The sequence below is a fragment of the Ochotona curzoniae genome, unplaced genomic scaffold (assembly GCF_017591425.1).
Source record: "Ochotona curzoniae isolate NIBS_2020 unplaced genomic scaffold, NIBS_Ocur_1.0 scaffold_4683, whole genome shotgun sequence".
NCBI classification, from domain to species: Eukaryota; Metazoa; Chordata; class Mammalia; order Lagomorpha; family Ochotonidae; genus Ochotona; species Ochotona curzoniae.
Window position 1 is genome coordinate 24,831,540 of NW_024467121.1, and position 121,452 is coordinate 24,952,991.

Below are 121,452 nucleotides of genomic sequence, written 5' to 3' on the forward strand. Positions count from 1 at the left end.
GTCCTATTCCTAGCAAACCCAATGCATTGCACTATGTCTCCATTAAAACATCAACTGAGGTTTTCCACATCAAAATTCCTAGTAGGCCATGTCAGTTCAGCAAGTATTTTTCTTCAGAAAGCTTTCTGGATTTGTAAAACACAGGCATAAATATCTTAATCTCTATGCCATTTTATCTCTGTATGATTACCTTTGATAACTCTTGAAATGATAGAATGACTTTTGAAAAAAAATTTTGGGTGTTCAGGTATGTTTCTAATGGATATTGTGGAAGAGCTGCTATCTGGCTTTCTAGAAATTACTAAAGCTAGAAATCCATTCTGTGTGGAAATTACAGTTATATAAAGAACCTTCGAGCTTGCAAAGGGCATTGGCTCTATTCATCAAAAATCCTTCAGATTGGAGTGACCTTTTGAGACAGACTGGGAGGGGAATGTGGACTCTTTGTGGCTTGTGTTTTGCTTGCACATTGCAGCTCTGTATAAACGGCTGGGGCAGGAATCCTGACGGACCACAAGTCCTGCCTACCTTTCCTTTTTGTAAAGCCTGCCTCCTAAAGAACAATGACTACAAAACACACCCAGTGTGTTCAGACCAAGTATACTGTTCCTTTCTCTCAGATTGCCATTCACTGCAAGTCAGGATGCCTCGGTGCCTCCTATATCAAAATATTTTGTTCTGTTTCTAATACGAATGCATCTTTTTTTTTATAGCCACTTTAGGAAAAAATATGAATGCATAGAGAAGAAAAATACATTCTGCAATAGTTTTATTCAGAGAGTTCTGTTAAAAGAATATGTATATATATATTTTCTGGCAATTTGTGTGTGTGTATCTGTATGAATTTTTAAAGCAATAAACTTGGCTTTTTCTGTCTATAAAAATTTGGGGTTAGCATGAGAAAGCTTCCCATATAGGCACCAGTTTAAGTCCAAACTACTCCATTTTCAATCCATCTTTCTAAACTTAATCATTTATTTAAGCCCATTTATTTAATAATTCGTGTTCTTTCTTGGCACTTGACATTTTCCCCCTCTAAAGCTATGACATATTCTGGTTAGGTTAATTCTTAGAGACTTTATTGTTTTACTTCTGTAAATTATATCCCCTTTTTAATTTTAATTGCTATGATTTTTGTGAGTCATTATTTTTGAAAATTTATTTAACTCTGTTTTCATTTTTCAGAACTTTTATTTTTTAAGAGATGTATATATTTTTATTTGAAAGTCAGAATTATAGAGAGGAGAATCAACCATCTGCTGGTTCACTCTTCAAGTGGCTACAATGGCTAGAGCTGAGCTGACCTGAAGCTGGAAGCTGCTTCTAGGTCCCCCATGTGGGTCAGGAACCCAAGGCTTAGGACCATCCTCTGCTGCTTTCCCAGGCCATAAAGCAGAGAGCTGGATCTGAAGTGGAGCAGCCAGAACATAAATGGCACCTATAGGGGATGCTGGCACTGCAGAGTGGAAGATTAGCCTGTTGAGCCACAGTGCTGGCCTTGTCAGAACTCTAAATGCTAAACATGTTCGTTTTTTTGTGTGTGTCATTTATTGGAAGTGTTTTTTTTTAACCTTCATTCATCATTTTTTTTTTTGCATTTCTAACTTCTACATTTATCACAGAATGAATTTTATTCATTGCAATGTATGATCTTATCCCTTGCATATATGTTGTCAAAATGAATTGTGTTTTGCTTCCTTCTGCACTAGCAGTGGGCTTTAAGGCTCTCTTGGACCCAGTTGTCAAAGAGTGTGATGCTTTATCTGTACCACTAGGGGACAACACTTGCTTGACAGAAACAGGTAGCTTTTGCTCTCCGGAAGGAGGAAAACAGCGCAAACAAGTAGTTTTGATCTGAATTAGGTAATTGGAAATTCTATAGAAAGAAGAATTTGGACAAAAAGAAAAGGCCTCTTTAAAGGGAACATGTTAAGTAAGAAGGGTTCAAAGTTCTTTTAGTGAAAAATGAAACACAAAATACAAATAAAGCAGTTTAAAAATAAAAAAAAAAAAAAAGAAGTAAGAAAATTAAAATAAAAAAGGTCATCCACTTTGTGTTCCAAAAATCCCAGTAAGGATCAGTAATGAGGAAATAGCAACCTGAAACAGAAACGGTGCTTTTTCTTCCCTTTCTCTTTTGGTTTTGAAGGCCCAAGTGGAAAACAGTTTCAAACTGAAAAGAATCTATTGTTTTAATTAAAATAAGGAAATTTGTAGGAAAGGACTGGGTTGGTCCGAAAACAGTCCTCCCCCCCCCCTTCTTCTTCCTCTCCTCCTCCTTCTTCTTTTTTGGCAAGCTTTATTTATCTTTATTTGAAAAGCAGTTTTTACAAAGAGAGGAGAGGCAGAGAGATGTTCCATCCACCAATTCTCTCCCGCTCCTGGCTGCAGCAGCTAGAGCTGAGCCAATCTGAAGGCAAGAACCAGGAGCCTCTTCTTGATCTCCCATGCAAGTGCAGGGGCCCAAGGTCTTGCTCCATCCTCTCCTGTTTTACCAGGCCATAACAGAGAGCTAGATCTGAAGTAGAAAAGCCAGGACATGAAGTAGCACCCCTATAAGATGCCAGAGTGACATCCTCCATGGGGCAGAAGATTAGCATACTGTGCCACCATGCAGGCCCCCAAAAAACAGTTTTTGAAAAGCAATTCCTCTGATTTCCCCTCAACATTCTTAGATTCATATTTAATGCACAAATGCAGACAAATCCACAAAGGGAGGGAAAGAGGAAGGAAGGAAGCAAAGCAGGGAGGAGACATGGGAGGGATGCAAGGAGGGATGCAGAAGGGAGCAAGGCCACACCAACCAGCAAGACTGCAGTTCTCTAAGAGAACACAGGACAGCTAAAAGCAATGCTTTAAACACAGATAGCTACTTATATTTAGAAATGAAAAAAAAAACCATGATCAGGTTCAAAGGATAGCCCACATACATAAAAAACAAGGCACTATTATAATTACAAAGGTACATATGCCAGCTTGAGACTTGACTTCCAGATGCCCTTTCTTATGTAGGACAGCTACGTCATAACCACTATCACAGCCATACTATAAAAAGAATTTATTTTTACATCAGTTGAAATAAATGTAAGAATGATTTGTGTTTGCATACAGATTAAAATATTCAAAATGGCTATCCAAATATGCCAAATTACATTTGAAAGAACCTTAAAATGAATACATTTTCTGCTTGTTTTTGACTTACTATAAACATGGAATATGTAGTAATAATACAAAGTATTTCATTAAATTTAGCTTATACTTCATTAAATTTAGTTTTAGTTAAGTGACAAGTACAAACACAACAAAATGTTTTGTTGAGCTGCACACTGTTCTCATCCTCACCCAGGCCTCGGAGTTTGACTATCTGGAGGTAATTGTTAAATGAAAGTTTCTTGTCATTGATATGACTGAACTTCTTTTTATTATTATTATTTTTACTGAAATTACAACATGCCATGCAAACATTCCACACCTAGTTCTAAGTCAACCACAGCCAACAACAACACTTAGAATCCATGCTGTGTGCTTTGTTGCAGAACGGTTAGATCTCGGTGAGGTGGGCCTTATTCTTTTTAACGAAGTACTCCATGGGATGATTTGTCTTGTTTCCCTTGGAAGATAATGTAGGGTATTTTCATTCACTTTCCTTAAGGAACAATAAGGCAATGTTTTCAGTGTATTTGTATTTCTTTTGTGGGAATAGGATGTAGGAACAGAAATCTAGAAGAGGAATCAGCAGGCCAAACTGTATGCCCATCGTAATATGCGCAGACGCCAAGCTTGCCTTCAGAGGGATGGCCCCTGTTTGCGTGCCCACTGACACGCTGCCTTGCCTTCAGAGGGATGGTCCCTGTTTGTATGCCCACTGACACGCTGCCTTGCCTTCAGAGGGATGGCCCCTGTTTGCGTGCCCACTGACACGCTGCCTTGCCTTCAGAGGGATGGCCCCTGTTTGCGTGCCCACTGACACGCTGCCTTGCCTTCAGAGGGATGGCCCCTGTTTGCGTGCCCACTGACACGCTGCCTTGCCTTCAGAGGGATGGTCCCTGTTTGCGTGCCCACTGACACGTTGCCTTCAGAGGGATGGTCCCTGTTTGTGTGCCCACTGACACGCTGCCTTGCCTTCAGAGGGATGGTCCCTGTTTGCGTGCCCACTGACACGTTGCCTTGCCTTCAGAGGGATGGTTCCTGTTTACGTGCCCACTGATATGTTGCCTTTGCTGCACACTCTCCTGAAGCTTGCTTTTCATCAGGGCTTTGCTGTCTTCCAACCTCTCAGGTGAAATAAGAAGAATCTTATTGTGGTTTTCTTGTAGTTTTGATTTGCATTTCTTCTATATTGGGCAAAAGTTCAAACATTTTTCTATGTTTAGACTGTATTTTCTATGAATACAGTACGATACTTTCACCTGTTTTCTTATTTTCCTACAAAATATTTAAAATCCTCTAAGAAATTATTCCTAGATTATGTGATATGGAAATTAGCCCTGTGTTTATTCATGTGTTTCAGAAGTTTTTTCCCTGAGTTGATTAGAAATCTAAGATTTTAAGTAATGATATTACCAATCTTTTGAGGTTTTGGGTTTCATGTCAGGCTCCAAACAGTTCTTCCTAAGTTAATTTTTATAGTTTTCCATTATTATAGTATCTTTATTCTTTCTTTCTTTTTTTTCTTGTTTGCTTTCCAAGCTTTGGTTCAGCTGAAATACATTCTGATGTAATGACATTGAGGTCTAGTAATATTTTCCCTGAGATGGTTCCCAATACTCTCTAGCTTGCTGCCTGACAATTCATTTTTCCACACAGCTTTGAAGGGACCAGTTCTCGTAACCTGACTTCCCATGTACAAGGAGTCTTCCAAAAGTTCATATAGAATGTGTATTATTGAAAAAATTGCATAGATTTAAAAAGTTCATGTAATAAGCTTTCCATGAACTTTCTGAAGTTCCCCTATAATGTTTATGTCTAGTTCTAGACCTTCAGTTAATTATTCTTTGTATCTGTTTGGATGATGTATCAGACTCTTTTTTATTATTATTTTATTATAATATGCATTACTATCTGGAATCCTTTCCTTTTTAGAACCTTTTTCTAAACTTAGGAATATGCTTATTTTTTACCATAACAACTTCAAAGTAGCTTACTTAAATTTTTTTGTTTTTATTTATCATTTAAAATGTATCAATATAGGTTTATATATATATATATCCAACATTTTCAACATTTAAAAAATATTTAACAAAGATTGAAATTTTAAGTACTATGTTAAAATTGTTTTTTTTAAGATTTATTTATTTTTATTGCAAAGTCACATATATAGAGAGGAGGAGAAACAAAGAGGAAGATCTTTTGTCCCATGATTCACGCCCCAAGTGACCACAACAGGCGGTGCTGTGCTGATCCGAAGCCAGCAGCCAGGAGATTCCTCCACATCTCCCACATTGGTGTAGGGTGCCAAGGCTTTGGGCTGTCCTCCACTGCTTTCCCAGGCCACAAGCAGGGAGCTGGATGGGAAGCAGGGCTGCCACAATTAGAACCAGTGCCCATATGGGACCCCGGCACATTCAAGGTGAGCACTTTAGCTGCTACGCTAGCACGCCAGGCCCAAAGTTGTTTGATATAGGTCTTGAATTTTATGGTTAAAAATATTTTCAAGACTAATATTACTGCTACATTTATGGTATGTCCATTATTTAATTTTTCTTATATTGAAAAGTCATGTTTTATTTTTGTGGGTTTTTTTTAAAGATTTATTTATTTTTATTGGAAAGGCAGATATACAGAGAGGAGAAACAGAGAGGAAGATCTTTTGTCTGATGATTCACTCCCCAAGCAGCCTCAATAGGTGGAGCCGAGCCAATCCAAAGCCAGGAGCCCAGAGCTTCTTCTGAGTCTCCCAGCCGGGTACAGGCTTTGGGCCATCCTGGACAGTTTTCCCAGGCCACAAGCAGGGAGCTGGATGGGAAACAGGGCTGTTGGGATTAGAACCAGGGCCCATATGTGATTCTGGCACTTCAAGGCGAGGACTTGAGCCACTAGACCATCGTGCCCAGCCCAAAAAATCATGTTTTTAAAGATTTATTCACTTACTTGAAAGGAGAGTAACAGAGAGAAAGAGACAGAGATCTGATCTTCCATGCTCTAGTTCACTCCTCGCAGGCCCACAACCACCATAGTTAAACCAAAGCCAGGAGCCAGAATCTCAGTCTGGATCTTATACATGGGTAGAAATCCAAGTACTTGGGCAGTCATCTCCTCTGTCAGGTGCAGTAGCAGGCTCCTGGATTGGAAACATGGGGTAGCTGAGATTCAAACTACGCCTTCTGTTGTAAGATAAGAACATCCCAAATGGGGCTTAACATGCGGTCACATTGTGGTCTCTCTGCTTTTTTCTTTTTTTAAGATTTATTTTATTTTTATTGGAAAGGCAGATTTACAGAGAGAAGCAGATACAAAGAGAAAGATATTCCATCTGCCAGTTCACTCCTCAAGTGGCCGCAATGGCCAGAGCTGAGCTGACCCAAAGCTGGGAGCCAGGAGCTTTTTCTAAGTCTCCCACACAGGTGCAGCTGTCCTCGACTGCTTTTCCAGGTCACAAGAAAGGAGCTGGATGGATGGCGAAATGGAACAGCCAGGACATGAACCAGCAATGTATGGAATCCCAGAGTTTTCTAGATGAGGATTTAGTCACTGAGCCCTCAGGCCAGGCCCCAACTATGCTTGCGTAATACTAATTTTCTAACTTTTCAAATATTATTCTTGTTTAGGATGTTTGAGGTAATATTCTGGAAAATAAAAAAAAGGAAAATAACATCATTTGAAACTTTTTTAAGAAGTAAAATAATTATGTGCTAAAAAAAAGTTGTTACACAGTTTATCATGGTTGTACATAGAATCATTATTGATGGAATAAGCATCAGGGACACAAACCAATTGTTATATTTTACGGTAATATGAGAGTTGGGTGGGAGAGAGATATTAATTTATCACAATCTCTAGCCCCCATTAAAGAGAACTAGAGATCTGAGCTCTAGCAAGTCCTTAAAAAAATTACAAAATCTGTTTAGTAGTCAAGTACATGTAAATAGCATGAACATCGTGGACATTAATATCTGTCAAACTGTTTAAATTATGACACTTAGACTTTCATTTTGAATCCTCCTTAAAATTGAGACTGACTGAAAAATTGAGACTGAATGTGCCTGTGGGCACATTCTTGAAGCTTGCTGCAGCAACTGCTAGCAAGAGGAGGGTACTCTGTCCACGCTCCTGCCAGCCAAAGCTGCTGCTGCTAATGAACAGTGGTCATCCTGACCAGCTTCATATTGGTCAGCAAGAGATGTAAGAACTGTCACTGATTCTTAGCAAATGGAATGGCAAAACAAGGTGTGAGAGAACTCCTGCGTTCAGTTGAGTAGGACTCAGTAGTGGACTGACTGCTCGCAGAGCAAGACCATTCTTTTGCTATTCTTAGGATGGGTGAGGTAGGCTCCTTAGCACTGTTAAGAATCACCTGCCTAGGAACCGGGAAGTTTGCTCCTTTCCAGCTCCTTGTTAGCAGGCTTAGGGTTGGCATTGGCTGCATGTACAGACAGCCTTCTTCCTGCCAAAAAAGGATTTTGCATTTAATCCATGTTTTTCTTTCAAATTTGTTTTTATGCTCTTAAAAAACTGGATGCTAAATATGTCCATGTTTATGCTAAATACATCTTGTGTGCATTTAAGCATTTCTGCTAGGCAGGCCAATAAATCATTCAGTGCATTTTTTATTGGTTTTCATATAGACATCAAGATAACCAACTAGAAAAGGAGCAGAAAGAGACACCAGCCAAGGTGTTTTAGCTTCAAAGTTGGGCTCCTAAAATAAATACTGTTCAGACTTGCTGTTGTCATTTTAACATCACATTTAACTTCTGATTTGGATGCTATTAGTCACTATATGAGTGACATAATTAGAGCATATGGATATATCATAATTTAATGAACTAGTCCTTTATTAACAGAAATTTACATTCTAGTAAAAATTTACTGCAATAGAGTTAGCTGCCTTTAACCTATGGGGCGTAGCTGGGAGGTATGTGGAGGACGCTACCATCAGAAGCCAAGTTTTACCCCGAGCAAGAGCATTTTGAGGGGAATAGAAGCCGCTCTATGCCTTAGGATCAGCACAAAAGCGCCAAGGGTCGAGAGCTGTGATGAGGACCATCAGTGTGTGGCTCTTGTGGCTTTAGTGAATGAGCTGATCCAAGTGGGTTCTGGAAGGCAGCAGCAGCACTCAGTGGTCTCTAACCTCAGGTAGGCAGGCCTAGTACCTGCAACATTGGGGGAAAAAAATGAACTATTGCATAATCCTGAAACCCTAGCACTAATACCATTAGTGGAAATATTTTCTAAAATACTGTCATCACCATGGTGCTGTAATCTTCTTTATTGTCATGAAAATATAATGAACCTAAGAGAAGGCCAGGCCTAGGACTATAGTTTTCCACCCTTCTAATCCTGAATCTCTCTAGGCAAGATCAAGTGCGTAAGAATTTATTTAAAATAAATAATTCTGTGGGAGAGTAGTCTATTGTAAAGAATTCTAAGATTTGAGTCTCTCAAGACAAAGAGGAAAAGAAGGTATTACTCTAGGAACATTTCTGATTTTTCTTCCTCTTTAATATTTCCAAGCTACTCTGTTTCTCTGAGAAAATTCAAATTCTGTTAGAGACTTCAGGCAACCGACGAGGCAGGAGCTGACTGGGGAAATGAAAACAGTGCAGGAAAAATCATTCTCTGCCTTACTAATCATATGGGAGATTGGAATTAATACAACCACGTAACATCCTGAACAGACTTTAAAAGAACTATAGTCTGTGTGCTTTCCCGAAGAACAGCTTTATTTGATATGAAATTGAATTTCAGAATATAGTTCTATGAGTTTATCTCATAATGCACTTAATTCGATGTTTGAAATATTAAGATAATGATATTATACCAAAAAAATATCTTCCAGTTGTCTCTGTGGCTTCTTGGTATAAGTCTGCTGTGCTAAGGAGAGAGGACTCCCATTTCTCTACTTCCCTGAAGGGGTTGTTTTAGCTTTGAAATCAGCAACTTTAGCTTTAAGATATCCAGACCTTGTCTCATTATTCTATCAAAACAGGCAAGCAAACAAAATGGCAGGCAGTCTTGCCTCTACATAAAACATTACATAGCAGGATCTTTCAGCCCTGTTCTGAGCTTTGATAATGCAGAGAGTGCTTCAGGGGACATTATGCGAACCAAATGTGAAATTCAGAAGCCTGAGCCTCAGTCCCTTGTCTGTCTTTCCCATTCCACTTAGATTCTTTTCATTTCTCTAGTTCTGTTACAGATATAATGATTCTTCTCCAGTAAGTTACTAGGAAACATACATGGATAAACTTTGTGTATGCCTATCTCTCCTTCTCCCAATCCCATGCTTCGAGTCTCTTCTGCAACTTTCTCTTCTATTCTGTTTTGGATCAGAGTGAGGTTTGCTTTTGAATTGAATTAGTATTCATGGGAGAAAGGCTTTTCTCTCCAAGCAGAAATGTATGTGGATTTGTTTCTGCTGTTTTGAAAAACACATCTGAAGCTTCTCCTATCATGTGACCTCTTCTAGGTCCTCAGAATTCTAACTGGTGATGGAGAAAGTACATTATCAATTCCTAAAATGTTTTTATTTTTCTTCTTGTTACTACAAGCACTGACAGAAATATCAAAACTGAAATGGATAAAAACTTGAGAGGGCTAGGATATTAGGGTCTTTTTTTCTTCTCTTTCTCTGGTTAGGATAGTTATATTTATTTATTTGGCAAAGGGCAGAATTTTTTATATAACATGCAAGATGAGAACAAAATGTTAATACATTGATGAATACAATTGTAAAAACAAAAATGCCCTTCTATATCTGTTTAAACAGAAACTAATATTAAATGAAGTAGGTGAATAATATATATTTGCTAAGCCATTTTGAACAGTGTTTAATTTAATCTTCACTAAACATCTTGTAATGAGGACCAGTACTGTGGCACAGTGGATTAAAATTCGGTCTCCGCCGCCTAAATAGCATCCTATATCTGAGTGCCAATTTGAGTCCTAGGTGCTGGCTTCCAGTCCAGCTTCTTTTTAATGCACCTAGGTAGATGGTGCGCCTCTTTAGAATACTTCTTTCCCTTCCCCAGCATTCTGTCTTTACAATAAAGAAATAAAAAAAATATATTTCTTTATAATGTAAGTTACATTGCAATCTTCGTTTTTTATATGTTAACTTTTACACAAATAACTTCATTAACTTTTCAAATCATGAATGTGTTGTGCCAAGATTAGACTCAAGAAAGACTTATTACAGAATTATGTCCTTATTATTTTAAAGATTTAATTATTTTTTGTTGGAAAGTCAGTCATAGACAGAGGAGGAGAGACAAAAATCTTCTGATTCATTCCCCAAGTGGCCACAATGGCCAGAACTGAGCCGATCTGAGCCAGGAGCCAAGAGCCAGGAACCTTCCCCTGGGTCCCAGGCACAAGGTCCCAAGGCCTCAAACCATCCTCAACTGCTCTCCCAGGCCACAAGCAGGGAGCTGCATGGGAAGCGGGACCACAGGATTAGAACCAGTGCCCATATGGCATCCCGGCATGTGCAAGGCACGGACATTAGCCTCTACGCCACTGTGCTGGGCCCCAGAATTTATGTTCTTTATCCCAATCCTAAATTGATTTATCGCTATGCTTTATGAAGTACAAGAATTTAGGGAAATTCCTGGGGAAATCAGTGCCACTCAGGGTAAAAGTATTGTCTAATATGATGAACAGATGTGAACAGATATTCCTGCTTAAGCTCCTCTCAAAAAAATCAAATAACAAGATAGTTCTGGGTTTAGTTCTGAACTGAATTAGCCTGGCTATTTGAAAAGAAGGTGAACTCTATTAACTGAACTATTTCTTGGACACCCTACAAGGCACAGGTGAATTTGAAACACACACACACACACACACACACACACACACACACACACACACACGTTTCACGTTTGGCTTCTGATTTAGTTTTGCAAATAACTGCACTTATTATCCAGCTTTTTTCTTAGTATAAGATTTATTTATTTGAGATGCACAGTTATAGAATAAGAAAGAGGGGGATGGAAAGAAGAGGGAGGGAGAGACAGGAGAGAAAAGGAGAAGGAAGAGAACTTTTTCATCTGCTGGTCACTCCCCAAGTGGCAACAATGGCCAGGACTGACACTGGATGAAGGAGGAGCCAGGGGCTTCATCCAGGTCTCCCAAGAGGTGACAGAATCCTAAGCCTTCCGTTATTTTTCTGCAGCCATTTCTTGGGCGTTGGATTGAACTGGAAGCATCTGGGACATCAACTTGTTCCCATATAGGATGCTGACATTGCAAGTAATGGAAGTGACAGCGTTACCCACTGTGCCACATGCCAGCCCCACAAACTGCTTTTGCCTTTGAAAGGGTATAAATAATAAAATTAATGAAGTATTTCACTGCTTCATAGTTTCTCCCATATGTGGCCAGGTACCTATTTAACTTTATTAAAAAGGTTTTAGTGCTTCATAGTGGAAATGTTTTCTCTTTTTCCAAATATATTAATCTCTTTTTACCCATGAAAGATTAAGTCAGTATTACAGAAAGTGATATTTCTAGGCAGTGTGAAGTGCAGAAGTTAAATTTACCAGCCAAACACGACATCAGTCATTGTGTCACAAATAAACTGTATGTATGCTTAAGCAATGCATAGACTGATTCAATCTGTTCTAACATCATAGGACATTTTAAAGGAAATACTAGGAATTTTAGCTCATTTCTATTCATTGAAAAATTCTGCTGAGCCACCTGTGCTTCTGTGATTTCTTTGTCATAGAAAAAAAACTGAAAGAAGTTATGACGTTCTTTTAAAAATTGAATGTGTTCTCTAAAGAAGTTACCATGGTAAAAATAGGAAGTAGGACATATGGCATATAGCTGTAAATTAAAGCTGACATTGACGTAGATGCTGCCATGCTGTCAATCATTTAGTAATATAGAAATGAGCACTAATTATGTAAGCATGCATCCAGTCAGTTGGTCCCTTTCATCTCTCTCCATCTGAATTTCTAGATTTTGTTGATCCTTGCCATGCATTATTTTTGCCTTCCTGCTTTTAATATAATGTGCTGTCCCCATAAAAATTGAAGAGCTTAGCTTTCATTCTATTTAAACGAATATATTTCTGAGCCCTACACAGACTGTGTGGGTAACCGACAAGAAGGGATGTGAATGTGACAGAATTGGCTTGTTTTGTATGTCCATGTGATGTCTGTGCTGGCTTCCCTCAGAGCAGCTCTGATACTTTGGTGGCTCTATTTGAGTCTGTCTCTATTTATGCTCTCTAATTATAATATCACTACCTCAGGTGCAGAAGTCATCTCGTTTTGGGGGATAAACCCGATTTTTTATGCAATGTATTTTTTTTTAAAAGATTAATGTCTTTTTCCAAATCTTGCCTAACTATTCATAATCTAGTAAAAACATGGTGTTCCTTAAAAGGGGTATAAATATAGGACCCAACACAGTAACCTAGTGGTGAAAGTGCTCACCTTGTATATGCCAGGATCTCATATGAGTGCTGGTTCTAACCCCATTGGCCCCGTTTCCCATCCAGCTCCCTGCTTGTGGCCTGGGAAAGCAGTTGAGGATGGCCCAATGCCTTGGGACCCTGCATCTGCGTGGGAGACCCAGAAGAAGCTCCTGGCTCTTGGCTTCGGATCAGCTCAGCTCTGGCCCTGGCAGCCTCTTGGAGAGTAAACAGCAAACTGAATGTCTTCTTCTCTGTCCTTCCTCTTCTCTGTATATATGACTTTGCAATAAAAATAAATAAATATTTGTAAAAAAGAATATAAATATAGGCAGCCCATAGTCAGAGCTCATGCAACATTTTGAGGGACACATGGTGTACTTATATCTGAATTAAACAGTGAAGGAAAGTACAAAGGAAATGTCATGGTCGTTTTCTTTCACGTGCTGCTAGATTAATAGAAGAGAATAAGGACACACACATATATACACACCTAACATGTTCCACCAAATGAGTGCAGTCATCCAGGACTCATACAAAGACAAGCTACGCACGTAGAGTCAGTTGAATTAAGCAGGCAATATTATATTATACCTTGTCTCTGAAATGTTTTGAATTCTAGCCAAATTTTTAGTGTTCACCTATAACGTAACTCAGGCTCATTAACTACAAAAAGTGCTAACGTATGTATGTCAAAGCTAAATGAGAACCGCGTGGAGAACATCAGATTCTTATTCTCCTGCCAAGTTATCATCTGACCTGAGTGCTATGCTTGGTCTTCATCACTTTTCCTCCTGAGATTTTTTTTTTTCTGTTGTACTCTGTGTTTAGCTCTTCTCTTAGTTCACACACATATATATCTCCCACTCTCCTCTCCTACCTAACTGTAATGGGTTTTATTCTGCGTGGGGGCACATGTCAGTTTAAACATTTAGGCATTCAGAAACAATGTTTTCATTGTATGATCCAGGAGTGTGCTCTTCTGGTATTGTATTAGTAAGCTTTTCATTACTATAATAAAATACCTGAGGCAGGCTACTTTATAAGGAAAAACAGATTTATTTGGGTTTAAGATTCCAGAGGTATACATGGCTATCCTGCACCCCTGGGCTTTATCACATGTTCTCCATCTCTGTGCTATCTCTCCCTTGCCCCTCTCCATATAAAATGACTCGTATTAAACCATGGGGCCAGTACTTTAATGATCCTATCTAATAGCTTTCCAAGGCCTTTGTCTAACCACCATAATTGGATTGAATTTCCACCTTTTAATTCTATTAACTTTGAAAGACTTTGAGGATTAAACTCCTGCCTGAGTTCAAGGGTCCAAATAGCATCAGGGTTAATTTTCAGATGGCAGTTGAGTGGAGAAACACTTCAAATGCTGCTCAGTCGGAAATTGTTTTCTCATCCTGAACAGAGGGCTGCCTATCTGCATTCAAGAATGGCATGATTGATTAGACACTAGGAGACCAGTAGTTGGGGATGATACAGCACAACTTTATAAATAGGAACATCAGCTTATTTGATGGATGAGAACTGTGCTCATGGCAGGCACCGTTCATATTCTGGCTGCGGCTCTTCTGGCTTGATCACATCCTGACAGGGAGTTGGAGTAATCATTTTAACAGGTGATTTTGCTGACAAGGAACACATTCTCAATTATCCATAAGATGTCTGTCATCATCTGGCCTTTTGGCAGCTGAGACAATTCCCATCCCAAAGCCTGCTGTGTCATGGAGTCAGGATTGGAATGCACAAACTCATTATACAATGGGCTCCCTAGTCCATGTAGGTTGATTTTCACAAACTCTCCTGAGGCAATAGTGATTGGCAAGCAGAGACCAGGACGCATGAGCAAGAGCTAGAGTTAAAGTAGAGCCTAATGAAGAACCTTTTCTCTGTGGAATGTGATTTGTGGTGGTGAGATGACAGCTTGCTTTCTTGATCTGTATGAACATTAATAAATTATCACTCACAGCCTTTGCACCTGGACTTATGTGTCATGTGGAATTTACAGTTGCATTATTTCATTTGTCTATCACATTCAAAGAATCCTACTTTATTTTTCCATTTTTAATGTAGGTTTCTGGATATATTCTGTTTTTTCATGATTATGTGTGGATTATAAAATGGTTGGTTAGAATAAATCTGTTGGTGCCCAGCACTGCAGCCTAGTGGGTGAAGTCCTTGCTTTGCATGTACCAGGATTCCAAATAGGTTCTGGTTTGTATCCAGGCCACTCCACTTCTCATCCAGCTTTCTGCTTGTGGCCTGGGAAAGCAGTGGAAAGCAGCCTAGAGCCTTGGAACCCTGCACTCACGTGGGACACCATGAGGAAGCTCCAGTTCCTGCTTTGAATCAGCTCAGCTCCAGCTGTTGCAGCTACTTGGGGAGAGAACTACTGGATGGAAGATTTTCCTCTCTGTCTCTCCTTCTCTCTGTAAATCTGACTTTCTAATAAAAAAACCAAATTATTGGTTTAGTACTTATATAAAATAAGTACTTACATATTGCTCCAATAACTCATGTCTATAAAGCTGCAATTCAGCAAGTACTTACAGATGCCTACTTACTCTGTGCCAGTTTCTGTTCTGGACCTTGGGAATATGGCAAGTAGTCTAGCCACAACTCTTTCTTCTAGGAAGAAGTAATGTAGTAAAAAAAAAATAAGTAAATGAATATTGCTAACTGATGCTAAATACTATAGCAAGAAGTAAGGAGAATGGGAAGCTACAAGGTAGAGAGGGGAAGGCAGGAGGGGAAGGTGCTGTTTTAAATGAGGCTGGTCTCAGAGAATTCTCACATAGGATGATGCTTGGGCAGAGATCTATAGCTAGTAGGAGAACAACCCAGGGAGGGGTGTTTACCAGATATAGTGGCCAAGTTTCAGAAAGCTTCATTTGCACCACTTTTCTTATGCTAAAAGGATGTGCTTTGGCATATATATTGCAGATATTTTTGTCTCATATAAAAATTGCCACTGGTAATTATTATCACATTGGCAATTAAGAAGTGTTTTCAGTTTGATGGTAGTAAAATCTGTTCAACTAAAAATAAATCTAATTATGTCATCCTAAAATGTGATAAGATACAGCACAAAATATCCCAGTTACACATAGAAAGGTGAATGAATGCGGCCTTAAAATCTGGTAAAATTAAATAACATATTGAGGTTCACAGTATTACAATATAAAAATAGCCAATTTTATGGCCAAGATTGAATCGTCCACCAAAATTCATTGAATAATTCAGCTACATTATGAAAAGTATGTAATAGCCTTCAAAAAGTTTTTAATTATAGCAAAAAACAAAGCAAACATATAACATAACATACAAGTCAATTAAGCAATAACATACAAGTCAATTAAATACTAACAAGTGACATATGGTTAAGATTGGCTTTGTGGGAGATTGGTAGAATCTCGGACATTCTCTTAAAGCTCATAAAGTATGCGTATACTCTGATTAGTATTTACCTGCCGTGATTACATTGGGTTCATCTGAGTAATCTGGGATAATCCCCATTATGAAAATCTTTAATTAAATCACACCTACAGAATCCCTTTTGGCTTGGAAGGTAGCATATTTAGATTCTGGGGATTAGAATAAATACATATTTGGGGGAAATATTCTTTATGTCAATCCTCTGTGCAGTGATTTTGAAATGGTTGTTTTTCTGCTGCTTTTTTCTTTTAAAATATTTTTGAAAAAAAGATTTATTTCTATTGGAAAGGCAGGTATACAAAGAGAAGAGGAGACAGAAAGATCTTCCATCCGTTGATTCACTCTCTAAGTGGCTGCAATGGCAGGATCTGATCCAATCTGAAGCCAGGAGCTATTCTGGGTCTCCCATGTGGGTGCAGGGTCCCAACGCTTTGGACCATCCTCTACTGCTTTCCCAGGCAACAAGCAGGGAGTTGGATGGGAAGTGGAGCAGCAGGACAAGAACCGACGCCCATATGGGATCCTGGCACAAGCAAGGCAAGGACCTTTGCTACTGGGCTATCATACCAAGCCCTGTAATAGACTGTCTAAGGACTTCAGTGTATAAACTGTCTACGAACCATTGCCTCAGTTGACTTGTATGATTTGTGTAATTTAAAATAACTATCTTTATTTTTATTTTTATTTATTTTATTTTTTATATAAGCCTCCTCCCGCCCCGCTGTTCCGCTCTGGGGTTCTCCCCTATTCTGTGCATATGACCACCTGTTAATAGATTGTTTGGGTCATTCCTGATTCCCCCTGTATGTCATTGTAGTTTTTGCTATTGTCTAATGCTGATCTGGATCTATCGACTTTAAGATACCTATCCAGTTCCTGTAGGTTACACTACGCGGCTTCCTAGCTTTTTCAAAGGAGAGGAGAGGTTTCTCTGTGTTCCCACCCAGTTACTGTGTATCACAAGGAATTGGCAGTATATTGGGAATTACAATCATTCAAAACATGTGGGGTGAGACCGTATTAGCTGCAGGTTCATCTGAGGAAGATTTACAGTCATTGGAAATCTTTAGGGTTGCTTGGTGTCCCCAAAACACTGCAGTTTTGGCATGGAGCTGTCTGAGCAGCATACAGAGAACCAAGTTCCCAGGGCTCCCTGGCCGGGCAGCCAGCAGGCAAAGCCTGGCACCACGTGGTGCACTGGCCAACCTGTAGCAGTCCCCCGAGTGAGCATGGGGACTGCTTAGTTGCTTACCGGGTTAGAAGCGGCCGGGCCTGGGGACCCCAGGTGCATGGCGGCCGTGGGAGGAACCCCTGGGCCTAAAATAACTATCTTTTTATGCAAGAGATCACAATAATGATACCAATCGCAACTTGAGAACAATCATGGAGAGAGCAATATTTGTGCTTATGAATGGAGCACTGAATAATTTCTTTTACTTTTTCTTTTACCAGTCCAGGATAGGGTACCACCAAGTAACTCTGAACAACCATTACTACACTGTCCTTTCCCAGGATTTCAGCCAGTATACTGAGGCCAGTCAGTACCACTTTGTGATACTCCCTTCCTTTATCCCAATCCAAAGCCAGATATTCAGACTATCCTCTGATTCCAGGTCTGATCTGCAGTCTCTTAGTCCTGGATTGTTCTTACTGTCCTGTCTTGTCTTCTAGGCCTTTCTGTCATGGCTGTCAGAATTACCATTCAGTTACTAATTACTCCATCCTCTTAATACAATCCAAGACCATTAGTGACAGGGACAAGTTCTATCTTTGTTTTCCGTTGTGCTTTCAAAATTATTTCCCCCCCTTTTTTTTCACATTTTATTATTATTGCTATCATTTTACGGTACAGTTCCATATTCCCCTATCCTCTCCCCAATTCCCTCCCCCCCCCATCCCCTTTGTTTTTATAAAAAAATGTTCTCTGCACTTTCTTCTTCCTAATTGTGTTGTTTACAGAACTTCTGGCACTTCTTCACATTTATTGTGAATTTTGAGTTCAGGGTCTTTTTCTTCAAACTTAGTCCCACCATCTTCCTGAATACTTTCCACATCTGGTTAGTAATTCATTTGCACCTTCCTTCTCTTTTTCCAAGAAGTGGGTTTGTGCGCGTGTGTGTTACTATCAACTATACGATAATTTGGAATTACTGCATTTTCATAATCTTAAATTTTGTTAGCCCACTCAGACCACAGTCTAATAAGTAGCTCACCCTACTTTTTGTTCTACCTGTGTCAGTATTAAGTAGCTCATGTCCTCTCACTTTCCCTCAGGTCATCGGTATTCTTAGTTTCATGGTCTTCTATCAAATCACTGCCTTGGTCTTTCACTAAATCACTTGCTCCCTTGTAACTCAATCGGGTTGATTCTGGAAATCTCTAAGCAGACCATGAGACCTCTGCAAGAGCCATAGAGATGATCTCCAAACTCTCCAGGCTGAAGTAATATAAATTCATATTTTTAAAAGTTCAGCAGGACTTAATTGCTTTGTGTTGCTTTTTATTTTATGAAGTGAAGATGGTTAGTAAGTACTCAGGTTTTGAAGTTCAGAGTCAACAATTAGGCAGCTCTTTTGGTTTGGCTTTTGGCAGGGTGGATGGATAGCAGCACATCATGTCAGGAATGCAGAGAGGAGCAGGGATGGTCACATTTCAGGGAGGAAAGAGATTAGTGGACTTTAATCCTACCTAGCAGCCTTTTCTATTTTTAAGATATATCCAAGTTTTCTCTTTTTAATGGCCAACCAAATCTAAATTTCCAGTTTCATTTAAGTTCAACATTATATTTCTTAGTAATGTGGGCTTTGAAATAGACAGACATGGAAAATATGAGCCCTGTTGGTTATCTAAAGCAAATCTGACTTCATCAAATATCTCTGGTATCTGCTATATCATCATGTTCTCTTATTTTACTATCTTGACTTACTTCTCACTCTTTAAGCACATTTAAGTCTCTCCCAGTTGCCATTCTATATCTACTCACCCTACTTTCACAGCCAAAATATTTTTTGAAACAGAAATACTGATTATATCAACATATTTAGAGCTATGGGAGAGCTGAATGAAAACATCATGAGTTCCTTGTCATTTACTTGATCTCATTGCCAAATCTCAAGCTATTGGTTGATTCTTCTTTGAAAATATCTCTTGAACCAGGCTCTGGGCCTGCATACATACACGTGGATTGCCGGGGCATGGGGAACTGGGGATGTATGGGAGGGGTACTGCTGAGGGAGTATTTCACAAATGAGGACTGACTTCTGCTGGAGACATGCATGGGTCAGTCTGCCTGATATGAGCTGGGTTTGAGGGAGGGCTGGGCTAGGTCAGGCCACCACATCTGCTGGTGCATGCAAAAGCCAAGATAAATGCAGGCTAGCTGACTTACCCTCAGCATCTGCTGGCAAGTGCCAGGACTGGGTGCAAGTTGTATCAGTCTGAACTGCAGTATTCCCCTGGAAAGTTCAAGATCTGGGACTGGGGTGGGCCTAGTAGGGAAACTGAGGGTATTCCTCTGCTGGGCTGCCGCTCTTGCTGGTGAGCATGAGAGCCAGGCCTGAGGGCAGACCAGGCTGGACAAAGTGGCAGTACTTGTCAGAGCATGGGCTGGGTCTGGGGGTAGGGTGGGCAGAGCTAAGTTGCAGCACCCATAAATACGTGTGAGGACCAATGGTATGTGGGACAGACTTGACTAGACTGCTGTACACACTGGCATATGCAGGAGCCAAAGCTGCCAGCAGGCATGGTGGAGGTTTTGGGGTTGCTTCAACTAGGCTGCAGTTTTCATTGCTGTGTGCAAGGGCTGGGTTTGTGATAGGCTGGGTTGGGCTAGGCTGCTGCACCCACTGGTTTGCTAAGGGTGTATGATTGGGAACAGAACTGACCAGGCAACTGCATCATCAGTATGTACATAGGCTGACGCAGGTGACAGACTGAACCAGACCCTGCACTAACTGGTGTACATCAGAATCAAGTCTGAGTCAACCCAGGCAAGGTTTCTTGGGGGACCCACCAACTAGACCATGGGACTCAAAACTCTGGCCACAGAGAAAATCACAGGATTTGCAGTCTGACTTTGGAATGCATGTATTGGGTCTGGGCTTCCAGTTGCTGATGCCTTTGTAGTGGATGGCATACCCAGATATGCATGGAGGACATGACAGCCAGCTAATTTAGGACTGTAGCTGACATCAAGTGCCATACCAGAGGATGGAAAGCAGAAAAAGTTGGACAGTTCTTCTGGCCAAGCTTTGGCAGCAAATGTATGGATAAGTGGATGTGCTAAAGTGGACTTTGTCAGCCAATAGATCTTGAAAAGGTTTTCTCAACCTTGGAACAATGAAACCAACAACATCTCAGAACTATCAAAAACGTTCAAGCAATAATCTTGGAACAGTCTTCTCCACATCATTTTTTTAAAAAGATTTATTTATTTTTATTGAAATGGCAGATCAGATTTACAGAGAGGAGAGAGAAAAATCTTCCAGCCACTGGTTCACTTTCCAAATGGATAAAATGACTAATGCTAAGCCGATCTGAAGCCAGGAGCCAGGAGTTTTTTTGGGGGGGGGTCTTCCCTATGGGTTCAGGGTCCCAAGGACTTTTGCCATCCACCACTGCTTTTCCATGCTATAAGTAGGGAGTTGAATGGGAAATGGAGTAGCTGGGATATGAACCAGCACCCTTATGGAACCCCGGCACTTTCCAGGTGAGGATTTAGCCTTTGAGCCATCAATTGTGCTTGACATCAGGATTTCCAGATGACATCAGGTGGCCATCTGCCATCACTGGTGCTGATGTCGTTTGCCAGCTGGGAGTGATTCCTTTTCCTCCCCGCCCCTACGTATAGAGGAAAAGAAAAACAAAACAAATGGAAGCATTTGTGTCACCCACCTTTCCCCAGGCCTCCACTCTCTGTATCCTAATCAGTGATCCTTCTCAACTATGTAAAAAAACATCAAAAATAAAAGTTGAAGAAATTTCTTGAAATTCTGCTTCTGTAATAACTTGACAATCTGGAAGGACATATAAATCCCTGAAAGAACTGTAATAGCATAATGCCATGAAATCCAAAGAGTTGGAAGCTTTATAAATAATTATGAAACTTTTAATATACTAAGTATTTAAACTGAAAGTCTGATTATCAGCTCATATAATCTGATTATTTTAGATTAATAATTATCAAAGTTGAATGATTATTGTTACTTTCTCACTCTTCCAGAAAATTCAAGAGCCCCAGAAAACTTTAATAGCATTCAGTCTCCTTCTGTCATATCTTCTTAAAACAGTCCCCAGGGAAGATCTGTCTACTTTTGTGTCATCCATGTTTTTAGGACATGGTCTTTTGATGTCCCATCCCAAAGTGAGAGAGATTCACCTCTTGAAGAGCCCGACCTACTACTTCAGCTTCTTAGCTTCTTAATTCTCCCTCCTGGAACCAGCACATGGGTTGCAAGAGAAAATTTGCCTTAATTGTCGGGTTGGCCTGTCTAGTTCTTTTGAGTCCTCCACAGAACCCACCAAATCCACACTCATCTTATTTTGTCAGATGCTTTCAAAGACATGTTTTCTGATGCTAGTTGTGGTTAGTAGGATGAGTCCAAGTTACCTAGCCTAAAGCAAAAGTCATTATCCAAACTGTTTTGTGGAGTCTTTATGTCCACACCAAATACGATGTAATAACACATTTTATATTTGCTTCAAATCATGACTTTTAAGATGTGTTTAGTGAGTCTACTATCTAATACATGAAGGAAAAGATGCACATTTTATAATTACTAGTGGGTTTTTAAAATTCATGGAGAAAACATATTAGGAAAACATTATGTATGGATTTCAAATTTTTTGCCCCCAAATAAATTTATTAGCTCAGATACCTGACCTAGAAATTAAGATGCTTATGTGCGCTATTGGAAGGCCTAGGTTTGAGCCTCAGCTTCTTAACGATTTAACTTCTGTTACTGTATACACTGGGAGACAGCTGGTGGTGGATCAAGTTTTTGCCATCCATTTAGATTCAGTTCCTGTCTCAGCTTCAACGCAGTCCAGCAATGGCTGGCTTGTTATGAGTAAACCAGAATATGGGAGTTCTCTCTTTGTCTTTCCTTCTCAGAAACAAACAAGCTTATCTTTTCATTAACTTCCATGAACTTTTTGAAGTCTTTTGTATGTGTATGATTAAAAATTATACTTGGAGCTAAGAATCATTTGCTGATAGGCCCAGTTCAGTCAATCTTATTAGTACTAATATTTTCTTCACACCTTTGATTTATTTAAGATCTAATTATTGATCATATTTAGATATTTCAGTTTTTTATACAAATAGCCATTTGAGAAATTGCTTGGTCAAAATAAAAAATACCAAAATAAAGTAATAAAAAGAATTAATAAAATATAAGACTGATAAAGTCCATATAACTATTCAAGTTCAATTTTCTCTGGTGCCATTTCTATATCAAATCTATAGTTCTTGACTTAAAGAAATTCAGAATATTTTCTTTTAGATGGCATTCCTATAAATAAAACAGCTAGAGGCAAGATTAGCACATTTTCCTTTTTTAATATTTTTAATATACCAGATAGCATGACTCACAAGTAACTTATCTCTTATCATAATATGCGCTGACAATTATTCTGGTTATGGATCAGGATAAACAATGTGGGAAGGTGAAAGCTAATCATTGGAACCATTATTTGGGGTTTGCTTATACTATTGATTTGGTTCATGATAAATGAGAAACACTGACTATTCACTTTTGGGATTTCAATGTATAGAGATATTGGTAAACTTGCTGCTTGCTTTGTATTAAGAGTTGAGGTTGCCAGAGCTCCCTAATCAATGTTTTCCTTCAAGATGTGTTCATGGATCATCCTTCAAGATGGTCTGTAGGTATAGAGACAGCTAACAGTGTCTGGGCAACAGTCATTTTCCTCCTAAAATAAAGGCCAGGGTATCATCCAGAACTTGCTGTTTAATTTGCAGCAACCATTTCCAATTTCCTTCTTACTTGGGCATTGCTGGGAAGAAGGATGAAGCAAGGTTTATCTGTGGAACTAAATTTCTTTTCAGGTTTCTCTTCCGTGATGCCTGTGAAATAAAGGGATGTCAGCTAGTAACTGGCATTTTGTGACACACACAATTTCCTACAGTCAATTTTCACTACTAATATATACTTATTTCAATACCGCTGGTACAAACACGCAAAATCATGGTTATTTCCTTAACAGTCCTTTTTCGCTTTAGGCTAAGCATGTGTTAAAGGAGTTGAGACTATCAAAGGATGTAGTGGGAGAACAAGATATTTAGAGCCAATTAATAAAACAAAATGGAAAATGTTAGCTATCATAATGAACAGTATTACTGAGTTATAGTAGGGATTTTCTTTCCACCTAAGGTAAAATTGTGAAAATTTCCCATCACTTAAATATAATTTGAAAAAAAAACTATAAGAATCATGCAAATATGAAACATAAAATATGTGAGTTGCAAGATTCAATAATTATACTTCTCGGTTACCTTTTTGCTTTTGGGTTATAATGGAGTAAATACCACAGGTTAAGTTAGGCCTGCACAAGCTTCTAGAGCTAGTAGAAAACTGACAGTGTTTGAATTGAATATCTGCTTTTCCAATAACAATAAATTTAAAAAAAGAAAACCAAACAAAAAATGGGATACACTGTAGAACTAGAATTAACCATGGAATTAGTGCTAACTTACTTTTTCATGTTGAACATGACCTCCTTTCTTCCTTCCTGTAAAGCCATCTATCGAGTCCCTTCGCGCATCTGAGCCAATGAGTGGAAGGAACCTTAGACTAGGGGGACTTGGAACCTGGAAGCCATAAATAGACATACACAAAGTTATTCCTTCTTCAGTGTGTAGTCAGAGCTGAGGGATAGGAGGTGGAAGCTGTGCTGCTTCAAAATATACTGCTGCTCCCAGATGCCCACGATTCATTCTTGACCATTTTTATCATCCACTTGAGTGTTTGATACTACAATGAACATGTCTTTGAGAAAGATAAGTAGCATTTAAGTTCAATTATTTGGTCTTGGATTTATTGTGTCTTAGGCGAATTACTCAGTTCTTTTACAGAAGCTCCTGTGGGGTGAGGGGGGGGGACTTGAAGGATGAGTTGGGATTTAGATGGAGACAATGGGTAGATGAACCCTGGGTAAAGAAGCAGACTAGGCACAATCACAGAGGTAAGAGAGAAATAAGGAAAGTTTAGGAAATGTTATTAATGTGGTTGGAATATAGGGAGAGTAGGGACTAATGTAGTGGTTAATGAGGTCACATAGTTTGGACAGAGGCCAGATCATGGAAGGTTTTGTATGGCAATTAAACATTTGGATTTTATCCTGTAGGTGAGAAAGAATTAGCAGGGCAACGTTCAAAAGAACTACTGTGAGGAGTGTCCAAGACAGGTTACCTAGACCATTGGCATACAAAATCTAAGATTCCTCTGGGATAAGCTGTAACACATTTATGGAAGCCATGGTCAGGTGGATTTTGTGATTTTCTTCAACCTTGCCCAGCGTAAGGAATGAGATGTCATATTTCTTTTACCACTCCAGTCCTAAAACCCGCCAACTTACCCTGTATATAGGAAGAGAACCAAATACAATCCCTGCCTCTCTGTTTTCAGCCAAGAAACCTTCCAAGGCATATCTTCGAGTCTGCCAAACAAAGGAATGAATGCTTAATGAAATGGTACATTCTGTCAATAGAAAAATACTTGGGATCAAATTCTGCAGAATCTTAAGCAAGTCTTTCCTGTTGAACAGTTGTGAGATTCAAATGAGAGCGTACATATAGGAAGATATTATTCAAACATAAGACTTAGTGCCATGATATCTAGTATTAAGAGGAATAAAATGTCGCAGGTGCATACGGGAAATAGGGGAGGTGTTGGTCTGGACCAGATTGCAACACCTGCTGAGGGCGGTTAAGTGACGTGATCAGGAATGGCTCCTGAAATGCCTGAGTACCTTAGACTAATAAAACCATTATTTTTTTTTAAAAAAAGATTTGTTTATTTAAAATGGCAGATATACAGAGAGAAGGAGAAGCAGAGATCCTGCCTTCCTCTATTGCCATCCAGATTGCACAAAAACAGGTAGATTCAGAGCAGAAATGGACTTGAATCCAGGTACTCCAGCACGGAGTGGGGACATTTCAAGGAGCATTTTAATCACTGCACCACGTGCATGCTCTAGGGAACTAACCAATGTACCACATGCCTACTCTACGTAACATTAGACAAGTACACTTGATTTATTTATGAAAGAGCTTGAAAAAAATCAGTTTTCATTAGTACCAGACTTTAAAGAATCATATTATGTCCATTCTCAAAAAAAAAGGTCAAACACAGAATAGAAAGAAACACATTCTCTCTACAAATTGTGCGTTGGAAGAAAAAAGTATGTCTGTGAGTGGTATACAGGTCCATTGCCTGTTCTCCACTACCCCACATTCTATCTATGAATATGCCTTGGTTAATGATTTTTCAGAGGTGGGATCAACATTAAGAACAGTGAGTTGGGGAGAATATCCTGGATTTCATGTTAGACCAATCTAATCACACAAATGCGGAAAAACAAAGAATCGTACCTGCTGAGTTGGAAGGACATGTGGCCATTAGGTCAGAGAGATGTGCAGGAAAGGGACCATTAAGAAATAGGGGATCTTGTCCCATGGCCTCCAGAAAGGAACACAGTCTAGCAACACCTGAGCTTTAGTCCATTTCAGACTCATGTCAGATAAAACGTGTGGAAGTTTGTACAGCAGAAATAGGAAAGAATATATTTCATTTATTGGATACATTTGAATACAGGAATGGAAGAACAAAAGCAAAAAGCGAAGTGCTTTTTTTTTTTTTTTTTAAATCTACCTTGGGAGAAGAAAGAGACTTGAAAAACTTAAAATCTTGTTCCACTTCAAAGGGCTTAGGAGGCGTACGTTTGAAAAGTAAAGACATTGAGCTCATTTTCCTCCATCTGCATATAAAGATATCAGAAAAAATGTTAAATGCATACTCATCATTTATTCTTTACCATCTAAGTAAATGCCAGTTATGTCATTGATCACTGGTATTCCAAAGTCCTAGCTCCCATGACAATCATCCCTATGGTATTATATCTACACCTAATTCTTATTCCATTTTTCTTCCCAGATTTTTTTTTTAGGGAAACCACAGTGATTTGTAATTCACCCAAACATACCATTTTGTTCAGTTGATTGGTAGTCATTGGAAAAGAAAATTGGTATAGTAGAAATGGGGAAGACTTTTTTATGATTGTTTCATTTTTATGTGACTCAGAAGAGCTTCTCCTATAGTTATATTTGTGTATATATATAATAGCATACTGTATAAAACTATATATTCATATCTATAAACTATATTATAAAAATTTGTATGTTAAATATAAACACATTAAATATACATTAAAACATACTGTTATCTATTAAATATATAACATATAAATATATAAGCACATATATGTTATATGTGAACATAACATAAAATCAATATATATGGTATATTAAATATGGATATATTAAATATATAGATATATTTATCATATATAAATAAGAATTTATATATGCTATACTGAACATATAAACTATAAATATATATTATATATAAAACTATATACTATACATATAAAACTGTGTATTCCTATATATATTTTAAGTGACTCAGAAGAGCTTCCCCTATAGTTAGTATATGTACATATATCCAATATATATAATATATAAAAATATATGAAGTATATTTTATATGCATGTTTATATTATATTTACATGAATGTAAATATATAGTATGTAAAATATAGTATATATCAAATATATAATGTGTTTAAAATATAAATATATACTTTATCATAAAAATCATAATCATTGCACACATTTTAAAAGGCAGTAAATAAGGTCTTGAGAGGGAGTCATCTTAGAGAAGATCATTCATTTTGCTACAGTAAAGTTCTGATTATTTAGCAATAACAACATGATATACACACATATGCCATACTGAAATGATCCCGAATATATCTTTGCATATTTCTGCATCTACCATTTATGTCTATTCCTCTGCTTGTAATAGTCTGTTAGTCATTTGTTTATTTCACAGGCATCTTTTGAGTGACTTCTATGTCCTAGATGCTAAACTAAATACTGAGAATGTACCAAGATATATAAAACAAAGTGTGCTAGTCTTCAAGGACTTCTCAATTTAGCAACCAGGACACAGCCTTGCCTGAAGTACTAATGTATACTGTTGTTCAAATCTAAGCAATTACTCCAAAGGCATAGTTGATATCTTTCCTGGTGAACTTTACTACATCTTGAAGAAGTTTGGTTCTGTTCTACCATCCCTTGAATTTCATCCAGTCCTCTTTTCCAGTTTTGCTACTAGCCAGCAAAAGCAGAGCTTGAGGAATCCAGTGGAATTTGGAACTCTTTTTGCTTGTTCTCAAATGATTCTTATTTTGCTACCATTTCTTCATTGTTTCTGATTCTTACCTTCAATCCCTATTTTTAGATCTTCTACTTGCTTTTGCAATAGACAATGGCATTGTGTCTCCACAACTTTCATTTTATGATATTCCTAAAGGACTTCATGTTTGACGGCTTTCTCTGATGTTTCTCGTGTGGGATTCAGGCTATTTGACTTCCCCAGTTCTCTTACCAGTCTTTGAAAGTCTGATCTCCTAAACACTAGACCTTTAGATAACAGCCATGCAGGTTTGAGCTTTGTTGGTGTTGAAAGCTCAGATGAGTACCAATCTTTTCCATTATGACAAAGGCTCCACCACAGTCAAAGCCTGACTTAAACAGTTCATGTGCAGAAACCCACAGAGATGCTTCTTATCAATGTTCTAGTCCCTGTTAGAGAACCATTGCCTCTCCCCTTGCCTTCAGCATGTTAGGTCTTCCCTACCAATCAATCAAACTCAACTGAAGGGCTATTTGCCTTCTTTAAAAGGTAATCTCTACCATCTTTACCACAAATCTCCTCCTTTATTTCTTGGTCTTCATGATATGTTGTGTATCTGTTATAGCACCAGAATCATCAGTGATATATCAGCTGACAAAAAATGCCACGTCCAGTGCTCACTTGTTCTGTGTGACCTCACTGCCACATTCTACAAATAATACATTCCATATTCTTAACAACCTTACAACCCTTCATCCCTTGATTCTCAGAATACCGCTTGATGTGTGGTTTTCCTTTCACTACTTTAGCTTTTCCATTCTAGTGTTTGCTCTGCTCTCTCTTCCCTTAGCTTTCTTCAGAGGCCATTTATTTCTTCCTTAATGTTCTCTTTATCTCACTCCATTCATGGTACCTGAGTGACACATTATTCACAATGAAAACACTGATATGCTGGTGACTGCCCCAGACCTCCAGATAGGTCTGTCTTGATGCTTATTAAGTCCTTTTGTTACCTGACCTAATGTATTTTTATTTTCCTTTACATTTTCTGATGACTACTGAGCCTGTAACTAACTGGAATATCTATTCTGGCAAATAGTACTTGTTTATGAGTTCCAGAAACTGATCTTTAGAAAGTCAGCTGAAATTGCAAAGTAATCTAGCCCTCCTTGGTCAACCTGACAAGAGGTTTAAATTTATTGTAAAGAAATATAAAGAGGCACATATACGTATGGGCTCTAGGCTGAGTGAGTTTCATCCTAATTAAAAACACACAGCAATCTTTTGACAGTATTTCATCTCTTTTGGGTCTCAGCCAAATAACATTTTATAGCTCTGCTTGTGTAAAACATCCTGATAGTTCCATGTCATGATGAAATCAAACCATCAAGCAAGCTACTCTGGTATTCAGACCCACTTCTGACTTATGCACCTGATTCAGCAGTGCAGCCTCCTTGGTACTATCTTCATTTACTGCTGATTAAACTTTTTCTTTCCTTTGTCCTTAAACTGTGTCCTTGTTATTCTAATCTGGCGCCATTGACAAGATTTGGATTTTCTATAACAGCTTCACTGACTTGTGCCATAAAGTATCTCAGATTTAACCCTGTCTCAAGTCAAACTCATTATTTCCTTTACACCTACTTTTTCTTTTGTATACTTTCTTACAGAGACTTCTGTAAAGTTTCAAAAGTCTTACATTGGCGCATAAAAGGGCCCATTGTGATTTTACTTCTGTGGATCTTTCTAGCTTTGTGTCCTTTTATACCTTCCCCACATGCCCATAGGCTCCAAGTATGAAAAGCTACATCATATTCTTATTAACTGGCATCTTAGATCAGGCAAAATCTTATTTAGTCTTTTGTTATACCTTAAGAATTTGATGTTTCCAAAAGTAATACTATACTGACTCAGAGCTTTTTGTTAACATAGTTATTCTTTCCACAGCATTGAAAAGTTATTGAAAAATTCTGAGACTTTCAACTTTCAGTTTTCTTTGTCAATAATAGTGTCACCATGTAATTCTTATCTTAGCCATACAAATAATAATCATCTTACCTTGCTCGGTCAAATACCAGAGGATATTCATATCTTTGCTTCTTTTCTGTGAACTTGCTTTCTTCTTTTATTTCTACGGGATATTCATTAACATCACAAGGTAAAATGAAGTCACTTGTCTGTGATAATTCAAAGCTTCTTCGCTGTCCAAAATATCCACAATAATGACCACTGGGGGCGTGCCAAAGCCTGAGGGGTGGTTAAGGGAGAAAGTAGAAAATAACTGGGGGATTTAGTGGCAGTAAATATGTTCATTAGATCATATATAGTGATTTGCATTTGGTGCATCAAGGATTTTAGACCCGAGTCTATGACTCTTCCTGTTAAATACTGTGGAGCTAATCATAATAGAGACATTTTTACCAGAGCTCAAATTCATAATATTTTCATGAAATGTCAAATTAAATTTGTATTCATGACATGTATCAGAACCAGAAAAGAACAGATCTTTTTTTCCCTCAAAGATAACACTATTTAAGATCATCTGAACCATGCTCTTTGTCTGTTAGTTGAATTAGGCCTTAGAATGGGATGTATATCATTTGTCTACATTTCAAATCAACACCAATATAAGTAGCAGGAGGAAAGAATTAGTAAAACTCTTATTAATATAAAGTTCCTCTTGACTTCCATTCATGGTGCCTACTCCTCTGCAAACACTTAGACTAAGATTTACTAGAGAGTCCTGAAGCAGAATGGCAAGATCTCCCTATACATTATTTATTCATCTGTTCTCTCCAAGAGGTTTTTGTAAACACCATATGTGTGTATGTCTATGGACCAGAAAGTGTCTTAGGGAAAACACAGTGACCTATGTCTTAGAGAAAGAACATAATATGTGGGTGATGTTCCTTTCATTCTTGATTTCTTAGAGTAGTAAATGATGGAAGCAATCATCAGGTGCCCTGCACCAATGATTCGAGCAAGGAGCGTCGTTCCATGTGGAACGGCTCCCAACAAATGAATGCTGCCCTTGTTCCACATTTCTAGGCTCTTGGAAATGGATCCTTGCCTCCATGCAATTTCATCTTCAAACTATTAGTGTTGTGTCTCAGTTCTGTAACTCTCCTATTAAAACTTAACAATCTTTTAGACAAACAAGGTTTAGCATGTTAAAATTGCTTATCTCCTTGGAAAGGAGTGGCAGTATTAGCAAGAGACATGGCTTAGTCATACAGAGATGAGATAGTGATAGAGTCAGGATCTTTGAACTGAGTATTTAAGATTTCTACTTGAAGCAATCATAATTTCACCAAGTCAAGAATAACTGGTTTGAGCAGTGCTATGAGCTGCATGCTGTCATCCCCTCAGATTTCTTCTGTTGAACCATCGTGTCTCACGCGGTGGGGTTGGGGTGTAGTTCTGGTAGGTATTTAGGTTATGAGGGCCTCAGCATCATGAAAGTAGTAATGCCGTCATACGAGAGGCTAGAGGTGACCTGTTTGCCCCTTCTGCCACGTGAAGACAAGGCTAGATTGGAGCCACCAAAGAAACAGGGAGATTCATTACCAGACACTGACTCTGCTGGGGACACCCGTGGACATCCCAACCTCCAGCACTGTGAGCAATATATTTCTGCTGTTTTTATAAATTACCCAGTCTAAAGCATTTTAATAGCATCCTGAACAGAGTAAAACAAGCATGGAGTGCCTAATAGTGTGCATGTTCGTGTGTATCTGTTGTTGCAAACTGTATGTGTGTGTTGTTGAAATCTTCGGTCAACAGTTCTGCTGAGAGCCAGCTGAAAATAAGCTGGAATGAAGGACAAGGGAGAGAATTGTTCAAATCAGCCATGATGAAAGTGTATGCTGTTATTCTCTTCCACAAATAAAGCAACAGGTTTTCTTAATACAAAGCAGCTCTAGCCATTTACCCTCAGATAGTACTATTCCTCTAAAGACTAATTTTAGGGCCCGGCGCGGTGGCGCAAGTGGTTAAGGTCCTCGCCTTGCACGCCCGGGATCCCATATGGGCGCCGGTTCTAATCCCGGCAGCCCCACTTCCCTTCCAGCTCCCTGCCTGTGGCCTGGGAAAGCAGTTGAGGACGGCCCAAACCTTTGGGAACCTGCACCCGCGTGGGAGACCCTGAAGAGGCTCCTGGCTTCGGATCGGCATAGTATCGGCCCTTTGCGCTCACTTGGGGAGTGAATCATCGGACGGAAGATCTTCCTCTCTGTCTCTCCTCTCTGTATATCCGCCTTTCCAATAAAAAATAATAAAAATAAATCTTTAAAAAAAAAAAAAAAGACTAATTTTAAATTGAATATTTCTAAACCTTCTCTTTCACCCTTCCATAATCTAAGTAGTTTCTCTTTGAGTGTTTTTTTATCTTGGTTAGTAACAGTAACATTCACTTGTTTGTAGAGGCAAGTTCCATTTTTTCTTTTATTTGTATAATTGGAACAGACTTCATATATATACTTTAAGAGCATAATACTTCCCAGCCCCTAGTTCACTCACTCTCATTTGCTCTCCTAGTTTTCTTATTTTCTTTGAATTTTTACAATTACATACTTTCAATATTCTTTCACATACCATTATTTTCAGTTAAAATTCATGAATTTTTTTCATTTTACTTCTGAAGAAACAGGGAGTTTCAGTTTTAGACAAACAAGGTTTACATTATTTCCAACAGTTTACATTATTTCCAACAGTTGCCAATTTCCCTAATTCAGACAATAGTATTCACTATAGAATCTGGTTTTATTGTACCCAATTTTGTTGTCTTGCAATCTATCCACATACATTATCTTTTAAAAATATAATCATGTTCATGTTACTGGTTCTGTTTAGAATGATTCAGTAGCTATATCCTTCATAGAAAAGATTCTAGTGCCTGTCAATGGTTTCCAGACACTGCCCAGCCTTATGCCTGCTTTTTCAGCCAGAAGCCTACATGATTATTTAAGGTCTATCTAATTTCAGTCCAGGGGCTTTTATGAAACATGAAATATTCCTTCCTTTTCATTTGCATTACATTTAAATTCCTTAATACACTCTGACATGTCTGCATCTGCTAATATCTCTAACGTTCATTCTTTTAAAAGGATAATTCATTACCATGATTTTTAAGACATTTTAATAGGCAGCAATTTGTCTCTAGAAATGTCCTCTCTCTTTTTATATGTTTATATGTTTTGACATTTAAAGTATATTACTTCTGATTTTAAGCCTCATCTAAAGCCTTCTCTGAACTTGAATCTTTCTGCTAACCATTGCTTGATTTTTTGAAATTGTTCTAAAAAAATCTGTATTCTTATTTAAAATGATTTTTAGTAATAGAACAGATATTATGTGTTTCATAGGTATAATTCTAAGAAGATAATCATTCTTCCTTCCCTCTCCTTTTCCCTTCCTTCCATTCCTTTTATTCCCTTTGAGATTTACAAAAGAACAAGTTCAGCTTATAAATCAGACTTAATGCACCACTAACCATAGTGCTCAACAAGTAAAAACTATAAAGGCCACTGTTCCAGAGGAGTGTAGACTAGGACTAAAAACAATAATGAGGATTTCATCTCAATTACTTGAATACAGAAAATAATTCAAAATCGGTGAACATTGTGTCCAAGTCCTTTGTGCCAGCTTTTCATTGATCTTTTTATTTACTTTCATCACAAACCAAGATTGCATTTGAACAGTATACTTAAATTTCAGTTTAAAATCCTTTGCATGTTATGTTTAAAACCTTAATTCACAGTATGAAGCCATCCTGGCTTACCTTACGGAGCCGTCGATGGAGGCTGTAAGCACTACTTGTTTGTCTTCCACGTAGATGACTTGAATAATTTCTAATGCATGAGCACGCCAGGAGAGCAGCTGCTTCAATTTCTGGATAGTAACAATAAATCATATCCCTTGGAGCAAGTCTGTACTAGTCACAGTATATTCTTGGGCAAAATAATTTCTCTTGAGAGATCCATGCTTATGAGTGACATCTGGGTAGACATCTGTGCTCGATGACTAAATGCTTACCCCTAATTAGCTCTTCTTTTCTTGTTGAGGTACCAAACTACCGTTTTAAGAGATTTATTAATTTACACATAGCCATTGGACCAAATGTGTCTTAAATCTTTAGTAATTTAGCAGATAATTGGAGATTGGCAATTAATTTAGTGGGTGATTAGTCGATGACTAGATGAAAGAAATGTCTTAGCAGGTGGTTGTGGGAAGACTAAGCATGTGTATATCAGGAGTGGGAGGAAGCAGAACCGGAAGGTGAAACTCCAACGAAAGTGACAAACAGACTTGCTGTTTTCAGGTTTTGTCTAGTGGTAGCCCTAGATATTTTGTTGTTTTTGAAAGGTCTAGTTTTGGAGGTATATACTGTAAGGAAATCACAGGAACGAGGGGCTCAAATCAGCCTGAAGAAAGATCATGAGGGTTAATTGGTGTGTTTGCTCTGATTTATTCTCAAGGAAGGGGCCTTCTGTGCACCTCAAACATTCATAAACCATAGAAAACAGAGTAGTCAATTGGAGAGGTTCTACAGCAGTCATTTGGGAGTTTCCTACATGTAAACTTTAACAAAGGTTAGGTACAGTTCCTCCTGAATTTCTTTGCCTTCTGACTCAGTTTCTTCTGGTCTTTCTTCCTTTCTTTTAAGGATTATTTTATTTTTTATTTGAAAGACAGTTACAGAGGGAGCAAGACACAGAAGGAGAGACACATTTTCCATTTGTTGGCTCACACTACAAATAGCTGCAACTGCCACAGATGATCTGATCTGAAGCCAGGTGCCAGGTGCCAGAAGCTTTCTCCAGGTCTTTGACATGCATGCATGCAGGGGGGACAAAGACTTGGGCCATCCTCTGCTACTTTCCCAGATTATAAGCATGGAGCTAGATCAGAAGTAGAGCAGCTGGGACATGAACTGGCACCCATATGAGATGCCAGTGTCAAAGGCAGAAGCTTAGCCTACTATGCCACGGCATGGATCCTCTTCTGGTGTTTCTTAGAGAGCCACTATAAAGTCTTTTATTTTTTCTTACTTATTGTCCCAACTATTTAAGAATATCTGGTCTTTCAGGGTTGCTTTCTCTGTATAAAGATGAGATTCCCTAAGCAAAATATTTCTCTTGTATATTCTATACCTATAGTGAGATTCTCATTTTACATTGGTGGCTTAATAAAAACCAACATACACCTACACATTATCTGAAACAAGTTTCACAAATAGCTGTTTGACTTTCCTATGTGAAATACATGCCAATATTATCTTCTGTTCTGTTGTACCACAATTCTTCCACTTCAGCTCATTAAATTGGACTATACATCTCAATGAATTATAATCTTAAATGAGAAAGTAGGGCTGCCTTTTCTGAATATGTGTATATGTAAACCTATGTATAATTTGCCTTGCTGTGGAGAGGTTCTTTTTTTTAAAAAAATTTTAACTGTGTATCTGTAAAACTTTTTTTCAGCAAGAATTTTAAGGAGAGAACAAGATTAACCTCTGAATTTAAGATTCATACATTAGATTTTCACTGCAGTTATAATTGCTAGCTGGGCCTTGTTTAATGCATTGGCTTATGTTAATCTATATAGTAATGACATGTTTTATAACCAGATTATGTGGTACATTAATAAATTAGCAGCCATTAACAAACTGGATAATCACATTTTCCAAGTCCAGAAAAAGTTGACATGATATTGATAGGAAGAATTTTAAGTGGGCTGTTAAAACAGGCTATTTTCTTTTAAATTGATAAAAAGCCTTTAAAATTATAATAACAGTATTCTATATAGCTGTATATTTTGAAGAAATTCTCTGAATTTTAAATATTTTACAGTTAATTTGCAAAACCTCATTTTACTTGATAAAAGTAGTGCAATAACATTGATAACTATCACCAGTAGGAAAAAAGCAGATTAATATTCACCTGTATATACTTCAAATGGATTATTTTACTTTGTTCAGTTTACATTATGTTTTGATTATAATAAATGTATAGTTATTAGTAAATGAAACTTTGTGTTTCACAGGTTGTTTGAGTGTTGTTTTCTGTTGGATATAAGGAAATGGAATGCACATTCAATTAAAGGACATAAACACTGGCCTTTGGCCCTTATTTTTTATTAATAAAAATCTGTGTGATCTTGGGTAAAATATTTCTTTGAATTATACTCTTGGAGACTTGGTACTTCTAAAATTGAGTACCTAAACCTTCTGAACTTTGTGGAATGGAAGGAAAACTATACTGATTAAATAAAATAATGTTTGAAACAATAATTGTTCCACACACTATGTAAAGGATCAAATCTAAATCTTTGTACCCATATAATAATCTTTAAGATTCAAAAGTAAAACATTTTTGCTTATACTAATATTTAACTTTTGGATTTGAAGTATTACCATAAAGGGACAAGAAGGCCATGCTAAAATAGTGTATTTTTTATGTGTAGATAAAATCCATATACATATTCTTGTACATATGAATATGTATAAGAAGTACATATTTAAATGTTTATAAAATGAAGGCAGTGACATGTACATTGCATTGGCACTAAAAATAGAATAAAGAGCACCTGAATTATAAAGAAGATTAAAAATAAGTAGGAATCTTTAAAATAATTAGAATTCTGTACTAGATGAACAAGAAAAGGTTGTGAAATTGTATGACAGTATCTAAGAAAGAGAACTTACTGTGGAGAAAGATCACCCATGAATTATAGGCTACAATAGTTTATTTAGCAGGCTACAGGCTGTTAAATGGATACTCAGAACTAAGTCCAAATATGAAGATGCAAAAAGACTTGTGATAAGCCTACTCAATTTCAACCCCTTCTTCCCTCCTCTTTCATTCTCTTTTTTACCATTACATAACTTTATTATTCATAGAGCTCAAATTCCAGTGCAATATGTGCCTTGAGAGTAGGGAATCTTGAAATCTATCTTCTGAAATGTCTAATGTAGATGAAATGCTCAATAAATATGTGCTGATTCATGAATTAAAATGGAAGATTAAATATCTTACCTTTTCATCATGAGGAGGTTCCAGGAAAGAACTAATGCTGAATATGATAACATGTCCTTCTGTACAAAATTTAAACATTAGAATCTTTAATAGTATGTTCACTAAAAAGATACTATTTGTAATTTTAATTTTGAGCCAGGCATTTATATTGATAAATAAAATCGAATCTGAGAAACCAGAAACTAAAGAAAAAATTTCATATAAATTCTTATAGGTATTTTTGGTAACAATTAGGACTTTTTTTTTTCTGGCTTAATTTGATACAATGATGCGGCTTTATCCAGTCAGAGTCAGAATTCTTCTGGAGATCCTGGTAGATAACAATAGAAATTAGCACTACCAAGCAGAATCCAAATTGTTACAGATAATCATCCTGCAAACCAAATGATAGTCAGATCTTAAAAACATAGCAGACAAACCATGACCATGTCTAGACACATTGTACCTAAACTATGATAAAGAAAAAAGGCTTGAAAGAAATTGGGCAGGAAAACAAAGTTGAGAGTCTAATCACACTTCTTCTCAGAAGCTTTGCTAGCAAGAGTGGAATGAAATATTTAACATGTTGAGAGCATAAAAGCAACAGCCTAGAAATCTGTACCCTTCGGCAGTGAAGAAGAAATACTTTCTCAGATAAACAAAAAAATGAGAGAATGTGTCACCAGTAGACCTGTCTTGCAAAAAAAAATATTAAAGGAATTTCTTTAAAGGAAAAGGAAAATGAGTTTGGTTCAAAACCCATCTCTACATAAAGAACCCTAGACAAAGCAAAAAATGGTTAAAATGAAAACTATCTTTAAATTGTTAACAGATAATAGTTGACATAAAATAATCAGAACAATATATTTGATGATTATAGTTTATTGTAATTGAAGTGAATGACAATACTTACACAAAGGGCAGAAGAGAAGAGTCAGGAATACTTTTGTATTACAAGGTACTTTTACTATTCCTGAAATGGTGTTGTGTCACTTCAAAATGGGCATGGACAAGTGTCATGGTCCCCTGGTGCTTGGTTTCATTTTCCTTTGGAATTCCTGCTTTGGACATAGTGGTGATAGTCTGAGGACTGTAATTGGCAATGGAAGAGAGCCAACACTGCCCTGGAAGTTTACACGGTCCCATCATGTCAAACAATTTAAGGATGCATCAGGAAATGTAGGCACTGCTACTCTGAAAAGATTCCAAAATGTGCCTTGTTCAGTCTGCCAAGATGAGAATGTTGAATTGGTAATTGTTGGACCTGAGGCACATTTAACTGCTGGAGTTGTTGAGACCCAGGCATCTGCAGGAGTGCAATGTTTTAGCCCCACACCACAAACAGCTCAGTTGAAGTCCAGCCTAATGTTTGCCAAAAAGTTTATGGATTAGCATGAAATCTCCACTGCATGATGGAGAACTTTCACTAAGCCTGAAAAGGCCTGCAGCTTCGTTGTAAGTGCCCACTTTCCTGCTTTGGTTATGAGGGCCAGTGGTTTTGCAGCTAGGAAGCAGGTCATCGGTGCAACAAGCAAAGCAGAGACCTGCAAGGCTGTACAGGAGAAATCTTTTGGAGCAGCTGGAGAAACAACTGTTGTTGAAGCACTTCTGGAAGGACAGGAGGTATCTTGTCTGTATTCCACTGATGGGAGAACAGTAGCCCCCATACCTGCCACTCAGGACCACCAGTGATTACTTGGGGAACTGGTGGCCCCAGCATGGGGATAGGGAGCATTTCAGGTTTCTAAGGATTGCTACTAAAAGCTAAAAATGGTGTTCTTCAGAGAACAGTAGATGGCATGAAACAGGAGGGTAGTCCTTACACAGGAATGCTGTATGTTAGTATAGTTCTTGAGTTTAATTTCTATTTTGGTGATTTATAGAGCCAAGTGATCCTCCTACTTATTAGAAGTGTTCTCTTTGAAGTGGTTCAGTCCAACTAGATAGCCAGCTATTAATATTGTTGCCCACTTGGCTAGAAAACCATACTGCCTTAACTGTCATCATGACAAATAAGGATTATCCTGGAGCCTCTACCAAGGATGTTTAGGGAACAGGGTTTCCTGAGTCTGTAGGACTGAAGGTGTAACATGCAGGCACTGCTCCCTAAGGGTGCAAAGTAGTGACCAAGGGGGTAGAGTCCTTGCTGTGACAGCCATCCAGGAAAATCGGACCTCAGCCCTTGAAAAAGCCAAGCAATGACTAAAGTTTAAGAATGCCTTTTATAGGACAAACATTTTCTTTTGTGCTCTAATTTTCCTCTGGCAGCCCAGGTTAAGTTTATATCAGTTCTATTTATAATTACCAAAACTTGGAAGCAACCAAGATCTTTTTAGTAGGTGGATGAATGAATAAACTGTGCTACATACAAGGAACAGAATTTTATTCAGTACAAAAAAATGAAGTATCAATCCATAAAAAGATACGAATGGAGTGTAAATGCATATTACCAGGCAAAACAAGTCAACTGAGAAGACTATGTATTGTACTGCACTTTTTTGAAAAATTGTAATTTGAAAAATCAAAATTTTTAGGAAGAGGATGGGCTATGTGATAGTAAGTTGGGAAGAAGAAAGCAGTAACATTAATCGAGGTACATTCTGAGAATTCTGGAAATAGCTCAGAACTTTACTTTGGGTATTATTGTTGGGAAAGGCTTACCACATAGTAGGCAAGATTAATTCAAGAACATAAAGGCTACATTTAAAGAACAACAAAATTTGCAGGATCTTAACATTCTCTACTATTCTACTATAAACAGAAATACCATTTGTAGGCAATGTAGAGATTGAAGGATAATTGGCAACAAAAAACAAAGAGGAAACATATCAGAATATAAAGACTGGTGGTAAGCAATAAAACAAAACAAAATGATAAAATAGAGACTGTAAATAAAATTGTGAATCTTAAAATACTTAATGATGTGAGAATCAAGGTGGCAGAATAGGGTAACGACATGTTTAAATGGATGGAGAAACATTTAATCAGGATGAAGCTGAGAGGACACATTCCAGGAAATAGGAGAGGACAGAACAGCAGAGGGAACCTGGAGACTGACAGACACAGAAAAGCAGTGAAAACAATGGTGTGGTGCTGCAGTGACTGATAATCCAGTGGCATTCAGCTAATGGTGATCTGAACTTCACCAGCAGCTGGAACTCCACCAGCAACCAGGTGGGAAGGGACTTTTATTGGGAGCCTGGGAGGTAAATCCAGACAAAGAACTGTCAGTCCTACTGGTCTGTTTGATTTGACCAAGAGCAGAAACAGCAGCAGATCCCAGATGGGAAGTGTGAGAACAGGGTGAATTTCACAGCCCAGTCAACCCCCAGGAGTCAAATTGGCTGCCATTTTGCGAAAGGAGGCAAGGGCAAGGGAAAGGACTGAGCATACGCTGAACTGGGAGTGAACTCATTTTTGGCTCAGTGAACTGCAGCAATGCAGCATTCTAAAGGTTTCACCCAAGACAGGTATGGGTAGCCCTCAGACCTGATGGCCAACAGATCAAGAACTCTAGTAGAGGCACGTCAGAAGCCATATTGTACATTGTGGCAAAAGTTTAGGACTACAGGGGACAACAGTGAACTGTGCATGTGCTGAGCTCGCAAGAACTCATGGAGTTCTGTGGATTGCACTGGTCCTGCAGGAAAATAAAACTGACTATGGCTTCGTACAGGCCAAAATAGGTCCATGTGGAACCAGACCTAATGTCCAATAGGTTCAGGCAAGATCAGCACCACCAATAACCAAGCCATATAGGACACCTGGTTTCTCCCTAATCCTGGGACATGCTCCAACCAGAAGTGGGAGAAAGGTTGAAGAGACAACAGTGCAACCTCAGCGCTATATCACAGGAGGTGGAGAGTGGTGAGCCAGGAGTTGGGGCTATGGAGTTCTTTGTGGAAATCTAACATAAGAACCTAGACCTGGAACCTGCTGCTGGGAGTGGCACAATTGACTGCAAGCAAAGAGTTGGGTACCAACGGCAATAAGTAAAATCACGTTGTAGACCTGTGGGTGACACAGCTTAGAAACCTGCCCCAAGGAGAAGACTCTGCTAACCAGAAATACAATGACCAAAAGCAAAAGAGGACACAAAGACAAAATGAATATTACTGAAGACGCCCTTGCAAAGGAGCAAAACCCTATGCCAACCCCAGTGTTCACCAAGGAAGACATCGAGAAAATGGGGGACACAGAATCCAGAAAACTCATTTTAAAACTTCTGATCAACAATGAGAAACACATACAAGAATTCAAAGAATTAAGGAATATGTTACCCAAGAAATAGCAGCAATAAAGCAAATCAAGGATGATATATCAGAAATTAAGAACACAAGTAGAACAAATTAAAAGTACAGTGGAGAGTCTCCAAAATAGAATGAAGCAAGCAGTAGAAAGAATCTCAGAATTGGAAGATATTTCTTGTCACCAGGGGGAAGCAAACAAAAAGTGGAAGCACAGCTAGATCAGGCCAAAAAAAAAAAAAAGTATTCAAGAATTCCAAGACACTATTAAGAGGCCAAATATAAGAGCTATGGGAGTCCCAGATGGTGCAGAAAGAGAAACTGGGTTTACAAATCTATTTAATGAAATAATGAGGGAAAATTTCCCCAATCTAAAGAAAGAATTGGGAAATAACATCCAGGAGGGGCATAGAACTCCCAACAGGCTTGATCAAAAGCGATCTTCACCAAGACACATGATCATCAAGCTCTCTTCAATCGAACATAAGAAAAAGGTCCTTAAATGTGCACGTGAAAAAAATCAATTGACATATAAAGGAATGTCAGTGAAACTCACAGGAGACCTCTAACAAGAAACTCTACAGCCAAGAAGAGAATGGAGTGACATATTCTATATTGTAAATGCGAAAATTTGTCAGCTTAGGATTACATATCCAGCAAAGCTTTCTTTTGTCTTTGAAAATGAAATAAAATTCTTCCACAGTAAAGAAAAGTTAAAAGAATTTGTCTCTTCCAAAGCTGCCCTGCAAATGATGCTTCAAGATGTTCTCTGGACAAAGAGGAATAGCACCCAACAAAACCAAAGGCAAACGTGAAGAATATCCCAGTAAAATGACAACAGAAGATTAAACTAATGAACAACCCATTTCTAAAATGAAAGGACCAGATTACCACCCGTAGATATTAACTCTGAAAGTAATTGGCTTAAGCTCAATCAAATATCATAGCTTAGTAGACTGGATTAAAAAACAAAACCCATCTATTTGTTGTCTAGAAGAGATGCATTTTACCAACAAAAATCAGCAGAAGCTATATCACACGGGTTGATGTTTTCTGTTTGTTTTATCTCTTCAAAACACTTTCTTGTGATTAAATTCTTCAGTGACTCATAGATCATACAGTAGCATCATTTTCTTCAAGAAGGTTCTTCATTTTTTCATTTCTTCAGCTAGCATGTTATTTAACTTCATGGTGTTGTTGATTTCTTTTTTCTCCTTGTTGATTTTGTTTTGTGGCTTTTCATATAAAGGGATGTATAGTAGCTGTATAATGGAGACTGTCATATCTAGTAACATGTTATTTAACTTTATGGCATTGTATATTTCTATTTTTCTTTCTATTGTTGATTTTGTATTTTGTCTTTTCTTTTGAGGGGATTTACAGTAGCTGTGAAATGGAGACTAACATCCAGATGTGAGGATACAATGTAGTATGCATTTCTACTTCCAGACAAAGATGGACTTACAATGAAACTGTTTACTATATCTTAACAATAGGATGCTGGACTCTCTGGTGTTGTCCACGCACGCAATGATGGACATATGACTGTGTATGAAGAACTATACTTTAGTAATGATATAGAGGAACTAGGTGGGTGGGGGAGAAATTGGGGATGGGATAAGGGAAATACCAGGAGCCTTTGGAACTGTATCATAAAATGATAATAATAATAATAAAAATGCAAAAAATTAAAAATAATGATATATTCAGATAATTTGAAAACTTTTTCATTTAGAGCTTTTTCTTTTTAGAACTATTAATTATTATCTTGGGAATTTACAAATACATTTTGAAATTAGAAAAAATATTCTTAAAAGTAATGAAGAATTTTTAATTGAATGTACTAGTAGATCTACTCTGGATATACAACTCACAAATATGCTACCAAATAGGTGGAGGAATACATGTATAGAAAAGAGAAAGTTACAGGGGACTATGGTTTCTGCTTTGACTGAAATGATACTTTCCATTCTGATGGATTCGAAAAACATAAACATTGGTGAAATTAAAATATTTTACACTTGCAAGTTCATTCACAAACACAAAATCTTTTAAAGTGAAAAAATGAGGGATTAGTTCAAAAGGTAAAGGAAGAGAAACAGGAAGAACTAAAGCAGTACTAGACGAAAGAGTTAATGTATCAAATATAAGCGAAAAATTTCTCTAATATTTGTTACTACTCCCTTCAGTACTAATGCAGCATAGCTCTTTCAATGTTAAAACTCTGCATTCTTCCCCATAAAATAAGTCAAGAGAATTGGTAGCAAGATATCCATTCAAAAAATTGAAGAAATAGAATACCCTGCTCTTACTAAGAGCTGGCAATGAAATAGTTTTCCTTATATCCGTTTATTCTCTTTCAGCAACTGTCTGTAACATTCTCCTTTGGTTAAACATACATCTTAGAGTTTCTTTTGTCTCAATAAATATGTATTTATAGCATTTACGTTACATGGGTTGTTATGATGACCATGACTAGATATTTGAGTAACAGCTTACCTATATTTCCAGTCAGTAGTATCCTGGCACATGAATCAGTATATAGTGATGCCAGAGGAATGGCAGAATGTTTTGTGAAAGGTAATATATCTTTTAGTAGTCTTCCCTGAATAGAAGACAATGCAATTAGGGCTTTTTATGATAATAATAAAGTCTATAAGATGTTGATACTGAGATTGAATTGCTCTATCAATATTACATTTCTAGAATTATCTCTTCTTCTGAAACATGATTCTCTTCTTATAAAAAGTTGCAACTATCAATAGGGATTTATTTTTTAAGCTTAAATATTCCAAATGTATAGGTGGCTATTGATTATAAACATCTAAACAGTATTAAGGATTATACATAGGATCACTTTTTACATATAACTTCATATAATTATTCAGTACACATATTTTCTCTTAAACATTCTTTTCAGCTTTGAGACACCTTCATTGTCTTAAATAGGAGTATTTGACTTTGCATGAACTTCTATCTTGCATATTGGGGCAAGATAACTGACTATAAAAGATGCAAATGCAGATTTTTTTTTCCCCCAGCACTTAGTATAAATATGACTAGGAAGGACTTTTCACATAAGTAAAAAAGTAAACATCCAAGCCTCAAGCTTTGTTTGAATGTTTGGCCCTTCTTAATCGTGTCTCAGGAAATGAGAATTTCATTGCCACCATCCCTCACCTATTTAAGATGCAGTTCTTCACTGTTTTCTCACTCTTTTATGTAAGCTGTATGCAGCCTGCAGCTCAAATCAGTTTTTCGTTTAAACTTCTGGAGGACACTCAACAAAATCTAATGCCATCTTCCAATAATTTAGAGAACTAAAAATATTATATATCTGCAAAGTTTCAGTACTATTATGTCTTTTTTGCTACAAATGCATCATTAATTTCTTTTAGTGTTATTTAAATACCCAATAATGTATTTAATAAACTGTATCAACAGCTTAACTTAAAAGAAATATTTGAAATAGCTCAGTTAGTGCTTTTATTGGTTTGGTTTCTTAAGTTATGAAATCGGCCAAGTGAAAAGTTTGAGTAGCATTATTCGTGATGCAGTTTGCAAGGCTAACAATTTGATAAGAACTTTGAAAAATATTAGAATTTTTGCCATTGGAAGAAGGCTTAGAGTCATCCAGTTCTCTTTTTGAACCTTGTCATTCTTCTATTGCAGGACATGTTAGGCTCTATCACCTCTGTAGTCCACAGGCGGAGGTGCCCATCCTCATGAGCAGTGGCGAGGAGCGGTGGCTGAGTTTCTATTAAATTGGCAGCTCCAAGAGGTTTTTTGTCTACTGGATGAGACTCTTTCACTGTAACATCTGTATGTTCACCTGTTGGAGAGATTAATGAGATGCCAGAGTATTACAATCTTTAGAATTCCGAATTTTATGGAAGAAAGAAGTAAAACAGCAAAAAGAACACATTGTTCCTTGGTATTTTTTTAAAACACCAGAGAACTTCAAGCAGCGAAGAGAACAATTTTTCTCTAATAAAATTCTGGGTCATTGGAAATATATAAAAGACATATTTTTGGTTTTATTGCAAAAGCTGCTTTTTATACATTACAGCTAAACCCTAAATAGTCATCTAGTATATCTTTTACATCCAGAATGACTTTTAAGTCCAGTTTAAGTCTTACAAGACTCGAGACTGAGAATCTCAGCAATGTTTGTGTTTTAAAACCCAAAACTGATGTTTTAAAAGGCATCCTCATACTGGAAATGGCTCCTTCTCAGTGGACTATCCAATTCTGTAACATCTTAGCACAGGGTTACAAAATGAATATATGAGTGTGCTTATTAGGAGTATACTATTATTCAAACACCCTGTTGTGAATGAATTGTTTTATTGCTAAGAAGAAAGATGACTTCACACTTACCTTTACCATCACTATCATGTATGCTTTGCCTGCTTCCCTGAATTAGGAGAGAAAAAGAGGAAATATTTCTCATATTATAATGACATAGACTGGAAGAGTAGATTCTCCGGTAGCTGAATTTGCATTTCTAAGTATTAATTTGTAGTTTTTTTAAATTGACATTTTGAAAATGATACATTACAGGAATTTTGAGTTTCATAAATAGGGAGTCCATAATAGTTTCCTAGTGACTGAGAACTATCACCATAATAAAAGAAATTAAAGGTCCAACTCATATCCAGTTATTGGTGTATGCTATCTCTAATGCTGTTAACACACAGGCAACTTAGCCTTCATTATCTCCCTTTTGCAATTAGGAAAGAGAAACTCAAATTAAGTGACATCTTGGAAGCTAATCAGATAATAAGTGAATAAATTGGAATCTAGACAAATCTGCCCACCTTTGATACCCATAAAAATTTATTCTTTAACTAAGGTAGTGGTTTAAAATTGTTTTTGCAATAAAAACTTTCCTTAAAAGAAAGTCTCAACTAGAAATGTAGCCTGCAAAAATATATAAAATTGGAACTGAGAGCACAGTTTGAGAATCACTCCATTATATTATGGATATAATGTAATTACTTGACCCAGTGTCTCTACTCCCTGGGAAATGGAATAATACTCAGTTTTTAGCAAAAGCTACAGTCTAATTTTTATTATTCTTAGAAAAATAATATGCAAACTTTATTCTATTTTCAGTAATATATTGATGATTCATAAGTGTGAAAGCCTTTAAAAATAGAAAATATTGAAGAAAATAGTTTAGACACTAATTTTTAAAGAAAAGAATGAAAAAGTTCTTAGATACATGCAAAAGTTTTCCGTCTTTACCTTCCACCAAAGAAAGGGCTCAGAAGTTCAATATCACTAAATTTGAACGTTATTTATTTATTTGTTTTTTATTTATTTGTTTGAAATGGGGGAAGACAGAGAGATTGTCTATCCACTGATTTACTTCCCATGTACCTGTACCAGCCAGGATGGAGCCACACCAAAGACAGGAGCTGGGAACTCCATCTGGGTCTCCCTAACAGGTGACAGATACCTAAGTACTTGAGCATTCACATGCTGGAAGGTATGCATTAGCAGAAAGCTGGATTGCAAGCAGAGGCAGGACTGGGACCCGAGCGCTTCAATTCAGGATGTATGTCACTGTTTCTGAGCAATCATTGTGACAGGAAGACATGTTCTCTTTTTCTTACCTTGCTACTCTGTGGACCTCTGCTAGAGTCACACTGGCTTGAGGAGCAAATTGAATCTTGACTTGATCTGCAAGGATAAGGAGGGCCACAGAGAATTAAGATGTGGTCACACTCAGAGGGCGCTCTTCTCTGCTTCAACTTCAGGTAACTACTGCTTTCTTCTTGGGTGGATTCTGAGCCTCCCATGAAACAAATCACAGCTTACATTTTGTGTAATGAAGGATCTTCAGTGTGGTGTTGAGGAGAATCAGCAATTAATGTTTACTGCTGCCAGTTTGGAAAATATGCACAGGTGTTATCTGCCTCAGTGCTAAGGAAAGTTTAGTCCAAAGACTAACACTGAAAAGGCAAGGCATAGATGGGTCTGCCAAGCCTGACTGGTTCAGCACCTAGTTCTGGCCTGATCCTGCATCTGCTGCACTCTACTGGAATGGCAGTAGAGAGGTTTGGGGTGCTGGTGCAAGTATACCCATCACAAGTCCTCAAAGGTTTGAAGAACACTTGTGATTGAAATCTCCAGCCAGGTGGGCAGGCAGTGTTACAATTTAGCTCACCCAATGGGTAATTGCAGACTGGTATAGACACTGTACACATCTTTCTAAGGATGGGTTTAACGTTATGTATTACCTGCAAAATCAGAATTCTTAAGCAAAAACAAACAGAAGAAAAATGCTTTTAAGAATCTGAAAGGCAGTCAGTCCCGTTCTCCAAGAAGTGGACTGTGCTTGATCACCTCGTAGTGGCTGGTGTGTGAGACTTCCCATATGACTTCTGCATTGCCCCCACATGTCCATCAGTGCTCACAGCATGAGATTTTGACCTAAAGTGTCACAACATGAGCATATTCCATTTCTGCCACTGTGGTAAAGGGACAGGTTTTTTGTGGAGAGCGGAGCCACGCCTCAAAGATGGCACTTGTTGACCATTGCTTCGTGGCACAAAGGTGGTAAACAGGTTTTGGGAAGTTACTAAGGATTGGGCCGAGCACGCAGGGAAGCTACGTGACCTAAGTCATGATTGGTGTGTTTACCACATGATGTGAGGAACTGTGTATGGATTGGTTTGTATAATGTAAAAAGGTCTGGGTGAAAAATAGTTAAGGAGGAGATTCCACCAGGCGCGCTTCAAGGCTAGAGCTAGAGCTATCGCTATCACTTCAAGGCTATTGCTAGCTAGCACTAGGCTGCTTTTGCTTTACTGTAATAAATCTTACAAGTGCTGTAACTGCTTTCACTTTGCCACAACGCTTGAAGTCTTACCCAATAAACTTTTTTAAGACTCTTTACAGTATCGGGGTCTTGCTTGCGGGACGAGGGACCCCAATAGTTTTTAGGGAAAGAGGAACACAGATTCAGATCCCTGAGGCTACCTTATCTACATACAGATAGTAATGAGGGAGGATCTTGAATCCTAAAAGTCACCCAAACTTATGCCTTCCTTCAAATGTTTCTTCCGTAAAGCTGGGATGAAAAAAAACCCTTTATTACTCACATAGTCCTCACTGGTATTACCTCGTTAGTTCTGAATTACCTTGCACATTCAGGTGCACGAAAGAGGAATAATATATCATTAATTCTTAAATGTTTGGAATCCATGCTAGAGTCCACATTGTAACAGTCATCAGGGCGATACCTTGAAACAAGCATAAATTTACACAATAAACATTCGTAAATGAGGAAACATTTTACTTATAGCACATATCCCATGCAGAGTTAATCAGTTCATAAATTATTGCAGAACATGCAAAGAGAACCCAGGGGTGTGACATTTGAACATTTCCTCTTTAGTAAGCCTCTGCATAAAAACATGGTCACTTCGTTATTTTAAAGTCTTAATTCAGTAAACTGGTCCAGTCTGCCTTAAAAGAATGGGTTTATTTCATCTTGTGGAGAAATTCCTGGGGTGTTTCATACATTTTTTTAAACAATTTAATTCTACTCTTTGAATAAGCAGAGTAAGAAATTTGAGCAAGATATGGCTGTTACCCTCAAGTAGCTTATGACAGAGTGGAGTACAGGACACTCAGGGACTACTGTACTGTCTGCCCGATCAGAGCCTCCTGTTAATCCTGATGCAAGGGACTTGTACACCTCTCTAGGCAGTTTCCTGGGAAGAGAGCAATAGTCCCTAACTGCTCCCACTGGCACTTCATGCTTGGCTCCCAAAGACACATTTAACATATTTTATAGAAAAACACCACATACCACCACTACCCCCCATTTTTTCATCAAAATTGCCTCTGTTAAGTTTTGCTGATGAGTGAAGATGCAGCAACCTCAAAGGATGAGCCAACCTCAAAGGAACAGCCTATGTGTTTGATAACATGTTGTACTCAAACTTAAGTTTCCTGCTCTACAGATGCTATGAAGAGGGAATTCAGCTATTATTTCTTCTACATGTTATTTCTATTGAATCTTATATCCAAAAAGGCATAAGGTTCAGACCAGTAAGAGAAGTGCTATTTTATTCTTACTGGTGAAGGAGTGTTAGAGTTTCAGATGCTTAAAGGAATGACATCCCCCATGAATAGTCATTTTCCTATTAAGAATTTTTAAAGCTTGGCCCAAATTACCTCAGACAGTTTTGCAAAAATACTCTAGTGAGTCTAAATCGATTTTTTTTATTTAATTAACTGCCTTTGGGAAAGGGACACTGTGTGACACATTATATAATTAGATGCATTTCTCTGGTTTGATGCTGAATTTACATGCATCCCTTGACAAAGTGCCTGCCATCCATAAACAGGATCACTGTCCTGGTCAGGCTGTGGCATTGCTAGTAGTCTTTTTAGTCTATCTGCTCTCCTTTTCAGTAGAGAGATGTAAACAGCTGACACAGTGTAAGGACTGCCTTAATAAGCAGGTGAGGAATTGTGCAGTGCTGGTAAATACCAGTATCGAGTGAAATGTGTGAAATATGTGAGAAAAGGCTAAGGGCAAGAACTGAGACAAAGAACAGTGACACAGGAATTCTAGAAGTGGGGTCAGGATAATATGGCAAAGAAAAGGGTCTGCACAAACAGCTGTTTCAGCCAACAGTTCAAAAATGTAAGTTCAGAGTCCAAGTGAGAATTATTTCCTCTCAAAACTTGGCTGAAAGTAATGACCCAATTTTGGATGCGAAAGGCACATGGACTCCAGGTGGATGGATAATATGTAGGGGATTGTAAATAGGTGGAGAGTTCTTGTGTAGCTTCTTCTTCTTTCCCCTTGTCCTTTATCTGTCTTTTCTCCCCTCCCTTATATGTCTGTCCATTCCCTAAATGTTTCAACTTAATTGCATTTTTATTTATGGGTAAGGTTCTTGGCCATCTCTTACCTTGAAGTAAAGTTACCTTCTTGATACACTGTGTTTGCCCACCCATAGGCCTTGGCTCATCACCGTTACACAATGGGAGAGGTTAATTTACAATCCAACCATACAAGTAATACAATATTACATTGATTCCAATATAATCAATATAAAGAACATTTGGAAATGATTGGTAAATTAGAGGGGGAGAGGTAAAGGCCTTTTTTATGGCATGGAGAAAATCTAATTGGTTGAGATGTAGAATTGCAATTGCCACAATGGCCCTGCTTTGCATCATCATGTAATGAACTAGATGCACTGGGCATGCTGAGTGAGAAGAGCAGCACTCTGAGGATGCCTCTCACCATTTGATTTTGATGACTGTGTAGGTAGTAATGGTGCTGGAAATACAGAAAAAGGAAAGTATATGGAGGGTATAGGTTGGGAAGTGTTTAAGTATCTTGGTGGACAAACAGATGGAAATTGTCATTATGCAATTACATATGAATATTTAAGATCTGCAGTGTTTGAAATCCTAATGTGTTTAAAACATTTATTGAGATCATAAATTTGGACATATGAAAGGCATATACTAATGTGAAAAGAATAAAGGTCTGTGGAGTAGGCAAACTTATTGTTCACCTTGTTCATATAATTCTGGAATTTAGACAATTCTTTATATTGTTTAAGGAAGAACCAACTTACAGTTCTTTGACAGTAGCTGTTACAAAATTCCATAAGATGATCACACCCTGTAAAGTTCCAATAGCTATCAAATTGTATCCTTCTACTTGTAACAAATTAACACAGTTGACTTCAGAACTGATGGTAGGTATCTGAAGAAAGAAGGGAGCAGGCAGTGAGTGTCATAAATACAATGTTAAACCAGAGTACTATTGCTTTGTCCACACTTTGTAACTTTCATTAAATTTAAGAACATATTATAATGTTTTAACCCCAGAGCATGGAACTTTAGTAAAATATTTTTTTTTCATTTCATTAAAATGAAAATGATCTCCCCTTTGACTCTAATTTCATTCTTCCTTACCATCATTAAATTATCTTTCTGGGAGCAGTGCTATGGTGTGCCAGTTTGGCACCCAACTGCTTCACTTACAATCCAGCTTTCTGCTTGTTTCCTAGGAAAATAGCAGAGGATGACTAGTCCTTGGGCCCCTACATCCACTCAGGAGACCTGAAAGATGCTCCTGGCTCCTTGTTTTGGCCTGGCCAAGTCCTGGTCATTGTGGCCATTTGTAGAGTGAACCAGCAGATCAAAACCCTTTCGCTGTTTCTCCCTCTCTCCATATAACCTTTTAAAGAAATAAAATAGATGTTTATCATTTCCTTTTCCTTTAACTTCTTGAAAGAAAATTTCTTAAAATATTTATTATTGATTTTGAGAGACAGAGAGAAGGAGATATATCTTCCCAATAAGGGATGGGCCAGGTCAAAACTATAATCTTGGAATTTAGTCCAGATTCCCCACAGTTGTGAGAAGAACCTGATACTTGAGCCTGGTGTAGTGGCCTAGCCACTAAAGTCCTCACCTTGCACATGGTGGGATCCCATATGGGCACGGATCTAATCCTGGCAGCCCCACTTCCCATCCAGCTCCCCGCTTGTGGCCTGGGAAAGCAGTGGAGTATGGCCCAAAGCCTTGGGACCCTGCACCCTAGTTCAGGAAGAGGCCCTAGGCTCCTGGCTTTGGATTGGTTCAGCTCTGCCCATTGGGGCCTCTTGGGGTGTGAACCATTGGACAGAAGATCCCTGTCTCTTCCTCTCTATTTATCTGACTTTGCAATAAAAAAATTAAATTAAAAAAAGAACCAGATAGTTGGAGCCAGCACCTGTTGACTCTTAAGGAGCATATCAGCAGGATCCTGGAAATGGGACTTGAACTCCGATATCATGATGTGGGATGTCAACATCTCACCTGGAATCTTGTCTGATGTGTCAGATGCCTAACCTGACACGGGCAGAATATCCTATGGTAATTATTTGCACTCACTGCATTCTCTTTCATTTAACCACTCAAATTTCTGCTCCCTTCTACTTTTTTTTTTAATTTAATTTAATTTGAGATTTCCCCCTAAACTCCCACCCCAGACAGATTTTCCTCATGTGCTACAATAGTATAGTCCTTCTTAAGGAGTCATAATTCCATCCGTCTCTTCCTACTACTCTTTTTTTTTTATAAAGATTTATTTATTTATTGGAAAGTCAGATATACAGAGAGGAGGAGAGACAGAGAGGAAGATCTTCTGTCCGATGATTCACTCCCTAAGTGAGCGCAATGGCCGGTACTGCATGATCCGAAGCCAGGAACCTCCTCCAGGTTCCCCATGTGGGTGCAGGGTCCCAAGGCCTTGGGCCATCCTTGACTGCTTTCCTAGGCCACAAGCAAGAAGCTGGATGGGAAGTGGAGCTGCCAGGATTAGAATCGGGGCCCATATGGGATCCCGGGCGCACATTCAAGGTGAGGACTTTAGCCACTAGGCCATGCTGCCGGGCCCTCTTCCTACTACTCTTAAGAAGCTGTTTCACTAAGGACTCCTACTGTCAGTTATATTTGTTGCTTTTCATAATCTTCCTTAGGGTATTGTTTGCATGTGTATTATGTTAAATTCCTGGCACACAAAAGCAAATGGACTATATATGAGCCAAGAAACATTCAGATGAAGGTTGATTGTTGGTTGTATAAGCTGAAAGTACTGTTTCATAGCCACGTGAAGTACATGTTGAAACAATATAGGAGAGGAATATCTGTGCAAGAAATCTCAGAGGTCAGTCCCGTTGCCACTCTGGGTTCTTCTCCTCTTCTTGAAAGCCCTACTCTTTACAGTCTTGACTCCGGGCTCTCATGGTTTTGCTTATTTCTCTATGACCCTTCCCTTTCAGTTTCTTACTTGGTAACCTTTCAGATATCAGTAAACTTATTGTTGATGTTTAACTCAGTTTTTTTTTTTTTCAACTTTTTCTGGGCAATCTCATTATGTTAGGTTTTAATAATAACTCCAAAGTCAATGACCCCAAAACATTCTCCCCTTCACAAGCTTCAAGTGAGAAAATTTAATTGCTACCTGAAAAATGTGGAAGTATTTTAAAGTTAATATGTCTGACTTATCGTCTCCTTTAAGCATATTCCTGATGCTGTCCTTGACTCCTCTTCAAACTTCAGGACGTGAAGAATAAAAGTACCACCACTTTTACTGCCTATGTATTTTCTGAGAACTTTCCTTTCTCAGTGCTCCCACTATCATGACCTTATATTTTTCGACTAAAACAAGAATCTTATCCTCTTTATTTGTCCTGGCTGTCTGTCATTTGAAGGTGAATTACTAACAATGGAAATCTGAGCATGTCATTTCTTATTTGAAGTCCTTCAGTGAGGAATGTGAGCTTGGCACAGTTGTTAAAACACCACGTGGGCCACCTATATTCCTTATTGGCTCAAGTTGTAGCTTCTCTTCCTTGTGCCTCCTCAGAGGGGAGGGGCAGCACATGATCTGAGGAGAGTCAGAGCAAATCCCTGACTTCTGCTGTTTCCTTGTCCAGGTTCGACCCAGCTGTTTTTTTTTGGCAGTTGAGCTAGCTGATTGGAGGTCCTGCTCTGTCTCAACCTCATAAGAAGGTCCTTCAGTGGTTTCCCATTTTAAAAAAATAGAAGTCCCCAACTTGTTTCCATTGTGGGATTGACTCAGTCTGTTCCTATTTGTTTCACATTCTACTACTCCTGATGTTGCTCCAGCTGCGTGGAAATATTTGTAGTTATCTTTCACAAAGCATGTGATACTTTATCCCCATGACCTTTTCAATGTTCTGTTTTCCACTTGGAATTCACTTTACCTCTCCTTTCCTAGCAACTCCCTATCTGAGCCTTTCTGGTAATTTTCTAGATATCATTTCTCCAGTTATCTTTTTCAAGGATTTCCACTCTAAGATCTCTACTACGCTTCTGCAGTGCAGGCTGCATGTGTATTCATCTCAGCATTCTCAGTGCTAAGGGAACGCCAAATACATGGTTGGTATTCAATAAGAAAAGTTTCATAAATGAAAGTGTTTTGGAGAAAGTACTTTCACTCCTGATCCAACTTTTTTTTTTTTCTCAATGACATTTGCAAACTATCTCTAAAGAGTAATCTTCAAGAATATTTCAAGGGATGTACTACAATGTTGACAATGATGAATACATAAAATAAGAGTTCAAATTCAGAGAAAATTCACACTAGGTATTTTCATTGTACTTCAGTAATTTGTGGCAGTTTTTTCCCAAAGCAATCCTTTTTCATTACCTGTGCAATTACTTGCTAACTTTCCAACAATCAGTGTAAGCTTGCTTTTTTTTTTTTTGGCTACAAACAAGTTTTTGTATATCAAAAATATATACTGAGGGACTAGTATTTCCTATGATGGGTGGAACTAAAAGGAGATCTAGACCAGGATTACTTCATATGGAAATTCTTTTTGTTCTGTCTTCTGTGCACGTTACATGATGCTATTATGACAGACTGACTATACATATTGCTTTTGAAATTCTTTGAGCTAAGAATAATACCTGGTTATAATTTAAATTTGCAATGAGTGGAATTCAAATGTAGGGTTTAGTTTGTCTTAACGTGAAAATAATGCATTGTTTTTATATTTTATGATGAGGTGGTAGTTTTCATTTGTCATCTAAAAAGCTATATTGCTTTTAAGTTGTATTATAATTATTTCATGATTAGCCACGGGAAAAAAAAACTTTTTTCCAACTTAGCCATTTTGCTTGTACATCTGTTGATAATGATCCTTAGATTATATCAGTAGATAGAGCAAGTTAAATAGAAGAACATACATGAGGATCATTTTAAAGCTCATGAAGACCTGAAGCTAAAGATAAGCTTATTGTGTCAGAAAAATATTTAAAAACCATTCCTAGTTTTCATAATATACCTTTTTCCATGGCCATTTTGAAGACCTTTCATATAGTGTTCTATCATCTGCTTAACAAAGAGTAAGAAGGAACCAAATATGAAGAAATATTTCAATATATGTTTAAAAAAACAGTGGAGAGAAATAAAAAAAAACTTAAAAATGAAAAGTTAGCTATAGGATAGGAAGAGAGATGACTAGAAGGTTACCTATGCTTTATTTTGTGACCTAAGAATGGAACTGGTTGTGCAAATTTGATTTTTTAAACTACTTAACATTTCACACATGGTTTAAATATAAGCAATAAATAAAAAATTGAACAATAAACTTTTTAAAAGTTGGTGGCACAAAGACTAGTTCAAGTAATTGTGGAACAATAATTTGATAGTATATTCCTATGTGCTAAGGACAAGAGAATTCCAAAGCAAACAAGATATTCAGCTGTTTCAGCTCTCATATTTCTAATAATTTGCTGTTTTTCTGAGATTGGAATATAAAGTAATATGCAATGATATAACATGGAAGAAGGTGTCTTGGACCACAGGTAGACTCGTGGCCTGTACTCCATACCAGAATGCCTAGATTGGAGTTCCAGCTCTACTTCCAGCTTCCTGCTGTCATGTCCCTTGGGAGGCAGCAGCTGATGACTCAGCTACTTGTGTTTCTAACACCCGTATGAGATCCAGATTAAGGTTTCTGTTCCTAGCATCAGCCTAGCCCTTAGCTGCTAGGCATTTCAGCAGTGAATGTTGCAGGCATGTGGAGATCTCTATTTCTGTCTCTGTCACTGTGCCTTTCAAATCAGCCGATAAAAATTTGTTAAAAGAAAATGACATAAACAGCCAGTTAACCAGGAATTTTCAAAAAGAAAAACTCATGCAAAGTAGAATTAAAAAGGTAAACTTATTTTGCTGCAAAATGTTTTGAAATGATGATATTAACGACTTGTAAATAATTTGTAAACATTTCAGAAAATAATGGAATTATAATTTTGGTATCATGATTGTTTAGAGAGATATACTAAAATATTTATTGATAAAATGACATAATGTCCAGAATTTACTTCAAAATTCATTGATGGTGGCCTTAGGGAAGCAATAGGCATAAAAAGTGAATTTGGCCAGGTACAGATTATTTTTGGGGTTTTTTTGTTTGTTTGTTTAACTTTTTTCCATTTTTATTATTTTTTTTACAATCTTTACATAGCTAATTAGGGTAAAAAGGTTCAAGGGCTACAGGAAAATGGGTAAGACTATTATTTACGTATTGTTTCCTTCATATATCTGACGTAAAGGTGGATTTTAAGGGAGAAGCCCTACTCAGTCTCCCACTCACCCCAGGTCCCTGGGTGGTTTTGATGGTTCAACAGTTCTGAATTGCTGCCAGTCTTTCCACTCCAAGCACGATGAGGTCGTTGAAGAATCCACTGATTGACATAGTCCATCTTAGAGTCTCCATTTGCCCAGTTTTTCACTGCCAACATATGGCTGAGGTGGTTGATTGACTTGTTCTGTCCTCTGTCTTTTCATGGTTAGGGTTCGGAGTCTGGCAGTTCAATTGGGGGGATCCCCAAAGATAGTTTGTTTGAGGTATTCCCAGAACAGATTCTTGTGTGTACTAGCAAGTACAGGGCCCAGTACAGTCCATCGCCCGATCAGCCGGTGGTTGCAATTGCTGGGTTGGTTCTGTTTCTAGCCCTCTCTTCCACTGGAACCAATGGGTGTTGTAGTTCAGCCTGATTGTGCCTTGCACACATTCCACCCTCACCCAAACCAGTGGGAGCTGCAGCCTCATCGGTTGGAGTGACCCACAATAACTCCCACCAGACCCACCCCCTACCCTGGTTTGCCAGTATGTGTAGCAGACTAATCCAGTCTGTCCCACATCCCATTCGGCTCTCATACATGTCAATGGGCATTGAAGCCTAGTTCCATATAACCAGCTCAATGATCCAGCCCTCATGGATGTTGTTGGGTAGGCATGGATTATTTTTGAAGCTGAGAAACAATACATAGAAGTTCATTATATTATTTTGTGTAGCTTTTAGTTTTTAAATTTTCATGTGAACCATTAAACATTGAAAAAATACAAGAAATGAAACTTACACCATTGAGATGAGGAAGTGTTTTTTCAGCTACTAATTGGACATCTGGGAAAGGAATAGCCATGTTCCTGTCTCTAGTAGACATCTTCAGATGCACCACACGAATCCCGTTCTGTAAGTAAGGAATGGCATCAGGCAGCTCCCATATCACCATGAGGAAAATATCATCTTCCTTGCCCTTTAATAGAAATTCAGTGGGTTCATGAGAACTTAAACTATTTTATTTTGAGCTGCCATTAAAAGACAGAGAAACACAGAGCACAACTCAGCATATCTACCATCTGACTTTCTTCTATCTTAAGCCCTATCCCCTCTTCCCTCTTCAGAGTAACTAGTTACCAAAATACAGTGTTAGTCATAAAAGTGTAAGTACATATATATGCAATAGGCAAATCTAGTTCCATAAGGTATCTGGTACAATTCAAATAAATAAATAAATAAATAAATATAATATATTATATATGAATATGTATTTTTATATAAGTATATAAATAGAATATATAAAATGTATATAAATTAAAAATATAAATATATTTATAAATATATATATCTATGAATAAGAGATGGCTTTTCTTTATTAAACTGAATGCTGACCCATAGGTATCCAAGTGAAATACTGACTGACACAGTAAAACTAAAACAATTTTGATGCGGCAAATTTATGTACTGTTTTTGCAATCTTTGAAAAAAGTGTGATGCTTTTAAGAAAGTTAAAAGGAATGTGTGACAACAGACATTGTTACGGAGGGCTTCTCATTGTGTTAACTTAAAATCAACATATTTTTTGTGTTTCAGATTTATTAAGCAACTTCTTTCTGCAGTGTTCTTTTAGAATACTCAGACAGTGAAGGCAGAATGAACTGAACCAGGGAAACTTCTCATTTCTTTATTCCATCTGTAAAGTCATCAGTCATTTTATTCAATGCTAGTATGCCATGACTGCTGTCCTGGAAATCAGTATGGAGAGTGCTAAGACAATTGAAAATTGATCTGTATGACCTAGCTATCCCACTCCTAACATTATATATAAAGGAAGTAAAATCTTCATTTGATAAAGTGACCTAAAGCCTTATATTTATAGCAATACAATCTACAATAGCAAAGATATGGAAATAACGCAGATGCCTGTCAAAAGAGGAATGGATAAAGAAACTGTGGTGTGTCTATTCCATGGAAAACTATTCAGTTATGAAAAAGAATGAAATTAAAATAAGCCAGTCCCCAAGGCAGCCTTCATGAAAAATATAAGATCAATAGGTATATAGGTAAGCATGTATTTACATATATTCTCATAGATAAACTGTATAATGGAGACTAGCACAGCAGGAAGTGAAGATATATTACAGTACACATCTCTACTCCTGAATAAAAGGAGGACTGTTGATGAAACTGTTAAACATACCTTGACAAGAGGATACTAGACTTTCCACCATTGCCTATACCCTCAATGCCATGATACACTTAAATTGTAGAATATTAGACTTGTGACTACTGCTGAAGGACTATATTGCTGTGATAACATAGGGGAAGCCAGTTGGATTGCAGAGAATGGGGAGGCAGGAATGGGAAGTGGAGGGAAGAATCCCTATACCTATAAAACTGTATCACAGAAAACAATACAAATTTTTGAAAAAGATTTGCTTTCAGAAGGGGAATAATGAAGGCAGTGAGTCATTGAGTTCTGGTGACAGGGTGAGATCCACTTGGCCAGGATAAATGATCTAGAGTTCCTTTTAAATCTGTAGGCAGCATTAACATTTGTAAGTACTCAAACACCCACTGGAAAAATGAATTAGTCTATCTCTGTCCTCCAAAACAGCCTTAAACAGACTGCATCATTTGCCTTAGATTAAATAAAACAATTTCTACAACAGACTGTATAAGAGACTTCCCCATTTCAAACATGTTATGGCTTATAGGGCACAGAACCAACATGAACAGCCATTCAGGGAAGCCATGGATTAACTGGCCAATGCCTGGATGAATAATGTCAGAAGCTGCTGGTGTTTGTAAATGAGTCTTTCTGATACCCACTTTGAAGTCCTGACTAGATCCTTAAAGCGTGATGGAAAAGCTGCTGTAACTGGGTGGCTGTTCTCTTTGTTTATTGCATGGATCTGGACAAAGTTTATGAGAAGCCGCAATGGAATGACAGTGGATAAATACTATATTCAGCTGGCTGGAAAGAAAGGAGTTAAATGGGGATTATCCACTGACTCATTTGATTTTTCCCAAGAAGAGCACCTACAGTTCAAATATCAAAATAGGATTGTAAACCTGGATCATTTTGATAGCTCCACTGCGCTCCAAGGTAAGGATCAAGTGCTGTTGCTTTTCCTGAGCTTTGAGAAAAATCAGGCGTTTCACCCAGTGCTCTTCCTCCTTCCATTCTTTCCCTTTAGGCAACACTTTCATCTCTTGCCCACTGCCAAAGTCCCAGATTTTCACTGTTCCTGGCACACAGAGAAAAAACTATGTGGGTCAAATGGTTTACAGAATGCTTGGCTTTTTTTGCTCAGAAAAAAATTGGTCCTATTGGAAGCTTTGTACCAACAATTTAGCTTAAATTTCTTTCTTACTAAGACTGGCTCATGAGTTTCCTCAGGCTTACTGTGCAGGAAGTGTATTTCTGTAAGTCTTGATTTGTCACAGGCTGATAAAAAATAAACAGGATCAGCAGTGTCTTGAAATCAGTGACAGTTTTCTTTGAAGCCCTCAGACTCTCCTGTCTGAGCTTTCCCTTTTTGTGACTCTGCTCTGTCCATTCCCCTAGGGTCTTCCAGTTGACTGAATTTGAGCTAATACATTGTAATTAGTATTATAGTAAAAGATCATACCAGTATACTGTTACAGTTTCTAAGGTGCTTGCATATGTTTATAGGGCTTTAGCTCTTATTGGAGGATAGAAAGCTTGAGGGAACTGCAACAGGTAAGAAACTGTCAAGCTGGTTTACTCTTTGTGAGACTCCACCAATTGGACTGGGCTGGTTCTGAAGCCAGAATCTGAGACTAATCCGAGACTACTATTGGGGTAACAGGAAGACAGCTGCTTGAGTTATCACTTCTGCCGTGTAGGATTTCCATTGGCAGAAAGCTGGAATTGGGATCCAGAACTGGGAATCAAAGTGAAATCCTCCAAAGTGGGACACAGGTGCCTTAAAGGCAGGGAAGAAACTGTTCCAGTTTACATTTTTAACACCTTTGATATCAGTATGCTGATTTGTTTCATCAACTGGCTTAAGGGCAATCACCTACTTAGTAATATATACCTAGACTAATCTGTTCTGGGTAGTGTGTTCAGTCGGTCATATTGTATAGGTAGAGCATTTCTTTCATGGGCTTCATAACAAGGTGATGGGAAAGGTGGGGCAGTCTGGGGTTCTCTAGTTCTGGATGGTCCTATATATAGTACTCCACAGCATGAGGAACTTGAGATGAAATAAGACATTCTGAATTTGACATTCTCCCACCTCTGTCATGTTCCCAAGGAGCTAGACACATAAACAAGCCCAATAAAGAATTTTAGGTATTATATTACAAGTGGGCTAGATTATGTCCTGCCCCAAAATCTACTGTCAGTGAAAATATGATTAGTAAGTACCAAGTCTAATGTGTATCTCTTAATTATTTGTATACTAAGATAGAATGATAGAATAAACCAGTATAAAATAAAAGAAATAAGGAAGGGGAAGGGGGAATGGGCAATGTGGGTAGGAGGGAGGGTAGTGTGGGAAGTATCACTAAATTTGTATTGTTCACTTTATACAAATAAAATAATTTAAACTATAAAAAGAATAAGAAAAAAAATTTGCAACACAGATTAAGTCCCACCATTAACCAGGAGTACCTCAAGTAGAATTAACCAGTGCAAAACAGTAAGTCCAACCAAATATTAAATGAGATGATGTGACTTTTGCAAACTGTTTAAGAGCATATGTAAATGAATTGTGCTGATTATTTTTAGCATCAATATCAAGACATTAATGCCCATTGGATAAGGCCATGTGTTACTGTCCACTGGCAGAGTCCATTCTGATTGTTAGTCTTCCCTACTACCCAAAGAAACTAATGAGTTACTAGCACAATTTTGCTAATAACTTTGCTACAGCAGAGTGGTCATATTTTGGATCTAATTCTAACCATTATATGCTCCTGTGGCAAAACAAAATCCAGTTTCATCAACAGCTGCTGAAGTCAGTTCAACGCTGTAGCCATGAGCGTCTAAAATCTGGTATATTTGGAAGCCAGTCTCGAGTTCCCATACCTGAAACAAAGAACATACACTAAAAATCAAATAACCCATATACTCTAAGATTATTAACAAACACTTCCCAGTTCAAAATTGTACTCCGCACATGCAGTACCTCTCCCACAACTTGACCTTCAATGCTGATTTGATCAAGGAAAGTTCTGAAAGATGCAGTTCTAACAGTTACTATGGCCTTTTATTCTCTTGCCAACGGAGGTGGCTGAAATACGCAGTGACTCATTCTATTTTGGGCATTGCCTGTCTGTAGAGAGTTGTCAGTTGTAAAGATGAAGCGAGGGATAGCAGCAAGATGGAAGTGTAACAAGAAAAAGTGCAGCAGACAGGAAATGAACCTGGTGACACTCATTCAAGTTTACTGGGGGTCACATTACAAATTCCAGGGTTAACGTCTTGGAATATGAGAGAAGCCTGAGGAAAGAGTTCATTGAGTTTTCCAAAGAGGATTTTGACTATGAACACAGACCAAGAGAGAAAAGGGAGGGAGGGAACACAAAGGAAGGGAGCAAAGGAAAGAAGGAGGAAGGGAGAGAGGGAGAAGGGAGGGAGAGAGAGGTGAGGATTGTGATTTTAGAGAAGGGCATCTATGTGAATAAGCTGGATTTAATCAGAAAATCCAGAAACATGTTAGCACTGATCATTCTCTCTCTTTGGAAACCAAGTAGAGACTTGAGACTTGAAAGAATTGTCCTGTGAATCTGTATTCACAGATCTGCCAAATTTAGATATAAATTGGACTGCCAGAGAGCAATAGAACTGCACTTGCAACACAATGTCTACACTTGAAGTATTTGGAGAAGTGAAGGCAGTGCAGGCAAGCTGGATTTGGGCAGATGTAATATTCCTTTAGGGAACTGGAAGGACACTGTTACTACGGCCCAGGAGGGAGAGGGAAGGGAATGTAGGGGAAGCAACTGAAGAAGAAACTGGAAGACGGACAACAAAGGACCTCTGCATGAGTAGTGATAGTCAAGGTTTGAATGACATCAGTTTGGTGTTAAGAACCCATGTTCAGGAGGGTTTGGGGAGGGGTTGGGGGAATCCCAGAGCCTATAAAACTATGTCACATAATACAATGTAATTAATAATAATAAAAAAGAGTCCATGTTCATCACTGCCTGTCCCTGGGTTTATTGATAATCCTAAAAAGAAAAAAGGAGTATAGGTCCTTTTTGAATAGATCTCAGGGTCACCCATCTCCAGTCTCAGTACAAACCCTATCCAACCAGTCATGTATGAAAAGTCACAGGGTGGATTCCTTTTTTTTTTTTTTTAAATCTCTCTTACTCCAAAAAGTCATTCGTGTCTTACAAGTCAATACTGGGAAGAAGCAGGCCAGGTGTTTTAGTTTCCATATATTTACTCTCCCTTTATGCATTACCAAAAATACATGGCATTATGCTGAACCCAGGAGATTTTTTAGCCTAAGATGAGTAGAGAGGGTTAAAAAAAATGAGAGGTAGCTGGAAGATCTCCAGAAGAAAGCTTACTTTCTGTTCATGTGTCACCTTTTGGAGAGCAAATGTGAAATAAACTTGTACCATCTGAAGCAAATACCTCCAGCTATCCCTGCCAGGTGATGTCATGATCCTTGGAGGACAGAGTGGTGAAAAGGCTGGAGCACAAGAGCAGAAGAGCACGAGTGTTCCTGACACACACACACAGCTGGGTTCATCTGGGTTCATGTGTCATCTCCACTTATGTCAAATTGATTTCAAACCAAAATCACTTGATAAGCTGTCACCTCAGAACAGGCCTGTTGGATGCTTATTGCCTACATGCAGCAAGCCATAGAGTTTCCTTTGGAAGTGACACCATTCACACTCCAGGGTAGAAACCAGCCTTGATCACCATAGCTTATTTATTTGGAATTGGAATGAATCTGAATCAGCAAACTCTGAAGTGAACCTTTTCTTCCACTAAATTCTGCTCACTCCCCCAAATAGCTCTTAGTAACATCTCTAGAATTTACTTCTGTGGTCTAGATAACCATGTGTTCTGTCATAAGGACAAAACGTTGTGTAAAAGTATAAACACATTGTGCTTTGGCCATTTATTCAGACTGGACTGTTGTACATATACATTTATTAAAACTTAAATGCCTCTCTCTTGTTAAGTAACTGTAGGTCTAGCCAAAAACCAATCAAAATGCAAAAAAAAATTATCTTTGACATATTTTCTTTTTATTGTATATTATTTTTCATGATATATTTTTGTAGGTATGGGTATCTCCCCTCTCTATTCCCTTCTTTTCTCTTCATTTTCACCCATATTATCACAGTAATATGTTTTCATATGTTCTCTCTGATATAAAATAATCTTCATGGAAAATACAAAACAAATTGATATATAATTAAACAAGTATATACATATATTCTCATAGATGAACTGTCTAATAGAGACTAGCATACCAGGTAGTGAAGATTTATTGCCGTAGGCATCTCTGCTCCTGAGTAAAAGGAGGCTTCGCAGTGAAGCAGTTGAATATACCTGGACAGGATGATACTAGACTATCTACTGTTGCTATCTACTATACTTACGAAGCCACAATACACGTAAATAGCAGAATGTTAACCTTGTAACTGTTACTAAATGACATGTTTGCTTTAAATTTTCTATTTTGATAGTTACCAGCTTTATTTATTCAGTTGGCATGCAGCTTGATAGCAAGCCAACTGGACTTCAAATGCTTGTTGTTCATGTGTTCACAAAGTGTAAGGAAAGGTGTAATGTATAATCTTATATGTGCCACTATAATGATCACTCAATGATTTACCTGGAAAAAGAGAAATACTGTTTGCTTTGCCTGTTTTTCTTGAAGAGTCAAGAAATACCCACCTTAATAATAGATTCAGAGCAGATAGTGAGCACTTGGTGAAAATATTTGTTGTAAAGCATGACATTGATTTCTCGTTCATGAGTGTGAGGGACATGTTCTGTATCTTGGATCATCCTTGTCAGAGGGTACATGTCCATAACACTAGAGCCTGGAACGGAAGAAATAATATCATAAACACTCAGCACTAGACATCTGGAGTTCCAAAGGATTTTACTCAAGCATCTGGGGTTGGAAACAGCCCATCAGTGAGTTTAATATCAATACCTAGGAAATGTAATGAGGTGAAAACATAATCACCCACTCTGAAATATTTTGGACAAATAGAGCAACCGTGATTCAGCCTAAGAAATATATTCACTTAGGACCTCATTATTTTTAAAGCACGGACTCTCGGGACTTCGTTGAACTCCCCTTTTAGTGACCCTCAATTTCTCCTTTTTCATAATCCATCTTTCCCCTTAATTGTGCCTACTGTATGCCTCTCCCTTTGGAACATGGCAATAATGGTGATGATCAGGTTTCTGCTAAATGGAAACTCCCATTTTGTGGTTGAAATTTATTGTTAGAGAGCCCTTTTCAATTAACAAAAGATAAAGTACTCTGCAAACATGTTCTTATTAAATACAATGCATGAAATATTTGCAAGCAAGTGCTTGCAACATCAATATTAAATAGCATTAATTTCCAAATCACCATAGTGATAAATACACTTAGAAACAGCCATTAGATAGAGAGCAGGTATTTCTTGGCTTGCATTCTTCTAAGGGTCTTTGGCTTTGGTTTACAATAATATTATCAAGTGAGTGCTTGATTTGACTTGCAAAATCAGCCAATTGTGTGTTCTGATTTTGTGTAATGTCTAGAACTATAAGTACGGATCTCAAAACATTCTTTAGGTCAAACAAATATGATGTTTTTCACCCTGGTCATTAAAACTTAAAGTTACTAAAGGCAGATTTTGTAGTGAGTTTCTCAAGTCTCTTTACAGAGGTTTCCACTCTAGAAATTTCAGCCAGAGACTGATGTGTTTAAATTCTGGAATAAGATCTGTTCATGTGTAAAGAAGGATTGAGCTGGCTCCTCTGGTAATGTATCTCAGTGCAAACAACCTGAGATTAAAATGTGAGAGCTATGTGGTCACCAAATAATCAAACCACACTTGGAACCTCCTGGTAGAAGCACCTTTACATTGAGAGTGACTTGATCTTACTCTGTGGATGTCAGCAGTGCTGGGTCTGCTAAGAACAGTCTCAACATGTTTCTACTGGTTTTGGACTTGTTATACTGATACCGTGGGAACACTGCATGTCACAGAAGGAACAGAAGGAATCCAAGCATCAAAAGCACTGAGACCAAACCTCAGCTCTGTGATTCTACTAGGTGTCCTTGTCAGCTAAGTTCTTTGGGATTCAGTTCTAACATTTGTAAGAAATGAATCATAGCAGTTCCTAGTTCACATGGTGACTGTGTGGACCATATGAAAGAGGATATGAATGATTTTGTGAAAAGAGCTATACAGATAGTAGTTGTCTGTGTGAGAGAAATATTAATAACAATAGTGCCCCTCACAACAACAAACAGAATGCATTGCTGTTGTCATTGGGGATTAGAGGATCACCCTGTCCGCTGCATTGGAATCCAAGCCTCAATTAAAGTCTAAAATATGCTTAGGGCACATATTCTGGGTTGGTTTTCCTAAGGGAGGAAATATTAGTGATATCATTAGTTTTTCTTCCAAAGCTTAAGGGTATACATAAGAACAGTATTCAGGCTTAGTGCCTAGCAAAGTCCCTTTGTCGCTGTGGTGTGTCTGTGTCTATTTTGGTTTCTGCACTGGGGATCTGTCATCCTGGACTCTACCCTCTGGTTTTTGTCTAGAGGCAAAGGCAGGTGGAGGAGTCAACATCCTCCTTAGCCATAGCTACTGACTCACTTCCACAATGCATGGGGCAAAGTGCTTTGCTGTAGAAGAGTCTCATGCCAGTGCATATTGGTGCAGCTGCCTGAAGGTAGGATTCCATTCCTGTTCCCGAGAGTCCCATCAGCTAACATGGAGCTTGACTTGCCCTATACTTAGCAACAGATTAATCATGTTGTTCTGCTTAATTCCAGCCCGTGTATTTCTACATTCAAAACCTTAGAGCACCAACCTGATGTTTTTAGATATATACAGTTATGCATTTCATCCAGCTAGCCATAGAAATTTAGTTAAGACCAGAATTAAAATAAATATCTACTTTGGTTAACTACATTACGCACACAAATGTGCATGCACACAGATTATGCTCAAATGCTAGTTAAAACCATTATTTCAGTTTCATTTATCTGTATTTGAGTATGCCTACCTGTAATGAGCATGCCATGATTAGCATCATATATCATTGAATAAATCTGCATGTCTCCTGGTCCTCCCTGGCTGTCATGGAAGACTTGTAATAGTGAGAGAGTCTGTATATCCCACACTCTGAAAACCTGTAGGAAGGAGAACAGAGTTCACTGCTGCTGATGTCTTATCCTTCCCCTCAAGACGTTTAGGTAAAACATTTCCACAGTCTGTAACACACTTGTATAACCTTGCCAAAAAGTATGATTGATATAATGAACACACGTCCACTAAACTCTGATAATCACTAACCTGATTATTGGTTTGAGTAGAGGGAAAACAATAGTAATGCAAGCTTGCTTAAGTGTGTATCTTTAGGCACTGGGGTTTTGGGGGGAGTAGGTGAGGGACATTGCATTTATTAATCTTTCAAAATGTAAATGAATTCTTAAAGACTGCTGTTGACTTGCTGTTAAGTCAATTTATCATTCCACTATGGATGAACAAATAGAAAATTTACAATGTTCTCAATTTTCTCTTGCCTCATTTATGAATATGGGAATATCTTACTGAGAAAGGTTTCTCAGAACTTCCCCTTCTAATTGCCTGGAGATGCATGCTTTATTAAAAAAAGTTTTAGGGGAATCATGTAGGTATAGTAAGACTATGAGAAAATGGGTGATTTCAGCTCTCATTTGAGAGAGGAAAGAGAACTGTGTAATGATTCAAATAGAAGTTGGCTTTTTGTTTTTACAGTAGAAAGAATAATGAATTCAGTATGAATTCAGCCAAACTAGGTCAAGTTTACCCTTTATTATCCAAAATAGATTATCTTAGTTTTTTAGATTATTTTTTTAAAACAAGTTATAATATTGTCAGATAAATGTGACCAAGGATTACATTTACTAGTAGTGCATCAGCCTTAAGTAATATTTTCATATTATAATAGTATTAACCTATTAAGTCAAAATTTTGATTGAATAAATGAGTGATTATAGAACTACATTAATCCTCTGATAAGCAGTTTTGTTAGCAGAGACACTTTTGAGACCCTTACAATTCAGTTAATTATGTCAGTTCAGTTCAGATCTTTATACTGGTAATCCACATTGGCTTATGTAAGAACATAAAGATGTCTAAGTGATTTTAGGAGCATTGGCAAGCAGCTTTTGCTCTAATGTATACAGTCTGTAAGCCAGTGGTACTCAGAACTTATGCAATTAGAATTTGTTTCTTTTTCTTCTAGTAAACATGCAAATATGGGGAGACAAAGCAAAAAGAACACTGAATCCTTTCAGTCTTTTATTGCAGAGTAAACAAGTAGAATGCACTATTAATAAGTTCTGGGAAAGAAATACAAAAATGGAATCAAGGAGCAAAGGAGGGACATCTCTATTAAAATTAGGTCTGATTTTATTGCTAGAGCTGAGAAATGCTCTTGGTTCACAGTCCTTCTTTAGAACTGTTTATACATTGTGATTGATGGAAGGACTGGTGTTCCAGTTCTTTCTGGTCCATCACTTAAATGGCTTGAGTTTCAGTTTTCTTGTTTCTAGAATGGGACTATTTCTTCCTCATCTAACTAATGTGAGTACACTTTGAAGTCTGTGAGGATAGTTCGTCTTCTGTTTTCTTATTCTTCAGCATTCAGTTCTTGAGCCCTTTGTGTGTGTTTGAGGGAAATGCCAATTGCTGACAATTGAGAGAACCTAACACCTTCCTCATGGAGCTGGCATTTCAGTGTGGCAGGTTAAGCTGCTACTTGCAAGGCCAGCATCCCATTTGGGATTGTCAGTTTGAGTCCCAACTGCTCCATTGCTGATCCAGCTCCCTGCTAATGTACCTGAGAAAGCAGGGTTAATATCCCAAGTACTCTGTCCTCTGTCACTCACGTGGAAGACCTGGATGGCACAGCTCTGCCTCTTATGGCCATTCAGGAAGCAAACCAGCAGATGGAAGATCTCCTTTTCTCAGTGTGTCCAACTCTCTGTCTTTTCCCTTCTCTGTCACTCTGCCCTTCATGCAAATAAACAGCAAAAATAGAGAAAAAAATCCTTCCTTGTGATGCTATATATATCCCCTAAGTTTTTCTGATGCTCTTTTCCACATTTGCCTTGTTACTGTCTTAACAAAGTACTTAAAATCCCCCTAAATCCTCATTTTATTATCATTGTGTGACCGCACACATATTCTTCTGCCCAAATTTAATTTCTGTCAGCTTCTACTCTATCTAGCTAACTCCTACCCTCTCCTTCGAACTGCCATAAAAAGAATTATGGTTCAGGTCAGAATTGTTTGAGCAGTTCAACCCTTGAAATGCAATTTCTACATACAGCAGAATATTTTTTAAAAAGAGATGGATGGAGAAACAGCGTGGTCTGAAGCAAGATATCTTTCTCTCCAAGTCTGGAAGTAGAGCAACACAAAAGCATGATTGCGCAGATGTCGGAGCGCTAGGCACTAGGTCTGAAGCATTCAAAAGTGGAAGAAGAGCTCCTGCACGCCAGGACCAGGAGTCCTGTGCAGCCGCACTCCATGGCAGACACGGCAACAGGTCTCCAGCTCACAAAAAGGGGGCTGGGTTCTTATATTTTGGATGAAGTGGGATCCAGAAAAGGAGGAAGTCACTGCCTCCTAAGAAATAAAGCAAGGTGGTCTCTGGCTCAAAGACTAGGGAGAAGTTGCTAAGCAACAAAGCTCTTTAAATGCTAGTCCTCTGCCTGCACTTACTTCCCGAGAAGTCAACAGTATTCTTGTAGGTTGCAGTGCTGCAAAGCTGGGTGAGAAGATACATAGCCAGGTCATCCTTGAGAAGGACATTAGGAAGAAGGCAAGCAGTAGGACATTTCAGAAAGAGACAGAATTGGTATAGAGAGAAAATCAAAAAAGGCAGATGGCCTCCACTGAAGAAGCTCTGGGGTGGCAGACTGCAATATTTATAAGCTATAAATTAAATATTACACATGTGCATATAAAATTGTAAAATATTCAGTTTCAAGTAGCAATAAAATAACCATAATGATTTTCAAATGAATTGGGAATATAAGAGTTAGATAAAAGGCTTTTATATCTTAACATTGGGGAAAACAATCATTTTTAAATTTGATTAAGCTTTGAGGGTAAAATGAAAACTAAAGCCATTAGTCACAAAATATCAAAGGGAAGGACAAAAGAGAGACTTTTCCTTCAGCCTTTTATAAGGAATAATTAATGAATAATGGTAAAGTAGAAATTTGAAAAATAGATAGGTGCCTGTATGCCAAAAACAAGAACTATTTGGTTCAACTATGTATCCTACTAGCTTTACTTTCTGTGAAATTCATGTCAATCACTATTATCCAAACAGCACTACTAAAACATCAACTTTTTCTTGGTCAGTTTAATTTACAGTGACTACTGATTTGGCGGGGGAGATGCATCGAGATATACACAGGCTCAATGCTAAGAAGGCATACACAATCCACAATTCATTGTGCATCACACAGTTATGGAATTCTGGGCTGGATCCCACAGATGCAAAAATATTAGAGACATCATTACTGTTGGTGAGCAAATCAAGATCTAGGCCAAAGAATCAATAGAGGACAAATAGTTATACTTATTGCTAGAAATATTATAATGGACCTTGAATATCATTCCATGATGAATTCTGCATCTTTATATTTTATCTGTAGATGAAATCCTTAGAATTGCAGTATCATCTTGATAGAATGAGAGACATGGGGGAAATCACTGTCTTTTGACTTGTCAAGGGAAACTGGGATTTGGCCTGCCTTCCTAATTTTATGCTATGGCTACAAGAGGTTAATAAGATTTTATTCCCCAAATGAATCAAATCAGGGTCACTCAATGGATTAAATGCATTAACAGAGGAAAGGCCTGAAGATATTTGAGATTATATAACTCTTTCAGGAGTTATAATAACAGACAAATGATGTATTTGAGAAATTGGGGTATGTATGACAGTGCAGTTAAAATGGAAGGCACTCAACATTATGGATATAGAGAATTTGGTGAAAAATATTTATTAAGTTTTTACACATAACTTCAGGAAAAATATGCTTTTAGCAATGTGTGTGAAACTAAACTTGCTAATTTTTTCTCACATCTTTCCTGTGATAATTGGTGAATATAAAATCGGGTGGATAAAGCCAGAATGTATTTAAATTAACCTTTTCATTACCGAATTATTATACATATCGAGTGAACAAATTTAAACCATTCTAGTCCCCCCCCGCCCATTACTTTTTCTGGGTTTGGTAATTGCTCCTGTTAAGTTAGTAAATGTTTGAAGATACTGCCTCTGGAGGCTGACTACCTTCGATGGATCCTGCTGCATCACTAGTAGATATAAGTTATTGAGTGAATCACTTAACTTCTCTGACAAATTCTGTACTTATGGGAATAATTCCAGTACTTATCTTGAAAGTTATTACAAACATTAAATGAAGCCACATAAAGTGGGTTTTCAAAAGTTTGTGGGAGCCCGGTGGTGTGGCCTAGTGGCTAAAGTCCTTGCCTTGAATGTGCCCCGGGATCCCATATGGCTGCCGGTTCTAATCCCAGCAGCTCCACTTCCCATCCAGCTCCCTGCCTGTGGCCTGGGAAAGCAGTTCAGGACAGCCCAAAGCCTTGGGACCCTGCACCCACATGGGAGACATGGAGAAAGTTCCTGGATCCTGGCTTCGGATCGGCATAGCACCGGCCGTTGCGGTCACTTGGAGAGTGAATCATTGGACGGAAGATCTTCCTCTCTGTCTCTCCTCCTCTCTGTATATCTCTGGCTTTCCAATAAATAAATAAATCCCTAAAAAAAAGTTTGTGGAAAACTTGTATTACAAAGTCACAATGAGAGATTTCAAGGTTTTTTGTTTTTTGGCCAAGATTTTTTTGTTGTTGTTTTCATTCTTTTCCCTGGGCTGTTTGAAATATCCTTTTACATTAAGAGTTTACATATTAGAGCACATTTATCTACTTAGATCTACCTCATCCTTGCTAATAGGTTGATCCACATTAACACAGTAGGAAGTAAGGGTTCCCAAGATTGCCACGAGACACAACTTGTGTACCAAGCAAGAAACAGAGGTAAAGGGTAACATCGACAGAATAAGTTGATGAAAGTTATCTTAAAAACTATAATGAATGTGTGTGGGATCATAATGAATGTAAAAGGGGTCACAGGGACGTGAAGTGCAAGTACATGCACTTTCTAACATGCCACTTCAACCAGGAACGCTGCGGGCTCTGTCCTGAAGTCAAGAGCCTGAGAAGAATGAGGTGATGAATCTGAGATACATTTCAGAGACTTAATGACTGAGCAATGGAAAGAATCTGGGAGGAAGGAAGGTCTGAAGTTGGGTCAATGTTCACTGAAAAATATGACGCTGAGATTAGAGGAAAATTAGAAATTCAGAAAAGGAGAGTTGAAGTGCAAATAAGTTCAGTTTTAGAGATGCCAAAAATCAAAATATAGTAACAACTGAATGATTTGTAATTGGGAAAAGGAAAATCTAAGATCAAGAAAGCCAATACATGGTTCTTATTAGGGCAATGCTTAGATTAGAATAGAGAAGAGGAATTTGACTTACTCGGGAATAAAGAACTTTACTGGAGACAGGAGGAATAGAAGAGAGAGTAGCTAAAATAACAACCGTTTTGAGGTAGAAAGGAGGAAAGCAGTAAAGTGAGCTCAGAATGATTAGTTAAGTAAGATAAAAAGCATTTTTGGAGTGGTATCAAGGGTTCAGGGAAAGATGATTCATCTATGCATCACATAGACTTGATGGGTGGGCAGCAAGATGTGACTAATTACTGTGAAGCATCTGAGACTTAAAAAGAAAGACTCACCCTCTCCTATAACATTGAAACACATTGTGTTCTTTGTTTGTGTGGTTAAAGGTGGATGGGTTTAAAATGAGTACTGGAAAGATCACATGTCTTTCTGATGATTCCTGGCGTTTATTGAAGACTAGTTACATACAAGGTTTGGTGTTGCATGCTTGACTTACATAATCTCGTTTAAGCCTCCATCAGCTCTGTAAGGAAGATGCTTTATTATTCTCCTTATTGGTTTCAAAGCATTCATGCAAGCTCACAACTAAGAATTGTCACAGTCAGGCTTAAATTTAGATTTGCCTGATCCTATAAGTTATTCTCATAGTCAGGCTTCCTGGAGATGAAACTTCGAGAATATTTTAGCTGTGGTCATAGACAGCTGAATCTCAGTCTACTTACAGACTAGGTTAGCAACCTGTTCGGCTTACTCAGACATTATCTGCTTGGCATATGATTTCGCATCATAGCTTCCTGCTCTAAAACAAATCTAGCAAAATCAAGCTTTGCCTTTTCTCAGGTTCCTACATATCACTTCCAAAGTGAAATTTTAAGAAAAATAGCAACTTTCACACCCATTTGCAATCTGTTATAAATTGCCGAAGCCAGTATATTTCTCTTATTCATAGAAAAAAAAGAAACTGTTAAAGCTGTGCTGGAGGAGATTGCCCACAGTTGTTCTACTGCTCTTGCTAATGAAATGAACGTAAGTATATATTGGTTTCAGCATCTTTCAACATTTGTCAGCTTTTCTTTCAAAGCAGTAAATATGGCTTAACCATTCAGTATATGAGTTCTGTGACTAGGCAAACAATCCTGCAGTTGGAAGAGAAATACAGTTTCAGAAGCCTGTAGAAAAACATATATATAATCTCCTGGTGGCAGTACTGCAAAACTAGGAGGAAGGATGAGAATCTCTTGAGATTAAGGCGAAGGCATGTAGTTTCCACCCAATTCATCACAGTGGTTTACTGCAATTCAGTGTAATGAAAGTTAATTTATGTGATGCTGTTTAGGGGAAGGCTACATGTGAAGATACTTCCTCTTTTTTAAAAAAATACACAATAATAAATTTTCATTTCAGCAAAAACATGGGTACCAATTCATCTGTTCTCTGCCCAAATTGCTCATTTTATACATCTTCATGAGATTGGTTCCTCTGGTGGTTCAAGCTTCAGGTTTTAATTCCAAAACACAATGGAAGGCTGTGTTTCACATTTTGTACAATTCTTAACTTTTTGCTTTCTCTTTTTAAAAGATTTGTTATTACTATTTTTTTTTTATTTGAAAAGCAGATTTTACAGAGAGAGAGGAGAAATACAGAGAGAAGCTCTTCCATCTGCTGGCTTACTCCCCAAATGGCTGCAATGGCCAGAACTGAGCTGGGAGCAAGGAGCCTCTTCTGGGTCTACCACATGTGTGCAAGGGCCCAAATACTTGGAGCATCCTCTGCTGCTTTCCTGGGCTTTAAGCAGCAAGCTAAATCACAAGTGAAGAAGCCAGGACATGAATCATCACCCATATGGAATGCTGGTATTACAGAGTGGAGGACTAGCAGGCTGCACCACAGTGCCATCCCCTGCCTTCTTTTATATTTGTTACTTGCCTTCTCTAGGAAGTAAGCTCCCTCGGGGTTCTTATCCTTGACACTGTAGGTATAGACAATGGTAGAAAGTCTAGAACTTTTGAAATTCTCTAGAGGTGACCCCAGATCATACTTCAGAATGTTTTAATATTTCAAAACTTTCACTGTCTTTTCACTACTATTTTTAAAATTAAAAGTTGCTTTAAAACAAAAGTGGTTGCTTTGCCTCTGTCTCTCAGCCCCTTAAATTAAAAAAATAAGTTATACATTTGCCCCTGCCTCCTATCATTTCGCGTGTCAGTGTTATTTGTTTAAAGCTATTACTATTTCTGTCATCTTTATTGCATTTTTGCCCCTTCTTCCTCTAACTTTAGCTTTGTTAATGAGTTCTAGGTAGGCAGTTTGGGTAAAGTCAGAAATGGGATAGGCTAACTTAGCCATTAGGTAGCTGTGTGACCTTAGTTACTTAGATGTGATTTTCCTTCGTAAGTATAAATTTCATATAACTATTTTGCAGGACTTCTATTAGAATCAAATAAGCTGTGTGTATAAAATGCTTAGTAGTATAATACCTGGCATATAGTACACACTTGATACATGATATCTGCTATCATAATTTATGGAAAGTTTGCATGTCATACAGTCTTATTTATTTTCTTTTAACTACAGGTGCTATATTTAGGAATTATGAAGATTGTATAAAAATTCACCTTCTTTTTTCCTAGAAAATTAGAACCTTTATGATTGTACATTTAAAATGTTTCACCCACCTGGAATGTAGTTTACTACATAGAAGTAATGGTCTGATTACATATTTTTCCTATGTGTTTAATCACTTCTTCCAGTATTTGTTAGATGCACCATCCTTTTCTTACAGACATGAAAGGCTACTTTTATATTATACAAGATTACCACATGAATGTCTAAAAAATCCTTGGATTCTCCTTTTCTGTTTCATAGATGTGACTATCTCTGCAATAACTAATATTCAACTCCTTATTTTTGCTTTATGCTGTGTGTTAATGTTTGATAGAGAATCCATTATCCTATATATTTGAAAGTTTCTAGGATACTCTTTCAAATCAGTATTTCTACATTACCTTTAAACTTGGCAAATTGACTGAATAGCCTTCAATGTCTAGTATTTCCATGTAGGAATGTAGAATATTTCTATACCTGTATTCTGAAATAAAATGATCTCATTATATAAATGGTACCTATCTCTTAAGATTATTCATAGATATCTTATTTTTTCTTCTTGTTGATGCCATCTCTATAATCATTTTTCCTAACAGAAAAACCAGAAATCCATTTTTTGCAAATTGTTTTATAATCAGCTATCTTATTGATTGAATTTAGTAGCCCTAAATATGTAAGCTGATTTCTCTCAATTTTTCAAGAAGTTACATTATTTGCAAATATCCTAATTCCATTTGTATAATTCTCACAGCTTATTTTTTCTGTGTTATTATCTTGCCTTGAACTTTGAAAATGCCATTTAATAACTGCTCAACAGCAGAAACTCTTATTTTTTTCTTAGGTGATATTTCTTTATAATCAGCAGACCTCTTGCGCTTTACTATTGAGGATAATGGGAGCTCTCTTCCTACTGTTGTGTCCTTCTCCATTTACCTTTGAGGATATTTCTTTCTTATACACTAAGCAACGGACACAGACAGCAGTGGCTCATCACCTTCTTCTCCAGAAGGAACAGATTTTCTCTCAGTGACTATCAGTTATTTCAAACATTGCACATGGCCTGGGTCTTCCAATAGTTGAACTTAATGGAGAAGTTATTTTGTTTCCTTTTTGTTTTGTTTTCTTTTTACTACCTTGGCAGAGGAGAGGCTGATGACATGTTGATCTTTCTCATTGGTGACAATCTCAGTGATACTGAACATGTGTCCCACCAGTTTCCCCACTGGCTTGGTGCTGATGTTGGGGTGCCAGAGTCGGAGCACTTTGTCTTCTCCTGAAAAGGGAAACAGGGAAAAATTATTAATCTTCTCAAGTGCTTAAGTGTAAAAAGTCCCTCTCTTACACAGCCATTTCCTTCTCTTGCTTTTCCCTTCAAATCCCAGGCAGTTTCCAGGATGCATAAGTGATTGGCTTGCTAAGAGACTAGCTTGCTTTGAATCTGCTGCTCCTTTTAATGCTGTTTTTCATCATATTTATACATACAAATATGGAACATTATGAATATTTTATAAGTACTTTTCTTGATTCAGTACTTTCCTACTGCTTCATGCATTAATGTATTATTTATACTTTATTTACTTCCAAAAGTATTTAAGGCAGCTGTTCTTTGATTTGCACATTCTTAAATTACACAAATATTGTGATAATGAAAGCATTCAAAGGAGAAAGGAAACTGCACATGATCTACAATTATAACAGATCAAATATTGTTTTTTTAAAGATTTACTTATTTTTTATTGGAAAGGCAGATATACAGAGAGGAGGAGAGACAGAGAGGAACCATTCTGTCCGATGGTTCACTCCCCAAGTGATCGAAATGGCTGGAGCTGAGCCAATCCAAAGCCAGGAGCCAGGAGTTCTTCTGGGTCTCTGATGCAGATGCAGGGGGGATCCCAAGGCTTTGAGCCGTCCTCGACTGCTTTCCCAGGCCACAAGCAGGGAGCTGGATGGGAAGTGGGGCCACCGGTATTAGAACCGGCACCCATATGAGATCCCGGTGCGTGCAAGGCAAGGACTTTAACCACTACGCTATCGCACTGGGTCCCAAATATTGTTATTTTTCCATCTCTTCTAGCCCTTGTCCATAAACATAAGTAATTTAAAAGAAAGTCTTCTTTCCCTCATGGCACTTCCACTCCTTAAGCGAAATCACTGTTAACTTTTTGAAACATACATATTAAATGTTTTCTAGTTATATTTTTATAATACTTTTTTATGTTTATGAAGATCATGGGCCAATCCCTTCATAATTATCCTTTCAATTTCCTGTTTCCTAATTTATCATTCACCTATTAATAGATTATTCCAGTTATTCTGTTTTTCTTTTACCTTATTCACTAGCGTGGAAATGAGCCATTATTTTATTTATGTGGTATTTTCTCTTTTGGATTACTGAGGGTTTATATCCAAGTGTTGGGTCACTATACGAAGAGGTGGAAACATTTTTTATGACTTCAAAACCTATTACTAGACTGCTTTGCCAAATGATTATAACAATATTCAAAGCCATGCATCAGTCATTTGTAATTATACCAGTTTTATCAAAATTTGGTTAGCACATACATATTTTTACTATTGAAATGCAATCATATGTGATTATACCAGTTTCATCAAAATTTGGTCAGCATATAAAATATGTTCAATATTGAAATGCTTACTGTTTTAATAGATTTGAAATGATATGTTAAAAAAGACCTAATGTTAAGATAGCTAATGCTGTTGTGCATTTTCTGCTGTTTTGTGTCTATTAATTTTATCTTTTGTGACTTGTTGGGATCAAATCCTTTACCAGGAATGTATTGAAACTCTGGTGATATTAAAAAATAAGAATTTAATAAAAATTTATGATATGCATATACATATATGCATATACATTTAGTTTTATGGCCAAGGCTGGATAACTGTTCAGAAAAAATCTATATTCTCTCAACATCTTCTAGATTCCTTGCACATAAGGAGTATCTTAAAAAAAATATGACACTGGTGTAAAGACAAACACATAGATCAATGAAATGGAGTTAGATAGCCTAGAAATCATTCCACATACATAGATTTTGACAAAGGTGCCAGGAATGTACACTGGAAATAGGATATTCTTTCCAATAACTGTTGCTAGTAAAACTGGACACACAAGGCCTGGCATGAGTGCCTAGTGGCGAAACTCGCCTTGAATGCACCCAGATCCCACAAGGACACCAGTTTGGATCCTGGTTGCTCCACTTCCATTCAGCTCTCTGCTTATGACTTGGGAAACAATCATGAATGGCCCAAAAGCTTTGAGACCATGTACCCATTTGGGATAGCTGGAAGAGGCCCCTGGCTCCTGGCTTCAGATTGGCTCAGCTCTGGCCATTGTAACAACTTGGGGAGTGAATCAGCAAATAGAAGATCTGTGTATCCATATCTCCTTCTCTCTATATATCTGCTTTTCCAATAAAAATAAATAGATCTTGAAAAACAAAACTGGACACACAAATGGAAGAATGAAGTTAGATCCCTAACTCTCATAATAAATCAACTCAAGATGGATCAAAGACCTAAATGAAAGACTCGAAACTATGTCTAAGCTATGAAATTTCTAGAAGAAAATAGGGTAACACTTCAAGACCCTGGAATAGGCAATAATTCCTTGGCTAAGACTCCATAAGCACAGGAAACCAATACAAAACTAGACAGATGTGATTTATCAAACTCAGAAACTTTTACACAGCAAAGGGAACAGAATAAAGGGACACCAGACAGGAGAAAATATTTGTAAGCTACTTATCTAAAAAAGGATTAATGTCCAGAATGTGTTCAGAACTCAATCTCAACAACAAAAACACAATCATCAGTTAGGAAAAGATCAAAGAACCTGAGTAGACAGTTCTCAATTGATGAAACAGAAATAGTCAACAATAGCAAACATAGATAGGCAACATATATGTGAAAAAACGATCAATATCACCAGTCGTCTGGGAAATGCAAATCAAGACCACGGTGAGCTGTGTTACCTTACTTGCTCTTAGAATTTGCCGTTAGCAGAGAGACAGAAAATAAACATTGCTGGTGATTAGCAAGGAGAATTGTTATACATTGTTGGTGCAAGTTATACAGCCACTATGAAAACAAATATGGGGATTTCTTAGACTCTAGAAATAGACTTGCCATATGAGCCTGTGATCTCATTACTGGGTATATATCCAAGAGACATGAAATCTTTATCTCAAAGATATTTGTTTCATCATGTTTATTTTGATACTGTTCACAATAGTTAAGCTCTGAACTCGCCAAGATATCCAACATCAAATGAGTAGTGTGCTATATGCACACAATGGAATATTCTCAGCCATGAAAAAGAGTGAAATCCTGCCATTTGCTTAAAAATTGATGGAGCTTGGCGGACTTCATATAAAACAAATAATAACAAACAAGACACAGAAAGTCAAATAGAACATATTCTCCCTTATAAGTGAGAGCTAAAGCAAAAACAAAGGCAAAACCATCAGTCTGAACACAGATTACTAGAGACTTAGTGGAGAATGCAAAATAGAGGCTTTGGGATTAAGAAAAAAAAGGGAAGTTGCATGTTTCTTATAAGCAAAATAAATATATCACAATTTTCATTGGCTTAGGCAGGTATGAGATATACGGGAGCTTTTTGTACTACTTCACACTTTTTGTTTTGCAAATTTGAAATAATTCAGAGATAAAAAGCTTTAAAATGTGTGATTGCTCATAAGAAGTTAATTCACTCTTTTTTTTGTTATTTTCCATTTGATTTTTTTCTGCTTTTTTTCAAATCAAGATTTAGAGAAAGTCACACATTAAATAGCTGTTCTTTCATTTAGCAAACTCTTATCTCAGTTGGTGAGTCACTTGATCTAAGCACATCACTTTTGATGAGATGAGCTGGCTCAGTTCACAGAGAACAGCAAGAGAAAAAAGCAAGATGGAGTGATCCTCAGGTGAATCCAATTGCTGTGGTCCAGGAAGAATGCTGGGCTGGGAACAAAGAGAACTGACTCAGCCTCTACTCTGGCATCTAACTAGTTGCACCACTTATGGTAAATTGCTTTCTTTTCTGGGAACTCAATTTCTTTGTCTGTAAAATTTATCTTCAAGAGTTCTTTCAGCTCTAAAGTTTTATGAGTGTATGCTCTGGAATGAAAAATCACCATAGTGAGATTAGATGGCAAACTGAAATTTTTATATGTAAAAGATCTTCAGGTGTTCAATTAAATGATTCAAACTGAGTAATTCCAATAATACATTACTTCACCTGTACGTCGTTTTCATTGAGAACGACCAAGAAGTATCATAACATTGATTTATGTGATATTGATGGTACCTAGTTTATAGCAGTTGTGTAAAAAAACATTGTTGAATGAAACATTAAAAAGTACTTTCAAAGCTCCATAGATACCTTGGATGACAATTAATTGCTTTTATACACTGAACTTTCCAATATGGGAGCATAATTCTTAAAATGGCTAGTGGAAAAACTATTGATATCCAGGATGATCACCAAAATAATATTCAAGAAAGTTGGTTGTTTGCTTTTTTTTCTGGTTTTTTTTTTTCAAGATCATCAAAGCCTCTGTACATTTAACACTTTGGAAAGCTGCTTTCATTACGTATTTTGAGTCTTCAGCTGCTACATACTGTACCAGTGTTTAACAGTGTGCTTGGCTGAGTCACACTGATCCACAAGAGCATTCTCCTGGTAAAAATGTGTTTTTCATTTACAGGGATTTGCATATTTTACTAAATAGAGGCTCCATAACTGTGACAATTCAATAAATGATGCATGGTGATGGTGTGAGCTGCTTGTCAGTTATGCTAGTCAGTGTTTTCTTGCCTTTGAGAAAGAGCTGGAAAGCTCATATAATTGATCCGTTTTCAAACTGTGGATGTGAATTTTACAGTGTAGTAAACATCGAGCATTACAGGAGTCAAATGTCATAATCCACAAATGCTGAAGTGGTTTAAGTCCCAGAACTTTACCGAACATAATCTTTAATTCCAGAAATAATTGAAATACAAAGATTTAGAAACAGATGAAACTGTCAGCACTTAAAACATTTTTGTTTTCTAGTGTGTGAAAACAACAGGAGGCTACCCAGAGGAGGTGGTCCAGATCAATGTACAGTATCAAGTGACAGTTGTGCTTTAGAAATCAGATGTCCCTTTAGCCACATAAACTCCTTTGTAAAAGAGCTTTGTGCATAGGATTTGAATTGAAGGGAAATAGAAGGCTAATATTATGACCTGAGGAACTGCAGTGAGGTGAACAGCACCAGTTGCACTTGATTCTTGAGCATGTTGGGTGCCTCATTTCTTACCGCAGTGGGAAATGTTTTTGCACATTTCCTGGAACACCTGTCCTCAAACAGAGGACATGCCCATATTCATTGCAAGTGAAATGATAAGTCAGAATAATCACCAACTCAGAAACTGACAACAATGAAACCGAAAATCGTAACACTAGCATTTCCATTTTTTCCCAAACATCCAATTTTAACATTTTTCTTTGTGTTTTCTATACGGAGATAAGAATCATCTTTAAATGATAATCATTCTTGGCAAGCACAGTTTGTATACATGGATGATTCTTAGAATAGTCAATAACAAGGTTCAGACAGCTTGTTCTTGGTCCAGGCCATAACTCCTATAGACTACTCTGCAGACTTTATGATTGCCTGTTTTCCTTCCTTTCTTAATGTCCTGACTTGAATTTTAGAAGTATGTAGCCAAAGAATGCTTTGTTTTTCTGAATTCGCAACACCCAAATATCATATATTTGAGGAATTTTCTGATTAAAAGACTGCATCTTAAGTTTCCCAAGGAATGTTTTTAGTTTATTTAATTTAAAATTCACCTATGAACAAACAGCCCTAGTTGTTGGAATTTGTGGTCCTACTTCATTTTGCTAGATAAAGGAAACTAAGTAACAGTAAGTTATCATAGTGGACAAGTGATGAAACTTAACTTCCCTACTTTCTACATTGTTTCTCTATTTGCTGTGCTTTCCAATAGACTGCTGTATTATTTTATAATCATGTTTAAACTCTGAGCTCTTTTCAAGTAGGTATTGTGGAAGGACCAAAACTGTACAATCCATCAGTATAATTTTTCCATTTCTCTTACCTTCCAGAATTTGAGCAGTTGATTTCCCTTAGTAATCCTGAGTATCATTCTGTTTCAAGTCTTATGAATAATTCATTTCCCTTGTCTTTGAGAATGGTTCTTTCTTTTCATTCTCCATAGAATAGTAATAATTCAGACACTCTCTATACTCATGACATTAGTAAGAGCCTTCTATTTAGAACCTTAGATTTTATTCTATTCTAATTTATCTTCTATGATCTGAAACTGTGATTTTTGCCTTTATTTTTACATAAATTATAATTAATATTTACTAGGGAGAACCATCTGCCAGGTATACATTATCTTAACCTGAAATACCACCATACAAAGCACATGTGTTTTTTCCCTTAGTGTTGTCATTAACAAACTTGTATTCTATACTGTGTGCAAAATGCTAAGCATTTTATTTGAATCAGCTTAGTTATTACAGTAACCGTATGAGTAAGGACTACATTTAAGCTCACTTACAGATGATATTTAAGCTTAGCAGAGTGAATAACCTGCTCACAAAATGGCTAACAAGTGAGAGGGAAAGGATTTGTATCTGTATGGTCTGACTCCAGAGGCCAGACTCAGAACCATCAAAAATACTAAAACTGCATTATCATAGATGAGGAGTTGGAGCATCAAAGAAAATTTCAGGTTTTCAGTTCTCCACCTTTCCCCTAAAACTCTTTGTATTATTTTTTCCTTTATACTGAGTTAATGACTTTGTTTCATGTCTTATACCTTACTTATCTGTTAAGTGTCAGTGTTCTCTGAAGTCATGATTTTCTTTGTTCACTCTAGACCAGCAGCAGTTTCTATTGAGAATTCGACAACATTCTGAACTTAAACCTCCCAAAATATGCACAGTTGCCCAAGCGAACCTCTGTTTTAGGAGAATTCAACTGTTTTAGAGCTCAGAACTCAAAGCATTTATATATAACTTCTAAATGACTTCCGACTCTAAAGCCTAAACAAAACAATGAAAACAAATTACAGTAAAATATGGGACTATTTATTTCACATATGCTTGGGATTTAAGGACGTACCATTAAATCCAGAAGCCATGAAGAAAAGTGAATTGATTTTGAATCTTTTAATTTCCTAAAAGGCTGTTCCAAGAAAAATTCAAGGAAAGTACTCTTTGAATGAAAATAATTTCTGTATAGCCAGAGTTGTCCTTACCTCCAGTGACAATGACATTCGCTTTGGAGCAGTAGCAAAACGTATTGGCTCCTCTTGGCATAGCAAACTCTCTGACAGGCCTGGAAAACACAAATTAGATGTGAAAAGAAGATATTTTTCTTTAAAGCCTTATATATAAGTAGGTTATACTCAATACAGTTAATCACAGAGAATAATGGTAAGTCATGATTAAGTCCTCGCATTCCCATAGGATCTACTTGCTTTGGTGTGGTGACGCTTGCATAGCATTTTAAATTGATGCTATGTAAAATGGAGCCTAATCCTCCACCTTTGGCCTGTGGTTTTGTTGGTCTTGAGGATAGGAACAACAGTATCAATTCTTATCCAAGAAAGATGTTGGCAGCTAAACAAGTCCTTTGGTGGCACATAATGGCAGGAATCATTTAGACACTTATTATTCATTGGAAACGGCTATCAAGCCCAAGTAATTTGCCTCTAAAATTTACCTGAAATTTGTCCACATCATTTCATATGCACTAAAATGTTTTGGACCAACCCTCTATCCTCTTTCACTGGAATTGCTGTAATACTCAACTAAGAAGGCATTCCTGTCAGTTGTTTGCTTACTAAAGAAGCAGGGTCACACAGCAAATGGCATCTTATCTTTTTCCAAGATGGTGAACAAGTTAGTTGGTAAAGAGAAGGGGACAAGAAATTAAAGAACCTCCGTGTCCTCCTCTATAATATAAGAAGCAAGAAATTTGGGAGGACCTCAGGGAAAAGTATTTTTCAAAGTGTCTCACTAAAATAAGAGACTGATGGAAGTATGACTCCTTATGAAGGACTATGCTATTGTAGCAACAGGGGGAAAACCTGTCAGGAAATGGGAGTTTGGGGGGGAATCCCAAATTTAAAAAAAAAAAAAAGTGTCCCCCACAAGGCCCGGCACAGTAGCCTAGTGGCTAAAGTCCTCTCCTTGAAAGCTCTAGGCTCCCATATGGCTGCTGGTTCTAATCCCAGTGGCCCTGCTTCCCATCCAACTCCTTTCTTGTGGCCTGGGAAAGCAGTCAAGGATGGCCTGAGGCCTTGGGAACCTGCACCTGTGTGGGAGACCCGGAGGAGAATTTGGGCTTCCAGCTTCGGATAGGCTGAGCTCTGGCCATTGCGGCAGACAGATCTTCCTCTTGTCTCTCCTCCTCTCTGTATATCTGACTTTCAAAATCAATAAATATTTTTTTAAAAAGTGTCCCCCACACTGGATTATTGCTTCTCATTGGTGCCCATTCCCAGGGATCAAGTGAGAGTATAATAAAAAACTAGTTCAGGGATTAGTACACTTTTCTTGAGGCCTTCTCTTGAGAGATTGGTAAACTTTTTCAGTAAAAGAATATAAAAATATTTTAGGCTTTTGCCATATGATTTTTGATGTTCCAACTAAGATAGTTCCAAGCTTATGATGGCTTGACTTACACTTTCTGTCATATGAAAGCAGTATGTCTTAAGTAGAAATTGCAGTTGAATCTGGATTTTTTATCTTTTCAGAGCTAGTGATATATGTTATGATGCCTCTTGAAATGCTGGTCAGTGGCAGTAGCTGAACGTTCCAATTGGCCATGCAGTCACAAGAGGAGATAACTGTGCTGGTGCCAGCTATTTTTGGATTTTGTGTATTTGCATTGTATCCTGTCCAGAGAACATCTATTTTTACATTTGCTTGAGATTTTTAGCAATTTATTGTAAAATATACTTTGTGTTAGATGATTTTCTTAAAAGGTTGGCTAAGTTCTGAGCATATTTAAGTTGTCTGGCTAAGCTATGATGTTTAGGAGGTTAGGTTTATTTAATAAATTTTCTACTTAGGATATTTCCAATTAAAAAAAAAGATAGGCTAGGCCCAACACAATAGCCTAAAGCAAGGCTAAAGTTCTTGCCTTGTGCGCACCCCATATGGGTGCTGGTTCTAATTCTGGAGGCCCCACTTCTCATCTAGCTCCCTGCATGTGGCCTGGGAAAGCAATCAAGGAAGCCCAAAGCCTTGGGACACTGTCCCTGCATCAGAGACCTGGAAGAAGCTCTTGGCTCCTGGCTTTGGATTGGCTCAGTTTTGGCTGTTGCTGCCACTTGAGGAGTAAATCATTGGAAGGAAGATCTTCCTCTCTGTCTTTCCTTCTCTCTGTATATCAGATTTTCCAATAAAAATAAATAAATCTTTAAAAAATATTTGCTTATTTATTTTGAAATTGAGAGTTACAGAGGGAGATACACATACAGTGAAAGAGAGAAAGAAAAGGAGAGTTGATGGAAGAGAGAGACACAGAGAGAAATGGCCATAACAACCAGGGCTGGGCCAGCTTGGAGCTAATAACTTGGAGATTCATCCAGGTTTCCCACTTGGGTTGTGGAGACCTAGACACCTGGGCCATCCTCTGCTGCTTTTCTCAGGCAGCTAAAAGAACTGGATCAGAAGTAGAATAATTGGGACACAAATAGGTGCCTGTATGGAATGATGGTGTCACAGGTGCTAACTCCACCCACAATACTCTAGCACTAACTCCTTAAAATGGTTTTAATCAGGATGAACTACATCCTAAGTTGAGAAGTACCCACTTTGGCCTCTGGAACACAGGAAAAATCATTGGTGATATAAATAAGGGTGTTCTCATGCAACTCGGTTTATGAGCAATGAAAATATTAATGTGATTTTCATGATTCATGAAATATTATTCTGATGTTTTCAACTATTTAAAATGTAAACATCATGCTTAATTTGCTAACATTAAAAAAAAAAGTCAGGATAAATTGCATTTAGCCCTTGGGCCATAATTTTCCAAACTCTGCTCGACATACAGGAATAGGCAATGTGATATAGCAGATTAAGTTGCTGCTTACAATACTAGTGGCCCTGTTGGAGCATCTATTCAAGTCCCAGCTCTTGTGCTTCAGAAGTAGTTTCCTAATGAGATCCACGGGAGGCAGCAGAAAATAGCTCAAGTACTTGGCCCCCTGCCAATGATGTGGGAGACCCAGATGTAGTTCTGGGCTTTTGTTTTCAGCCTGATTCAGACCTCAATGTGTAGCCATTTGGGGAGTGAACCAGCCCATGGAAGATTTTCTCTTTCTCTCTCTCTCTCTCTCTCTCTCTCTCTCTCTCTCGTGTGTGTGTGACCCTTCTTCACTTCTCTGTTGCTTTGCTTTTCAAATAAACTTATAAAACAAAAGATGAAAAACAATGAGCTCAATGTAATGTAGGGTTATAAAGCCCCATCTATTCTCAGTAGTCATATATCTTTCTTTTATTATATGCTTTTTCTTTTTTTTTTTTTCCCTTGGAGAAACAAACAGTTGTTGAGCATATACTGTCTGCCAAGCAATAAGTCAGGAACATCACATGAATTAACTGAAGTAATTTTTCTCTGAGAGTGTGTGGTAGTATATGTTCTCCTTATGCTGAAAAGGGAGAGACAGATTGATAAAAGCTAATGGTCCAATTCATGGGTTACAAAACAGTGATCACTAGGACAGAAACCAGTTCTGCCTGACTTCACAGCAACCCTAGAGGTGGGCACTACAGTCTTTCCAGTATAATTATCTTCCTCCAAGCTGGGTGACTAATGAAAAACAATACTCTGTAGTTAGTTGCTTTTCTCTTAGAAACTGTCAGGCTCTCAGGGGGTTAAAGGTTCGACTTGCATGTTGGAACCAATATGTCCTACATGGTATAATTAATGGCAGGTGCTCATTTTCTTTCTCGCACAAAACTCCATTTATGAAATTACCATACAAAATTATAACTCTTCTGAAATGGAAATTTTTTGAGAGGATTTCTTCCTGCCTTTTTGGAATTTGTACTAGTTTCCATTTTAACAGCTGGCCAATTATGTATTTGTATGAATGTAGTTTCATCTGGCTCAATTTAAGACTCATTACAAGGAATTGAGGAAATAGCAATATATTGAATCTAGAAATGAAGTAGATCTAACCTTCTTTTTATTGGAGATAACTCCTCAGTGGCCATGGATTTCCAGAAAACATGACTATATCAATCACTTGAGAAACCTCTTTAGCTTTTAGATTTAGGAGAGTGACTCAAGTGAGGAAGTAGTTTAAAAGCTCAGCTGAGAAAATATGAGATCAATAGTCCAGTCAGTTTTTGCTACATCTCAGGGTGTTTAATATTTTTGCTTTTATTTTCATTCAAGAAAAAGTTTTTCTTTCTTACTAATTTTCTTGTTGACTCATAGGTCACACAATAGCATTGTTTGCTTTGGGAAGCTCTTAGATTTTCATTTCTTCAGTGACACATCGGTCATTTAATATCATGTTATTTCACTCCAAGGTGTTGTAAATTTTTTAACTTTATTCCTGATGTTGATTTTGTTTTATGGCTTTTCATTTAAGGCAATGAATAGTATCTGTGTGATACAGACTGTCATATCCAGATGTGAAGATACAATGTAGTATGCATCTCTACTTCCAAATCAAAGATAGACAACCAATGAAATTGTTAAATAAATCTTGACAATAGGATGCTAGAGTGTCTGCCATCGTCTGCACCTGCAATGTCAGATTACACTTAAATTACAGAATGATGGACTTATGACCGCTTATGATGGACTATAGTATTATAAAACATATAGGGTAAATCATTGGGGGAGGAGGGAATTTGGACAAGGGGTACAGGAAATCCCAGACCCTATGGAATTGTATCAGAAAATAAAAATAAAGTAAAATAAACGAAATTACTTATTTCTTTTCTTCCTCGTTGGCTACGATATCAAAGACCCAATCTTTCTCATCTTTAAATTCCCAGGAAGTGGTATAGAGTTTTGAACAGTAATTAATCAATAGATATATGATAGGACAATGACTGTTCAGACTTCTCTAGAGTTTCTTGTAAATTATTTTTGTACTCGTGATCAAATTATGAACAATCAGAAAGGGAGTATAGATTATATTAATGAACCATCTTTGCGTCTGATGGAGCTACATCCTAAGACTATTTAAAATGCAATTGATACAAAGATTGAGCATGAGAAAGAGTTTTGGAAGGCAAATGCTTAGGAAAGTTCAAAAAAATTCCCTGGGGGTAGGTATCAGCTATTTGATGCTTAAAACACCATGAAATTAGGAAAAAGATAGTTAAAGTGTGTGTATATAGGAAGGGAAGAAGGTTTCCACTGCTAAATATGTGCAAAATACTAGGACTTATCCAGGGAACAAGAAGGGATCAGTCATGGGAAGCTAAATTTGGTCAGCTAAGTGGATTAAGTGAATGGCTATGCATGGTCCAGACTGCAGAAGCATCCTATGTGGGAGAGAGGATGCTGTTAAAGGATTGAGATGATGGTATGCCATTTTAAAAAAGATTTATTTATTTTTATTGGAAAGGCAGATATATACAGTGAGGAGGAGAGACAGAGAGGAAGATCTTCCAACCGAAGGTTCACCCCCTATGAGGCCACAACGGCTGGAGCTGAGCCAATCTGAAGCCAGGAGCCAGGAGCTTCCTCCAGGTCTCCTATGCGGGTGCAGGGTCCCCAAGCTTTGGGCCGTCCTCTACTGCATTCCCAGGCCACAAGCAGGGAGCTGGATGGGAAGTGGAGCTGCCAGGATTAGAATTGGCGCCTATATGGGATCCTAGTGCGTTCAAGGAGGGGACTTCAACCGCTATGCTATTGTGCCGACCCTGATTGTATGTCATTTTTTTTTAAAGATTTATTTTATTATTTTTTTTATTGGAAAGGCAGATATACAGAGAGGAGATACAGAGAGGAAGATCTTCCGTCCGATGATTCACTCCCCAAGTGGGCGCAACGGCCAATGCTATGCCGATCCTAAGCCAGGAGCCTCTTCCGGGTCTCCTACGCGGGTGCAGGGTCCCAAAGCTTTGGGCCGTCCTTGACTGCTTTCCCAGGCCACAGGCAGGGTGCTGGATGGGAAGTGGGGCCACCGGGATAAGAACCGGTGCCTATATGCGATCCCGGGCGTGCAAAGCGAGGACCTTAACCACTGCGCCACCGCGCCGGGCCCTGTATGTCATTTTTAAGGTAATATTCTGGAATACTACTGGAGCATTTTTTTTATCGAGATAACACTGAGAGAAGAGCCCAATGGGTAGAGAAATATAAAGATAAGATGATTTCATGGGTGTTTTGGGGGCAGTATAGACATAGCTGCTGAAGAAGAGGAAAGCCGGCTTTATAGTTGGATAGTGGATGAATCATGGTATCAGCAAACAAAATATCAAATTATGTAGAACATTTATATTTGAGGGAAGTGAGATAAATTTAAATATGGTCATATGAGTTTGAAGGGCTGTGAAATATTCAAGTGGAGGTGATTGGATGGTACACTCAAATTCAACAATCATGATAGGTTGGGTTTAATCAATACTAACGTATTAACAGTGTATTGGAAAAACAATCATCACCCAAGAGGATCATAGAACATGGGAAGGACATTTGCCTAAGGACAGAACTCCAGAGAACAAAACCAGTAAAGGCAGGCACAAAAAAAAGAACCACAAGGAGGAGAGCAAACAGTAAAATGCCAGGAGAAAACACCAACTTTTCAGAAGTCAGGAGAAGTGCTGAGAGTGCCTGATTCCATGGCGTTGAAAGGGCAGAGGCAGGGGGTGAACTACTGGAGAGAACTGTGAAGGGAATAGGTAATATCAAGGAAATGGAGGTAGTGAATGCAAAGTAAAGGTGTTTGTTGACAATTGTGAGTCAAGGAAAGGATTACTCAGATCAGAAGACTTGAGCATAATGAGCTGGAAATAAGTAGACAACTGAAGAAACTCAGAAAGATCATGGAGTATAAAAAGAATTGAGTGCAGAATCACCAGAGGATTAAGTAACTTAAATCTCTAAAGTAGAAAGATGGAAGAATAGGTGTGGCCATATGTAAGTTTAAAGATATAGTACGTTGGAGAACTCTCTTCGGTATCAGAATTTTGTCAGGAAAGAATAAAAAGGAGTTGAAGTTTTGAATAGCCAACAAGGTGAATAGCAAAGGAAATAAAAGAGGGTTTGCAGTCTAGGCTAAGTAAGAGCTCTCTTCTGAGCATAACTGGTTAGGATTTGCTAATGGAAACAATGAGAATATGGATGCCAGAGAATTCTAATGAGTCAGGAGGAGTTAGATGATTATCGCATGGACCATATGCGTGGAAAGAGAGGAAAGACAAGAGAAGGCTACTCTGTTTTCAAGGTAATGTAGTGATCAAGTCATCAGAGACTCAGTGGCATCATTGAGCAGGTACAGTTAGAGCATCAAGGAGATAATAGGGGAAGCACGAAACAGACAATACCAATTTCTGAAGGAAAAAAATGTTGCGACTATAAAATTTGGGGCTGGTCAATATCCAGCTAATGTTTTGTGTCCTATTTTATGTTAGTATTGAAAATAGACAACTGAATACCATGTAAAGTTAATCTTTAACAAGAAATAAGCCACTTAATCAAAAGGTAGACTTATTACATTTATTATGCTGGCTATAGCTTTTTTTGCTCATGAAATCACTGCCAAAGTTATTATTTTAGTCCCCTTTGTAACACTTCTTATTTTTATTCTCAACTCTTGGTCCCTGAAGACCAGTGCTTATCACACTCTTTTCTAAAATTCCTTCATATCTATAATAGAAACCATTTAACTGGCCTTTATTACACTTTGATTGACACTGTTGGTCATCAGACTTGGCAGTCGTGTCCTAGGAGAGGTGCAGTATTCAGTTGGGGCTGGGGGTAAGAGGGAGATGGGGATAGGCCATTCTTTTGAGGGGCTTGCTTTCCGTGGTAATTTTCCAAGAAACTTCTGAATTTGGGATTGTGTAGAGATTTAATTGCGTGCCATTATGCAGCATTTGTATGTTTTTTAATATAATAGTAAAGCTTCAATAATATAGATGTTAGTAAATGTTTGTAAAATGAATTGAAAGTGATAGCTTTTGAATGGTTTTTGCTTTATGTATAAGTTTACATAATTTAATTTTTAATGATAACAGTGTTTAACAATAGACTTGCCAAGTTCCTGAATCTTACTATGTCAGTTTTCATATGTTGATATGAGCTGACTCCAGCATCTCATTGATTTTATGTCTGTATTTATTTTCCCACTTACATTTTAAAAATGTAAAGACAGATGTCATGACTATAATATATCTGTATTTCCGACAGTGATTTATTAAATACTTGCTGAGTAAGTGATGTATTTCTGGATTTAAGGTTAATTTACATCACCAGCATAAGTTTTTGATTGCCACATTAGCATGTTGACCTAGTATGTTTATGTTTTTCACTCTGCTAAAATCATGGCTGCAGCTTGTAAATAAAAGCTATTTATATGAATGTTGACATGGGATGTATATCTGCTATAGATCAATATATCAGGGCATATTATATTTATAGGCATTTTCACAGTGCTTCTTAATGGTTTTGAATGTAACATGAATTGCCAGCCTAGAATAAAATCAATAAAAAGTCAGATAAAGAGTTGTATCTAATTCTTATCTAAAGTACCTGTCTTTAAGTGCCAGCATATAATCACTGTCTTCCAGCAAACTGTCTTCCAGAAGGGCTGTATCATTTTCAGTTCACACCAAGGACTGAGAGTTTCTGTTGCCAGAGTTTGGTAGTGATAGGGTTTTGGATTGTGATCACTTACCTAGGTGTATAATGATGCCTCGTTTTTCTTTTCAAGTTTACAATTCCCTCACACTTTCGGTATCTATATTTTCACATGCTGGTATATATCTTCTTTGACGTATCTTCAGATAATATTCTGGTTTTTTTGGTATGCTAACTGTTGAGTTTTAAGTGGAGTGGTTTTCTTTTCTTTTTTTTTTTTTTTGGTATATTTTAGATGGCAGGGTTTTTGTTTTGTTTTGTTTTGCAAATAAATCTTTTGCAAGTATTTAATCCCAGCCTGTGGCTTACCTTCTCATTCTGTTGACAGTATCTTTCACAGAACAGGGGTTTCATCATTATTGTATTTTAATGATCAACCATGAGAAATCTCATGAGTTTTGTCTTTGGTGCTGTTTTGGCATATCCAAGGTTACCTAGATCTTTTCTCCTGTTACTTTCTGGTAATTTTGTAATTTTGCATTTACCTTTTGGTGTCCTTCTTTAACTTTTGCGAAAAGTAGACTGTCTATGTTTAGGTTTTTCCTTTTTGTGTATGTCTAGTTGTTCCAGCACCATTTATTGCAAAGAATGTAATTGTTGCACTATATTGCGTTTTGCCCTTTTATCAAAATCAGTTGAATATATATATATCCCTTATTCAGAATTCTTTACTGATTCATTGATCTCTGTCTATTCTGATGCCAATATCACATTGTGTTGAGTGCTGCAATTTTAGTTTAAGTGCTAAAGTCGGGTAGTGTCGGTGCTCTGACTTTGTTCTTCAGTTTTATTTATTCTACATCTTCTGCCTCTTTGCATAATCTTTAGAATCATTATCTTGATAATTACAAAATCTTATTGGTATTTTGCTTGTGAAAGCATTAAATCCATAGAGCAAGCTGAGAATTGATGTCTTGACACTGACTCCTCTTCCAGGGGGCCCAGGCCTTCATGGACCGCATGTGGGGCAACGGCTGCGCCCTTGTGCACCTGCCTGAGCCCCCCAAGCCCGGCCCTGCTGCCAGGGGGCAGATGGTGATCGGACCCGATGGCCGCCTGCTCCGGAGCCAGATAGAGGTTGACCCATCCAGGGTGGCCCCAGTGGCCTGCTCGTCGTGTCTACGTGCAGTGGACGGCAAGGCGGCATGTGGCCAGTGCGAGCGGGCCCTGTGTGAGCAGTGTGTGCGAACCTGCTGGGGCTGCAGTGCTGTGGCCTGCGGCCTGTGTGGCCTCTTGGAGCTTGGCGATGCAGACGAGAAGGTGCTGTGTGGCAGCTACACCATGTTCGAGGCCTGATGGCAGCGTGGGCGGGCTCTGTGTTTATACTGTCGTGACACCAGCAAATGAACTTTCTATTTCTGCTAAAAAAAAATTTATAGGCATTATAGGAATGCCTATAAATTTAATTTATAGGAATATTGTTCACAATATTCCCCTTTTATCCTCTTAATATCCTTGGGGTCTATGGTGATATTCCCTTATTTATTAGTAATTTTCTTTCTTTTTTTTTTTTTTTGCTGTATCAACTTAGGGTATCAATTTATTTACACTTTTTTAGAACTTATGACTTTATATTTTGATTTTGTTGATTTGTCTGTTGATTTTCTATTTTCAGTTTCACTCTATATTTATATATATGTACATATATATATAATTTCTATTTTTCTTCTTACGTTGAATCTGATTTACTCTTTTTTTTCTGGTTCCCTAGAATGGAAGCTTAAATGATTGATTTTATAGTTTTGGTTTTTTTCCTATTGTATATACTCAGCACTTTAAAATTTCTGTTAAACACTTTAAAATTTTTATTAAACATTGAATTGTCTAAATCTTCTTAAATTTAATAAGCTATGTTCTTTTTGTTGAATTTGGACATTTTGATTTCTTCTGTCACTCGTTTGATTCATGTGTTGTTTATAAGTGTGTTAGACCACCATATGATTTTGGAATTTTCCAGTTTTTGACTGTGTTCTTAATTTTCCTCTTTCTTTTATTTGTTGGGCTTTAGTAAATGTATAGATTGAATATAAATTATAATAATATGTCTCAGAACCATAACTCTCATCACTTCTGAAAGTTGCGTAGTGTCCCTAATGTCCAGTTGAGACTCCTGCCCCAACCACCAGCCCTGGAAAACCAGGGCTGATCTCCTTTCCATCTTTATAAAATAGATCTTTGGGACATTTTCTATAAATGGAGTAATGCAATATGAAGTCTCCTCATTAGGTTTTTGCCACTTAGCACAATGTTCTTAAAGGTTATCGTGAATTTTAAAGCAAAATTAAAGTATAATTGCTGCTTTCTAGACATAAATAAAACCAAATTTGAAGATGAAACACTCTTCAAGTAATCTCTCCAAAAGAATATTATCCTGTATTTTACACAATAAACAAAATGGTTGTGCTGTAGATGATACTCACTGGAGACCAGCCAATCAAAAGAATTGATCTAGAAATAATGAGGTTTCATCATCAGAGTGATATTTAGAAACTATAGTTATGGTTATATCTGCATTTATTTATTTCACCAAATTAAAATAATAATCAATGAGCCAAATTCTTCTTAGGATGCATTGTATTCAGATCTGCTTGAATACTTCAATTCACTATTAAACTATCTAATGGACTTTGCCAAACAAATAAAAAAATGTTAACATATGAAAACTCTGTTTTAAAATTCCACAACTTCCATAGGCCTATCATTGTAAAAATTATGAAATTCACAGAATGGTGATATACATTAACTATCATACTTACAGATTATCCTCAAGCCTCCTCAAAGATTCCAAAACAAATGAGTGGACACTGTCTAAGGAGCAAGATCCGAAGCAATTTAGGGATGGAATATATCTGATTTTCATTACCCAGTCATTATGCAGCTTCCTTTTAACACTGGGGGATTAAAAAGAGGAAGATGTAACTTAATTCACACACGTAATACTGAGTTTTTTTTCTATTGAACATATGAAATTTGTAACTCTGTACTGTGCCAAATATGACATGTACAACATCATGCATAATGCCATTTTTAAATACTCAACTACATATCCCAACCTAGCCTATTTAAAATGAAAAAAAAAAACCTATGAAAGACTATTATAAAATATTGAGACATAAATTCAGGGAAAAAAAATACTCCAGAGGAACCTGTTTGATATCAACACCATTATCCTTACCTTACTTGAAAAGATAAAACTAATAATCCCAATGGAGGATGTTTCAGTATTTAATACATCCACATAAATGAAATCTATGAATGCCAACTCCACACAAACTTTTATGATGACTCCAGAATTTAAGTAATCCTTTGACCTTAATACTTTGTTTGCATCAGGTTTGAGAATCTCTTGGCACAAAAAAGCACCTCTGCTCTCAACCTATGTAATACTCCTTGGAAGCATTACATTATCTGCTTGATTGTGAGTCACATGATTAGGTCGTCTACATGTAAATGATCTCCCACAAGATCCAGTGTGGATTAGCGTTCACAAGGTTCCTCCAATTCCTGAGATCTCCAAATCTCATATATGACATAACTATCCACTGAGAACATGGATGGAAAAGAAGCTGTGGAACTTTCTGACACTTGACACGTATCTCAGTCAAGATTCCTATAGCATCATTTATGCTGACAACCTAGCATGATGGGATTCTTGATGGTAGAGATAGGGTTGCATCATACAGGGAACTGCTGCTCTCAGCAACAAGCACTTTGATTGCACTTAGTAATAGCACTCATACATGAAGGACAAAAATACACCTGGTCAACCACTGTGTCAATCTCAGGGTTCGAGTTATGCAGGTAATCTTAACCTTATGTAGTTACAGTTGCACTGAGCTCTGATTTATTTACTTGAGGGACAGAGGTACAGAGACTCAGAAAGAGAGCTCCATCTGTTCACAGATGCCACAACAGCCTGGGCTAGGATGTTGGGCCATACAGAATCCAGAAGCTGAAAAGTCAGTCTTGACTCCTACAGTGTGGCAGATGCCCAGTGAGTCCAGCTAAGATGGCTGCCTCCCTTGAAGCTGGCATCAAAAGCTAGAGCACAACTGAACAAAGGCATTCAGATGTGGGATGAGGCCTCCTAACCAGGATCTCAACTGCTCTACGGAATGCTTGCTTCTAGACTGAATTTTTAACTGAATATTTTAACTCTTGGTTAAAAATTTTTTACACTATTAAAAAACTAAATTCTCTTTGTTTTCTTTTTTAAATTACAAAGTTTTGGGGGGGAGCTGGTACTGGAATATAGCAGATATAGCAGGTAAGATAGTTCTTTATACATAATTTAGAAAGCCAAATTAACAGGTCAAAGTAAACATTGTCTTTCTGAAGTCCATCCGAAAAACTTTGCTCACATTTTTTATATATACACTCAGTATTTTTCTAAGTAGAAATACATGTACACATATATTTATAAAGCTAAATTCATAGATACCCAGAAAACTAGTTTTTACCTAACATATCATTAACGTTTTCCATGTTAGTAAATGCCTTTTTGAAATATACTTCAGGGCCCGGTGGCGTGGCCTAGCTGCTGAAGTCCTCACCTTGAATGCCCCGGGACCCCATATGGGTGCCAGTTCTAATCCCGGCAGCTCCACTTCCCATCCTGCCCCCTGCTTGTGGCCTGGGAAAGCAGTCGAGGATGGCCCAAAACCTTGGGACCCTGCACCCATGTGGGATACCTGGAAGAAGTTCCTGGATCCTGGCTTTGGTTCGGCATAGCATCGGATGTTGCACTCACTTGGGGAGTGAATCATCAGACGGAAGATCTTCCTCTCTGTCTCTCCTCCTCTTTGTATATCTGACTTTCCAATAAATAAATAAATCTTTAAAAATTATATATGCTTCAGAAAAAAATATATATACTTCAGTAATCACATAGAATTACTTAAGTTGTCTACACTATGATTTACTAAATATCTTTGATTCCATATATACTTTGGGAGTCTAAAACTGTATTATGTGTCTTAATATATTACCTATGCACTGATATGTCTGTATAATATATAAATGTTCATTTATGAAATTTCCTTTTTTAAAAAATTTATTTATTTTTATTGTAAAGTCAGATATACAAAGAGGAGGAGAGACGGAGAGGAAGATCTTCTGTCTGATGAGTCACTCTCCAACTGACCACAATGGCTGGAGCTGTGCCAAACCGAAGCCAGGAGCCAGGAACTTTCTCCATGTCTCCCATGCACCCATGGGTGCAGGGTCCCAAGGCTTTGGGCCATCCTTGACTGCTTTCGCAGGTCACAAGCAGGGAGCTGGATGGGAAGTGGAGCTGCTGGGATTAGAACCAGCACCCATATGGAATCCTGGCGTGTTCAAAGTGGAGACACTGCTAGGCTACCATGCAGGGTCCTATGAAATTTCTAGTATGTTTAACTTACATATTTGTATATTTGAATTATTTATGTAAATAAGAATTTAAAGTTATTATTCTCTTGTTGGACAGTGGATAAAATATCATTGTAAGACATGCTATACAAACCATGCTTATATTTTAGAACATGCAGAGATTGAAAGTGCTTGATGGGCTCTTGACACATTGCTCCTGTGTTTGGGAGGATTGGTCTAACTCACACTACCACCATCTCCAAATGTTAGCGCTTCTGTTTCACAGCATTCTCTATTTCGTCTTTTCTGACATCTGATTTCAAGTTGTATTTTGATTAATAAGAAAGATATATTTAATACAAAATTAGGTTTTTCTCCTAATAAAAGTAGCATACACCTTACTAAAAAACTTTGAATATAACAATTTATAAAAAATACAAAACTGAGACCAGTGCCATGGCATAGCAGACTAAACCTTCACTTGCTGTGAGGGCATTCCACATTAGCACCAGTTCAAATCCCAGCTGCTCCACTTCCCATCCAGTTCCCTGTTGCGGCCTGGAAAAGCATTGGTGGATAGTCCAGGACATTAAGACCCTATATTCACATTAGGGGTCTAGAGAAGGGTTCTGGTGCCTGGCTTTGGATTGGTCAGGTCCGTCCACTGAGGCCGTTTGGGAAATGAACCAGTGATTGGAAGGTCTAAATACATAAAATACAAAACTAACCCATAATCTCAACACTTGGAGTTACTTTAGCATTTCTGTCTGATGATCCCGTTGAAGCACTTATTGACCATTGTATTTATGTATGCATGTGTGTGAATGCTCTGTTCACATCCTTTGTTCACCTTTCTCCTGAGGAATTACTTTTTAATTGAACTCTAAGACCTATTAAGGAATATACATCCATTACCTATCATACTTGTCACAAATATTTGTTCACTTGTTATTTTCTTTTTAAATGTGATCTTTGATGTCCAAATGGTTTTGTGTATAGACCAATCTCTCAAATGTCTCCTCTGTTCTTTGTCCATTGCCTTTATGGTTAGAATCATTCCCCATGTTCAAGTGCTAATAAATAATCATAGATGGATAGATAAATAGATAAGTGTAATTGTTTTTTCATGGTTTAGTATTCTTCATCTTGTTCAAGGGCTTGCACGTTTAGGTTGCTAAGTACATTTCAGAAAGGAATTTCAGTTGCTAATTTTCCTGCCTGTCTTCCCTAAGCAGTTGCTTAAGGCAAGAAGCATTTCTCATTTAACTTTGTATTTGAAACTGCTCCCATGAAATCTTGAACCTTTATGTATATATAAAGGTTATATATATAATATATAATAGATTATATATATTATAATATATTATATTATCTGTTAAACACACACATATATGTAATAATTCTCATTATTAAAACAAAGAATCACTCATATAAAACCTTTACCTCTTAAAGTTCTTTGAATCTAAGACCTGATTTTGGAATTTCCTTTTGGATTTTGTTTGCTTTAGTCCAAAGTCAACACTATTTACGGTGAATCTGCTCACAAAGCCTCCATCATCCCCAAAGAGGATGTCATCTCGATAGAGTTGTTCAGGCATAGGCACCACACACACACAGAGGAGGCAATGATCCATGGGCTTGATGACAAAATAGTTTTCCTAGAAACAGAAGAACATTTCAAATGAGCCATTGCCTTATTCTACTTAATATATATTAGTCCCAATTACTTTACAAAAATTCTACCTTCTGGTATTTCTCACTTTAAATCTTTCCGTAGTGATAAAGGGACTTAAAGAAAAAACACACATTTACCAAATTACAGTTAAGAAAACTTAATGCTTTTGAGTGTTTAATGGGAAAGGGATAGAGGACTTACTTCTGGCCCAGTAGTTCATGATTTTCTGATGCATTATTCTGTATTAGATTCATCAGAAAATATTAACAGTCTGAAAAGACCCAGGTGTTACAACATCTTTGGTATAAAACTTCGTGGCAATTGGGAAAATAAAGTATCAAAATCTCAAATATTTTACAGGGACTTATCAGGAGTAAACAGATCCCAACATTTATGTTTATCCAGCCATACTCAGCAAGCATTTCTGGAGCTAATTTTATAGATTTGAATTGGCTCATTAAACTCCACTGCTGTTTCTCTTTTGGCATCCAATACAAATTTATTCACTGAGCATCTTCTATGTGTCGAGGACCACTCCTGATGGCACCATGACAGCCATGGATGGGCTGCTTCAGTAGACTTTTTTTTTTCTTGTCTTTTTGCCAGATTGAGATTTTGTTTTTGCCATTTTCTTACCTGAAGAAAGAGACTTTGAACTTGGTAACATAACCATACAAATAATGGGCTCAGAGAGGGGTGTTAAAAAGGAAAGGAATTAGCCTCTCCCTCTGAAAAGCAACAGAAAGCAGAAAACTGTCAATTAAGCATCTTAAACAGGAAGGCATCCCTTTTTTAATTACAGGAAATTAATACTGGACTTGATCAGGTCTAGGTCTTCCACGTGTGGCAATTACGTTTCTTTAGTTCTCTTGGTACAATACCTGGTTGTTCTCTTGAGCTTTATAATCCCAGATAATGATGCTCCTTTCTGTAGTGGCAACAATTCGTTTCAGTTGTAAGAGGTAATCACATCCTGTAATCCAGGAGGTATCCTGATAGAAAAGCATAGGATTGTGCAGTCCAGTGTGTTTCCTTTTGTATTTTAGTGGTTACTGCAAAGTAGCTCAGATACATGAAAAGCCCCAAGGATGGCCTTATTTACAGAGGAGTCTAGCAAGGCATGGTTTGAGTATATTGTGGAGAAACTCTTATATTTTGCTCTTTCACCCTGCTCCCATTCTCCACTAAGTATCAGCTGGAAAATGATTCCATTATTGCCAGCGTCAGACTCTGGAAGCCCATTGCAGATGGCAGATCAGCCAGCTCTGATCACCATTTGATTTGGGGAAACACGTCACATGGGAGCAGGGAGGCTAGATTTAGAGTACTGAATAGAGCAAGTTCTCTGACCCCCGTTCCCAAAGTAAAATTTTGTAGCAGGTAGACTTTAGTGATCATTTGACCAATGACAAATTGAGACCAATGAGTTTGTCTTGTGATTTGTGTCATGAAGCTGGCGTAGCAGGGATCTATAATACCAACAACACACCGTAGAGGAGATGGCAACTCTCATTTTTTGGGTAGCTGCTGTGCCAGAAATTGTTAACGTTTGTTTCAGGCATGCCTTTGAAAGTTTTGTAATCCATTAGGGACTCTGATGGGTTTTATTCCTCCTAAGAAATGGAGGAGGCTCCAACTTTTAAAGAGGATCCAGACTCCTTTTGCTCTGCTTTGTAGTTTGGTGTACTCACTGCATGCAAGCAAGGCGAAAAAGTCCAGCATCGTCCAGGTTCCCAATTTCCCGTGCAAGCAAGTGATGGTAAATTTCTTTTGATATTTTTTTATTTTGAATTTTATGGTACAATTATGTAGGCAATGGTAAATTTTTAACATCTGTTGCAAGATTACTGTTCCTAGAAGCAGCAATGATATGCATGGACTGAATTGCAAAATCTGAACTGAAATTTTTTGTACTCTTTTTAAGTTTAGAGTAAAATGTTCTCCAGTTATTTTCATGGTACCCCTTTGTTGTTCTGACAACTTCAGTTGTGTCTTCCATGGTGGTTACTCAGGAAAACTTAGAAGTCTTTAAATTGAAGCGTTTTAGGGGTAACCCATTACCAAGTAATCCTCTGCAGTTAATTTAGCTCCAGAAACCAAGACCAGGCTCTTCCCTTTTGCTCAAGACTAAGCTTTGATCCTCTGAATAAAAATGAACTTACCTTTCATGGAGTAGTTTATACTTGGAGCCATATGTAGGCAGTGATGTTGAGATCTGTTTTGATTACAGAAGAACCATTACCCTAGCCCTACATTTGCATTAATTAGGAAATGTACTTACTGTAATGCTCGTGCTGGTCTGAACTTTCATCTGTCAACAAAGGAAGAGAAAAAAAATGAAACTTAGTTGGCACTGCAATTAAAGATGATCAAGGATAAAACAGTATTTCCTAGCTTTAATCTTGTTATTCTACTTTCATAAATTCCTACCCTGTTTCTCTTTCCCCTGAATATCCTGCTCTGAGGAATAATATGCAAATAATTTACATACCTGTTGGGCTCTTCTTTATGCCTAGTGATTTGATTCTATATTCTTAGTCTATATTTGATTAAATGTTTCATTCCTACAATCTGCAAGCTACCTCGTATTCCTTAATTATTTGCAGTAACATTTGATACAGAAAGTTGGAAAGCAAAATCATACAATGATACTAAAAGCAACAGCAGGAAGATTGAAAGAAAGTTAATGGGTCAAGGTCAATATACATCCCGGCGTGGTAGCCTAGTGGCTAGCCTCCTCTCCTTGCCTGCGCCAGGATCCCAAATAGGTACCAGTTCGCGTCCTGGCTGCCCCGCATCCCATCCAGCTCCTGCATGTGGCCTGGGAAAGCAGTTGAGGAAGGCCCAAAGCCTTGGGACCCTGCACCTGTGTGGAAGACTCAGAAGAGGCTCCTGGCTCCTGGATTCAGATTGGCACAGCTCCAGCCATTGTGGTCACTTGGGGAGTGAATTATCGGACGGAAGATCTTCCTCCCTTTCCTTCTGTCTGTATATCTGACTTTCCAATAAAAATAAAAATAAATTTTTAAAAAATGTTATCTTTTCAAGTTGTTGAGAGATTTAAAGGACATTCTAATCAGTGGGCCTCCTCTTCTACTCAGGAATGTCTGCAGCATGAATCATGTCCTGGATATTGGCTTGTTGAGAATCATGGACGTGGCTCCTGCAGAGAGCTAGATGCGTATCTGAGAGCCTCTCATCCCCTTAAGGCATGATAACTGCTCCCAGCATGATGGCAAATAGTTAGACATGTCTCCATGACCTGGTTTCTTTCACTGTTCAGATGGTCTTCGGGAATGTGTAGGAAATGACTTCCCAGAAGAACAGATTATGTGAACGAAAAAAGTAGATCAAAGATATCACTCAAATTCTTAGTCATGACTGCCTGCAGACCATCTTTCATATAAAAAGATCAAAAGGGCTCTTCCAACTAGAGCCATTTTTCTAGATGGGAAAGGAAGGTGCTGTAAAGAAATGGGTGAGCCACACCGCAGCACACCTGTGGCTCTGTCTTCCCACTTTCTGCATCCATCTTTCTGTGTGGGGGAACTCACCTGTTTCAATTACTCTTACCCTCTTAAAGCTTCATAATCCTTATAAATATCTTCTAAATTTTTAAAATCTAGTATCTATTCACAGAAACATTTTATTAATGACACCTAGAGTCTATACTACCAACAAAATCATTAACTATATTTATTTATTTTTATACAGATATACTCTAAGGCTTGGCTTAGATAATAATATATTTTGGTTTATTAATAGGTACTTTGGGATAAATTATTCTTGTGACACGTACTTCCAAAACACTTTTCTTGTATTATTTGTGAGGCATGGAATATTCAAAATACTATTTATTCCTTATGTGTCCAATCTAAAAAGATTTTAAAATCTCTTATTTCCAGTTGCATTATCTTGTAAGAAACATAGGAGCATTTGTGAGTATATGTTGTGTGTCTGTACATTTCCATGTGTGCATATGTGTAGGAAGCATGTCCGGACACATAGTACTACCTCCCTAGTTTCACATAATTCTGAACTCTTCATTTGGCAGATCATTGTGACTTCTGACTTTTGAGATGCCTTGTTATGTTTTTCATCAGTTACCATCTTATGGTTGTTTTTGTTAAAATTAACATAAAAATGAAGATAAATCTACTAAAAGAAAAAAGAGATTAAGATGGTTTTCATATTTAAAGAGGCAATTTTAGCTCACAATATTTGTTTCTAATATTAATTGCCTACATTTAGGGAGTGTTTCCAGTAATACTGAATACTTCTTGTGTATTCATTCATTTAAATGATGTAACTTCCTTGGGAGAGATATGTGAGCATCCAAGGCATGGGTATTGCCATTCATGGCCAGAGGTGTTAGTGCTAGGGTAGACCTAGGCTCCATTCCCACCTACAGATCCCCACTGGACCACGTCTGGTTACAGCCAGTCCTCTCCTTGACAAAATCTGGTTGGCTTTGACTACAACTTCTCTAAGAGTCTCTACATTGGACATTACTGGAGGGCTGAAAATCATTGTAGACATTTTATTCCTGAGATGATTATTTGAAATATGTTTTACTTCTGTTAAGTTTGCCTTCATAATTAAATATTTTATGTTAATCACTAAACGTTCACCTTCTTAAAAAAATTAAAAGATTTATTTGAAAGAGTTAGCTACAAAAGGAAAGGAAAAGAGAGAGAGAGGTCTCTGTGCACAGTGCCAGGTCTGGGCCAGGCTGAAGCCAAGAACTTCATCCCAGTCTCTTGGTGGCAGGACCAAAGTACGTTGGCCATCTTTTTTTGTTTCTTTTCCAGGCCATTAGCAAGGAGCTGTGGTGGAAGTGCATGACACAAACTGATGCCCAGGTGCGGTGCAGTCAATAGCTGTATGCCAGCCCCATCACCTTTCTTCATGTATTAACTTAAAATAGCTTGTACTTTTTAATGGAAATAAAAATTCCACAAATTTATGAAAAAATGAAGTTGGTTATAGTAATGCATTATATTCATGTAGGGATTTATAGTTCACAAACTATCTTGACATCTATTACCTCATTTGACCTTCAATAACATTCTCTGAGGGATAAAGGTTGGTTCTATTATTTTATTTCTATATTGTGAAAAGAAAGAGTTGTGAGAAGATTTAAGTAATTCACTAAGTTCTATACTTGACATCATAACTAGCCAAATACAGGGTCTAGAATTTGAATCATATTTCTATTCCAAATGCAAGTTTCTGGAGTGTTTTCTATTTTTGCATGAAAAATTATGCAGGATCATTCTTTCATTGTACTGATGCCACAAGGTTCAATATGACACCTGATGAAAAATGTGAAATGCAATTGCAAATTTCAAAACCTACCCTGGGGCTCAGAATTCTCCTCTTTACTATGGGAAATAAAATAGGGTGTGTTTATCTTCTATACTTGATACATAAGCATACTACTTAGATGAAGCAGAAGAGGAAGAAGGAAGGAAGGGATGGAGGGAAGGACCCAAGCTTCAAAATTACCTGGCTGTTAAAGACAGTTATTAGTCCTTTCTGAGAAGCTGTTACTAGTAAATCCAATTGAGGAATCTTGACAATGCATTTGATCACATCCCGTCTTCTACTACCTGTCCATAGCACAATATTGATTTTAGCTCCCAGCAGTAAACACCTTAAAACTCATTGATTAGTTTGAAAAAAAAGTGACTTTTTTGCTATAAAATTACAGGTTACTTAAAAGTTGAAATAGAATAAAAGCATGAAAACCCAAATCATAATGGATGCTTTATAATGATCTTCAGAAATACTAATTTGAATATATGAGTATATTTTCCTACTAAATATGACATGAATTCCCAGAGAAACTCCAAGATATACATACTTTCCCCACACATGCACATGTGCAAATTTTACAGAAAATGAGTTTTCTGAATATGTTTTGGAATCATTTTTATTTTGAGAATTTTAACATGTCTTAGACATCCTTTCTTCAAACTGTCAGCGTTTTGTTTAAACAGAGTAAAAACCCAGTATACTTTCAGGTTTTCCAGTACAAAACAGTGAAAATGTTTTAATGCTGTCATTAAGGCCTTCTTTGAACTTTGCATTTGGAAACACTAGCCTCATGCATGTTTCTGTGCTCATGTACTGAAGGATAAAGCCATGTATGTTGGACTTCTAGGATGACCTGCTTTTCATAGCTATACACTAGTAGGAAAATCAAGTGAACAGGTCTTATATTCTAGTGTTAAGCTCATTAAGGCACTACAATGGAGAAGATATTACCACCCAAGGAATAAAGATTTGTTCTTGGGATTAGGGCCGTGAGTAAATCCTCCTCTTTTTGTGTCCAAATCACAGGACAATATAGAAGACATAACCAGATGCACTTAATAATATGACTGAGATATTACAATGTCACAGAGTAGGATAGAGTGAGGGAGAAGGAGATGAATAGTAACAAATGTTCTAAGACGGCTCCTCATCGATTCGAATGAAAAAATGGCTGAGACACACAGTCCTATTCCAAGCCACCATCATTCTTCCTACTTCCATTCCTTTCTCAGAATGGACTATTTGCAAAACAGAATCACATTTAAAGTGTGACCACATCATTCCTCTCCTCTACACATAGCCCTTTGTGGCTTTTGGTCTCCTTCACAAATCATGTGACCACAGGGTCCTAGATAACTGTCTTCCTGTCCACTTCTGCCTCGCTGGACTCATCTCCTAGTTCAACCCCCATGTACTCTTCTGCCAGGAACTCGTGGTTTGCTCTCTCACTTTTCCCAGTGTGTCGCTGTTCCCAGTGTGACCCCCAAATCAACTGTTCCGTCCCACATTCTTGCTTTATTTTTCTCCACCACCTGCTTACTTTGTTTTTTCACAGCACTTACTGCCATCTGGTTTCATGTATATTGTGCCTGATTTTATTGTTGTTGCTGTTGTCTCTTCTCATTAGAATGTAAACTCTGTTTTGGTGTATATATATATATATATATATATTTTATTTGAATATGTTTTAGAGAATCCAGTTAAGAATAAAGAAGAGCTCAATGAACATACACATCAGTTTAACTCAGGAGTGTTTGGCCCAGTAGTTAAGATGTACTTGGGTTTTTTTTTACCCAGCTCTGCCTCCCGACTCCAGCTTCCTGCTAATACAGATCCTGGAAGATAGTAGTGATGGCTTAAGTGATTGGGCTCCTGCTGCCCATGTGGGAGATATGGATTGCATTTCTGTCTGTGGCTTTCACCTGGGTTCAACTTTAGTCATTACACCGAGGTAATCAAAGATGGGTAAGCCCATGGACAGAAGTCCTTGGTAGTGAAAACTTAAGAAGATTTTAAAAGAAATATGATTTTTTCGGTATTAGCATTGAAGAATAATTAAAATACTACTATCTTGAAGTTTGAGGTCTGAGCTTTTTCAGGAAAATATGAAATACGTCCCCAAGCCTTGTGTACTGCTTAGTGTCTTTCTGAGAAATGACAATACTTCAACTTCTACTGCAGGTGCTGTTCTTCTGATACTGCAGCTGAAACTGTCACTTTACCCTTTTGTAAAATATTGAGCAATGAAAAATCATTATATGGTAGCATTTTAGTCTCAGTGTTTATTTTGGGGGAAATAAAGATGTAACAACATAAGCTATTTGGCAAGGAAAATTTAAATTGTCACCTGAAATTATAACTCGTTGTTTTCTGGACACCAGGAAAATTAAATTTTCTTCATCCATCTTTGAAGCAAGAGCATCTTCTTCATTGGAGAAATAGCCAAATATCTGAAATCCCAAATACCACATGTTAAGCTCCATTCTGTTTTGGAATGGGCTGGAAAATAATGGAGTTGATGTAGACTGAATTTAAAGTCACAGATGGATTAGCAACCTACACATTGGTTCAGTAATGTGGGATATTTCTTATGCCAAAAGGAAGCAGCTTAATATATATATAAAATATATAATATTTTTGAATGTGTACCAGTGGAGCATTCTGTATGAGCAGTCGCTGACTTTTCTTTTACATAGAACAATTTATGTGCCAGGCTGATATCCTCCCTCAAACTGATAATCTGTTCAGGTGCTGGCTGGCACTTCCTTGGAAATCAAATCAGCCTTCCCAACGCAGGGCCCCAGGTAAGAACTTAACATTAAATGTGGCTACTCTCAAATGACTCTTTTCAGAGTTTGTCTCCTTTCTCTTTCACATTTTTTTTTTAACTTTTCCTTTCAGGGTCCAGATATGAAAATATATCTCCCATCTTAAAAACAATAGGCCTTCCCAAGTCAGTAATGAAATATTAGTCCTTTTGTTATTTTCTCCAGCTGGTTTCAAGAGTTGTACCTGTTGATGTTAACCAGTTTGACTTTCTCCAATGGCTACATTTTAGCTGTTGGTTCTAACAACAGACACAATGTTTGAACTTGACTTTTTTCTCTTTGTCTATGGCTGCCCAAACAAATCACCACAAAGTTAGTGACTTAAAACACCTGTGAGTTCACAGTTCTGTTTTAGAACTCACTGGCTAAAATCAAGGCATTTGTAGAGATAGGTTGTTTACCAGAGACACTGGGGGAAGAATCTGCTGGGGCTTTCTTCCACATGGTTGGCCTGAGTTATGGTTCCTTGCTGGATAACCCTGCTGGTTATCAGCTGGCACTGCTTTTCATTCCTGAAAACCTCTATTCAATTGAAGTACGTGGGTCCACATGCTGCCTCAGCCACAGTAGTGAAGCTTAAAGCTTTCCTTACATTTGGCTTCTTCCTACCTTCCAAGGCTAGTGATTACATAAAATCACCTGAATAATTCTGAATGACCTCCCTGAATGAAGATGAATTGATTAGCATCTTAATTTTATCCACAAAATCCTTTCACACTACTACCTAGATTTGTGTTAATTGCACACCCAGGAGACATAATCTTGGAAGAGGGGAACACCACTTAGAATTCCATCTATCAAACTCCAAGTCTAAACTTAAGATTAAGATGCCCACAACATCCCTCATTGGAGTTCCTGGATTCTATTCCTAGATCTAACTCCTGATCACTTCCAATAAATGCAGACCCCCCAGAGACAGTTGTGATGTATCAAGCATCAGGGATCCTGCCACTCACATATGAGACCTGCATTGCATTTCTGGCCCAGCCCTAGTAGTTGCAGGAATTTGAGGCATAAACCAGTAGATAGGTACACTCTATGTATGTGACTGTGTCTATAAAATAACAAAAAATTAATCATTGTCATATCGTTTTATAAATAGTACTCAGTATAAATAACTTAAAATTCAAAGAGTTGATAATAGTAGCTGCCAGTTTAACCTGAAATAGTGTAAAATAATAATTTGCAGATATTAATGCAAAGTGACAATAGGAATGATGGTTCTTCATTTTTATGCTAATGAATTCCAGTGCTTTCAAGGATGGAAGAACTCCAGACTACATGCACTCTCATCTAATTTGAAATAGTATGCCATATGTCTATGACATCTAATTCAAAGAGTGGTTTATAGTGGTTTAACCAGGTTTGTAATTTTAATGTAATTTTTTGAAGATCATGTTAATGTATATGTATCTAAAAACAGATGTGAGAAGAAATTTAGGAAATATGCCCTTAGGGAGCATTTTTAGATGCTTAGGAAATGAGTCTAAATCCTAATTATGTGGTCTACTAGCCATATGACTGCAGGCAAATTCCTTAATTTTTCTACTTGATTTTTCTCCATCTGAAAAATAGGGATAATCATTATTAACCCCACCTTATGCCTTTTTGTAAGGATTAACTATGGAAGAGAAAGATACAAGTACTTTGTAGTTAGGAAGATGAGGAAATACTTAGACTATGCCAGGAACTGGGAAGCAGCTGTACAAGCATGTTAACCTTTGAGGAACTGTGCTTCTTAATTCTTCCAGAGAGAACTCAGTTAAAAATTGTCACTCACTAAGCATTGTTGTTGCCTGTTCAGACAGCAAACTGCAAGTAATCATTCATACATTTTACAGTTCAACATATACTCTATAGTACAGGACATGTATACATACGAAAAGGATACTTATTTTTTTTTTTGCTACCTTCATTTGAAATAGCATAATATCGAATTGCTTGCCAACAATAACTTCAAAGCATATTCAAAATATTGAATTACTAACATTTCTTTGGGAAAATTTTAAGATAGTATATCAGATAAACTCTTCCAAAAAAGACAATGAAAATTTTATATTTTGAAGATTTACTTATTTATTTGGAATGCAGAATCATGCACAGAGAAGGACTGGGGAAAGAGAGATTCTTCCGTTTGCAGATCCACTCTTGCCATGCCTGCAACTGCAAGGGCTGGGTGAGGTCAAACACAGGAGCCGGGATCTACACCCAGGTCTCTTGTGTGGATGGGGAGGAAGCCAGGCACTTTGGCCATCACATGCAGTCTCACAGGGACACTAGCAGGAAGCTGGATCAAACTGACAAAGTAGCTGAGACTGGAACCAGGCACGCCTTCCTGGAACGTGGGCATTGTGTTTGACAGCTTCACTTGCTGTGCCACAACATTCACCCCTATATTTTGAAAATAATTTGTTTTCAAGCAAATAATGAAGTTGAAGAGCAGAAAAATTTGTACTGCTATAATGGGCTGTAGTCTCAAGGATCTCAAATTTCTCTTTCCACATTTTAAATTTCAGTCTAACAATTACACTTATGACACAGTTTGATTATTTTATGACTGTTCAACAGTATGACAATTAAGTGTGTTAATTTTAGCTATGCTATTTATGGGGCTTGCTCCATACTTTAAGTGAGTCATCCCTTTTTCTGATTATATAAGGAACACATGCTCATCATGAAACATATGGAGAACATATGGAGAAAATGAAAAGCAGATAAAGGAAAACAAAAACTTGCATGCAACTTACTTTTTACCCTGGAACATACTTTTCATATTTTGGAGTTGGCAAATGTAATTTTAGACTTATAATAATTCACTTTATTTTCACTTCAGGGAGAGAACATAATTATAAGAATTTCACATGGTGTTACATTGTTTTTTCTTTGAATTAATTTGTACTGGGCTACTGAAAAAAGCATTTATGAGTAGCTAAACACCACCAACACAAAACTGTAGAAAAAAATAGATTGTAGCACACCAGACTGTTTCACTGATTAGCTTTAACATATTTATTCAAATTTAAGGCAATCGCACTTTACGTCTAATGTTTCTCATTATAAATGAAAGAAGCAAGTTTAGTGATGTTTTCACTGACTCCTGGGATTTCTTCGGTGAATCTCAAACTCTCTAGTTCAGATGCATTTGCATCTAAAATCTAGAAAAAGAAAATGCAGTCTTCTGTGATATTTCTATGGCAAAGAAATGTGTATTTGCACATTTGTGCCTGATTTTTAAAAAATGAACTTATTTTTACCTGGTAAGATTAATATCGGCTGATTAAAAAGAGGTGACCCATCCTGAAATGAAGTTAATCTTTTAGTATTGAATTTCCGTTTGACAGAAGACCAATGTGAAGTTTAGAAAGCTTAGCTCCCATGGCTTGAAACGGAAATGTCTTAGAGGCACTGGAAACTGATAAGTACAATGAAAGAATAACAGTTTGGCACCATTTTTGCACACATCAGCTGACTTTCTCATGCAAATTTTGGTCAGTGGCTGGTCACAAGACCAAATTAAACTTGCTAATGATCAATAGGAACCTAATGGATAATGTCATGTAAAATTACCAAGTAGAGAGGGACAAAAATCTCACCATCAAGACCGAAACAGACTTTTCCGGGACTTTACATAAGTCAGTTAACCTCTCTCTCTGTTTCCTTTTATTCATCTTTATTATTTGCTATGATTACTGTCCCCCATCTACAATGTGGGGGCTATTGTGAAGATTAAATGGGAACCTGAAAGGGAGCTACATTTTACAATGAAATTAAATGGTGAGATTTTAACTGAAAAAGAAAAAAAAAGGTGGGGGGAGAGCCAGCTGTTGGAGAAAACAGGGCTCAACTTATTCCTCCACTTGATCAATTTGACTGTAGAATAAGGTTTCATTACATTCAAAGCCCAATTTCTCTGTTACTGTGTAACTCTTTGTAAACAGAGTTGCAATAAGGTATTGTGTTTCATTTGAAGATCTGTTCTGGAACATTTTCAGAACTCTGCTTTTCTGAGAGTAAGTATATTATTTAATATGAGAATACTTTTCAAATATCCTGGTGTGCTTAATTTTTCATGTGTTTTACACACGATGTTAGTGCACCAAAAATGATTGCATTTGTAATTCAATAACATATACCATTTATTGTGTGAAAAATATTTATATAGGAAAATAGGAAACAGTGAAGATGTTTCTCAAAATCATGTCCGCTCAAAATTAGTGATAGAGAATTCAAGCTACTGATTACATGTGAAACTGCAAGCAAATACCCTGTTATATAACCAAGATCCTGGGGAAAAGATGAATCACCCTGTACACTAATATGATTTAGAGGGGCGAAATCACGTTTTCTGAATGTGTTGATACTTCACTGTTCACTTGATTCTTCAGACTGTCAATCGTTGGGTAGCTAAGGGTTTTTTGTAACATAGAGATTGATCCAGTAGGTTATAAAAATGAAACAGTCTGTACCCATCTGCCTCTTGGGAGTTACGACTGCTGAGGAGCACTGTCCAATGGAACTTTCTGTGATGATGGAAATACTCTAAATGTGTCTCACTCAGTGTGATATCCGCCAGCTACATGTGGATGCTGTGCACCTGAGATGCAACAAATGTAACAGAAGAGATGAATTTAATTTAAATGTAAGTAGCACAAGTAACTCATGGTTGTTGTATTTGCACAAGTTGAGAGCATCTCAGCCTAGTTCTTTCTAAGGAACAATTGTCTACCTGGATTTATGCCAGTGCTTTTAAACCTTTCCTGATATCTCCAAATTCCCTGTCCAAAGGACTCATTGCCTATCTTCCAAGGTATATGGACATTATCACCCAGGTAAATCCTCATGAGGATGGAGCGCACATCATTGCATCTCTGGGTCTGAGAAATGGCCCTGGGAAAGTGTTGGCGGGAGTGCACAGTATGGAAAGCTGAGATGTGGGCTGAGGTGTTCAAGGTACATGCTTGGCTGCTCATCATGTGAGATGGAGCTACCAATGGCAAAAAATCAAGGAGTGCCAGGAACAGCTCTATCCTTGTCTTTATGTTTCAGTTATGTTTAAAACTACAAGGGTTGTAAAGGGAAATTTTAAATTCTAATCCAGACGACCAGGACCTTCTTATATTTTTAAAATTAGAGGGTAGAACACATTTACTTGGTATAAGCTGAATTTACATTTTAAAAATATTTAGGTATTCCATATATTATCCTGTATTTCTAGTCTTGCTTAAATTTAAAGGGAGGGCCTGCACATTTGGCCTTTTTATGAAACTGTTACAATTTGACATCACTGTACTCCAGTGGACATCCAAACATACTTGATCATTTTCACTGATCTGAAATTTAAATGCAGAACCTTAACCTTTGTTCTCTTATGCTTGTGATCTTGGAAGACAATGCCTCATTTCTAATTCTTTGATATCTTTAGAAATCAGACAAATCAGGAGTTGGCACAGATGACTCAGCTATTCCTTTTCTTTAAAAAATTATTTGGAGTGCCTCGTGTTTAGTTCAATTTATTATGTAGGTTGAGGCAGTCCTCCAAAACTACTACCTGAAAGTTAAACTCCTATCAGATGTGTTGAGCAGCAAAGATTGTCTTCAGCAATCAGAAGGAATTCCTCCTCGATCTATTTGGACATGTTCTGTGCTGTACAACAGAAATGCAATATTAGCCACATACATAACTTCGAAATTTTAGTAGCCACAAATTAAAATGTTAAAAAAAAGAGGAAACAATTTTAGTAATATTTGACTCACCTACATCCAAAATAAAATTTCAGCAGGCAGTATTAAGTTAAATATTTTACATATTTGTTTAAAATTATTTATAATTTTTCCTCAAATAATATTTTGTTCTTTTGGTTTTCTGGACCTAGGCTATCTCTTATTATCAATTTCTTTTTTTTTTAAAGATTTATTTATTTTATTGGAAAGGCAGATGTACAGAGAGGAGGCAAGACAGAGAGAAAGATTCTCCATCGGATGATTCACTCCCTAAGTGACCGCAATGGCCAGTGCTGCGCCGATTCGAAGCCAGGATCCAGGAACTTCTTTCCGGGTCTCCCATGTGGGTGCAGGGTGTCAAGGCCTTGGGCTGTCCTCAGCTGCTTTCCCAGGCCACAAGCAGGGAGCTGGATGGGAAGTGGAGCTGCCAGGATTAGAACTGGCGCCCACATGGGATCCCAGTGCTTTCAAGACAAGGACCTTAACCATTACGCTATCGCGCTGGGCCCTATTTTTAATTTCTAATTATAATGTTCTGCAATTTACTGAAACAAAAAAAAAATGGTCTTCCTAAGCATCATGCAGGACCATTTTTGTGATTACCTCAGATGAATTTGAGAGTTTTCTTTCTTGGATTCAAAATTCCATCTTGTTAAATATAATAGTTAAATTATCTAAGTCATTCTTTTTACATATTATACACATTGAATTTTGAAGGAGAACCAGAGAGTTTTTTAAGTCTTTCATTACTCTGAGTGCCTGTAATTTTTTAACAATCTGCACTATGCAACAACAACACGTGAAAAGCAATAGTTAATCATTAATAGTTAATCATCAATAGTTAATCATTGTCAATAGTTAAGCATTGTCTCTTCTTTATGCTAAGAAATTTTATACATTGCACATTTGAAAAGAAATCTCTCATTCACAATGTAATAAAGGCCATTAACAAAAACTTGGTTAGTGTTAAGCACACATGCAGTTCTTCCAGTTCACAGCTTGAACTAAAATTATGTAAGAGTTGTTGATTAACAATGCATTTACGTGGACAGTGACCATCCCTTAGAAATGTGGCTTTAGAATGTACCACATACCCATTGTGGATTTAATGTCTGAGGAAGATGTGTATGATTTACTCATTTATCCTGAACAAAACAAACATAATACTTAGATTTCGTATTAAAAACATGAAAGGTGACTACCTCACACCAGTCTATAGGTGCATCAGGGTTATTGCAGAGTTTCCTGTAGAAGCACTTCACATCTTGATTCTTCAAATCTGGACCAAAGAGTTCCTGGACTGATGCATAAAACTTGTCATAATCAATTGCATCTACATTTGAAAAAATGCAAGTACATGCTTATCAAATTCTAAGGACAGTATTTCGGTTTTCAGCCACACTTTCTATTTCCTTATTTTATAACAACCAGATTTTTTTCTGCGGTTTTAAAAATCCTCTCTTTGAGAATAGTTCTAGACCTTTAGTTAAAATAGTACTAAATCAAAGGAAAATCTTTTACTATGGGATTCAAGCAAACATTTTAACTATTTTATGAATTCTGTTTGAAAATAGAAAAAAAATAAAAAATACTACAAACATAGAATGAAATGTGGAAAACCCATTTTTTTTTTGAGAAAGTCCCAGCTCAGCAGTCATTAGGATATCCACATGGGACAGTAACACTGATTACAGAGATTTGCTAATGCATTCTTCAAAACTTTCTTTTCTGTAACATACAGTCTTCATTTTTGGTTTCCACTTACTATAAGAGTGACCATGCTCTGCTATGAGCTCTGCTTTTACATATCAATTTTCTTTAGGAATAAATATTCTGTCTGTAACACTCAAAAAATGTGAAAAGTCTACGAGTCTATGCTAGAATTATTTTAGATGGAAGATAAAAGTGTGTGAAGAACGATTCACAATTGATTCTTACTGATGCTTTTACACTATGTAAGCATGCATATCCACACATCCCAATCCTTGCATTTTATTTTGCTGAATTTGGTCATTCATTCCCCGGGGATGAGGGAAAACTATTAAAATTAAAAACAAGGGATTGCCCAAATCATGTAGTTAGTTAACAAAAATGGTGCTCATACACTGTGTGTCTGAACTGAGCTGAACCTTGGACTTGGAAAACTAGATGAGCAAGATAGTTGCCTTCAGGGAGTTTATGTTCTTATGGGGAAAAAAATCAGAAAATTAATGAGTGCAGACTAATTGCCTGCAGATTGTGACAGGTGAAATGTATTCATAAACATAGAAATTAAATCTCTGGTTATCTGAGGATAAGATGAGAAATGAATATTGCTGAAAAACAAGCAAACCAACCATGAGGCAGCTTTCTAGGATCCTAGAAACATTCTCTATCTTGTCCTTGGTGACTCTAGGTGTGTTTACCAGTGTTTAAATTCTACCTGCTGAACGTTCATTCACTTTACATCCTTAAATAATGTGTTCCATTTTGAACAGATCAGGTTTGAAAATCCTATGAGCCATCCAAATACTGAACTGTTAAACTTTATATTAACAAGTATAACACTTGTTGCATTGTAAATGTCACTAGATCAAAGCCATGAGGCTTTCCTGAGGCAGATCTTGTTCCATTAGAAATATTCTCTCTGGATCTTGGTTCCATGTTTCTGGTATTAGGTGGACCTTACTTCCCAAGGTTTATCAAGGAATATTGATTGATGCCAGATGATATTAGCAGCTTAGTCAAAGTTAAGGTTCTATTTCCTCTTTCCCCCTCAGTCTTGCAGATTAGTCTATCTCATAGAAAAACATTTGCTCAGCGATACTTAATCTTCATGAAACTTAGAAGCAAAAGGAAAATTTCACTGTGACTTTGTGGTTTCTCAGCAAAAACAAAGTCAACAAAAAACAAAGCCAGGATGACAGGGCTGGGGCAGGCCAAAGCCTTTATTATATCTTAATAAGTACTTTCTAGCCCCAGGCTGTACTAGTCCTACATTGGCAAAGTGTTCGAAGAACTCACAAGTGAATAAATAGTTAGGGACATAGGAAATGGAACAGCTACATCCAATTATATGTCAATTTTAGCAGATTAAATGCTGCAGGTACAAGAGCAGCGCTGAGTATGGTTTTGCCTACGGGGAGTTTGGAAGGTTTCACAGTCTTATGGGATGAGCAAGAGAGCAGGAGTTTGCAGGAGTACACACTTGAAGAAAGAAATGAACTCTGCATTAGGGGAGTGAAGCATGTAAAGTCAGTCTGATAATACTAAAAAGTACATATGAGGGGACAAAGTTCAGGTTAAGGCATGCTTTTATATGATCCTGGATACCAAGTTGGCATATATGGGTTTTAGAGGTGAGCTGGTAAGCCAGGGATATAGAACATGAAGTTTTTTTTTGTTTATTTTTTAAGGGAAAACGTCTCTGCATTGATATAGAGGAAGGAAAATCTGTCAGCAAGAAGCTTTGTGAAAAGGTTGCAATATAACCAGGGGGAGACAACATAACATAACTTATGTGGGAGATAAGTAGATGGTGTTTATTCTCTGAGACTTAGAAAGGGCACAGAAGCAAAGCTCAAGGAGAAAAGGTGACACAAAAAGAAAGCGTGAGGATGGGGAAAAGTAAGAGGGCAGATGCAGGATCAGGAGTTTTCTGCAGCAGAGGCAGCTAGCAGTGCTAATGCAGTTAAATGACCAAGCCAGTTGGAAAGGTGAAAACCATTTATTGAATTTGGCAATCATAGTAAGTTACCAAACACATTGGTAAAAAATTTTTCAGAAAAAAAGAAAGATAAGGGATGCCAGACTCGAGTACACTGAAAGTTAAGTAATGATGTTACACGGAAAAATATAGCACAGAAACCAAGGAGCGACAAGGCGCAGCCTGAAAGCAAGAGAAAGTCAAGATCAGGACACTTGAGGGTATTTTTAGACTAAGAAAACAAAGCTAGCAGAAAAGGAGATTGCAGCAAAGTGATAGCATTGGAGGGAAGAAAGGAAGGAAAGACAGGTGCTGCTGATGGAGGGAATTTTGCAGGTGAAGGAAAGGGAGTTTGAGAGGATGTTTGTGACGTTGTCTTGCGTTTTCTTGTGATGTATGAAGATTAGCTGAAAAAAAAGCCTGCAGTGCATGGATGCAGAAAATATGGTAAAAGCTTGGAAAGTCAGTGATGAGCGAGGTAAAACTGACTTGGGTGCAGTGAAAGTTTTGTTGAGTAGCCTAGTCAAGCTGAAACTCATCTAAGGAGCACCTATCTAAATGTTTAACACTTAGCTCTAACACTTCAGAGTTGAGTGACATAAACCTCCCGATTTTTTCATAAATAAAATGGGCAGAATAGGAATACAAACGTTTGTCTATTCAAACTGTCATTGAACATGACTTCTATTTGTAAAGGTGACTTTAAAATTGTCAAATAATTCCAGAGTATTGAACACTTGAAGTCACAAGCTTCACTTATATATAACTATACAGCTGGGCACACTAACTGGCCATGGCATCCTATAGCAGTTATGTGAACCCTGCTTCTTTTATTGCAGCAACAAGGCTTCTGTCAGTCTTTTACTCTGCTGTTCACCTGTTCTCAAAAGCTGTTCACTGCATCACTCTCCTTGCATTCTGGCCATGGGGCTATTCTTTAAGGTCTACAATGGTTTCTCTTGGTAAACCACCGCCCACACCATGTTCCCTACCTTGGCACACTCTAGTCATTCATTCTTAGAGACATGAGGAGTGGCTCCAAGAGTGGAATAATGGTGAAGCAGGATATTCTGTGCTTCTTAGGAAAAGATTGTGTGGTCTCATGATGCTCTCAGGTAAATACATGGTATATGGTACACATTGCTTGCCAGTGTCAACTCTGCTTCACTGAGAGTCAGTGATTAGCCAAGCACCACACGGTAGAATTTACAGAACTCAGACGTCACTTAATTGTACAATGGAGATGATAAGAAAGCTTCCTCAGTCTGTTTAACTATTTAGGGACAAAGACTGAGAAACTCTTCAGAGCCACTATTCCATTTCTTTGCTGCTCAGTTATGTTGCTTTTCTTTGATGAAAAATGCTCCCTCATGCTAATCCAACCCAAGCTGAATTGCTCTGTAATCTCTAAACTTACCTTCTTTTTGGATAAACAAACCTGTTCTTTCTTCTTTTTTCTGGATTGCTGTCTGCTCAACCAATTTTTCAAACTCATTCAAGGCTGCTTTGAAATTGTTACTCTGAGGTACAGTGCCATAATGCTTTTCCTCCCTTATATCCATTGGGATAAAGGGGATCTTTTATTTCTTTGCAGATAAAATACTGCAGATTTTCCAACATGGAAAACCTTCCAGTCATGACATTGCCCCCTGCTGTTTTAGTTTGGGCTACTGGAATGTTAAAAGGAAGAAAGGCTGACTCAGTTCTAACGCATGTCATAAAAGCAGACATGTCAGTGAGAATCCTAGCTCGTAAGATTATTGTGGTCCTCATTGCATCATAATGTCTCTGTGACAGCTGACTTTTATTCAGAAGAAAGAGACAGATTTCCCTTCAGATTTGTTTCTGTGTGCATTTTTTGAGAGGGGTGAAAGGTGACTAAAGAACAAGATGAGAAAACAAATACTACTTTCTCCTTCCTGTACCTTTTTTTTCCACCTCAAACCTCAAGAGTCTGCAAAGTAGAGTTTATATTCATTTTTGTTGCTGAACTAGATGTGGAAACTAACTTCTGAAGATGAATATGTATTTCAGCACTTATCATGTCAACCATAAAGGAAGAATTTTTAAAGGTCACAGAGAATATGCAGTACCCTGGTTGTAGGGAACATTTTTCAAGGTAAGGTGTTGGAAGAATGAGAAGTCTTTCTGTATCTCTGTAATTGTAATCTCCAGTCCTACTTAGTCCAATTGCTGTTGATTCAAGTTTTCCAATCCTCAACTTCTGATGGACTTTATTAATAGTAAATTCACTTCCTATGGTTTAAGTAAGTTAGATAGTTTGTTTTATTAAATATCAAAGATTTATTTATCTGTGTGAAGGATAGAGTTACAGAGAGAGGGGGAGCACAAGACAGACAGAGATTCCTTGTGCTAATGCATCTCCCATATGGCCACAATGAAGGTGACTGGGCTGAGCCAAAGCCAGGAATTCCTTCTGGGTCTCCCACAGGGTAGGAAGGGCTCAAGCACTTGAGCCATCTTCTACTTCATTTCCAGACACATCATCAGTGAGTTGGTTTCGAAATGGAACAGCTAGGATCCAAGCCAGAGGCTGGTATAGGTGGCAGCTTCATCCACTATGTCATAATTGCAGGCCAGACTAAGTTTCTACTGCATGGTAGCTTGTCTTTTTAAAAAAAAAACCTGTGAGGCCTGAAATGAAGATATACAATAGATGGCATCATGGGCACCTCCACTCCCAGGATTGTCTTGTTTGCATCTATGTCTGACAACTATGGAGTTAGGAGAGCAACCCTCCATATAATATTTTATAGGCAGAATATCTTCTAACCCTATTTTTTCCTTTCTCCCTTGAAAGCCTGTAAAGTGCTGTTCAGTGATATCTGGTCTTACAATATCATGAAGATAAACAAAGAATCAAATAAGACATCCAAAAGTTGCAAGCATTCTGAAGAAAGAGCATAAAAGTGTGTATGTGTTGGGGGCAGATATGGTGGGGGAAAGTCCAGGAGAGGTGATTTCTTCCTATCAATAGGTACACACCTGGGTAGAAAATCAGAAATGATGTGGACTTCTGAAGAATTGCTTTTCTCACAGTTCCAGTGCATGCATTCTTTTGTTCATCTGCCCATTCTGTAACTATTGATTGCCAGCTTCATGTTAGGGACCTTGTCAGGCAACAAACAAAATAACGTCTCTAGTTCTGGAAGCTGAGAAGTCCAAGGTCGAAGAAGCTATAGCATCCTGTGACAGTCCGTTCCTCATGGATAGTACCAATGTGTCCTAGCATTGGGGGAGGGGCAAAGAAACAAAAACAAAAACAAAAAACTCCCTCATGCTTTTGTAAGAGCCATCCTGGGCTGCTTTCCCAGGTGCTTAGCACGGAGCTGGGTCAGAAGTGGAGCAGCCAGGACAGAAACTGGCACCCATGTGGAATGCCAGCATTTGCCCACTATGCCATTATGCCATTTAGGAAACTACAGGATACACTTGTAGTTACATTTTCTCAATTGCAAATGATATAGCCACATTTTTTTAAAAAAAGATACTTGTTTGAAAGAGAAAGTTTCCATCCATTGCTTCACTACCAAAATGGCCACAATGGCCGAGATTGGGCCAGGAACTCCATCCCGTTCTCCCATATGAATGATAGAGGACTGAGTGTTTGGCCAACTTCTGTTGCTGTCCTGGGCATTGTAGAAGGAGCTGGATCAGAAGTAGAGCAGGCTGGACTTGAACCTGGCACTCTTATGAGATACCAGTGTCAACAAACAGTGGCTTAATAAGCTGCACCACAACCCAGCAGATGATGAAGATATTCTGCTACAATGTAAAAAAAAAATATGAGGACATTTCAAAAAGCTTTTTGGAAAATGGTATTAGATATTACAGGGTACCCTCTTTCTGCATTGAAAGAGCCCCACAAAACAGAAGACCTGAAACATTTCCCTACTGCAAGAGGCTGTGCTGGGTAGCACACTCAGGAGGGACTGGAAGCCAGTTCTGCCTGGCTTGGCCTGTACTCTCCTCCAGACCACTAGAGAGAAGGCCAGAGTTCACGAGGCCCTCAAAAAAACCTTTGAGAAGCACTTCCTCAGATAGAATTTTCAGAGTGCTTGGGGAACCATGACTTCTCTCTATCTTTCCCATCCAAGGACATTGAGAGGGGAGAAAATTGGGGCTGGCCAGCTCGCCATAGAAAACTACTGGCAGAGTTTGGTGGAACAAGGACTTTCTAGAGGGTCACCTATTAGATGGTAGAGCAGCTAGACTGGTCCTTTTGAGAAGGGCCTTACTGAGAAGGCTGCCTCTCTATGGCCGTGCCAGTCTGCATGTGCCTGATCCTTTCTGATCTTGGAATGCTAGATGAGGTGAGGCTTGGTTGGTACTTGAACAGAAGAAGGTTTCCTCTGTCATTCAGCAACCCTACTTAGGTCTACAGCCATACCAACCTGAACACGCCCGATCTTGTCTGATCTCAAAAGCTAAGCACAGTTGGGCCTGGTTGGTACTTGGATGGGAGCAACTCTACTTAGGGGTTAGGAGGGAGACCAAAGTAGTCAATTGATGAAGTCATTGCCCCTATCAAGGGAGGAGTGCAGGACAGGTTCTGGGGACATAGGTTTTCTAAAGAATCCCCAATTTATCATAAGGAAGACAAAAACAGCTTTTAAAAATCCAATACAAGAAGAAAATGTAAATATCAGATGACAACTTTACCAATCAGGTAAGATTTTTCCTCACAAACTTGGAGGTGCCATAGCAGCATCCCAAAAGGACAGATGCTAACTTGTACCCTTACAGAAAACCTCTAGGCCTGAAGCAGAGCCTATTTTGTACTGTGGACAAATGACTTCTATGCGGATTTCTAACATTTCACATGAAAACATTCTGAACTTAATGGACAGTGGTCAGGAAAGCTCTGGGACTTGTCAGAATTTGATCAAAGGCCAGGAAAAGGCAAGTAGAGAAAAGACAACTGAAATGAGTAGAGGGAGGAGAGCACAGCTACTTCTGGCTTGCACGGTGCTAAGTCTAGCATGCTCAACAGGTGACTACACTAGTTTCCTTCTCTTGTTCTGAGAGGGCGAGGCACAGCACAACTTGCACGTGCTTTCTCCCCCACTCCTTCCTTTTGCTTCTTGTTTTACTTACTTTTTAAAATTGTAGTCACACACACATAATAACACTTATTGAATCACTTTTCAGTGTACAATTTGGTGGCATTAAGACATACACAACGTTGTGCAACTGTCACTATTATCCATTTCCAGAACTCTTTTTAAATTAGTATTGCAACAGAAACTCTGTACCCTTTGAATGCTACCTCCTCATTGCTCCTTCTCGCAGCCCCTGGGGATCACCATTCTACATCCTCTCTCTATAAATTTGACTACATATCACTTACAAATGGAATCATAAAATACTTGTTTTACATCTCATTTATTCACTTAGGTTAATGTTTTCAAAGTCCCTCATGCTATAGCATGTTCCTTTCTGTTGCTGAAGAATATTTTATCTTGTGCATATACCACATTTTGTTTACCATTCACTTGTTGATGGGTATGTGAATTATTTCCACTTTGTGTTTATTTTGAATAATGCTTCTATGAACACTGATGTGCAAACAGTTTAGTTCCCTAAGATCATTTTTTTGGGCATATATAATTAGGCATGGAATTGCTAGATCATATGCTAATTATTTTCTGTGCCATTTGTTTTGCTCTTTACGTGTGTGTGTTTATACCATTCTAATAGGTATGAAGTAGTATTTCTTTTAGTTTTAACTTGCACTGTCCTAATGACTGATGCTGCTGAGCTTTTT

At 37.7% G+C, this 121,452-nt stretch overlaps 2 protein-coding genes and 1 pseudogene across 2 annotated transcripts; 2 read left to right on the forward strand and 1 right to left on the reverse strand.

The window, feature by feature from the left end:
• Window positions 1-22,572: 22,572 nt before the first annotated feature.
• Window positions 22,573-117,226, reverse strand: WDR64 (WD repeat domain 64). Its single transcript, XM_040967929.1, has 28 exons — window positions 117,082-117,226; window positions 113,182-113,312; window positions 105,778-105,880; window positions 103,620-103,723; window positions 100,393-100,422; window positions 98,993-99,103; window positions 97,880-98,094; window positions 93,844-93,978; window positions 82,500-82,579; window positions 75,335-75,474; window positions 66,108-66,234; window positions 63,762-63,910; window positions 60,797-60,920; window positions 58,934-59,109; window positions 56,658-56,834; window positions 50,344-50,474; window positions 47,878-47,979; window positions 46,348-46,414; window positions 45,107-45,143; window positions 44,419-44,558; window positions 43,226-43,331; window positions 36,501-36,559; window positions 33,245-33,354; window positions 29,524-29,712; window positions 25,921-26,026; window positions 24,626-24,706; window positions 23,745-23,858; window positions 22,573-23,114 (listed from the first exon to the last, which is right to left on the reverse strand). The coding sequence occupies exons 1-28, from the start codon at window positions 117,224-117,226 to the stop codon at window positions 23,031-23,033; spliced, it is 3,273 nt and encodes a 1,090-aa protein (XP_040823863.1). The 3' UTR covers window positions 22,573-23,030.
• LOC121148186 lies at window positions 37,479-38,780 on the forward strand (annotated as a pseudogene).
• LOC121148187 (apoptosis regulatory protein Siva-like) lies at window positions 92,015-92,447 on the forward strand (the record flags this gene model as incomplete). The annotated part of the gene is made up of 1 exon (XM_040968282.1): window positions 92,015-92,447. A coding segment is annotated over one exon (369 nt), but the record flags the coding sequence as incomplete, so codon positions are not given.
• Window positions 117,227-121,452: the final 4,226 nt, after the last annotated feature.

What these genes read in the sequence shown, in the direction of transcription:
- WDR64 (XM_040967929.1), bottom strand. Translation starts at nt 117,226, where the DNA reads ATGGATATAAGGGAGGAAAAGCATTATGGCACTGTACCTCAGAGTAAC. An exon ending in TTTGTTTATCCAAAAAGAAG is followed by an intron (nt 113,313 to 117,081) that starts GTAAGTTTAGAG and finishes TTTCAAATGTAG; the next exon opens with ATGCAATTGATTATGACAAG. An exon ending in TCCGCCTGTGGACTACAGAG is followed by an intron (nt 43,332 to 44,418) that starts GTGATAGAGCCT and finishes TCTTCTATTCAG; the next exon opens with GGAAGACTACTAAAAGATAT.